The sequence below is a fragment of the Gigantopelta aegis genome, chromosome 9 (genome assembly GCF_016097555.1).
Source record: "Gigantopelta aegis isolate Gae_Host chromosome 9, Gae_host_genome, whole genome shotgun sequence".
NCBI lineage: Eukaryota > Metazoa > Mollusca > Gastropoda > Neomphalida > Peltospiridae > Gigantopelta > Gigantopelta aegis.
This window is the reverse complement of record NC_054707.1, coordinates 66,636,368-66,771,124: the sequence shown is the minus strand read 5'-3', so window position 1 is coordinate 66,771,124 and position 134,757 is coordinate 66,636,368. Positions and strand designations below refer to the sequence as shown.

The window sequence follows — 134,757 nt, the reverse complement described above, 5'->3', positions numbered from 1 at the left end:
AAACCCTGAACGCCGAATCTGCTGCCGACTGGTGTGGACTCTTCTTTCGTCTGGTCCCGCCGGAAACAGCGTCATCCAAAGCCGGCGCCACACTGTTGAAGGATAGGTTGAAGACGGGAGACAATCAGTCACAGCCATGTGGGTCACTGCGTCCGGATCTTCTATAACGGAAGGTGCCGACGCATCATCTGGAAATCAGTCAGTAACCTGGCACAGGCACTTCGATCCAATGTACTGGCTGCAATCGGAAACACGGATTGTGGACGGTCCCGCCAGGAGCCGGTGTAACCCTGGACGCTGCACCACTTCGATCGATCACGGGACCACTTCGATCGATCACGGGATGAGGGTACCGAACGGTGAGCCGATGACGCAGCAATCTTCCAGTTCGTTACAGGGCTCCGTCTGCTTGCTGGAACAACGATCCGCAAGGGCCGGTTACTGGTAGCCGTGTAAACCGACGGGGGCCTGTGGCAGCCAACGATCGAATGCCGACATCTGCCGGTGGAACCTCCGTGGCGATCATCGAAACCGGACCCTTCTTGGCTGAAACAGGTGGATGGGCCAGCGGTGGTAGCATATCAGATATGACAGCCAGACAATCCCTCAGTGACAGGTGGTCCGCCGCATCCAGATCTTCCAGCACCGCAAGAACCGATACATCATCAGAAAGTCACGTAGCACCCGTGAACAAGCCAGTCGCTCTGGGAGCCATACAGGTCATGTGGAACGGCTACGGTCCCGGCTCCGATGCGCCGAAGAGGACTTCCCCGCCGAAGATCGGTGAGCCTTGGAATCCGTGGAGCGTCTATCTGAATGAACCGGCTTCTTAGAGGGCTGCGTAGAGACCGCAGGCCTGTCATCCGAAGTCTTAGGTATCGGTGGAGCTGAAGAAGCCGCACCCCCTGAAGAGGGGACTGGAACCGGACCTGACCCCGAACCCGCCGGTTTGGGTAAGGTCGCCATTGACGCCATTGTTTCTTCCAGCATGGTCGGTAGAATTGAACGTAACACTTCCGCCACGGAGTCAGCAATCGAAGGCGAAGATTCCACCTTCTTGTTCCTCGAAGATTCCACCTTCTTGGTCCTCGCTGACACCACCTTCAGGTAAGCCGCGAACTCGACATCAGACAAGCCCGCACAAAGGTCGCATCTAGAAGTGAGGCCACACGAACACGACAACCTGGACATAAGTCGTGTGGGTCGCCGCCGGCACTAACTTCTTGCAGCGTAACACGCTCGAACTAGTCGCCTGAACATTATCAGATATGATAATAGTAATTTTTCAATCTGTGAAAAGAAAGAAAAACCAACCATAACACAAATACAAAGTCGGTAAATAAAGACGCCATTTTGCAAATGGCGTCCGACACGACAACCGGCGATATAACAACATTTCATGTAATTAACACTTGGCAAGTCAAGCGAAATACGCGAAAGACATACGAAAGCTAACGAAAATTAAGGTGAAAAACATTTCACCCAAACACAAAGCCAGTCAACACAGACGCCATTTTGCAAATGGCGTCCGACACGACAACCGGCAATATAAACAACATTTCATGTAATTAAACGCTTGGAAAGTCAAGCGAAATACGCGAAAAGAACATACGAAAGCTAATGAAAACGAAGGTGAAAAACATTTCACCCAAACACGAATACAAAACCAAAGGTCTTATAAAAAAAGTTGACTCCAAACAGAGCCAAGCAAAAGGACGTCCAGACCCTTTAGCGAAGAGAAAAAGAAGGAAGTTACAGTCATGTGACCGGAACTAGAGAGCAGTATGCAGTAGAAGAATTTAGGCCATCCCATTGCTGTTGGGATGTTCGGACCAGACCACTTGCGTGGGGGGGAGGTGCACTTGTTTGAGGACAGGTAATGTCTATAGAAATTGGTGGTGTTGTGGACTTGTAGGTACTGTTTGCATCCCAGTATCGGCTCCCAACCAGAGTGAGTTTAATGACTCAATGGGTAAGGCTACTACACCGACTTCTCTACAGCTCACTAACTAGTAACCCAGGACAACATGCATGAACCTTAATTGGATAGAAGCCAAAATATAAGAATAAATGAAAATAGTGAAATGAAATTTATATGTTTATTAACAGAGGATGCATCACAAAGTTTGGCACAAATGCGGGTTGACATCATTTCTTCTGCAGGTAAGTCACCTGAAAGGAAAGAAGTTGAATTAGACTGGAGACCATATAATCAGATGTATGTGAAATGAGACAAAAAACATCCCTTGCTGCTGTTCGGGAAGGTGAGTAGCCTATGTTTAGAGCTAAGGGTCATTTTCATGTAAAAATTTGGTTAATTCCATTTCTGATTTTCGAGAATGTTACTGTTTACCTTTTTCCAATAGGTTACAATCAGTGTCAAATCATCTACAATGGTAACCTTATTACAAATAGTATGAAATTCTTTGGTATTGATTTAGAGGTCATTAGAGATGGACAGCGTACTCTCTTTCATGTTTAGGCTACTCCATAAAATGAAAGAAAATCAGTTTTAAAATGAAAGAAAAGCTGATTTTAATATCCCAAAATGCAAAAAGCTTCAAGAGCATGCCCTCTGTGCCACTAAGTATGTAATTGTCATTACATATTTGTTAGGACCCATCATTCCAAATTCCGACAGATAAAAGCGAATATGTAAACTAATCAACAACATCTTCCATTAAAGCTCTTTAAGTATCGTTGGTATGGTGGCAGGATTAGCTCTGACACTCGCCAAATTCGCCAATTGCAAATTTTAAAAACAAATGGCGAATTTTATTATAATCTGGCAAAAAAATTACATGTAATAATTGATATTTTGTTAGAAAATAACTCAGTTTCTGCTATTATTTAATATTTACAGATAATTTGGTGAAATTGTTTGCTCACCCAAAGCTAGCCCTGTATGGTGGAAGTTTCTTGGTGCTGTGCTTGACAACACTGGTAAATTTTAAACATCAGGTGTTAAAGAGCGCTAAAAACTAATGTGGAAGTAGAACTGTGAGTATTGTAAAAGCAATACATGTTCCCTACTGGGCCTAATTTCCACTTCATTTCCACTTATTTCAGTGCTTATATTCAATTGAGCTTGAAACACACTTTCCTGGGCCCACACATCAGCTATCTGGGCTGTCTGTCAAGGACAGTGGGTTATTTGTTAGTGGTTAGTGAGCGAGAAGAGGGTGGTGGTCCTACACGTACCCACTAAGTTGTTAAAACTCGCTCTGAGTGGGAGCCAGTACCGGGCCTACAAACCCTGTACCTACCGGCCTTATGTCCAATAGCGTAACCACGACACCACCAAGGCCGGTGGGCCTAATTAATTTTCATATCTCCCTCCTAAGTGCAAGGACCATAACTCTGTCAAAAGGATAAATCACCATGAAAGTAAAGTTTGATCAATAACTGTACATAATAAGGAAGGAACTGTTTTATTTAATGACGCACTCAACACATTTTATTTACGGTTATATGGCATCAGACTTATGGTTAAGGACCACACAGATATAGAGAGAGAGAGGAAACCCACTGTCACCACTTCATGGGCTACTCTTTTTGATTAGTAGTAAGGGATCTTTTAAATGCACCATCCCACAGACAGGATAGTACATACCACAGCCTTTGTTACACCAGTCGTAATGCACTGGCTGGAATGAGAAATAACCCAATGGGGCCACCGACGGGGATCGATCCTAAACCAATCACACATCAAGCAAGCTCTTTACCACTGGGCCACGTCCTGCCCTTGCTGTACATAATAAAGCTATACACCAAATTTCAGCTCACAATCTTGAGGCACTGCAAACAAAAAATTCCCCAAAAATATATGTGGGACAGATTGACAATTTCAGGACAAACCATATGAGGGATAGATGGATAGACAGATGGACAGACCTACGTATAAAACCTATGGTCCCCTCTGGTTGGCCTTATTAGGGACTAAAAAACCGAAACTTACATTAAAGCCGTTTAAGCGTCGTTGATATGGAGGAAGTTTCTTGGTGTTGTTCATAAGCAGAGTGACCAGTTTTAAACACAGAGGGTGTGGTAGAGTGACGCCATGTACTGTGTTGTCCTTCTGCCACGTCTCAAACAGGTCAGCACCTGGGGGTGGGGTGCTGTTGCTGAAAACATTTATTCATTAATAAAATACATTCAGTCAGAATATTAAGCTTAATCACAACAAATTTCACACTGCTCAACAGGCACAGAATTGGCAAATAAGAGGGCAAGGTTATTTATTTGGTTTTGACTGATGGATACTTTTTTAGGGCATTATATCGTCAAAAGGCAGAGCAACAAGGCAACCTTCAATAAGTGTATTAATACAGTGTATAACACAACAGCGCCTCTTCAAAATAAATAAGTGTGAACAGTTTTATGTTTTTTTGTAATAAAACAACTTTCAGGAGTCACATTTGTGCATGCTGACCAATTACTAAGATGCAAAACAAGGATCTGTTTAATTTTCAGGACATTGAAGCATATGACTAGTGCACTCATGCAAATTGCTGCCATTAAATTCAAGCCCTGGCTCAAGCACATTTTCCAGGGAAGCACGTCTTTACTCCCCACCCCCCATAAACTTTGCTCGCCACAGTCTAGACCCTCCCCTCTGCTAAAATGTCTGCACATGTACCTGTTAATACATTAGCAGAGTTCATACAATAACACAGTTTATCCAGTAGTAGTTTATACAAGAACAGATTCCAAGTTAATACAATAACGCTGATACAAGACTGGTAGTTAAGTTCATATAACAATTATGTTATACAATAACCTACCGTAATTCATAAAATAAACAGTGGCATAGGAAGGTGCCAAAGAGTGGGGGGCACTCTTTTATATTTACTCACTTTTACACTATTATAAAGCAAATATAAAGCAAAATATCTGAAAAGTCGGGGGGCTAGTGACCCCCTTGACCCCCCCCCCCCCCCCCCCCCCCCACTTCTTACGCCAATGACAAAAGAGTTACAGTAACAGTACAGTAACAAGATTCTATACAATAACAAGAGTTCAGGTTCATACAAAAAAGATAGTTCATACAATACTTAATTGATACCGACTTGATAGAATAAAGACACACATGGTATAGTAATGGACTTTATGAAGTACACTTTTTGGACAGTGATAAAGGCTCATAGGAATATTTGAAGTGGGGTTGGGGGGTGGACACAATCTTTAGTCTGGGGTTCTAGTCTCTAGTGGGGGCACGACAGACTTTTATCATCATTTATTTAGAGTGGGACAAAAAACTATTATACTTTCAAACTGGGTAAACGGCTAAAGCCCACACTACACAATGCAATACCTTGTGACACTAGTATGAACCACAGCTCTGTATAACATCTTGATGGCTCTCTGACCTTGAACCTTGAGTTTCTGCGGTACGCTGGGAAGAAGACCTTCAGCAATATAGAGTAACTGGTCCTGATCCAACAACCAAATCTACAGCACAAATCAAATCACCACTGTTACGAAATGTTCAGTGTTTTGTACACACACAACAGAGACAGATTCTATTAAATTTATATCAGTGATGTTTTACCATTTAAAATAAAATCCAAAATGATCAGTAAAAAGCTGAAAATTCTATATTATATTTATACAAATGTAATTTTTCAGTGTCAAAATAAAAAGCTTTACACTAATTTTTATACCTTACTCTTCTTTGGTTACTGGACAAAAAAATATAATGGTTGACAATCACACCAATTGGGTTGTTTAACCAAGAACCCAGACACGGATCCAGGGGGTTTGAGAGGGTCTGGATGCACACACCGACCGCTCACAATGAAAAACAAATTTTTCACTTATTTTAAAATGCATTCACTGCTAATATACAACCTCCATTTAAGTAGTTGTATCGCATGTAGACACCCACACCCGTAATTGGTCAGTTTTGTGATTTTAGATGGGAAAGTCTACTTAATCAAGGGTTTTACAGAATTACTTACAATAATAAAGCAAGACGGCTGATCGATTGCGATTAGAGGGGTGTCCGTGCGGTTAACACACAATACCCTGTGATCTTAATAAAAGAGGCATGTCTTTTTAGCATGTCTAGACACAGTGTCTGGGGACCGTCTAAATATACACCTGCCAATCAGAAACCACAGGTACAGGCCACGGAAAGAAACGACCAATTAACTAAGAAAACACTCCCGATTATTATTTCAGTACGTGGGTTAATTTATGTACAAACCATAATACAGTTATTTCAACACTTTGACAATGGTGGTTTATTTTGTATTAAATATAATATATAATTGTTGCTGGCTTACTGGGATGACTATTATTACAGAATATTGCGATGCATCCGCAAAAATCGGGTATGTTTTGTTTCTTCAGTTCGAAGACTAATTCCTGACTTGACACGTTAGGTATTACATAATCACCAGCTAGCCAGAGGGCGTATTCACTGGGATGGTACAAAATGGCTGCGCCCATTATATATAATAGCCATCACATTTAACAGTTTTATTAATTAACTATACGATTATACTTGTTGATATTAAGCATAATGTGCATTATATATCGTTGAATATGCATACCAGGTCAAATGCCTTGACTGTCCCCCCTTTAAGGCCTAGAAAATGGCATTTGTATATTCCATCACTTAATTTTCCTTGCTTTCCTTGACACATACGAACCCCATACTGGATGTGTACAACTTACCAACACAGTCAAACTCCGGTCATGTTCCCGGACCGCCGTGGAGTTGACGATGAATCTAAAACTTGTGTATAATCTACTTTGTTCTTGTATTAGTTGAGACAGAAACAATTCCAGTGAGACTTCAGGAGGCCTGCGTAAACAAAAACATACATTATCTATTAAAAGCCATCATACGGTTCTATAAGGTAAACGAAAAGAATGTTTGATGGCACCCCAGCACATTGCTCAATTACCTGGTAGGTGTTGACATGAGGTAATAGATTAGTCTAAGTAAGACTTGGTCTGATAATAATGGGAAAGTTGTCACTGCCACATAAGCTGGTATTATCTGTTGACTGTGTGCCTTGTGTTTATACATAACGAAAGTGTTAGAGTGTACTTGCAGGGAACATTTTGTTTAGTATCGTGTTGCGATTCGCTACACAAGTTTCAGAGATTGATACACAATTGTAAAACATTAAACAATAATTGCTAATCAATTTTGAATTGACTAAATATCACTAATCAAGATTTTGAAAGCTAAATGTTCCCTGACTTAGTGTTAAAAAGTTCCAATATTAACAAACAAGCAGCTGTACGGTTCTTTGTCTATATGTGACACAACAGATAATTGGTTTGATTATTTTTAAGTTCATTCATTACGTCAGACAAGTTTGCATGTTAGTTCCAATTACACGTGTTAATCGCAGAACCTGACACCTCTGTCCAGAATACAGCTGTATCTTGGATAAGAGTGTCAGGTTTCTTCTTGTAGCATTTGTACTGGTAACCCTCGAAATAATTTAAAATTCAAATACATGTATTATTAATGCATAATAATAAAGCCCTTTTAAATAAATAATATAAATTACTATTTAAAGCTGTAATCTGTAAAATATTTATACATTTTATACAAATTAATACTATAACAGTTGTGCACTAAGGATATATATTATTGTCAAGTACTCATATAGGAGATTACATTATGTGTACTAAAGTACTGTCGGAAATAGAATAAAAATTATTTTTGTCGATTATTTCTTTCATATTAAACTGACAAGTAAATATTTTGTAAATATCCATTCAATGATACTTTACCTAATTTAGCATTACTTGTTTGGGCTCTCATTGATGTACAAGGTGGTGTTTACTCTTGAAATTAAACTAAAGATGTCAGTAAACAAGAGATTTGTGACCTTTATTGGAACAGACTATAAAACAGTTTGATCGATATGTGTCAATTTCATTTACCCTTAAACAAACTTTTAATTTAAAACTGCAAGTTAACTGATTATTTTGAATTGCAGCATAAATTAATAATTATGACAAGCATATTTATTGGATATAAATTCAATATAAGAACATTTGAAATATTACACAATCTTGCAACAATTTAAAGGTGCTATATAATGCGAGCTGTGATAAAAGATTCTCCAATAAAAATGTATTTTCTACCAGTAGATAAAATTATTTCCTATAATCATTTATGGGCATATTGTTAAAGGTGTCTTCTTTAAATGTTAAATCAAAATTTTATTTAAAAAATAAAATAAAAAATGATTTGCAATAGCTGTCACTGGGCAACATTGAAATAGCACCATTAATACCGGTATAATGGATCACTCATAATGGCTCTTGACAGTTTTGCTCAAAAGTTACTTGTAAAAGACTACAAATATTTTGTTTTGGAGAAGGATAGGGGCAAATCATCATCAGAAACAGGCCCTCACATATTGTAACAGCAATGAAATTGACACGTTGACCAAAATTTGTTATAATCTGTTCCAATAAAGTGCACAAATCACCTGTTTACTGACATTTTTCTTTTAATTTCAAGAGTAAACACCACCTTGAACATCAATGAGAGCCAAAACAAGTAAATGCTAAATTAGGTAGACTATCATTAAATAGATATTTACAAAATATTTCCTTGTCAGTTTAATAATAATCAACGGAAATCATTTTTATTCTATTTCCGACAGTACTATAATGCTACTACTCAAAGATAAAAACTGTTTGTATAAAAAATATGTTTGTATTCTGCATTAGTAAAAAATATTATACAATGGGAAGAGACTGCACCTTCAAGAAGTGCTCAGTGCATACCGTGGCTGCTCGAAGACACTTTCCTCAGACTCTGTGGTAAAGCTGAGGGCGTGAAGATACAGCTGACAAGCCTTGTGTGGAACACTCAGAGCAGCAGCATCTGAAGAGAAAACCTAGTCTTCATATTAATGTTACCAAAGATAATCAACAAAGAATTTATTTTTATCGCACATTCCAGACAGGCAAAGACTATTTAGAACAATCACTGATAAGATGATCTACATCCTCAAAAATCTGGCCTTTAGCTCCAAACTGACATACAGGGTTATTTTAAAAACATGATAAATAATATTAATAATAGCACATACTTCAGGGGTTTTGCCAAAGGGTACGGAGGATAAAAGTATGTACCCTGAAATCTTGGGACATTAATGGATATACATGTAAATATTTTTTGGTAACATTTAGGTAGTTTATAGTAAGAGAACTGAAGTTTTAAATTCTTTTTAAAGTTCATGAAATGCAGTGTCATTTTCAAAATATTTCTAAACAATAATCACCTAGTCTGGGCACTTATGGTCTGTTTTGTTTTTATTACGTACCCTCAAACGATTTTCTGCCAGAAAACCTATCCATGTATAGTACTAAAATGGGACTAACTAACACTGACATTCAATTCCATGCATGTCTGTAGGGCCTATACATGGACTAAAGGTTAGGATATTCAGTATTTGCAACCTTATAAATTAATAGCAACAATTAATTATTGTTTGTTCCAGGTGAGCTGAAAATTTCATCAAATTGTCTACTAAACTTCAAATGTTGCAGAAATACAGTTATCTTTGAACAAAATAATAATTATAAATATGAAATTATTTCACCATATTAAAACAAAAGCCAACAGCGTACAAAATTTGAAATTTGCGAATCTGGCGAGTGACAATTAACAGTTTAGTGAAACCAACCATTTTCTTTATTCTGGTTTGACATTGTAACACCTAGAAAACTTCCACATCTGGCACACTGGAGGACAGGGTTATCTTTCCTTTCCTGCACAGCGCCATCTGCCACATGCGAGGCACTGACCAGAATGTAGGTATTACTGACAAGACAGTCACTTTTCTTAGGCCAAACAGATGTAGGGCGTGGCTTAGGTGTGTCTCCATGACAATGGCAGAACCAGAAGTCTGCAAAGTCAGACCAATTCTCTGATGGTAGAGGAAGAACACGTTCAAAAATACTGAAAAGAAATTAAATATTATTTACAATTTATCTATGCCTGTGAAAAAAATACAAAACATTAAAAAAAACCTGAAGAAATTAGATATTATTTAATAATAGAGCTGTGAAAAAAATACAGTACATTAAAAAAAACCTAAAGAAATTAGATATTATTTAATAATATCTAATTTCTTTAGTTTTTTTAATGTGTTGTATTTTTTTCATATGAATATGAAAAAAAAAAATGTAAAGTGCTAATGATTACAGCTACATTTATAAGACAGAATTTAATTTTTATATCAGAAACTTATTTGATACTCTCCGATACTGAATAATCTTGATTCCACCCCTTTTACCCCTTAGACGCAGGGGTTATCCTCGTTTGAATATGATGTGCACTTCACTGGGATTGTGAGGTGCTTTTCCATCGGTTTCCTCGCCATATTTTTCTTTTAATGACAACATTCCAGTAATACTAATACAGAGAAATACTTTTGTATTGTTCTGTACTGATATTTAAAAAACAGACCATGAACAATGTCTGGTTTTGAGACAAAGAGTCCAGTTTTAAAGGGTTTCATTGTTCTACACGTATGTATCTTAAAAACCAGTTGTAATGTGAGGGGCTGCCAAACAGCTAAAATGGTGACATATTTACTGTTTGCCTAATTAATAAAGAAATATGTTCACAAACTTTAACTTTAAATTGCATTTGACAATCTGGTGAATGATAGCTGAAACCGTGATAATCAATATAAGGGCTGTTTAAAAAAAGATATATTATTATATATACAGTCGACCTTCGATAACTCAAACTTCGATCTTTCGTAAACGTCGATCTCTCGAAGTGAAAAGGCAGTCCCGGCCGAACTGCTACACAAACTAGTAATAACAGACTTCGAACACTCAAACTTCGAACATTCAAAAAACTCTATCTCTCAAAGTAATTTTGTGGTCCCACCATAAAAAAATAAGGGATATTGCACTTCCAAAACTCGAAGTTTGTGGAGTGACTGAGCCTTTTAACTGTACCGGTAATACTTTAAAGAAAAATGAATTGTCACCCAAGCCAAGCGTGAGTGTCCCGACTGGTCTCGGCTATCGATGATACACACGGTAATTACAGAATAATAGATCGCGGACTATGCGGAACGAAATGATCTTACATGCCTGCATTGGGTTGTCGGTGTTTGTACACGGCAGCGGGCCTCATTACACAAAGTACGGATAGTCTTGTAATCTTCAAAGAACTGTTGTAATAACAATTAACGCTGTTTGTTTGCAGAACCGTGAACATTCGGAAGAAATGCTGCTCAATCTGTGCAAGATTACAGACACAGTAATGAAAGACGATTTTTTAAGCTAGTGTGCCAAACAATCTCTAATTACAAAAAATTTCGAATAGTTCTGCTCTTTGTACTTTGTGATTTGAGAGATATAAATTATTTTGTACTGTTGTGAATGTTTTATATGTAAAAAAAGGTACATAACCAAGTGCTATTTGGCATACAGCGTTTTGATTTGTTATGTTATGTCTCGCTATGTTAGTGAGGGTTTTTAAAATGATTTTTGTGATTTATAATAATTTTGCTATTTATATTGTGTATTTTTTATTTGGTAAACAAACGTACTTAGTGCTAATCGACATTCAATATTTTAATTTATTACAACGTTACGCTCCGCCTTGGTTTGACATTTGAAAAATATATCAACTTTAATTTATCGCTTACTTCCGATTATATGTAAGTACGTGCTTTCAGGGGTTTTTTTCAGGGTTTTTTACTTTACTGTCAGTTAATACAATAAAAGTACATAGAGATGTACGTCAAATTGATCGGATTTATCTCGTTTCTGTTAATATTTACTTAGTTTTATCATATACACAGAAGAAATGTGCTAACGTCCGATATTAACGAAATGATAATACTGCAATGCAGTTTCACTTTGAGGTCTGCTGTACGAATTTCGAACACTCGAACTCCCTGAAACTCGAACTATTTCGTCGTCCCCTTCAACTTCGAGTTAACGAAGTTTGACTGTATATATATATGTATATGAGGGGGAGACAATCTTTTTAAATATACTTTATATCCATTTTCATTCTTTAATTTTTTTTATATATCCACAGGGCTTCTAGATTTTTGTTATAAAATCCACTAGCCATGGATTCAGTGATTTAAAACATTTACTAGCAATGATTAAAAATTCACTAGCCCTACTTTACTTTAAGTTTACTAAATAATATTAATAATAATCAAATATGTCGCCTAAAGAGGGAGATAGAGCTCAAAAACACTAACATTGTTATTTACAAAATAGACTTAATTGCAACATTTGACCAGAAATATTCACTAGCCATTGAGCATGGCAATAGTAGTTATTTACTTGCCCAACATTATATGTATCACTAGCCATGGGAGTGGGGCTACCGTAATCTAGAAGCCCTGTGTGACCCACTCCCTAAAGTAAAATATTATTTAAAAAGGGAAAAAGATGTGGCAGACAGACCAGGTATAAAAGAATGATTATGGTCCCTCCCCCAAACGTGCTCAATTTTGGAACAGTCCTAATTAACAAAGTACCCATGATGCTTGAACAGCCTCTGTCCACAACACGAGCAGAAACACCGACTCTGACACAGGTGAATTTTCTCAACCATCTCATTCTGGCCACTGACTTGAGACATAAAACAAGAATCAGTGTCTAGGAAGTCGTTCACCCCTGTAGTCTGTAATGTCATCTGCAGCTCATGACCTCCACACAACTTCAATCCTCGACAGGACAGAGGGCACAGCACCAAGCCATTCATCTCAAACTGAACAGAATTGCCTCCCTTCATAACTGTTATCACATTCTTTTCTGTAGTCACTGTAATATTTGATCCAGGAGTTGAAATGTTTCTTATGTTGCTAAAAAGAGAGAAAAAAGGTTTTTGTTTAACGACACCACGAGAGCACATTGATTAATTAATTATTGGCTATTGGATGTCAAACATTTGGTAATTATGACTCGTAGTGATCAGAGGAAACCCTCTACATTTTTCAAAATGCAGAAAGGGATCTTTTATATGCACTTTCCCACAGACAGGAAAGCACATACCACGGCCTTTGTCCAGTTGTGGTGCACTGCTTGAAACAAGAAAAAACCCAATCAGCTGAATGGATCCACTGAGGTGGTTCGATACTATGATGCAAGCACCTCAAACGAGCACTCAACCGACTGAGCTGATGTTACTGAATGACAAAACAACCATGATATAAGTATGTAAACTATAAGAATTTGTATAGGGACATTAAAAATTAATTAATGCAAAATATGGCATCTTTTATACCCCTCCACCATTCCATGTAACATTTTGTAATGATGAGATGGCCCCTCTCCTCTAAAATAGTGCAACACTTGTCACCACACTGTAGCTTTCCTTTCTCAGTCACTGTCACTTATTTTGAACAATATTATTGGAATTTCTGTTTGTATTTTTATTTCTTTGCTAATTGTAAAACAAAACAGCCATGGCTGGCTATATTTTACTTGATGAATAACAAACATTCTGAGAGTACTGCTAAAGCAATACATGTCACATAACAGGCCCAACTCATTGTTGTATCAAGGGCCATAATTATGTCACAAATGGTTAAATTGCCATAAAAGTCATGATAAAGCTACGGTATATAAAAACTTTCAGCTCAATATCTCAAGGCATTACAAAAAAAAGTTGGAAAAACAAATGTTTATATCTTCTAAGTTCAAAGGCCATAAGTGTCAAAAATAGGGTCAAACTTAATCTGTAACAGAACATAATAAAGCTACACACAAAATTCCAAATCAATATCACAAGGCACTGCAAAAGAAAGTCTGGAAAACTAATTTTCATATCTCCTAAGTTCAAGGGACATAAGTGTCAAAAATGTGTAAATCGCCATGAACTTTGTCAAACTTGATCTGCAACAGTATATGATGAAGCTACACACTCAATTTCAATTCATTATCTCAAGGCATTGTGGGAAAAAACCCATCTGGGAAATTATTTGTGCAACAGACAAACAGAGGACAGAGATGAAACCTATAGTCCCCTCCTGTTGGACTTTTAGGGGATTAAAGACGACACATTGTCTTGAAAACATTATGTAACTCTTGACAAACGCCCCCTCCCTCTCTCTAACACATTAGAAGCCTTTGGATTTCACAAAATGTCTGTTTCCAGTGGTGCACCTACATGTATTAATGCCGACAACGGTCACTTTTCACACCTTTGTTTTGGCTTCACGTATAATTACAACAGTAATTTTTTTATATGATCTATATTTCACAAATGGTACTTGTTATTTCTATTTCTTTCATCTTTTAAAACTTAAACTTAATATTTGTCCAGAATTATAATAAAATAAAAACATACAGACAGCGTTATCTGACATGGGTCAAGGTTAGTATTCAGACCACTTTTTATTTAATGTGGCAAAGCATTGTAATAATACTGTACAGCTAATTTTGAATTAGAATGACGTCAGCAGGCCTTGTAGAATTTTTATAAAATCCACTAGCCATGGGATCACTGATATAAAAAAGTGACTAGCCACTATTAAAAATTCACTAGCCCTACTTTACTATTAATACAATTTTACTAAATAATAATAATAGTTAGATGTGACCTAAAAACACTAACATTGGGGGATTGGGGTGGGGACAGGATATTCATATTTGCAAAATCAACGTAACTGCAACATTTGACCTTCTTTTTTTTTTCACTAGCCGTCAGGCATGGCAATAGTAATTATTTACTAGCCAGGGCTAGCCCTGGGTTGGTATTTTTGTTCGCCAAAAAATTCACCAATCTTCAATTTCTTTCGCCAATCTAAATATATATTCGCCAGTAACATATTGGCATTTCAGTCAAATTTTTTTTTTTTTTTAATCTTGTTCTTTGTGATAATATAGTATATGCTAAAATGTACTTATTATTCAGTTTACGTCTTGCAATTTAATAATGAAATGCTGACGATGTCTAGGGCTGGCTGTAGCCCAGTGGTAAAGCACTTGTATGATGTGCGGTCAGTCTAGGGTCGATCCCCGTCGATGGGCTCATTGAAGTCAGTGCATCACGAGTGTTATATCACAAAAGAGACAATTTTACTTTTTGTATGAATCAGAGAATGATATAAATTGCAGGGCACAATATTTCACGCGAACCACCGTTCTGTTCGCGTGTCGGTTACGCAAAATTAAATTTACGCGAACCGCAAATCGGTTACGTCGTGACCTGTAGACGTTCAGAAATTAAAACTTGCAGACTTCACGATTACAATAAGTTTATTCATGCAGACATACTACTAGTATTCCAACAAATGTTTTAGACTGATTTTTAGATACTTGATGTGCAGCAAACCAGTAGCCAAAGGTATATTGCAATGGTTGTAACTTGTGACCGAAGACTCAGTATAGAGTCGAGCCAAAAGTTTTAAAGAAATGTGCACGGATCGCTAAGGTGCCTAAATTATCTGCTGCTATTCTATCTCTAAAGGAATATATGTAGACATAATATTGGATTGCCTATAATTTTAGAAAGGTTGAAAACGGTTTTAATGTAAACAAAAATGCAAAAATGTCACAAAAGCTGAAAAATACTAACATCGCATAATGAGCTTTAAATAACAAACATTTGGAACGTCACTGTAGTATAGAAGTACCAGCGATAAAGTGAAAGTAGCATCACCACATAAAAATATTGGTGTCAAATTGTGGTCTTTCTTTTTATGTTTCTTATTATAAGATTTATGTTTATTAATCTAATCATGCAACAATGAGTAGCCTGTTTTATAGTTCAGAGGAACTGGACATTTGTTGCTTGGGTTTTTGGTGGGTGGGTTTGGTTTTTTTTCAGTCTGCTGTATACTAAATTTTACATATCAGTGACAAATGGTAGCCTTTATTTGTTATTTATAAAAGAAAATTATTAGTCTAATCATACACCAGGGAATGGGCATTTTTCCTCCAAATGTATCTATTTTGTTTCAGTACTGGGCTGATATTTAGTCATTTTACAATAGCGTTAACTTCCGCAAGCTGCACAGAGGTTATAGAATACGGTGGCCCGATGTCCGAGGACAGTGGTTTTTAGATTCGGGCAACTAAAAATTACTTTTTGCGATCCCGATGGCAAATGGTGAATAATAATAATAATAATAATAATAAATCTACAACGCTACGATCGTACAAAAACAAAAGAAACATCTACAAGTCACTTCTTTCGATTTGCAAGCATTAAAGAAACTGTATAAAATGTTTTTTGTATTTTGTTTTAACTTTATGTTTGAGCTAAAAATTCAACTTACTTTGAGGTAACCGATCAGGTAATCCACAGGTTACGCAAATATAATTCACGTAACCGAACAAATTGGTTACCTAGGTAAAAACCATGTGAACCGACTTCCGGTTACCTCAGATTTCGAAATATTGTCCCCTGAATTGTATGTTTCTCTGTAATTTGAAAGAATCAAGTGAATTTTGATCCAATATAAAATATATATGTTCCCAAAAAGATTCACCGGACTAAGATATACACTATACATATATTTTTGCACCAAAAGTGTGAAATGTAAGTACCGGTACATAATGTTTACATATTTAATAGCCTAACAACTTATATCATTCAGTATCTGAGCTTTCGAGATGTGTGTGCAAAATGCTGGAATAAATGAGGTCCAGAACAGAACCCAATGCCCTTTTGTTTTTATTACAATTTTTTTTAAATATGATGAGACATCAAAATAATTTGAAAATGACAAAAGACGTTTATAAATGTCCAATTATGGAGACGTTCAACAATTACATAATGTAAGATCTGACTTTTTTGTAACCCTGCCTGCGTTATGTTTTGTAATGATGACAATAATCACCCCTCTAAAGTTCTTTAACAATTGTTTCCCACACACTTCCTTCTTTCCCTGTCACTGGCATTAATTTTACCAACATTATAAATTTATAAACATTAGATTTTCTGTTCTTATTTTGGTTATCTTTTTTTTTATCTGCTTTATATAAAGATAAAAAACTCAATAGTCCCACCAGAGACTGTGCTACCCCCTCCAGATATCGTTCCAATGCCACAGGCCTGTAGGCATGTATCTTTAATCTCTTTCGTAATAGATGTATTATTGTATATATAATAGAAAAATCATATTTTAAAGAAACAAAATGGCCAGACTGGCTGTTTTATTTTATGATTTTTTTTTTAATAAAAGTGCATAACTCTTGACCATACCCTATGCCATGATCTCGTTTTGTAACTACCCTCCTAACTTCCCAGTATGATTTATAACTGAATACAATTCATAATTAGTATGGTGTCCAACTCAAGGTTATAGCCAGTCACCCAACATAAAGACAAAGGAAAAGTCTTTATGCTATTGCTATCAAAACACTGGCATGTGACAGTCTTTCACAAGTGGATATAGCACAAATGAATTATAATTTTGCCATTTAATATGTTTGAAATATAATCTTTAAAAGTAGAAAGTTTTAACTAATAATGATTGTATATAAGTGAGAAACAATATGTATTCCTTACCAACGCACCCACTTCGTGGAAATGAACTCAACCATGTGACCTAGGTTTAGAGCATTAACCGGTATGACAAAACATGACTAATAAAAAGTAATCGATAGTAATCAAACATTTAGTATTAACAATGCAACATGTCTTAAAAAGTATTTCATTTTATGTTTTAGCTTTATAACAAGCAGCTGACTGTATGCTGCTGAATAGTAGACTGGCCACGTGGACATGCAAATAATGCTTATTCACACTGCAAGGTGGATCAACTGAACAAAACTGGTTGAACATGTTTGGTTCTAAAAATCGAGATGGAAACAAATCTTTCGCAAATTTTTTCGCCAAACCGAAAATTATTTCGCAAATTTCTTTTATTTTTCGCAACTGGCGACTTTGGCAAACGACAGCGCGAGCCCTGCTAGCCCAACATTGAATATCACTAGCCATCCGAGTGGGGCTACCATAATCTAGAAGCCCTGGTCAGTATTCCAATGACTTCACTTTACATCTCCTTATAATACTAATACTAATAGCATTAAACTGGGTACATTGCATTTCCATTTTAAAAGTGCTCGAAAAATTCCAATGCAAAAGGAAAAGCGAATGGGTTTGAAAAAAAATTCTTAGAATTAAAAAATTGTACCTTTTATGAAATATGGATTTCAAGTGAAATTATGGTAAGATATGCTATATTTATTGTGTACAAAGCCAAAACAAGGGTGTGAAGAGTGAATGTAATTGACCTTAAAATTTAAATGCCATGTTAGAACCATTACCAAGGGATTATTTATATGCACTTTCTCACAGACAGGACAGCACACTTCATGGTCTTTGACATATCAGTCATGGGGCACTGGTTAGGAGGGTGAAAAACAATCGATCGAATTAACCTGAGTCGACTTTTAAAGTTTAACAGTAACTTGAGTAAGGAAATAAAAACGATAACATGCAACTGCGATATTACAACCTGAAAGGGTATTATACCTATAAAACAAGGAACATATTTAAGTGAATCACAAAATATACCTTTTAGAAAAGTCTAGATATATGTTCACTACTGATAACATAGGTTTGTATTCTGCATGAAGTCGGACAACTTCAGATGAAGGGAACTGGTTGGTGCATGTTGCCGACAACGAACCTATACCGGCCATTCTTCTTTGGTTTTGTTTAATTTTCTTCCATTTGATTTGTGCTCCGACGTAGAATAATAATAATATAATAATAGATTTTTATTTCAGATCAGAGATCCATAGAACATATATAAACATCACATACAAAACTGATTACATAATATACAACAGCATGTGTCAGCGATTTACACATACAGATTTGACGTACACAGTTGTACACCGCAGGTGGGAAAGTAGGTCGTTTGAAGTTGTTTCGATTCTGCTCTTCAGCGAATATGCTGTTGAGCGAAGTAAAGCGCCACAGCAGGGCATAATTACTAAACTGATCTGAAGCACAATTTTAGTTTAAAATGTTTCGACTGATAAAAGGTATATAGTATGCTACTTGTTTTAGATGTCAGCAATTTCACATCATTTAAAATAAGCACTCTTCCAGTTTTGATCACATGGGGTGGGGGTGGACAATATATTCACAAAATATAAAGATGATTTGGACCAGGAAAGGATCGACTAAGCCGCCAGGTACAAAACAATGATTACTTTCATCCCAGCTCCCCATGGATGCGATCAGTTTGAGAACAGGCCTGACCGGGAAGTAAGGAAGGAAATGTTTTATTTAACGACGCACTCAACACATTTTATTTACGGTTATATGACGTCAGAGATGTGGTTAAGGACCACACAGATATAGAGAGAGAGGAAACTCGCTGTCGCCACTTCATGTGCTACTCTTTTTCGATTAGTAGCAAGGGATCTTTTATATACACCATCCCACATACAGTGTAGTACATACTACGGCCTTTGATATACCAGTCGTGGTGCACTGGCTGGAACGAGAAATAGCCCAATGGGTCCATCAACGGGGATCGATCCCAGACCGACCGCGCATCGATTGGGCGCTTTAAAATATCACTGGGCTACGTCCCGCCCCAAGGCCTGACCGGAACATTTTCTGATTTTGATTGCCGTTATTGTGCTGCTCATTTCATTTCATTTCAACTTATTTTCGTGCATATATCCAATTACGGTTCAGTGACTCTGTCCTGGGCACACCTCAGCTATCCAATTACGGTTCAGTGACTCTGTCCTGGGCACACCTCAGCTATCCAATTACGGTTCAGTGACTCTGTCCTGGGCACACCTCAGCTATCCAATTACGGTTCAGTGACTCTGTCCTGGGCACACCTCAGCTATCCAATTACGGTTCAGTGACTCTGTCCTGGGCACACCTCAGCTATCCAATTACGGTTCAGTGACTCTGTCCTGGGCACACCTCAGCTATCTGGGCTCTCTGTTCATGACAGTGGGTTAGTTGTTAGTGGTTAGAGAGAGAAAAGAGAGTGTAGTCGTACACCTACCCACTGAGTCGTTAAAACTCGCTCTGGGTGGGAGCCGGTACCGGACTGCGAACCCTGTACCTACCAGCCTTTTGTACGATGGCTTAACCACGACGCCACCGAGGCCGGTACCCACGAGTAATTAGCTCGAATGACCTGACAGGTACGGTCATATAGTATTTAACGTGTACACTCAGAGCAAACTGTTGTCGGATGTCCTCCAGCTGTATTATGTTTTATGTACCGTACTCCCCACACAGTATTAACAATATGCGTAGTAAATCATATACATATGCTTGTGCCAAAACACCCCTAAGTGTAGGTAATATAAATTGAACAAGAACGGTTAGATCTATCTCGTTTTTGTTTTAAATATGCCAATCATAAATTTCTGCCAATCATAAATATTTGGGGTGAGTATGTTTGAAAATATGATCAGAGCAGGGGCGGTTTATGGGGGTGTCCCCATTGCACGGAACCACCACCCCCACACCCCACCCGGCTAAAAAAAAACCCAACCACACCACGTAGATCTAAATTGATGTCCACGTAAAATTTATAATTTCAAATTATAAACATTTATATATTGTTTCGGGACATCCCCCCCCCCCCTCGCTTTTACCTAAAGCATAATCCGCCCCTGCAGAGTGCGCTTTATATAACAGATTGTTTATTTTCGACACTGCCCTCGGTGGTGTAGTGGTTAAGCTATCGGATTTAGGCTGGTAGGTATAGGGTTCGCATCCTGGTACCGGCTCCCACCTGAATCGAGTTTTATTAACTCAGTGGGTAAATGTAAACCAGCCGAGATAGCTGAGGTGTGGGCCCAATACAGCGTGCTTGAACCTTAAATGAATGTATCATCTATTAAAGGCTTTTGTAGGAGATATCGCTGATACTATAATTTGCGATATCTCCACAAGACAATATTTTGTTACGTCACTGTGTTCATGGGCGGATCCAAGGGGGGGGGGGGACCAGGGGGACGCGTCCCCCCAAAAAATTGTTCAAGTGCCCTCAAAATGTCCAAGTGCCCTTTTTGTTTGTAGAATTTTTTTTTTTTTAAGTAAACAATAATTATATTGTAAATAAATGAAATCAAGATTTTCGTGTACATGCGCAAGCTTGCAGATATGTGTCTGTGTTATTGAGTCTCAATGGGGCCCCATTGAGGTTCTAACGCGAGTGACGCCAATTTACTTCATTATTGCTAGTATATTATGACGTAGAACTGTAGGAATTCATATTAATTGTAAATATCAAAACTTGTAGTAAGGTGCCCTTTTGACGAGTCAGTGTGCCCTTCTTTTTTGGTCCCCCCCTAAAAATATTTCCTGGATCCGCCCATGGTGTTTGTTTCAGCGCTAAACCTAGTGACGTCACGCCACTGCCATTTTGCTAGTTAACGAGTCTACCGCTGCCAAATCATGCAAATGTAGTGACATTCAACCCACATTACTGACATTGTTTTCAACTGTCGCAAATGAAAAGAATGATAATGGATGATAAAAAGAATACCCCCTCGTGTCTTGTGATATCATAATTTATCAGTACTCGTTGATAAAAGTATAAAAATCCTCGGCAAGCCTCGGATTTCATACTTTTATCAACTCGTGCTGATAAATTAAAATATCACAAGACATTCGGGGAGTATCCTCTATATAAGCACGAACATAAGTATAAATCAATCAATTAAATCGACAACCAAAGTAATGTGCTAAATGCACACACTTTCCTAACGCAGACTACAGAACGAGTAGACACTATATATAGTTCTCATAATAAAGAACTACATGTCTATGTATTTAGTTTGTTCGGCGAGGTAACTAGTTTAACGTGCTCATATACCACTAAGGTTTTGAATACGCCTGTCACGGGCTTAACATCTGACATCGCCAGTGACTAAGTCCGGTTCAGGAGGGGGGTGGTGGTAAGTTTGGAGTGGGCGGAATTTGGAATAAAAAATTAGTAGTTAGGTTAGGGACCTAAGGCCAAAATGAGAAAGCTGATACATCCGAATCATGTCTGGCAATAAAATTAGAGTGTTCGGCCGAAAACATTTTAAGGCGATTTGAGCAATTTAGACGGGCAGCCAAAAATAAAGTGTGTCCGACTGTTTACATAAAATAAATAAATAAATAAATAAATAAATAAACATAAAATTTTGAACTGCAACTAAAAAAGATTTAAAGTCCTACTAAGCCCTTATCCGGAGGCGAAAGTTGGTGATGAAAAGTTGACGTCAAGGTGATGATGATGATGATGTTAATAATAATAATAATAATAATAATAATCTTTATTTAAAGAAGGTTACACAAACAGTAGTACACTAATCTTCAATCTTCCTTGTGGCCTTCTGTGTATTATTACTCAACATATAATGGAATAAACAATTTAATAACAAAACACAACATAATTATTCTTCATTAAATGCATCGAAACTATGATGCATACATAATTAATAAACAAAAATTAACATATAAAAACAAATGTTATCACAACTTGATATAATCATAAACAAATAAAATTTAAACGTACAGACTCCTGAATAAAGATTTTACTAAACATTGTCAAGAGCCAGTGTTGTTGTGAATTGTTTATATTGTCTTTTAAATGCAGGTAAAGATACACTTTTTAAAAATAAAATCTGGGATTGTATTCCATCTTTCAATACCGGAATATCTGAAGGAGTGTTTATACAATTCAGTGTTGGGCCTTGGTAATACAAGATTATTGTGTTGCTGATCTCAGGTTATCTTTATTTGAGCCTGATGATGGTATAAAATAATCACTTATATATGCAGGTGTCAGATTGTTCAACGCCTTATATACTAATGTACCCGTATGGTATGTCCACCTATAATCAAAAGGCAATCATTGTAATTCCTTAAAGAGATCTGCTGAAGGAGTTAGCAGTGGTTTATCAAGGATTAGCCTAGCCGCCCTTTTTTTTCTGTAGCTTTATTAATCTGTCAACGTATGTTTTATTGCAGCGACCCCATGTTACTGACCCATAATCAAATATGGGAAGAATATATGCATTATAGGATGGAGATTTTGATTCTGGGATGAGAAATTTGCTAATTCGTCGCAAAAGAGCCAGTTTATATGAAACTTGTGAACAAATGTGATCTACGGAGCCCCGGAGATGACATACGTGAAAATATTTTTATTATGTTCCCTCATAATCATATTATGTTCCCTCATAATAACATTACGTTCCTTCATAATAATATTATGTTCCCTCATAATCATATTATGTTCCCTCATAATAGCATTATGTTCTCTCATAATATTATGTTCCCTCATAATAAATATTATGTTCCCTATGGTTTGGGCATGTTCCCTCATAATAATATTATGTTCCCTCAAAATAAATATTGTGTTCCCTCATAATAATATTGTGTTCCGTCATAATCATATTATGTTCCCTCATAATAAATATTATGTTCCCTATGGTTTGGGCATGTTCTCTCAATAATATTATATTCGCTCATAATAAATATTGTGTTCCCTCATAATAATGTTGTGTTCCCTCATAATCATATTATGTTCCCTCATAATAACATTATGTTCTCCGAAAATATTATGTTCCCTTATAATAAATATTATGTTCTCTATGGTTTGGGCATGTTCCCTCATAATAATATTATGTTCCCTCACAATAAATATTGTGTTCCCTCATAATAATATTGTGTTCCCTCATAATCATATTATGTTCCCTCATAATCATATTATGTTCTCTCATAATATTATGTTCCCTCATAATAAATAATCATAGTGTGTTCCCTCATAATCATATTATGTTCCCTCATAATAACATTATGTTCTCTCATAATATTATGTTCCCTCAAAATAAATATTATGTTCCCTATGCTTTGGGCATGTTCCCTCATAATAATATTATGTTCCCTCACAATAAATATTGTGTTCCCTCATAATAATATTGTGTTCCCTCATAATCATATTATGTTCTCATAATATTATGTTCCCTCATAATAAATATTATGTTCTCTCATAATATTATGTTCCCTCATAATAAATATTGTGTTCCCTATGGTTTGGGCATATTCCTTCATAATAATATTATGTTCCCTCACAATAAATATTGTGTTCCCTCATAATCATATTATGTTCCCTCACAATAAATATTATGTCCCCTATGGTTTGGGCATGTTCCCTCATAATAATACTATGTTCCCTCACAATAAATATTGTGTTCCCTCATAATAATATTATGTTCCCTCACAATAAATAGTGTGTTCCCTCATAATAATATTGTGTTCCCTCGTAATAATATTGTGTTCCCTCATAATCATATTATGTTCCCTCATAATAAATATTGTGTTCCCTCATAATCATATTATGTTCTCTCATAATAACATTATGTCATCTCATAATATTATGTTCCCTCATAATAATATTATGTTCCCTCATAATAAATATTGTGTTCCCTCATAATAATATTGAGTTCCCTCATAATCACATTATGTTCCCTCATAATAAATATTGTGTTCCCTCATCATAATATCATGTTTCCTCATAATAATAGTGCGTTCCCTCGTAATAATATTGTACTTCTACAAGATGCGCTAGATGGTACACAGGCGTATAGAACTGGGCTGGATGGATTACAGTGAAAATATGTCAGACTAGAAACAAGTTCGCAGCCAAACGGGGGGGTACTCGGCAACGCACCGTAGCTATATCAAAACGAGCCAAAGATTTACTCAAGGAAGCAAAAGAGTTGGGGGGTTTTCTTGGAGGAACGTCTATGAAAGGACCCGAAGATAACTTTGAATGTCATATTACTGACTTTTGTAAACGAAAAATAGATGATGAGATCACTATTGAAGAATTATATGAGAATACAAGAGTCAAAATGCTACGGTTATACATGTGTACAAAGAAACAGCCAGGAGGACATTCACAGAACAATGTCATGACTATAGAATTTGAACCAGTTCCCAATGACAACACAATAAACACCTTGAATGACACAATAACTTTGCAACAGCCAGTCATCGAAGTAGTACATACAATGGAAGAGTTAGATAGAAATTAATTTCAAGAGTTACCGAAAGAAGAAATTTGGAACGAGTTGCCAGACTTATAGAATTGCACTGCAAGAGAAAGCTGCACGCCTAACAGTACCATTATCAGCACTGAAATCGAACACTTCCAGGAGCTGCAAGACGGGTACGAGTCGTTAGATGAACTGTCACTTTTTCTGTCTTCCCAAGTACCCACATCATCACCATTAAGAGAATCTGCAAGCCAATCTCCTTTGTTATATATTTCAACACCAATCCCGACTCTCACCCTGAACAGGGTTAACATTTTAAATGAAATGATTGGCTATTTCAAGGAGGATAGACTGTTACATGAAACAATTAGAATGCCCATGAGCAGTTCATACAGAAACCAAAATATGCATTAGACTCCATAGCAGCTGTAACCCAAACTTCACTAACAAAGAACCACTTTAAAACTGTGCAAAAGCTCAAATCATTCCTCGAAGACAGGAAGCCTACAGGCCCACAGGTGATAAATCTGTTTAAACCAACACTAAAGTGCCCATGCGAAACAACAACGTTTCGATATTTAACCCAGTATGTGAAAGCTGAAGACGAAAACGGTTTGGCACGGTTTTTGAGATTCTTCGCAGGATCTAACATGCTAAGTGTTAAAACCATTGAAATTAATTTTTGCACCATGGATGGTCTTGAAAGACGCGTCATAGCACACTTGTTGACCAGTTATGGAAATACCAACCACATACTCATCCTACAGGGAGTTTCGAAACGAAATGGACGATATCCTAGTCTGAAGAAGCTTTGAAAATGAACATTGTATGAGTTCAGTTGTGGACTGTGCGCAGTAACGTTTGCATGTCTTCATTGTGTAGTACTTCGTATATTTTCCAGCCACCACACAGCAGGTGGTAGCTGTGCATATACTTTTTGATAAATGGATCATCAGTGTACGTTGGAACATATGACATTTACAAATTAAGAGAAGGTAGTTCAGTTCATTTCAGTAGGCACTGATATTTAGGTTAATTTTTGGAAGTCGGCCTAATTACCTTTGAAGTTGTAAACTTATTCTCCTTAAAATGGCGTAAAATGTTATCAGTTTTTCTCTCGTTTCATTTCCCTTCATGGGGTACACCTGTTTAAAATTATATAAATTAGTCAAGAGCTCTATTTTTCAATTATTGTTACGTGGGTGACTGGTTCTCTTGAATCAGTTGTATTCAAGTTTACACGAGCAATTACGCTTAAATAAACAAAATTTGAGTTTTGAATAGTTGTCTTCAAGTTTACACTTAATTATGTTAATTCAAACCCAGAGCGAGTTTCAACGGCTCAATGGGTAGGTGTGTGACCACTACAACTACTTATCTCTCACTAACCACTAACAGCTAAACTACTGTCCTGAACAGAGTTCCCAGATAGTTGAGGTGTGTGTACTAGGAAAGAGTGCTTGAACAATAATTTGATATAAGCATGAAAATGACTTTAAAATATAGCCGCAAGCGGCAATAACGGTATCCAACCTAATATTAACCACTTATAGGAAACACAGATGAACAAAAAACTATTTTCTTTCTTTCGTAATTTCTGGTGATATTTTTGTTGTTGGAAGAGAAATTATTGTAGACACTTACAGTTAGCGAAAATGAATTAGGCATAGTCAGAAACATACAAGTACATGTTTTGCTACCAATATCCATAATGCTTGAGATGCTCAATTTGCATTGGTTAATGCTGACAGAACCAACCATGTTGAGCAAAGATTCCTTTCATTTTAATACATTTATGAATTATGCTCTATTAAAAGAAGGATGTTTCATGAATGGTTAACAAAGTTACTGTTTCTGAACTATGACCCTGCCACTGATTAAGTATTATGCGAATTGTCATTAAAACATTCCTTCCCTTTTAAAATCCAAGGTGGCCATCATATGCTTCATCCTTTGAACTTTCAATTAAAAAAAAAGACCTCTGCATACCCAACAACATATGTACATGTTTTTGGCACTAAAATCTGTAATGTTCGAGATGCTCAGTTTTCATTGGTCGATGAGGAAACATTTCTTTCCTTTGCAAATAATACTGGTAGTCTGTTTAAAAGCTACTGTGTCTGAACTTTGACCTGCTCAAAGCAGCTGGTGAAATAATATGCTGTTGTGTCTTTAAACAAACATTTCTTTCCTTTTTATAATTGATGCATATGCAAAGAACGTGTTTCTCATCTCATCCATGTTGCAGCTGAAGAAACAATGTGCTGGTTTGCCTTTCCTTTTTATAAGTTCATGTATATGGTAAAATATAACTTGGCGGCTCTTTTAACCTTTGACATTTCCAATGACAGAAGTGTTGACAAGTATAAACAATTGCTGAACGTACAATCAGAGAGGTTCGCATCCCGGTACCGGTGTCACATATAATTTGCACTCCCCTGGATTTGCACTCCCCAGTGCATATTATACGTGTAATATACACTCCCTCAGTCTATATTATATGTATAATATGCACTCGCTCTGAATAATATGCACTCCCCCATTACACGTAGGGTATAATATATGTTTAAGCACTCACATAATTATATATTTTTAGTGGTTTTTTTATGTTTGTATAGCGAGCGCACTTTGAAAAAGTTGGTAAAAATCTCAGTGACGAATCTAAACGAGGGTGTTGGGTATATGAATCAGGGGCGGACCCAAAGAGGCTAAAACTCTTTTGGATCCGCCCTTACAAATTTGCAGAATAAAACTAATAACTCATCATATGTGGTGATCGGATGGATCCCAGAATCTCTTCACCCATCACCGACTTCCCTTACTTGCGATTAACATGACAGAAATTATGTTGAGATAGCATTGCAAAGCTTGGTCTTAAACAGGTTCATAATGTATAATAACAAAATAATTACATCAGACCCACCTCACCTCAGTTAAGTTCCACCTTATATGCTTAAAGATCCGACATGAACAACCATTGTTTGTTTAACGACATTAATTTTATAATGTTTTAACTAAAGGAAGTTAGATGGACGATCTGAAACACAATGGAAGAAAAGCGAATTTTAGACGACCTTGCAAACGATTTTCCGTTAAAAATGGAAAATGATTGTACTTAGCAAAACAGAAGAATGAAGATCAAATAAAGGTAACTTAATTTGGGTGCATGTTAGTAACATATGTGGGTATCAGCGTATTAGACAATAATATACACATGGCTTATTATACATATAACCTACCCTCAACATTCATTATTATACACATAATCTACACCCCATTCCATATTATACGAAAAATCTACTCTCCCCATTCATTACTATACATATAAGCTGCACTTTCCATTCATTATTATACATAAAATCTGCACTCCCCATTCATTATTATACACATAATATACACTCTCTGTTTATTACCATACATATAATCTGCACTCCCCATCCATTACTATATAAATATAATCTGCACTCCCTCATTCATTACTATACATAAAATCTGTAATCCCCATTCATTGATATACATATAATCTGCACTCCCCATGCATTGTTATACGTATAATATACTCCCCATTCATTACTATCAATTGATAATTGTGCCAAATGACATTTTGTGTTTTTAAATATAAGTAAATCGTCATGAAAGTCAAACTTGATCTGTAATGATACACTATAAACTATACGCAAAATGTCAGCTCAATAGCTCGAGACATTGGGGAAAAACATATTTCCGTATTCCATAAGTTCAAGGGCCATAATTCGGTCAAAATGGGTAAATCGTCATGAAAGTCAAGCTTGATCTGTAATGGTGTATGATAAAATTATATACAAAATGTCAGCTCAATATCTAACAAATCCAGAAAACTATAAGTGGGACTGACAGACAGACAGAGATGAAACATATAGTCCACTCAAGTTGGACCGATAGGGGACTAATAATGATAATGAATGTGGATTGTATTCATAAATTATTATCAACCCCAAGTTTTTGTAAGAGACAATGTATTCGGTATTCGACATAGTAGTGGAGAGTGCATACCGGTCTAGGCTTGATCGCCGTCGGTGGGCCCATTGGGCTATTTATCATTCCAGCCAGTGCACCACACTGGCATATCAAAGCCTGAGTGTACGGAAATAAACTTTTAAGTTTCGAAGATTCAAGTTTCAAGATACGTAAACTTTTTGTGTCTAGATGGCGGCGATGTTATCAAACAATTGCAAATGCCGCTTTAATTAGATGATATTTTTTCAATGAAATCCATTCAAATTGGAGAACAAATTGCATTAAAATGTCATTTGGGAGATAGGTGGGTGGTTAAGTTTTGAAATACTGTAGCATTTTGAAGTGGTGATGAATTAGATGAATTATCATGGGTAGATCAGAATGATTTTAGGCATTACCTCTTTGTTCATTCATTCATTCATTCATATCAACTTATTTTCGTCCTTATATCTAATTAACGTTCAAGCACGTTGTCTTGGGCACATACATCAGCTATCTAGACGGTCTGTTCAGGACAATGGGTTAGTGGTTAGTGAGAAAGAAGTCGGTGTAGTGGTCTTACACTTACCCATTGAGTCGAACACAGTACCTACCAAGTCTGATGGCTTAACCACTACACCACTCCGCCAATGTATTTCACTGTCGATGATGGATCATATAAGACGCACACATTGCCTATGGTAAAATGTTATGAACAGTCTCAGTGACCTATCTGGATCCATGATCAACATTGTGCAGACACATGCTCATAAAATATGGCCTGGCAACATCTATAGTATCCAATTTCAGAGGATTAGTGGGAAATCTGCATATTTACATACTCGAGAATTGTTGCATATTGTTCATTTGTACAGCAAATTAAAACACTTATGCTAATGTCATGATTGTTAACAACGGTAAAACGGCACATACATTTCTAGCAATAGCATGTTCCTTTGGAACTAATGTTTCAAAAAGGCAGATGACTCGTTAAAGCCTACCAAATGTATATTCTTCTACCAACGTCGGGGAAATAATGTTTAATATTAGATTCTGTATGAATAAAACCACATAAGAAGTTGTTTTATTTAATGACACCACCAGAGCACATTGATTTATTAATAATCGGCTATTGGATGTCTAACGTTTTGTAATTCTGGCATACAGTATCAGAGTGGAAACCACTACATTTGTTCATTAGGAGCAAGGGGTGTTTTGTATCCACCATCCCACAGACAGGATAATAGATACTTGTCGTCGTACACTGGATGAGCCCACCGACGGAGAAATATATTTTTGACGGCACGTTCCTTGAAACTATCGTTTGTACTCTCAAATAATGACTTACTAGTATATGATAAAATATTGGTTACATAGAGTACGAAGACAAACAAACTTTGAAAACATCAAAGTATAATATTACTAAATGAGTGCAACAGTCGCAAAACTAACTTTATTTGCTTCCTATATACTACAGACAATTCAGTATTCTTCGTCAGTATATTGTAGACACATGGTCATGAAAGCTTTATAGCTGAAAATTAAACAGAATGATACACAGGTTGAAAATCCAAAATGGATCAAATAGCACACTAGGCATATGTAACACCATATATAGTGAAACCTGCAGCAGTTATGGAGATATACGAATATCAGTAGTTATGTGGGGGGTTCTTTTGGAGGGGTGTGCAATCCCGTACTCCTTGTCAAAAACCCGCGTAACGAATTTATTACCTTTTAGATCTGTTTTATAATTAAACACAAATTACAGCAACAGTCAAACTTTTAAACAAAACACACACACATATTTTGAGTTGTAATATATTTTAATAACATAACATGCCATTAAATTCTGTAATATATAACATAACATAACATAATCAAATTCCTAAAAACTTATTGGATTTTTTTATACCAAATAACTATGTATGATATTTGCAGCTTTTTGTTAGCTGCTTGGGTCTGAAGAGTGTCAACATTCTAATTTCAAAAGCAGACAATTTGTAAACAAAGGGTGGACAACTTTTATCACCTTATTATCTTGCGTTTTTTTAAACGTTCATGATTATTCATGATTATTCTGTTATCGTGTCGGGGAGGAGAAAAAAGAAAGAAAGAAATGTTTTATTTAACGACGCACTCGACACATTTTATTTACGGTTATATGGCGTCAGACATATGGTTAAGGACCACACAGATTTTGAGAGGAAACCCGCTGTCGCCACTACATGGGCTACTCTTTCCGATTAGCAGCAAGGGATCTTTTATTTGCGCTTCCCACAGGCAGGATAGCACAAACCATGGTCTTTGTTGAACCAGTTATAGATTACTGGTCGGTGCAAGTGGTTTACACCTACCCACTGAGCCTTGCGGAGCAATCACTCAGGGTTTGGAGTCGGTATCTGGATTAAAATCCCATGCCTCGACTGGGATCCAAAATCAGTACCTACCAGCCTGTAGACCGATGGCTTAACCCGCAGCAGGAAAAAAATATTTGTCGGGTTATACTGACTTTTAGAACCTGTAAGAAAGCATGTCAAGTCATAACTTAAAATATTTCCATGACAATTACAGGCACCGCGGAGCACTCCGCCAATAATTCTAAATCAAACATTATTGGTTGTAAATCTTAATTAGGGCAGAGATGAATTTTACTTGTAAAATGCAGGAAATTGCATTTCATGACATCTAGTTTTCAAAATTTTACGAACTCCCTAACCTAACCGAACCAAAGTGTTAACAAATACGTTTAATTACCGTTAGATATCCCCAAAATTTGGTCCAGACACAAATAGTCGGAAAAAAAACATCAATATTTACAGTGATAGAGATTCCACATACGAGACTGTAACGATGTCACGGATATCGACTTTGCTGAGATCGCATCGGGAAAAATACATGCAGTTTTCTGCCGTCTGCCATTTTGCTTGTTTATGGAATACTCTTCCTTGGGGATATAAATGTTTTTAAAACAGTTAATAAATTTACAAATATTATTTAGAACTTAATATTCGTACTACAAAACAATTCACGGTCTAGTAAAGAAATACTTTGGTATATAGATGCATGTTGCTTTATTGAACAAAGATGTACTGAAACAAATAGTGATATTCATCACCAACTACATGTTCATCACATAAACAACAGTTACGTTTATCTCTAGGAGTATTCTCCAACCTTCCAACTTTGTTTGGTAGTTTGTGGTTGGTAGTACGATACTTAACAAAAGTAGATCTATTGTTTTTATTTAGTAATAATAAATAAGGTTCCAAGTTAATGCTGTCTTTAAAAATATGTAATTAGTATCTTTGCTTGAATGATGAAGAATATCTTTCCATGTTTGCAAATACTGGTCCTTCAGTCTCTCTAAAATAACGTTACTCAAATTACCGTAGTTAACATAATTTTGCGATAACCATACAAAACTAAATCCAGTTTCATTAAAAATAGTTTCAATAAATTTAAATCATTTATATGTATAGATTCCATTAGCATAATCAGATAGTAATGCCATATATATTCTAAGATATAGTTTATTCACATTACTACCACATTACACCAACAACTAATCATTATATAAGCTCACCATATACCATATACATACAATGTAGGTGTACTGCGTTTCACGCCAAGAATACTTCTTAGGAACCTAGTATGTACACTTTCAATAATAGAACAATTTTCAAAACTCCATATCTCATAATCGTTTAATAAAACAGGTAAAATGGTTTGGTCAAAAAATTTAAAGTTGGCTATCAATAGGCAAACTGAGGTTACATATTCGAGATTTAAACAAAAACATGGCTTTTGTGGCTTGTTTCACGATACGTTTCTTTGCTATTGAGTGGGTCTTTGAAAAATACAATCCAAGGTACTTATAACAATCAGTTACCTCTAACATGCTATTATCTATAGTAAACATAGGGGAGGTCTACGACCTTTTTACCCAGAAATAACAACTTTTGTTTTTGTTGTATTAACGGTCAATTTCCATCTAATACAATAATTATGGAATACATTTAACACAATACATTTATTAGATAAACACAAGACAATTGGACCACCCATACGATACTCTATTTTTAGTGATATCCGAATGAGTCCCCTGTCCTCATTTTATATGCACCGCTTGCAATTATACTGAGTCAAGATTAAACGTCGTTCAAGTGCATATCACATCTTAAAATAATATTTATTTAACATGAAATGTGTAGTGGACATCTATTTTTAATTATAGTAATAATAATCAACAAAGAAAAACACTCGAAGGGCTGAAATAAGCGTGCCGAACGGGGGTGGGGGGGGGGGGGGCAGGGGTCAACTGCCTCCCTAGTTCTGGAGCAAAACTTCCAACTTCGGGCAACCATTAGAGAGATATTCGAGCAAAACGTGTTAACCTAAGACCTTTTTACCGTGTATTTTCATCATTCTACTCTCAAAATTATTTGTAATCCATGTAAAATGTGTAGTGATTCGTTTTCAACCCTATATAGAAAGAAAGAAATGTTCTATTTAACGACGCACTCAACACATTTTATTTTACGGTTATATGGCGTCAGAGAGAAATAACGTGCATTCAAAAGACACAGAGATTTTTAAAAAGTGGAATTAAGTCAACTTCGTGCATTTTATATGATGATTTGTATATAAAACCTGTCGGGGTTTGAGTTTGTTTTCATGTAAATGCAAAGAAAACAAATATCGAATAGGAAATAAACGTAACATTTGCAAAAAACTTTGGGTCTAAATAATTGAACAGGATAATAGTTATTGACCAATCAAAACATATGGAATTTATCTAAAAGGTAATAAAAGGAAATAAAAGGATTTAACTGAATGAACCCCAAAATTTTAACATTTTATTTTACAAGAGAAGCTATTATTATGTATGTTTTTAAAGCTAAGTAAACAGCATACAGATCAAACCTCTTTGAAGCATGCCAAAAATTGTCATTGTTGAAAAACAAATTTGTAAGGCAAGGCAAGGCGATGCACGGCATGGAGTGGCACAGGTCAGGGTTTCACGGCACGAGACAGGACGGCACGTCAGGGCACGATACGGCTCGGCTCCGCTCCACGCTGGTCATACGGATAAAGCGATAGCGGTTGGATTAATTACGCTTCGGTTATAGCGCCAATTTGGATTTTATAGATTTTAAACATTATTCTTTCAGAGTTTGTTGATGATTTGTAGCAACATGTAGTCAAATAAGTGTGGGGAATATGGAAGTGATTTCAACGATATTAAAAAAAGAGGATTGTTTTATTTAACGACGACACTAGAGCACATTGATTTTTTATTTTATTGGACGTCAATATTTGCACAATTATATATTTGCAGCAAAATTCAAGTACTTCTTCTGTTTTCTTACATTTAAAGCTAAACAATGTATTACCTGTTATACGACTAAAATTATTAATAATTTAAGAATATACACTTTAGCAACTGAATTTACATATTCAACGAGGCGGGGCGTAGCCTGGTGCTAAAGCGCTCGCGTGATGCGCTGTCGGTATAGGATGGATTCCCATTGGGCTATTTCTCATTCCACCTGGTGTACCACGACTGGTATATCAAAGGCCGTGGTATGTGCTATCCTATCCATGGGATGGTGCATATAAAAGATCATTTGCTACTAATGGAAAAATGTAGCGGGTTTCCTCTCTAAGACTATATGTCAAAATTATCAAATGTTTGACATCCAATAGCCGATGATAAAAATCAATGTGCTCTAGTGTTGTCGTTAAACAAAACAAACAAACAAAATTTACTTACTCAATACATTTCTTTGTTTAAAATACCAGTGGCTGTGTATCTGGTGTGTTTCTGGTCAACCTAATACTTTAGTAACTCATCCGTCATTCTGCTACCTAATATGTATGTTTTCGTATGTACAAAATTATTTGAAGTTTCAAACATGACAGACAGAAACACATTGTATTTACAGATACTGGTATTCAAAACAGGAAGATTCTGTTGATGGTAAATGTCTTACAATGGCAGAACACTCGGGATATTCTCTTCAAATAAACTTCTGATATTTTTTTTTTTGCACAAGCTGTTTACACTTTTTAATGTAAGTTTAAAATGTTTATATTGCCAATTAATCATGAATTTATTCATATTCTAACATGCGTTTGAAACCCAACAGCCGATGCATTTTTAAACAATAAATGAATGAATGAATGAATGAATCTTTTTTCTTTAGTTCTTTCTTTCATTCATTTTATTTATTTTATAATAAATATCTCGTCAGGATGAAGTGAGGTCATGCGTTATTAGGTCAAGAGAACACCGCCATTGTGAATTTCAATATAGAATTGTTGTCCTGGATGAAAAAGATGGAACTTTCAAGTACCAAGGCAAGAGCTGTGCGGAATTCTTTTTTCACTTGTCAAAAGTGAAGGAAAGACATTAAGTGTTCTAGTAAACTGCAAAGTTTTAATATTGGATATCTAGACTAAAAAAAAAGAAACAAAATATTCACCGACGAAAGAGGTAAAACATTTGTATCCGATGTCACGCCACCTGCAGCTGTAATAATTAATAATATCCAGGATTCAGTCTACGATTTCAAAAAGCTAAATTTTACTTCAGTTTAGTACAACAGGACAAGAAGAAACGATTCTTCAGGGTTTTTTAAAACAATGTTTGCAAACGATACATTTCCCTTGGATAATAATATTCGTGTAACATTACCACACAGATAACGATGCGGTTCATTGATGTAGCAGTAAAATTTTGGAAAGTTGGTTAAAGAATGTTTCGTGGATCAGTTTACGGTTCATGTCTGGCCTTCGAAATTAAGTCTACCTTTTAGGTAATCCTGGAAAAAAAAGGTCCTGTTGACTCGAATACTTCTTTGATAATTTTGCCTTGCCAAGTCAGTAAATATCTTTGTTTTGAAACTAATTTATATTTTACCATGCCTGTTAGTTCCCTCTCATTTTACAAATCTTAAATGGTTTGTGTGGCGAATGGAAATGCGTAATCATTAGGTAATAAGTACGCCTACTTACAGCTCACCATAATGTCGGTGCCTTTCCATGTGTTGCTAATTATTTATCACAAAATATATGGACAGCAAATTCATCACTGAAATCTTAAAATTACCATAATTGCGTAATTTATCCAACCGCTATTGCTTTATCCGTATGACAAGCGTGGGCTCGGATCGACTCGAATCGGTACGGTACGGCACGCCACGGCTCGGCTCGATTCGCCTCAGCAAGGCTCAACTCGGCTCGCGTCGACTCGCCTCGGTTCGCCTCGGCCTTGGCTCGGCTCGGCGTCGGCTCGAATTCGGCGTCAGTTCGTCTCGGGCTCGGCCGTCTCGCAGGACCTGTTTATTGCGCTTGCGAATAAAAACTTAACCATTTATTTTGTAAGAGGTGTGAAGAGAAGCTGTTACAAAACAACAGTACCCCCTCCCCATCCCCCCAAAAAAAGAAGAAAAAAAAAGAAAAAAGAAAAAAAACGTCATTGTGTTGTGACTTATTTCCACTCAGCAATAACTAGAAACTATATTTTCAGTTGCTATTGGGTGCATTAAATGACTGGCTATCCATGGTAATAAATCATGGTGTGTGTGTGTGGGGGGGGGGGGGGGGGGGGGGGTCCACAAAAAAGACATTATTTGTGTATCAGTAATTTTAGGATAGACATTATTTGGGTATCAGTAATTTTAGTAATTTTAGTGAGTTATCCACAGCAATGTTTTGAGGTGGGGGTTTTTATATGTAGTTCCCCACGGACAATATAGCACATACATACCACAGTATAATTATTTATATCTGTAACGAAATACCGGCTGAAATGAGAAAACCCACGAAGAAGAATCGAGCTTACAATTTATTGTATTTTGGAAGAACGTTTTTTGAGTTGATAACGAACATTGCCTATAAATTATACAAAATCTTTGCTATTTACCAGATAACCAAAACAGAGTTATGCCCCTGTTTTCAACAGCAACTTAGGTGACGACTACCATTATTTATTCCAGTGTCCGCGTTTTGCAAATGTAAGATCTATGTATATCTTCAGACCCAGCTGTTTACCTTTAAATTAATAATGAAATGTTATATTTAATGACGCATTCAAGACATTTTATCTACGGTTATATGACATCATACACATAGTTAAGGACCACATAGATAACAAAAAAAGGAAACCCGCTATCGCCTCTCCATGGGTTAATTTGAACGAGTTAAACGTTAATTATTAATTATTAAGTTATGTGATTAACGCCGTTTTCAGAAATATTTGTCACGATAATTATATAATTGGGGAGAGTGCGAAGCGAGATTGTGCACATTTCAGGATTGTATGATTACATTAGTTTTCCTATCATATAAAATCAATAACAGTAACCTTTAGAACGTCCAACACATTATCTAAAACTGTTCTCCGCATCAGGTTTGAGGTCATATAAATATAAGATGCTAGCTCGCAGGGGAGAATGCCTCCACATCTCCAAATTGCTCACCCTCATCTTTAAACATCCTCCCTACGAGCATTTTATACCGTATATTACGTTTAAATACATTGCGGTTGTTAGTATATATACCAGTGTATACCGTATATTACGTTTAAATACATTGCGGTTGTCAGTATATATACCAGTGTATACCGTATATTACGTTTAAACACATTGCGGTTGTCAGTATATACCAGTGTATACCGTATATTACGTTTAAACATATTGCGCTTGTCAGTATATACTAGTGTATGACCGCCTGATGATCCGAGTGTGACTACTTCTAATTAGGTTTGTAGATATGGTTTAATGTGCTTACATTCAATTAAGGTTCAAACTAGCTTGTTGTGGGTACAAACTATTCAAGAATGCAAGTTTCATAAAGAAGTACCGTGCAAATGTTTTCACAGGACTATGCATATTTAACAAGATCCTGATAGTTTTTTCTATGTTAGTCCATCCGATCTTTACTTTAATGTTTTCCTGTCACCTTTAATTAACACATGTTCTCTCTTGTCATCTATTCTATTTCTAACGTGATTTCATTGTTTTCTGATCGGCTAAAAAATATGACATCTACATTTAATAATTCAAATCACCAAGTGATTATTACATAAAATTATTTTTGTTTTGTGTATGTCAAATTCGTAATTCCGTATAGTCTATTTAATAAGCATAATTAAATATGATGTAATGACTAAATAAGATATTTTATGAGTGTTTGTTTGCCAAAGGAAAGATATTTTGACAAATGAATGTAAAGTAACCCTTGGAATTATCATTATAACAAAATGCCCGTTATATAGCTGGCGCTCCACGTTGGGCCCTACCACGGAGAGGCAGCTTTCTGTCGGTTTTTACTAATAATGCATCTCGTTCACTGGTTACTAATACTTCAATTAACTATATACAGTCATTAGATAAAAATCCACACTCCAATAAAAAAACCTTAATTTCTGCTATTAAACTAATTTTGGAATTTAACTACATAATTAATATCTTATTTTGTGATTGCATTCATATTTAAGTTTATTTATATTAAATTGACTGCACTAAACTACGAATTTGACATATTTCAAACAAGCAACACCTTGCGAAAAAAATAATTAAAACATGATTTTAATTTCCCCATATCAAAACAAGAAACCACATTATAAACAGAACATATAGAACAAGATGATAGGTGTTAACTAAATTTGAGACTTAACCATTTACATAAAAGCAAATTAAAAAAATACATGTGTAAATCAGAAGTGTGTTTTTGTTTCTTCGGTGATAAAAATAAAAAGTAAATGTCTTCAAAAGAACAGATTTAGGAATATTAAGTAAATATTTTTGGAAAAACAAACACGATATTTATTTGAAATAGTAAAACACACCGTAAGTCTCATTATTGATTTTAACACCGTATCAAACATTATTGTTTGCATATACAGCCAAGGCGGGGAATAGTTTGTACTGTATTGGATACCAGCCTCTCTCCTCTTCTGAGCTTTCACATGGGTCTATACATGCAACACTAAAACAAAAGTGTAGAAAAACACCCAAACCTCCTACAGAATACACCTACAAATTTACATTTTAATATATTTCAGGGATATAATTTTGATTGTAGCAGTGGTGTTATTGTCTTTTTTGTGTGTGTTAAACAGATACATATCTCTAGTTCACTTTTTTCTTTCTTCAAAATGCAGGTGTTTGTTCAGAGGTACGCACGTAGAACATTATAAATGACTTAATAAATGTTTAGTACTAATATTTAACTAGTGCACACTCCGTAAACTAGTAAATAACAAGACCACAACATCCAACACAAGAGGAATTCGGTTTTGTTCTCCCTAAACCAACAAGTAAAACGTACCCATATTTTACATATAAGACTGCACTAATAAGGCCTTTAAAACCTTAAGGTTTGCAAAAATATTTGTTCTGAAATGAAGCAAAACCTTTTCTGCTCAACCTGCTAGTCGGATGAAACTGCCGTGAATCAACATTAGAACGCGTTTAATTATTCCAAAACCAACGGAATCTTAAATAATCCCTTGTCATCCAACTCCACGGTGATGTGTCAAACGGACCAGGCACGCTTCCTCAAAACCAACGTTCTACTGGTATATTAGAGATCATGTGCTAAGTCCGTGGGGTAAAATGCATATAAACAAACGTTTGATCCTTAAATTCGAATTGGTAACAATAATTAATGTGCCTGTTGCGGATTTATTCCTTTACTTTGCAAATAAAGCATTTTAGTTACACGCTTAACATCTAATATAAGTAGTTCTAATTGTACCGAGGTGTCGCTAAACATTATCTTTCCTTCAAATACATGTACTATGAATGGGTTCATCTACTGATTCTACCATAAGTTTACTCTGTTTTTTAAATTAACGATCCTGAATTCATTATTGCTTTGACGCACGTGTTTATGAGTTATTATTGACAGAACATAATGGGTTAAAAATCTGACAGTTTACGCAATGAAGTGCCCTCATTTCTGCCATCACTACTAGGGTTTTATTTTTTCGAACAATGCTTCACGACTGGCATATTAAAAGCCGTAGTATTTTCCATTTTGGCAATAAATTAATCCTTTATAAAATCTTAATACAGACGACTGTATCCCAAGACCATTTGCATAATGAAGTAAATATTAAAGAGCCTCATAATATGCTGATATGTTGATGAACTAACCATTTTAAATGTAGTATAATCCCACGGCAAAACGTTATGTTAGTTTTGGATTAGAGGGGAAGTTGCCAGTTAGGTTTTTTAACTGTGGGCACTGACCTACAAACATAGGAAACTCCTGGTATTTTCCAAAATAAATCAAATTAATGAGATACTATGCTTAATACTTAATGACCATGTCCTTGTTAGGTTATTACCAGTCTTCTTCCCTCACATTGTGATACTTCACTAAATATAGTCTAGCTAGTCCACGCATTAGCCAGGTTCATTCCATGGTAACATTATTGGTGCTGCTTTCAGATAGTTCTTTGTTGGTCATTCATTGTTGGTCATTGACGTTTCGTAACATTCTGACGATCCATCTAAGACATTCTCTCTAAAAGTATCCCATTTCGCTCTCAATAATATTTTTGATGTTTCTGAGAAAACACTGGATCTGTTGGCAGAAAATATAGAAACAAACAAAATGGAACCCGAAACGTGCAAGAACTACGTAAGTTTTTATTTTTTAAATAAATAAATCCACTAAATAGTTTATGTATTAAAAGTATAATATATACTCAACGGGAATGATCAATCTACGATAGTTATCTGTAATTGCAAAGTAGTGTATAATATATCTATCTATCTATCTATCTATCTATCTATCTACCTGTCTATCTATCTTATCTATCTATCTGTATCTATCTATCTATGTCTCTGTCTCTCTCTATCTCTCTCTCTATATATATATATATATATATATATATATATATAGAGAGAGAGAGAGAGAGAGAGAGAGAGAGAGAGAGAGAGAGAGAGAGAGAGAGAGAGAGAGAGAGAGAGAGAGAGAGAGAGAGAGAGAGAGATTATTACCAGTGTTTTTCATATATAGGAATAAAAATTGTTGCACTGGCTGGAACGAGAAATAGCCCAATGGACACACCGACAGGGTTCGATCTCAAACCGACCGCGCATCAAACGAGCGCTTTACCACAGGGCTACGTCCCGCCCCTTCATTTATCTATCTAAATAACTCATCCAAAACTTTAAAACTACTTCACATCACTAGCTTTTTTGTTGTTGTTGTTTGTTTGTTGTTGTTTTGTGGTGGTTATTCTTTTGTTTTTATTTTATTTTATTTTATTTTATTTATTTATTTGGGGGTAGGGGTGGGCATTTTCTTGTTATTCACCTGCTACTCCGTCCTGAGAATTCTTCAACCAAATCTGTCATTTCAGTTGTGGTCATTTGTTTTGAAGTATCCAGTAGTATCGCTCATCCGATGCATTTGTTGAACCTCTATTCAGAAAAAGAAAGAAATGTTTTATTTAACGACGCACTCAACACATTTTATTTTACGGTTATATGGCGTCAGACATATGGTTAAGGACCACACAGATTTTGAGAGGAAACCCGCTGTCGCCACTTCATGGGCTACTCTTTCCGATTAGCAGCAAGGGATCTTTTATTTGCGCTTCCCACAGACAGGATAGCACAAACCATGGCCTTTGTTGAACCAGTTATGAATCAATGGTCGGTGCAAGTGGTTTACACATACCCATTGAGCCTTGCGGAGCACTCACTCAGGGTTTGGAGTCGGTATCTGGATTAAAAATCCCATGCCTCGACTGGGATCCGAACCCAGTACCTACCAGTCTGTTGACCGACGCCACGACGCCGGTAACCTCTATTCAGATGAAATCATAAAATTAGTTTTGTGTTGGCCTCAACAATATTTTAATAACATTTTGAAGTCATGGCCCAAGGTATAAGAATGGTGTATACTGTGTAATAAGTTCATGTTGTTTTATTTAACACACTGTCTAAGTGTTTTGCATGCATGTAAGTTTACAATATATTACTTTATAAAATGTTAACTAATTTTGTACATCAATATCTGTGTTAGCCCTATATCGAATCATGAATGGTCAAACTGTGTAAACTTTCAAACTCACTCCGAGTTGCCCATTTAATAAAGCTAATTAGGGGGTAACTATGTTATATTTGACCATTTGCGGCCGTTAATGTTGCTTTTCCTGTCGCATATTGAGTTTTACTGGCGACACAAAACACAACGCATCGTTAACAAAAACCTGGTCTACTATCGTGTTTCATTTCTTCCGCCTTATAAGACAATTCTAGTGCAAGCAGTTAACTTAAACGTTTTCAAGTGTATTACAACTGTTGCTTCTGAGTTCTTGTTTATATTTTATTGACTTAATAAATTAAAGATTCGTTTGTTTAACGACACAACTAGAGCACATTGATATATTAATCATCGGCTATTGGATGTCAAACGTTTGGTAATTCTGACAGTCTTAGAGAGGAAACCCGCTACATTTTTCCATTAATAGCAAGGGATATTTTATATGCACCATCCTACAGGCAGGATAGCACATACCACGGACTTTGGTGCATTGGCTGGAGTAAAAAATAGCCCAATAAGACCACCGACGGGGATCGATCACAGACCGACCGCGCATCAAGAGAGCGCTTTACCACTGGGCTACGTTCCGTCCCTATTGGCTTAATATTGGCTTAATAATGACAATATTAACCATTATTATATAACATTTAATGAAATATCTTAAAATATCAGTGAAATAAAAGTGTTATCAGTCATTCAGTGACGATAACACATTTTAGATGTTAAAATGTGTTATCGTCACTGTAGAAAGTGTAAGATAGTTGGAACTATTTTGCTGCTGGCATTTTAAAAATTTCATGTTTTTTTGTCAAATATGATTTATATCTCATCTCGTGAAGTTTGTAATCATATCGCAAGATGAGATATAAATCATATTTGACCAAAAACATGAAATATTCTCTCTTTATTACCGATTTCACTTGTTCCGAACATTCATCGCGCCAATTCAATTCAACTCAGTTTAAGATAAGAATTATGTAACATCAATAACAACAACAATTAATAATAATAATATGAATTTCAGGCCAGAAGTAGACACAAAATATGTATTCCTTTTTATAGGAATAAAATGTTTATGTTGTAAACGAAAGGTCAAATTACTTGAAAATAAGTCATCAGCGATAACGTGTACATTGCGAAGATTCATCGGCATAGTTGCCGTTATTACTTCGGGCGTTCCTGTCAGTGTCACACCCATATAAACAACATTTAGGACATACTATTTAGACCTGCATGAAATTTGCTTCAGAAAGGTTTCAAAGGTGATATTTTAGAAGAAAATACTGCCAACTAAACAGCGAAAAGTAGCATATGAATATTTAAATAGGCTTTTCGGCAATGCTCATAATTTCCTACTCGTTAATGCCGGTTTTATTGTATTTGTTTTGTTTAACGATACCCCTAGAGCACATTAATTAATCAATCATCGGCTATTGGATGTCAAACATTTGGTAATTTGACTCGAAGTCGTCAGAGAAAACCCACTACATTTGCCTAATGCAGCAAGGGACCTTCATGTTCGTGCTTATATCCAATTAAGGTTTAAGCACGCTGCCCTGGGCACACACACCTCATCTATCTGGGGTTTCTGTCCAGGACAGTGGGTTAGTGAGAGAGAAGTCGGTGTAGTGGTCTTACTGATTGAGTCGTCAAAACTCGCTCTGGGTGGGAGTCCGTACCGAGCTGCGAACCCAGTACCTACCAGTATGTCCGACGGCTTAATCACGACACCACCGATCTGTTACACCTATTGTGTTATAAATCAACCTCAATGGTTACACTGTGATGAAGATGATGATGATGATGATGATGATACTATTGTTATTATTATTATTATTATTATTATACACCCGTTGGTGAGAACACCAATTTGCTTAAAACCCGTTTTTTGAGGATATGTAAGAAATAGAATAATACATTCGTGTCCGTTAGATACCATTTATCTCACAACTCGTTGTTTATAAACGTATCAAACTCGCTTTCGCCCGTTAAATACATTTAAAAAAAACTCATTATGAGATAAATGGTATTTAACGGCAACTCATGTATTATTCTCTATGTAATGCACTTTTTAAAGCTTGGATAGGTTTCATTAGACACTATTGAAAAATAATCCTTTTCAATATATATTTATAAAGGGATGAACGTTTGACAGGTGTATCTAGATGTATCACATTGGTTTGTAAAATATATTAGTCATCAATAACACCCACCTGATGACTGGAGGAAGATCATAGTAAGATCCATTCAGCAACAATAGTCTTTCTTTAATGACTGCCGACCTTGTTCTTGAACTGGTGTTCTCAGTAATATATCTGAAATAGCATGTTTACAACTGTATTTTTGTATAATTCTTAAAAGACCATATTTATTATATATTTGTACAAATATATTATACTTCTCTGAAACATTTTGTAAAATTTGGGGCTTTCGTTTTTGCTTAGTGTCTGTCAGTTTTGTAACAGAGAATGACTAGGTGGGAAAAAATGAGAGAAAATCACAGTATGAAATGTGTACAACAGCTTAGAAAAAAACCCTGGTTACCAGTGCTGAAGTTCTTGCTTTATGCAATAAAACCGATTTCTAAACAAACTTTATTCATGATGAGCTGGTTGTTGCACTGATTGAGACATCTCGCAAAGATCTGAAATGAGATTAACATTTGTTGTGTAGCATGAGAAAGCAAATATCAAAACATTAACAACCACAATAACACGGACTAAGAAAAGATGGTAGTGCCTATCCATAGTTAACACAACCATAGCATAAACAGATTGTAATTTCGTATAATTTAGTTTAAGTTAGTTACGGTAGGTTTAATGATGGTGGTGGTGGTTTGGGTTCGGTGTTAACCGTGTTAGTATTAAGATGTTTAGTGTTAGACGTGTTCGTGTTAAAAATGTTAGTGTTACCAGTGTTAGTGCCACTGTTAAGTACCAATATGGTTAAAATGTTAGTGTTACCGGTGTTATTGTTAGTGTTAGTATTAAAGCGTTAAAAGTATTATTAGCATAAAGTGTTAAGAATATTATTATTAGCATAAAGTGTTTAGAAATGTTATTATAAGGTTTAGGTTTGGTGTTGGTATTGGTGTTGGCATTGGTGTTAGTTTAGGTGTTAATGTTAGTGTTAGTGCTAAGTTTGTTTTAGTGTTAGTGTTAGTTTAGGTGTTAGTGTTAGTGCTAAGTTTGTTTTAGTATTAGTGTTAGATTTAGTTTAGGTGTTAGTGTTAGTGTTAGTGTTAGTGTTAGTTTAGGTGTTAGTGTTAGTTTAGGTGTTAGTGTTAGTTTAGGTGTAAGTTGGTTAGTGTTAGTGTTGGTGTTGGTGTTAGTTCAGGTGTTAGTGTTAGGTTTGTGTTAGTGTTAGTTTAAGTGCTGTGTTAGTGTTAGTTTAGGTGTTGTGTTAGTGTTAGTTTAGGTGTTAATGTTAGTGCAAGTTTGGTTTAGTGTTAATGTTGGTGTTGGTGTTAGTGTTAGTGTTAGTGTTAGTTTACGTCTTAGTGTTAAGTTTGTGTTAGTGTTAATGTTAGTTTAGGTGTTAGTGTTAGTTTAGGTGTTAGTGTTAGTGTAAGTTTGGTTTAGTGTTGGTGTTAGTGTTAGTTTAGGTGTTAGTGTTAGTTTAGGTGTTAGTGTTAGTGTAAGTTTGGTTTAGTGTTGGTGTTAGTGTTAGTTTAGGTGTTAGTGTTAGTTTAGGTGTTAATGTTAGTGCAAGTTTGGTTTAGTGTTAGTGTTAGTTTACGTGTTAGTGTTAGTGTTAGTGTTTGTTTAGGTTTTAGTGTTAAGTTTGGTTTAGTGTTAGTGTTAGTTTAGGTGTAAGTGTTAGTTTAGGTGTCAGTGTTAGTGTTAAGTTTGGTTTAGTGTTAGTGTTAGTTTAGGGGTTAGTGTTAGTTTAGGTGTAAGTGTTAGTTTAGGTGTTAGTGTTAATGTTAAGTTTGCTTTAGTGTTAGTGTTAAGTTTGGTTTAGTGTTAATGTTGGTTTAGGGGTTAGTGTTAGTTTAGGTGTCAGTGTTAGTGTTAAGTTTTGTTTAGTGTTTAGTGTTAGTTTAGGGGTTAGTGTTAGTTTAGGTGTTAGTGCTAGTGTTAAGTTTGGTTTAGTGTTAGTGTTAGTTTAGGGGTTAGTGTTAGTTTAGGTGTTAGTGTTAGTGTTAAGTTTGGTTTAGTGCTAGTGTTAGTTTAGGGGTTAGTGTTAGTTTAGGTGTTAGTGTTAGTTTAGGGGTTAGTGTTAGTTTAGGGGTTAGTGTTAGTTTAGGTGTTAGTGCTAGTGTTAGTTTAGGTGTACGTGTTAGTTTAGGTGTTAGTGTTAGTGTTAAGTTTGGTTTGGTGTTGGTGTTGGTGTTAAGTTTGGTTTAGTGTTAGCGTTTAAAATAAGAAATGAGACATTCTCTATAAATTATATATTAATAAAACAATATCAACGTTACTTGGTATAAAAACTAAAACTAAAAATCAAAGAATCTAATAATCAATAGTAAACAAATATATGTATAAATAAAATGTATAAATAAAAGTAAACAATGGCTTCCTGTTAAATATTGATATATACGGCCATATATACCCGATCGAACGTTTTTTGTTTTTTTTTGTATTCTCAAGATAATAATTGGCACAACATATTTCATTAAAACTATGTCATTATAAGCATTCCATTTGAAATAAAGTCATGGGTACTTTTACCTTTGTAAAGTGGAAAACGTTTCCTAATTTTCTTCAAACAGACTTCTAATTTTGAAGAGAGGTTTTTAACAGGTTTTTCATGTTCAAATGTAATGCAGTGTCTGACTCAAAACAGCAAGTAACCAAAAGAAACATGGACAGGGTTAGTGAGTAAAGTGTTCACCTTGTTAAACCTGTACAAAGCTGTGAAGTTAATTAAACCCCAAGCTGAAAACCAGGGTAAGGAATCAAATGACAAATACCACCTACACAACAAAAATGTACAAACAGCCAGTATACGAATGAATGAACATAACTTTATTCGCATTAAACCTAATAGCCCTTGAGCACATACTATATACATATATACACAAATATAATGTTTGTACGTATACTACTTTTATAACGTAAAATCGTATTGACACAATTCGGTTACATTAGTGATATGCGGCGCTTGAGTATTAACATGATGTTTATAAAATAAATCAATGCCAAAATATAGGTACACATAATATATACCAGTCGTGGTGCACTCGATTGAGCAAGAAATAGCCGAATGGGCCCACCGGCGTGGATCGATCGCAGACCGACCAGGTTAGTGCACAGAAAGTCACCCCTTCTTAAAAACATCATAGTTGTGTGCCTAAAAATATGATACCATTTTACAGGCACGACGTAGCAAAGGAGCTGGGGGCCTTTTAGCCACACACCAAATATTTTAAATCAAAAACGTATTATTGATATTTTTATTTGGCATAATGAATTTATCTAACAAAATTCCCACGGTAGCCAATGATCCCCTATAAATTTACGTAAACACGCTACCAAAATAGTCAAACCAGTTCTTTTCAATGTTTTAAAAGTAAAGTTTGTTTTATTTAACGACGCCACTAGAGCACATTGATTTTTTATCTTATCATCGGCTATTGGACGTCAAACATATGGTCATTCTGACACTGTTTTTTAGAGGAAACCCGCTGTCGCCACATAGGCTACTCTTTTACGACAGGCAGCAAAGGATCTTTTATTTGCGCTTCCCACAGGTAGGATAGCACAAACCATGGCCTTTGTTGAACCAGTTATAGATCACTGGTTGGTGCAAGTGGTTTACACCTATCCATTGAGCCTTGCGGAGCACTCACTCAGGGTTTGGAGTCGGTATCTGGATTAAAAATCCCATGCCTCGACTGGGATCCGAACCCAGTACCTACCAGCCTGTAGACCGATGGCCTAACCACGACGCCACCGAGGCCAGTTTTTTCAATGTTTTAATACGAAGTCCTACACATTGCAAAATGATATATTTTTGCTATTATAATTTGCACTCCCCTGGATTTGCACTCCCTAGTCAGGATTATACATAGAATAAGCACTCCCCAGTGCATATTATGCATGTAATATACACTCCCCCAGTCTATATTATATGCATAATATGCACTCCCTCTGAATAATATGCACTCCCACAGTCTATATTACACATAGGCTATAATAATGTTTTAATCACTCACATAATGATATTTTTTGTGTGGTTTGTTATGTTTGTATGGCCAGTGCACTTTGTAAAAGTTGATATAAATCTCAGTGGCAAATCTATATGGGTATGTGAATCAGGGGCGGACCCATGGAGGCCAAAACGTTCCTGGATCCGCCCTTGTAAATTTGCAGAATAAAAATAATAACTCATTATGTGTGGTGATCAGATGGATACCAGAATCTCTTCACCCACCCCTTGCTTCGCTTACTTCCGATTAATATGACAGAAATTATGTGGAGATAACATTGCCAAGCTTGGTCTTAAACGGGTTCATATTTTAGAACCAAAACACATTACTTCAAACCCACCCTACCCCAGTTAAGTGCCATTATCATTCCTGCATTCTTTGTTAATATCAGGGATCCGATATTGACAACCATTGTTTGTTTTAAAACATTTATAACTTTTTTAAGTAAAGGAAGTTGGAGACGAATTGCAAACGATTTTCAGTTCAAAATGGAAATTTATTATACTTAACAAAACATAATAATAATAATAATAATCAAATATTGGTAACTTAATTTTGCAATCGGATTAAAATTAGCTCTACTGGTCTAACAGTAGATCTAATAGCATTGCGTGGACTCCCATGTCCAGATGGCATTTCATCTATAAATAACAATTTAATTATCGACCAATTACATTTCGCCTTTTATAGCGTTATTCGGGAGCATACAAATTCTAAAAATACTGGGCGAGACTATTTATGCAATAGGCGAACTTGTTGGTCTATTTCAACATTAAAGAACAGGGGGAAAAGTGCAGTAATAAACTCTGGATTGTATACTGGTATAAACAGATTTTATGGCTATACCATCACGGGTTTTTTTTTCGTCTTGAAACGAATTTTATATAAAATTTTATATTGAAATTAGTTTCCGGCATACTTCGTAATTCACCCGAATCATTTCAAATCACTGGCATGATTTTACAAGTAAGGTTTCGATTGGTCGAATGAAAGGTCAACTGGACCAACGGGGTGTTGTTAGATCCACAGGTAATAGTAATTAACCATTGTAGCTAATTTTAAATTAGAATGTTAATTTTGGTGCATGTTAGTAACATATATGAATATCGGCGTGTAAAACAATAATATACACATGCCATAGATCTATACTATAGTTGTAGGTAACGATACTAATCATATATACAATTTACATTTATAACGTATACATTCATGATTATCTCGATGCACAAGGGGTAAAGCGTTCGCCTGATGCGCGGTCGATATAGGATCGATCCTCGTCGGTGGGCCCAATAGGCTATTTTTCGTTCTAGCCAGTGCATCATAAAAATCTACTAATGGAAAAATGTAGCGGGTTTGCTAAATCTAAGACTGTCAAAATTACCAAATGTTCGACATCCTATATTCCATAATTAATATATCAGTGTCCTCTAGTCACTAGTAGTTTCGTTAAACACTTTTAAAAAAAAATGCACATGTCTAGGAACAGTGAGTTAATGCTACACGATTTATTAAGTTCAGTGCGTGATAATAAATAGATCATTATTATACACATAACCTGGAATTAACATTAATTATTACACATCTATTAGTATAATAGATATAATATACACTCAGCATTCATTACTATACATATAACCTACACTACTTATTCATTACTATACACACCACACTATCCATTAATTATTATACGTATAATATACACACACCATTCATTATTATACACATACTCTACACTACGTTCAATATTAGACACATATTCTATACTACCCATAAATTAGTACACATATAATGTACACTCCCCATTACATATAATCTACACCTTACTTTTATTGATATACACATAATCTGCACTTCTCGTTCATTATTATTCATATAATGTACAAACCCCATTCATTATTGTATATGCACTCCACATTCATTATTATACGTATAATCTACACTCCCCATTCACTATTATAGACAACACATTCCGTTTATATATAAATATATAGTAATGAATGTGCAGTGTAGATCATATATATAGTCATAATTGGGGAATGCAGAATACATGTACATTTATATACATTTAGGTTGTATGTATAATAAAAGAAAAGTCTGTACATCATGTGAAGTGTAGATTATATGTATTATAATAAATCTGAAGTGTATGATAATCCATCTGGCGTTTAGATTATATTAACACAGCGTAATTTTTCTTATGAATGTTAAATGAAGTAACAGAAGGCGCAAGTTGGTAATGTAGGTTGTTGTATTTTCGTCTCCAACATGAAACATGATTAACAAGTTAACTACATGGTGATAGAGATAAAATATATATTTCTAAGCTCTTAAGTGAACGATAGAGTTGACACTGCGACTGAGACCCCAAGGGTCTTCCCGTGGGTCTCACCTTCCCGGTCTCTATTTCTGGGTCTCTATATATTCATGTATGGAAAAACTAATATTTATAAGATAGACATGTTTGTTGACTCGTAATTGCCATGGGTTTTAGTTCTTAGCTGATAAGATGTGTTTTTTTCATAGACAGAACAGCACATACTAAGGCCTTTGATATACCAGTCGTGTGGCACTGGTTGGGACGGAGAAAAAAACAATCGGAGAATGAGTCTACCTCGGGCGAGCGCTCCATCAACTGAGGCAGATCCCGCCTTTGGAAGAGAGAGAATTCCAACCAAGACAGGAAGAATAATGACTAAGAGGTGCAGTTTTGCTCAATCTGATTAAAATAAGCTCCATTGGTCTATACCTATTCAGGGGAGTGCGCAGGAAATTTTGCAGAGGGGGGGGGGGGGGGGGTCGAGGTGTCTGGCGAAGCCGGACACCGCGAGCGCCGCAGGCGCGAAGTCCGTGGCGGGGGTCCCCCCGAAAATTTTGAAAAACTGACCCCTTCTAGGGCTATTCTGAGGTATTTTCTGCTGGCTAGCCGAGCTGCTTTCACAGGAATGTAAAAAATCGGGATATGAAAATTGTTTTCGCCTTGCGCAGGGGGTCGACCCCCCCCCCCCCCCCCCCCCGCGCACGCGCCTACTATTACAAGTAGAGCTCATTTCAATCAGATTGCAGTCCTGCTGTACACGTGGTGACATAACATAATACAACTGTCATAACGTCCCTTGGACTTTAGATATTCGAACTTGCACATGTTGGTGGGCTTTCGTGATCGGATTAATAATATATATGCAAGTCATGTTGTGGCATATCCCCACAAGGAAATTAACTGCAAATATTAACGTATTACAACACTATCCCACTTACGTGTATACATCTTTCTAAACAATAATGGTAACATAATTTTATGAATGATTGAATATTTCCTGTTTACGTGGGAGTTGTAACCTATTGGACAGAATCCGTGTCAAAGACAATTAATCAAAGGAGTGTCTGTACTCGAGTAAACACATCTCCCCGGAACACAGGTCCGTCTGTGTATGTTAGGTGTATTTATAGCATACTTTATTTCAATCGTCATTCATATCCAGCTCAAACTTGACATCAGTCATCAATCATTTAACTTGATTTTCATGTTTTTATAACCCAATTAAGGTCCAAGTACGCCATCCTGGACACAGACACCTTAGCTATCCGGCCTGTCTGTCCAAGACAGTCAGGTAATAATTTAGTTATTACTGATTAGTGAGAGATGTCAGCTGTGTAGTGGCTTAAATTTACTTCTCCGTAATGAAAGAAAGAAAGAAAGAAATGTTTTATTTAACGACGCATTCAGCATATTTTAGCTACGGCTATATGGCGTCGGACATATGGTTAAGGACCACACAGATATTGAGGGAAGAAACCCGCTGTCGCCACTTCATGAGCTACTCCTTTCGATTAGCAGCAAGGATTTTTTTATATGCACCATCCCGCAGACAGGGTAGTACATACCACGGCCTTTGATATACCAGTCTTGGTGCACTGGTTGGAACGAGAAATAGTCCAGACCGCTTTACGCTTTACCACTGGGCTACGTCCCCCCCCCCCCCCCCCCCCACCCACACACACACCCTCCGCAATCAGTCACCAAGAAAGTAACTCAAACTGGGAGCGGGGAGCGGGATGTTGCCCAGTGGTAAAGCGCTCGTTGGATGTGCGGTCGGTTTGGGATCGATCCCCGTCGGTGGGCCCATTGGGCTAATTCTCGTTCCAGCCAGTGCACCATGACTAGTATGTGTTATCCTGTATGTGGGTGGTGTATACGAAAGATCCCTTGCTACTAAGCGAAAATGTAGCAGGTTTTCTCTAAGACTATATGCCAAATTAACACATTTTTGTCATCTAAAAGCCGATGATTAATAAATCAATGTGTTCCTGGTGTCGTTAAACAAAACAAACTTTACCTAACTGGGAGCGGCTACCAATGCGCCAACTTAGTATTCACAACATGGCGTACAGGCTCCCATTTTTGGAGGGGTCAGACCAGCTAGCTTATTTTGCTCGAACATCTTTGTTTTTGCTCGAATTCGAAGATTTGCCCCAACAATGGGGGTTGAGGGTGGTATATCAGTGTATTAACCACCTCACCAACGAGAAAAGTCAGACTACAGGGTCCGAATAATGTTTATGAAAAAACCCGGGAACATTTCGCGCCTTGGGCGTTGGGATGAGTCCATCCATTTCAGATGTCCATTTTCAGGGATATACTTTTCCTCCAACACCCTTACCCCTCTGCCCACACATTATTCTAGATTCATATAATAACCTCAACTCGCTTTTCATAAAAAACATAAAACATTTCAGACCCTAGAAACAAAGAGAGAAAGAAAAAAACACACGATTAGATCAGATTTTGATCAGTTACCTGTCAAGTGAGCTGGAGTTGCGTGTTGTCAGTTAAAAGACGGACTGGAAACCAATGAGTCACCTGCCAGGCCGTATCAACACAGGCGAGGTACACCGGTTTTACCAATTCTATATATGATACGTACACCATAAAATTGCTTATTGGGATCATGTAACAGAACAGGTAAGCGACGCTGCGTTGTAGCTTATAGTCCGCACCGTTTGCGTGAAAAGGGAACCTATGAATTGGCATATAATTCTAAAATAAATATAAAGTTAAAATTCATATAAATATATGTTATTAAGTTTTAAACATTTAAAAAAAAAGTGTATATATAAAAAAAAGTTTCTTTACAAAGTATCATCAAATTGCAATCTTATAATGCAAGTATGAAGATAACTGATGGAACAGCCGACATAAAGGACGCACGGTCTTACCTTTAGTATCAGAGTATTGAATTATCGATTACTTCGATATCAGTTCTAGCATGTTGTCTTCACGTTTGCATTAAAAATAAGATTAATCTATATAATTTGATGGCAATTTCTTAAGAAACTTTTTTATTTACACAGTGATTTTTAGTAAAAAAAACCAAAACCCAAACGTTTTTTGAGTTGCTATAGGTTTACAACTCAGTAGTATGTTTTAATATAGGTTTTAACATTATTAATTATAGAGTTACATACGAATTAATCTGTTCCCTTTTCACGCAAACGAACTATAGAGGTAGAGCTTGCATTAAGTGCGATGGTCGAACGGAGTAGCTTGTGTGGTGGCAGCCCCCCCCCCCCTCCCCCCCCCTCTCTCTCTCTCTCTCTCTATGTCTCCTCTCCCCCCCCCCCCTCTCTCTCTCTCTCTCTCTATCTCTCTCCTCTCATCTCGTATCTCTCTCCCCTTCTCTTCTCCCTCGCCTCTTTTTCGCTCCCCTCTCTTATCGCCCTTTCTTTCCTTCTTTCTTTACCTCATTCTCGCTCTCTTTCTCTTACTATCTTCATCTGTCTCTCTCCCTCTCCGATCTGTTTTTCTGTCTGTATATCTCTGTATCTCTCGCTGTATCCCTCTTCTTCTGTCTTTCTCCCTACCCAATCTGGTTTTTTGTCTCTGTATGTCTCTCGCTGTATCTCTCTTCATCTGTCTCCCTCCCCGATCTGTGTTTCTGTCTCTGTATATCTCTCGCTGTATCCCTCTTCATCTGTCTCCCTCCCCGATCTGTGTTTCTGTCTCTGTATATCGCTCGCTGTATCCCTCTTCATCTGTCTCCCTCCCCGATCTGTGTTTCTGTCTCTGTATATCTCTGTATATCTCTCGCTGCATCTCTCTTCATCTGTCTCCCTCCCCGATCTGTGTTTCTGTCTCTGTATATCTTTGTATATCTTTCGCTGTATCCCTCTTCATCTGTCTCCTCGCTCCCGATCTGTGTTTCTGTCTCTGTATATCTCTCGCTGTATCTCTCTTCATCTGTCTCCCTCCCCGATCTGTGTTTCTGTCTCTGTATATCTCTGTATATCTCTCGCTGTATCCCTCTTCGTCTGTCTCCCTATCTCTCCCGATCTGTGTTTTCTGTCTCTGTATATTTCTGTATATCTCTCGCTGAATCTCTCTTCGTCTGTCTCCCTCCCCTCCCCTGTAATCTGTGTTTCTGTCTCTGTATCTGTCTCTGTATATATCTCGCTGTATCTCTCTTCATCTGTCTCCCTCCCCGATCTGTTTCTTCTCTGTCTCTGTATATCTCTGTATATCTCTCGCTGTATCTCTCTTCATCTGTCTCCCTCCTCCGATCTGTTTTTTCTGTCTCTGTATATCTCTGTATATCTCTCGCTGTATCTCTCTTCATCTGTCTCCCTCCCCGATCTGTGTTTCTGTCTCTGTATATAGCTGTATATCTCCTCGCTGTATCCCTCTTCGTCTGTCTCCCTCCCCGATCTGTGTTTCTGTCTCTGTATATCTCTGTATATCTCTCGCTGTATCTCTCTTCGTCTGTCTCCCTCCCCGATCTGTTTTTCTGTCCTGTATATCTCCCCGATCTCGCTGTATCTCTCTGTCTCTCTCCCTATCTCTCGCTGTATCCCTCTCCCGTCTGTCTCCCTCCCCGATCTGTGTTTTCTGTCTCTGTATATCTCTGTATATCTCTCGCTGAATCTCTTCTCTCGTCCCTCCCCGCCCCCCCCCCCCCCGTCTTTGTTTCTCCCTCCCCAATCCCTCCCCGATCTGTGTTTCTGTCTCTGTTTATCTCTGTATATCTCTCGCTGAATCCCTCTTCGTCTGTCTCCCTCCCCAATCTGTGTTTCTGTCTCTGTATATCGCTCGCTGTATCCCTCTTCATCTGTCTCCCTCCCCGATCTGTGTTTCTGTCTCTGTATATCTCTGTATATCTCTCGCTGTATCTCTCTTCATCTGTCTCCCTCCCCGATCTGTGTTTCTGTCTCTGTATATCTTTGTATATCTTTCGCTGTATCCCTCTTCATCTGTCTCCCTTCCCCGATCTGTGTTTCTGTCTCTGTATATCTCTCGCTGTATCTCTCTTCATCTGTCTCCCTCCCCGATCTGTGTTTCTGTCTCTGTATATCTCTGTATATCTCTCGCTGTATCCCTCTTCGTCTGTCTCCCTCCCCGATCTGTGTTTCTGTCTCTGTATATTTCTGTATATCTCTCGCTGAATCTCTCTTCGTCTGTCTCCCTCCCCAATCTGTGTTTCTGTCTCTGTATATCTCTGTATATCTCTCGCTGAATCTCTCTTCATCTGTCTCCCTCCCCGATCTGTTTTTCTGTCTCTGTATATCTCTGTATATCTCTCGCTGTATCTCTCTTCTTCTATCTCCCTCCCCGATCTGTGTTTCTGTCTCTGTATATAGCTGTATATCTCCCGCTGTATCCCGCTTCGTCTGTCTCCCTCCCCGATCTGTGTTTCTGTCTCTGTATATCTCTGTATATCTCTCGCTGTATCTCTCTTCGTCTGTCTCCCTCCCCGCCCCCCCCCCCCCCCGATCTGTGTTTCTGTCTCTTTATATCTCTCGCTGTATCCCTCTTCGTCTGTCTCCCTCCCCGATCTGTGTTTCTGTCTCTGTTTATCTCTGTATATCTCTCGCTGAATCTCTCTTCGTCTGTCTCCCTCCCCAATCTGTGTTTCTGTCTCTGTATATCTCTGTATATCTCTCGCTGTATCTCTCTTCATCTGTCTCCCTCCCCGATCTGTGTTTCTGTCTCTGTATATCTCCGTATCTCTCGCTGTATCTCTCTTCATCTGTCTCCCTCCCCGATCTGTGTTTCTGTCTTTGTATATCTCCGTATCTCTCGCTGTATCCATTTTCTTCTGTCTTTCTCCCTCTCTGTCTCACTGATTATCAATATTTTTTTGTCAAAGCTATTTGGTACTAATCTGATACGAAGAGCTACGTCTTTTAAAACGAAACAACTCATCATAACTGCATATGTACAAACGCATATACAGTAGATAAACATAATTAATATTCATACATTTTGTTTGTAAACTCGATTTTAAAAAGTTTGCATCTCTTTCATAGTGTGTAGCCTTCAGTTAATTATTTATCATACCACCATTAGCATCGTCGTCGTCATAATTATCATCACCATCATCATTATCATCGTCACCCGTTATCATCATAGTTATTAGGCCTATGACTTCTTTCATTTGTTCGTTCATTTGTTTGTTCATTCATATATTCAGGCATGAAATCTATTTATACACATTTTTGTGCTTGTAAGCACGCTGTCACACCTCCGCTATCTGGGCTGTCTGAAGAGTGGGTTAATGGTTAGTTGTTAGTGTAGTGGCCTTGCACCTACCCACCGAGTCGTCAAACTCGCTCTGATGGGAGCCGGTACCGGGATGCGAACCCAGTCTCTATCAGCCTTAAGTCCGATGGTGTGTGCCGAGGCCGGTGACCTCGTCCATGCATTAACGATTTATAGTCATCAATTGCATTAGAGTGTGGTAGAGTGAATGAGTGCGCATGTGTATATATTATGTGAACTTGTGTGTTTATATATGTATGTTTACTATGGTTATAAGGGAACGACTCGGAAAGAAAATAATCATTATTTGTTTTTAACGCAAGATTCAATAAATTATTTTAATTTTAAATATAAAAAAGAAGCTATTCTAATAATTCAACTAATGGCTGAATATCAGTATTTTATTTGTAGGCTAGTAAGGTCATATATGATGATCCCGTAATCGTTTTGTCCTATACAAGGTTTTATCATTGATTTTGATTCGTCAATATAGATTTATTTAGGGAGGAAAACGGTTCTGTTTAGCTCTGTTAACTTTCGCAAAATTTAAAAGAGGGCCAAATCGAAGATAGTCGCCACCATAATCTAGGTAACAGACAGAAGCATGGTTTTGGCGTCTATTTTGGTTATTTTTAGTATATTAAATACAGTGAAAGAAAACAAATTATCACAGTCAACGTGGTTAAGGGAAGAAGCTCACAATGCAATTAATAGTCCTATTTCCTCTCCATTAAATGTTTCATCATGTATAAAAGAAAAAAGATGAAGACCTCCTTTGAAATATTATATATGTTTTTACTCTTCCATGCATAAGTTAAAGATTTGAAGCAAAAAAATAGAACAAAAAAAAAGAACAAAAGAAAAAAGCGATTCTTTGGAAAAGTGCATTTAAAAGAAAGTTAAACAGTTTATTTTGTTTAACGAAACCACTAGAGCACATTGATTTATTAATAATCGGCTATTGGATGTCAAATATTTGTTAATTGTGACGCATAGTCTTAGAGAAGAAACCCTTCAAATGTTTCCATTAGTCACAAGGAATCTTTTATATGCATCTTCCCACAGACAGGATAGCACATGCCACGACTTTTAATATACCAGTGGTGGCTGGAACGAGAAATAGCCCAATTGGCCCACTGATGGGGATCGATCCTAGACCGACCGCGCATCAAACGACCTCTTTACCACTGGGCTAGATTCCGCCCCTTTAAAAGAATCATTGCCACTAATTTGGAGTAGGCTAACAGTAACATGTGCGGCCGTAACAAGTTTCGTCTCGCGAAGTGTAATAGGTCTAGGTGTCATCTAACAGAACTAATACATGTATTACTTAATGACGATATGCATTATACGTTGGGGTGTTGTTGAACAAACATCACCCATCCATTTCCAGGCGCGTGTGGAGGAGTGGGAGGGGGAGAGAGGGTTTTGAGGGTAAAAAAAACCCGCATCCAGCTCAAGAAAATGTTCTTCTCTTTTTTTTAAATATATTTTTAGGGGGAGCATAACTTAAACCCCCTTCTGCTAAAATCCCTGCACACGTGATTTCCGTCCAGATTTTAAATATACCGCCTACACATCAGCTGTTTTGGGGGCCCACCGCTGTGATACGTTTGTCATTCAGATGAGTATAACCGATGTCACAATTATATTTTAATGTGACAGTGTTCAACATGTATTCATCTATTCTTAGAAATCGTTTTAGTGTATCACGTTTTCTCTTGATTTATGTTCTTATTACTCATTTGTCTTCCACCAATTTTATTGAGCCATAAAACACGAAACTACAGCTTTGTAGCCATCGCATAAACATGTTACAACATTAGCTTTTAATACAGACTGATTGATTCAGTCAGGGTGATAACCTGCGCCCCCTATTTTTGTGGAATATCCTAAACATATGCAATGGAAAAAAAACTACAACTCGGTGTTACATTAGTCATTATTTAACCTGCAATAAAACATTAGCAGAAGTAGTCTAAACCAGCATACAGTCACGGACCCTAGTTTTCTAGGTACGTACCTTTTTCTGTTTTGCATGAAAGTTAATGTTTGTTTTGTTTAGCAAAACCACTAGAGCACATTGATTTATTACTCATCGGCTATTGGATGTCAAACATTTGGTGATTTTGACGTATAGTCTTAGAGAGGAAACCCGCTACATTATTCCATTAATAGCAAGGGATCTTTTATATGCACCATCCCACAGACAGGTTAGCACATACCACATCCTTTGATATACCAGTCGTGGTGCACTGGCTGGAATGAGAAATATCCCAATGCGCCCACCGACGGGGATCGATCCCAAACCAATCGCACATCAAGCGAGCGTTTTACCACTGGGCTACGTCTCGCCCCTCTGTTTTGCATGAAATTGGGGGAACCCATATTGGGGGTGGGACATCCACACTATGTATATATGTATGTGTGTATGTATGGATGGACGATTTGATAAATTTAAAAGTTAAAAAAAAAAAAAAAACGTTTGATGGGGGGGGGGGGGGGACTACAGAGCAGTTTTTCATTCTTATCGCGTTGCGTCTTTTTCCAAAATTTCCTGAATACGCCCATAATGCACTCATTTAATTAAACAAGCCCATTGGGCTATTTCTCGTTCCAGCCAGTGCACCACGACTGGTATATCAAAGGATGTGGTATGTGCTATCCTGTCTATGGGATGGTCCATATAAATATCCCTTGCTACTAATGAAAACATGTGGCGGGTTTTCTCTCTAAGACTATATGTTGCAATTACCGAATGTTTGACATCCAATAGCCGATGAATGTGCCCTAGTGGTGTCGTGTTTTTTTTTAACACAGGAGGCCGCAACTGAAAGCTTGACTAAAGTTATATTTACTGTTTGGTTTTGTGTTTTCAGACAATGGCGTTGACGTGCCTACTGGTTCTAGCACTACTGTTGTCTGATGTCCAGAGCAAGTTCGACAAGTACCAGAAGCATGGACTCCCGTGGGGTACGTCCACAGACGTTCGTCAAAAGTAGTTTTAACAACAGTTTTATCAACCCATTTTCTCTGGTTATTGCCCCCGTACTTCCCCTCTTTGACGTATGTGCTCCATTTTTTTTTCTCCTTTTTCTCTCTACCCGTATTCTTCATATTGACAGTTCCATCTATTCTTTTCTTCCTTTGCCTTTACCTCATTTTCTCTCTCTCTTGTTTCTACCATACTGTTTTCATTAATTCCCGAGTCCAACGTTCCCTTTATATACACCTTACAACTTTTTCTCCATCTTTACCAAATTAAATAGGTTTAAAATAACCAAAAAACTGCTAACACAAAAGGCGACAAAAGCAATGTACTTTATCCTATCAAAATCTAAAGACAATAACTTTTCAGTTGAATGTAAATTAAAATTATTTGATTCCATGGTTGTCCCGATTCTTTTATATGGATGTGAAGTATGGGGCCATGAAAATATTGATATTATTGAAGCTATTCATGTTAAATTTTTAAAACACATCCTACCAGTAAGGAAAGGAACCCCACTATTCATGATATACGGTGAACTTGGAAGAAAACCCTTTAAATTAATTATCCAACAAAGAATGATAAGTATCTGGGCCCGAATTCTTTCTGGAAAACAAACAAAAACATCCCTCTTATTGTATAAACTAATGTTACACGACTCTAACATATCTGGATATAATTATAAGTGGATAAAACACGTGGAAAATATATTTAACCAACAAGGTATGACCAGTATTTGGATGTCACAAAACGTTTCATCTATACCACTACTCATTCATCACGTTAAATTAAGACAAAACAATCAGTACCTACAACAATGGAATAGCGACATAGCTTCATCATCAAGGGGTAAAATGTACACCACATTTAAAGAACATCTAACATTAGAAAAATATATTATAAAATTACCACAAATATCCTGGACTACGTTACAAAAATTTAGAACATCAAACCATTACTTACCAATCGAAACAGGACGATGTAACAACACCCCAGTAGAAAGCAGACTATGTACACTATGTAACAAAAATGACATCGGAGACGAATTTCACTATCTACTTACATGCTCTTTCTTTAATAACTCCCGAAAAAAATTGTTAAAGCCATATTATTATAACAAACCCAATATGCTGAAATTTAAACAATTAATGACAAATGACAAAATAAGTCTTCAAAACAAGTTGTGCAAATTAATAAAAGAAATTACGGATAAATTCGGTAAACCTTAAAAAGAAATGTCTCCCAAGCTTATGCTGTCTTATTCCGACTACTACTACTATCTATGTTTGTATATATATATACATGTATATATATATATATATATATATATATATATATATATATATATATATATATATATATATATATATATATATATATTATTATTACTATTACTATTAGAAATATATTTCATTTTGTATTATTATTCTTAGACCTTTTTTGTTTTGATATTGTACATATAAATGTTCTCCTGTAAATCCCATCTTGTCACTGTCATATAATTATTGTTAATGTACCTCATATGCCGCTGAATAGCGGCCTGAGTGAAATAAAGTTCTGTTCTGTTCTGTTCTGTGCACTTACCATTATGCCGTAAACAATAAACTCACCGATTTCGCTTCTTAAGATTCGTACATGTTTGTTGTTGTTGATATTTACAAAGTATAAAGTAAATGTAAATATATTCTGCACTAGCGTTGTTCCTGAATACCAAAGTGGGAAAGCGTATTCAAAAGATCTGTTTTTGCTAATGGAAAAATGTAGCGGGTTTTCTCTGAAGAATATATGTCGAAATCAACAAATGTTTTGACATCCAGTAGCCGATGATTAATTAATCAATGAGCTCTAGTGGTGTCGTTAAACAAAACCAACTTCAAATGTTTAAACTTTATTTTGCAGGATGTTTCCACCTTGCTATTCCTGAACATCCGAGGTACTACACGAACATATTCTCCGGGCACGACATGCCTTGTGCAAGAGGTACAGTCTTCAGCCAGAAGGCGTGCGTCTGTGTGCATGCACCCATCCGGGTCAAAGGTCAGGACCGTTTCACAAACTTTCATAGTTAAAAGCAAATTATTTAATAGGTCAGTTAGATATTTTAACTTCAAATATTTGTTCTTCTTTAAGAAAACGTATCACTTATAAAATAATAACAACGACGATAACTAGATTTAATTATTTTAATGTTCTTATACGTTTTATAAAGATTTTGTCTATAAATACATATTATGAGGATATGGTAAAAGTACTAGAATTTAAAAAACAATTGGTTCTTGACAGAGGTTATTTTGGGAGAGGAGAGGGCACTTTGGGACATAACTCGTTTTAGAATAGTATGGTACAATATTTAAACATATAATTTATGTTTGACATTTTGAGGTGTGTTTGCGTGTAAGGCTGATATAAATACACCATATACGATTATTTCATTGCGGCTGGCCGCATGCGTTTTGCAGACGCTCTCGTTGAAATGATTTTAATCGGACCGCACACACGCGCCGCATCCAATCTAAAAGCTCATATAGATAGAGCGCGGTGCGTGTGTGCGGTCCACTGTTGCGTCTGGAGCATTCATTTTGTACATATACAACCACTAAACAAAACTTCCTGGGCACGGACTATTTCTACCCCCTCTCCTGGTAACATCTCCCCCGTTTTTTTCGGATAGACTATGGGGCAATTAATTGGTAAAATTAAAAATGGTATATTAATTTCTTTCTTTTGGGCAGCCCAATCAAATGCGAATTTTTTTTAAAAATTAAAATAAAACCTAGAGCTCTGTATTTAGTAGTGACACTTTTTGGAAAATCGCAAAAAAAATTGTTAATTAATTATATTAAAGTTTTTTTATTTTTAGAATTAAATATCAAAATTGTCCCTTAAAGTTTTCTGCCCCGAGTCAGGCCACTGGCATCCAGAGAGGGGAATCGGGATAGACATGCTCGAAATCTTCGTGGTATATGAGCATGTAAAATTTTTCGAGTCAAGTCAAGCATATATATACTATAAAATTATGTCATTGCGGCTGGCCACATGCATTTTGCAGACGCATCCAGACGAAGCTAACGACTCGTTGGGAAGGTGTAAGACCACAACACCCTCTTCTCTCTCACTAACCCACTGTCCTGGACAGACAGCCCAGATAGCTTAGGTGTGTGTGCCCAGGACAACGTGCTTGAACCTTAATTGGATGTAAGCACGAAAATAACTTAAAATGAATTGAAGCTAATGTATTTTGATTGTTTGATTGCTTTGCTTCACAGGTTGTCGGTCTGCATACTCACTGACATTCAGTAAGGACGAAATCATGTTCGGTGTCCCGCTAGCGTACAAGCCGCACAGGATCAAGTACAGGGACGGTTTCGGGGTGTTCAACAGGTGGTCGCAGCTCAAGATGTGGCGGTACAAGGGCGCGCCCTACGGGAACGAGATTCAGTTACAGATTCGCTTTAAAGACATGTCTGACCAAAAAATACAGGTCAGTTAAAAGTTTGTTTTGTTTAACGACATCACTAGAACACACTGATATTAATCATCGGCTATTTGATGTCAAACATTTTATAATTTTGAAATTTAATCTTAAAAAGGAAACCAATAAAAAAAATTCTATTGGTAGCAAGGGATCTTTGATATATGCACCATCCCACAGACAGGATAGCACACCCCACGGCCTTTGATATACCAGTCGTGGTGCACGTGTAGAACGAGAAATAGCCCATTGGGTCTACCAAAGAGGATCGATTCTAGACCGACCGTGCATCAGGGGAGCGCTTTACCACTGGGCTCCGTCCCACCCCTTAAAGAGACAGAAAGAGAGAAACAGAAAAAGAGACAGAGTGAAGGAAAGAGAGATAGAGAGTTGGAGGGAGCCGAGTACACTACTATTACGAGAGAGAGAGAGAGAGAGAGAGAGAGAGAGAGAGAGAGCGAGAGAGAGATTCTCGTTCTAGGTTTGATGTATATTGTACATACAAGATGGCTATTTCCAGGTGCTGATTTCGAACTGTGGGACGAGGAATCAACCTGAGATTCCTTCTCTGCTCGTGTTTATCGACAAGACAAGGACGGTGTTGAAGAGAGATATCATCAGGGTCTTACTTAGGACAACGCACAACAGGGAAGGAGTGCAGATCGTGGTGCCGTACAAGGTAGGCCGTACACATTATCTGTTATGTTGTGGACAGTCTATGGCGCAAAGTCCAATTGTCTCTAATCCGTATACGTAATCGGTGACAATCATTTTCTATGCAGATTCAATTCATGCGTCTCCATATTCGTGTGCGTGTACGTGTACGCATCAGGGATCGGTAACACAAAGCACTCTTAACACTTACGTCAGACGTACGCCACCTATTATAGTGTTCAAGATTAACGGTATCCCAATATCCCGGGGATACCAGATTTTAATTTTGGATACCAGACTTCAGGAATCCAGTATCCCGCCGGGATACCATGTAATGTTGTGGTTTTTTAATCCTGAGTTTTTATTTTTCATTGAAACAATGTAAGTCGTCACTTACGGATGAAGTTAAGTAACAGTATTTTCGAGTTCGTACCCAGTCTAATGCCACACTGGAGCAAAAGCGGCATAGCAAAAGACTGGGAACCGCTAAGTCACTATTGTTTTTCTCGTTCCAGCCAGTGCACCACGACTGGTACATCAAAGGCCGTGGTATGTGCTAGCCTGTCTATGGGATGGTGCATATAAAAGATCTCTTGCTACTAATCGAAAAGAGTAGCCCATGAAGTGGCGACAGCGGGTTTTCTCCCTCAATATCTGTGTGGTCCTTAACCATCTGTCCGACGCCGTAAATAAAATGTGTTGAGTGCGTCGTTAAATAAACCATGTCCTTCTTCTTCTTTTTCTGTTGTGTTTGTTGGGATGTTTCCTTCCAGTCTAAGCTTTCCTTAATTAGGCCTAGTAATTCCAAAGTCGATAAAAACACTGAAAAGGCAAGTAGCCATTATAAAATGTTTTCAACCAATACAGCTTTTTGTTTTATTTATTAAAATTAAAATTGGCTTGCTTGCTATATCTGAATGTCAGGTAACCATAAAAGTGGGATATTAAATTCTCAGGTTGGATACCAGATTTTGAAATGTTAGATTTCATCTGGGATACTGCCACAAATGTTTTAATGTCGAACACTGTATTATGCATTGTGTACGTCTGACGTATGTGTTACGAGTGCTTTATGTTACCGGATCCAGATAACTATCACGGATCGCAGACAAGCGGATTACGGTTAAAGCTGCAGTGTCTGGAATATTTTTATTATTTAAGCATTTAAAATAGATGATCCAGTTCTGTTTGGTACATAAAAGGCCCACCACATCGCTATAGTTTCGCAATGCTCGCTTATCTACATTATCTAGGTCAACTGCAAACCGAATGGCCAGCTTGTTTTTCTTCAATTAGCGGGACGCCAGTAGAACTGGGAATTTACGCGATTGGCGCAGGCTCTGAGCTTCTCACGTGATTTTAAACAAATTTAACTGTCTTGATTGAGGGGTCGTCTCATACCTCCAAAATATATTTATATCCATAGAGGTATGGTACAATACCTTTCCAGGGGTCGGTGGAGGATTTGCCTTGAAATTTTGACAGTGACAAGCGGTTGGCATACGCGTTACATGTAAGGGCGTGTTAATAATTACGTAACGCTCTAGGGGTAGAAGAAGAGGGCGGTATGTTCGATATACGTAACATTTATGAAGAGTATATGTTATTTTTATTCATTGCTTAGATCTAAAAATGTGGTGTTTTTTAAAATGCGTGGTCGGTCTAGGATCGATCCTCATCGGCGGGATTGTTCCAGCCAGTGCGCCTTGACTGGTATATAAAAGGCCATGGTATGTGATATCCTGTCTGTGGGATGGTACATATAAATGATCCCTTGCTAAAAAAAAAATAATAATAAAAAAATATTTTTAAAATATAGCGGGTTTCCAAGGCGCGTGTGCAGGGATTTCAGCGGGGTTGGGGGTTATAGACTGTGTTGAGCGAAGTTTATATGGGCCCATCTTCCCCAAGAAAATATATTTCAATTTTTTTTTTTATCTTGGTCAGGGAAGGGTTTCGACTCCAACCCCCCCCCCCCCCCCTTCACATGCGCCCGTTTCCTCTCTTAGATTATATGTCAAAATTACCAAACGTTTGACATCCAAAAGTAGATGATTATTAAATCAATATGCTCTAACAATTTGAATTTGTCGATTTTACCACACGTAAAATTAAAAAGTGAAAACGGTCATGATCAATGTGTTATACAAACTAAACTTTGAAAGTTCTACTAACACTTTATAAAATATTAATTCTTAAATAGGAAGGTACGATTGTCGATAGTACGTTGTCAAGATCAAAACCGGTTTTAACGAAAGAATAGTACGTATCCTCAACCGAACGTTCTTTGTACAGCGCAAGAATTCTCATTTAATTTTTTGAGACGAACCCTACAATTTCAAATCCACAAACGCATCTGTTAACTGAAACCGGCCTCGGTGGCGTCGTGGCAGGCCATCGGTCTACAGGCTGGTAGGTACTGGGTTCGGATCCCAGTCGAGGCATGGGATTTTTAATCCAGATACCGACTCCAAACCCTGAGCGAGTGCTCCGCAAGGCTCAATGGGTAGGTGTAAACCACTTGCACCGACCAGTGATCCATAACTGGTTCAACAAAGGCTATGGTTTGTGCTATCCTGTCTGTGGGAAGCGCAAATAAAGATCCCTTGCTGCCTGTCGTAAAAAGAGTAGCCTATGTGGCGACAGCGGGTTTCCTCTAAAAACACAGTGTCAGAATGACCATATGTTTGACGTCTAATAGCCGATGATAAGATAAAAAATCAATGTGCTCCAGTGGCGTCGTTAAATAAAACAAACTTTACTGTTAACTGAAATTGACAACAGGCTGTCGTTTGTGGTTTGTCGAGCAATGGCCGCACAGGCGACGAATCGAGCGTATACTTTTGACGTTCTCCGTTCATAGCGAACACCTATGAATTTGTTAAAAGTGCAGTTGAACTTGTATTTCATATTTGTGCATGATATTATTATATGATAACCAGACACTGTAACTTTAAACGGAATTTGTGTAGACGGAGAGCAACGTAGCGTCAGCAGCGCGTAATTTGACAGGGAGTGGACACTTTGCCAAAGTTTTGAGTTTGGGACATTAATTTATATAATAATTTTATTTGGGCCCCAGTCAGCGTACTAGGACTAAATCGCGGGGCATTGAATATCGCGGGACAATGAATATCGCGGCACAATTGAATATCGCTGAAAGTGATCAAAACGCACGGCTCGCGGGGTCTCACTGCACTACGCAACAGTCCGTCTTTGTTTTTTATTATATGCAGCGTATACGAAGCTTGGCTCATTTGCCTTCGGCATACTCAAATTCCTCTCTTTACAAAATCATGGACCCGCCCCTGATAATGATTACGTATCCTGTTTCCAGAAGGACAGATTCAACACTCTGGTCGTTCTGTACGCCAAGAACAGTCTGAATGTGAGGGTGGACTACGAGCAGGTCAGCCGGTTCAAGCCTGGTGGAACGATAATACAGTCCAAAGAACTCAAAGGTTTGTACTGACCACAAACATCCCGTCACAACTAATAACAGAGTTGCGCATTTAGGGGTCAGATCGCAATACTATAACGCAGGGGACTATCGATACTGAAGTGAATCTGTGTTAATCATGTCGAACACGTCAGGTGTATTTGTCGACATGCTCCTCAGCGATTCATACAATTGCCAAGTAGCCGCTTCCATTCAAAGAGGGGATGTTTTTCTTTGGGGGTTTTCTATGTTGTTGTTGTTGGGTTGGTGGGGGTTTTTGTTTTTGTTTTTTGTGTGTGTGTGTGTGGATATCATAAGACGAGTAGTGTATTAAAACAAAGCTTTCTTTTTCGCATAAAATCATTTTCTGCTGCAACAAACACCAGATTTGCCAGAACTTTAGCCTATATCCAACGATATTCTCAACATGTTACAGTACGGCTATGTGGTATCTAACTAGCTCGAGTCACCTCCAGCCCTACCCCTTATTGATATTGATATTGATCAATATCAATAAGGGGTAGGGCTGGAGGTGACTCGAGTTAGTATCTAACATATGTTTATTTTGACATTTGGTAGGTAGATAGATAGATGAAAATAAAACGCATGCTGCTACGTTTAGGCTACTCCTGCCAAACAGAACAATGGGTATTTTATATGCACTTTTTTACAGGCAGTACATACCACAAACATTGATGGTTAGGACGGGGGGGGGGTGAACTGACTGGCTCATCGAGTGCGAATGACATGATAGCGGACTACGAACTTAACGACATCTAACGAGACCGATAGAATAGGGTCGCACAACACTTATTACTTAATCATTGTCGTACATAAATATGATTGATCATTGTCGAGTTGTGAATGAATGCAACACTGGTGAAGATGGATGAAGTTTACTGTTCGTATTTAACTATTATCACCGACGAAAGATGAGTAATTCTTGAGAGAAAAAAAACCCACGACAGTTAAAAAGTTAAAGTTTGTTTTGTTGAACAACATCACTGGAGCACATTGATTTTTAATCGGCTATTGGATGACAAACATTTGGTAATTTTGATATATAGTCTTAGAAAGGAAACCCGCTACATTTTGTCCATTAGTAGCAAGGGATCTTTTATATGCACCATCCCACAGACAGGATAGCACATACCACGGCCTTTCATATGCCAGTCGTGGTGCACAGACTAGAACGAGAAATAACCCAATGGGTCCACCAACGGGGATCGATCCAGACCGACCGCTTTATCAATGGGCTACGTTCCGCCCCGAAACACGACAGTTTAGTATAATTGAAGTAAAATGTTTCAAAAACTTTGGTGCAGTATAGTATACAAACATCTGGATTTTGAGGGTCAACAATAGCAATGTCTGTCTCATAAAAGTAATACTAAAACCACAAAGAAAACTATGCTCATAAATTTTAATTTAAGTCTAATTTAATTTTAAAATCAATGTGCTCTAGTGGCGTCGTTAAATAAAACAAACTTTACTTAATTCAAGTTTGTTAATATCGGTACAAAATATATCTAACTTTTTTTCGATCTAAAATACTCCACAAACTATGCCTGCTTTTACCGTGCAGTAAGTTCGAAACCTGTCAGTTGTTGTTTTATTGTTAACCAATACTTTTTGCAATACAGCAGTTATGAGCAAATGGTCGGGTTTTTTATTTTATAAAATGGCACCTGAAACGAAACTACTGTTTGCATATTAATCATATTCTATTCGACTACTAGGGTGGGGGGTGTGGGGGGGGGGGGTAGGGGACGATTTTTCCCCCCCAACAACCTAAAATGGCAAACAAATACGGTTACGTTGTTGACAGATTTACTTTATCATAACAAAAACCTGTGGCAGAAAAATAACCCATTAAAACGAATGTCAATATTGCTTTTTGCGCACTGATGCAAAAACAATCTAGCCAGGACCCGAAAGGATATGCTTAAGCATGTGAAATTCATGGTAGTGCAATTCCTACAGATTATGGGAACACGGCAAATTTCTTAATATGGAATATCCTGATGATTAACGTATAGATGAAAAGTCAGTCTTCGACATTAATGTTTGTGAACAATCAGCCACATTGGCCTCCAGACATAGCTGGGCGTTTGAAACAAGCAGCCATCGATCATTATCCATACATGATACTTAGCTACACGTTTTATTTGATGCCTTCAGCTTTGAATGCATGGCAAGAATAATTGTCTGCAAGAAAAAATAAAATATACTAAGTTTTCGTTGGGGGAAAAAAAAACTAAGAGATAAAATTATTATGAATGGGAATGCGCCGCATCCAATCTACATGAGCATCAACTCTTCAATTACCTTGACCTATCACTAAATCCAGTCCATACTCTTAGTCTTTACACAATGCTGGTCACTGGTTCAAGCCTGGTGGAACGATAATACAGTCCAAAGAACTCAAAGGTTTGTACTGACCACAAACATCCCTTCACAACTAATAACAGAGTTGCGCATTTAGGGGTCAGATCGCAATGCTATAACGCAGGGGACTATCGATACTGAAGTGAATCTGTGTTAATCATGTCGAACTCGTCCGGTGTATTTGTCGACATGCTCCTCAGCGATTCATACAATTGCCAAGTACCTGCTTCCATTCAAAGAGAGGATGTTTTTCTTTGGGGGTTTTCTTTGTTGTTGTTGTTGGGTTGGTGGGGGGTTTTGGGTTTGTTTTTGTTTTGTGGTGGGGGTTTTTTTTTTTGGGGGGGGGGGGTGGGGGGGGGGGGGATATCATAAGACGAGTAGTGTATTAAAACAAAGCTTTCTTTTTCGCATAAAATGCATTTTCTGCTACAACGAACACCAGATTTGCCAGAACTTTAGCCTATATCCAACGATATTCTCAACACATGTTACAGTACGGCTATGTGGTATCTAACTAGCTCGAGTCACCTCCAGCCCTACCCCTTATTGATATTGATATTGATCAATATCGGTAAGGGGTAGGGCTGGAGGTGACTCGAATTAGTATCTAACATATGTTTATTTTGACATTTGGTAGGTAGATAGATAGATGAAAATAAAACGCATGCTGCTACGTTTAGAACAATGGGTATTTTATATGCACTTTTTTACAGGCAGTACATACCACAGACATTGATGGTTAGGACGGGGGGAGGGGGAGGTGGTGAACTGACTGGCTAATCGAGGGCGAATGACATGATAGCGGACTACGAACTTAACGACATCTAACGAGACCGATAGAATAGGGCCGCACAACACTTATTACTTAATCATTGTCGTACATAAATATGATTGATCGTTGTCGAGTTGTGAATGAATTCAACACTGGTGAAGATGGATGAAGTTTACTGTTCGTATTTAACTAATATTACCGACGAAGGATGAGTAATTCTTGAGAGAAAAAACCCCACGACAGTTAAAAAGTTAAGGTTTGTTTTGTTGAACAACATCACTGGAGCACATTGATTTTTAATCGGCTATTGGATGTCAAACATTTGGTAATTTTGATATATAGTCTTAGAAAGGAAACCCGCTACGTTTTTTCATTAGCAGCAAGGAATCTTTTATATGCACCATCCCACAGACAGGATAGCACATACCACGGCCTTTCATATGCCAGTCGTGGTGCACAGACTAGAACGAGAAATAACCCAATGGGTCCACCGACGGGGATCGATCCAGAACGACCGCTTTATCAATGGGCTATGTTCCGCCCAGTAACACGACAGTTTAGTATAATTGAACTAACATGTTTCAGAAACTTTTATTTATATATTACACAAACATCTGGATTTTGAGGGTCAACAATAGCAATGCCTGTCTCATAAAAGTAATACTAAAACCACAAAGAAAACTATGCTCATAAATTTTAATTTAAGTCTAATTTAATTTTAAAATCAATGTGCTCTAGTGGCGTCGTTAAATAAAACAAACTTTACTTAATTCAAGTTTGTTAATATCGGTACAAAATATACCTAACTTTTTTTCGATCTAAAATACTCCACAAACTATGCCTGCTTTTACCGTGCAGTAGGTTCGAAACCTGTCAGTTGTTGTTTTATTTGATGCCTTCAGCTTTGAATGCATGGCAAGAATAATTGTCTGCAAGAAGAAAAAAAATACACTAAGTTTTCGTTGGGGAAAAACACAACTAAGAGATAAAATGATCATGAATGGGAATGCGCCGCATCCAATCTACATGAGCATCAACTCTTCAGTTACTATCTGTCGCACCATTTTAGTCATTGCAGCATGACACAAGGAATACATTATCTGGAGACGAGATAGATGTTACAAAACAAACATTTTTCAACAGCAGTGTGTGTGTGTGTGTGTGGGGGGGGGGGGGGGGGGGGGGGGGGGGGGGATAAAATATTATTTTTGAAATTCAAAACGAAACCATTCCTGTCATGTTATGCTTTAGAATACCTTTCCAAAGATCTATAACACATGCGTTTAGCATCATTTATTACCCCTCCCAAGGTCACATGTAGGTTTATAACAATTCGTAATTAGAAAATTGGTCATAAATGTTTTAACATCTTGTTATAAAGTGTTTTTTATTACTTGAATATGCTTTAATGAGTTACTAAAATGTTAGGGTTTTTCTGTCCCACGACTGGTATAAACAAAGGCCATGGTATGTACTGTCCTGTTTGTGGGAAAGTGCATATAAACATATCTTGCTACTAATGGAAACTGTACAGACTTTCGTCTGAAAACGTGTTAGAATTACCAAACGTTTTACATCCAACAGCCGATGATTAATTAATCAGTGTGTTCTAGTGGTGTTGTTAAACAAAACATTTTTTTAAATTTTATATCTGGACAATATTGAATATACAGATTGTCTGTAAGTCTGAAAGTCGGTATGTTTTCTAGAGTATCCAACAATAACTGCAGAATATGAATCAGTTCTCTTTTCTAGCAAAGTGTTTAGAACAATATTATACATCTTTGTTGTTTTGACGCAAGACTCGGCGACTTTTTTCCAGCATCCTTTTAATTGTTTAATTGTACGATTTCGGGTGCCTTGAATTGCATTGAATTTAGTGGGTATTGTTGTCCACACACGTTCTATTTCCCTGTTACTTCTGCTGTTTGTTGGGGTTTTTTTTAATCCTCGACAACATCCCTATGTTCACTAATAATAGAAATAAGTGTTTCTCGTTCATATAAGGTATAATTGTTTCTACGGGCTGTCATTACTGGCAAAAAGAAACAAAACATGAACATATGAAGGGGTACATGGAATGTCCGCTTCATGGAACAGTCTGGTTTAGTTGAGCGAGATAATGATTTCGCACGAGAAATAGGATCTGAAATGAATCGTGATTTATTATGAACTAGGCTTAGTTGATCTTGACCGAAGGTTTAAACCTAGCTGCTTTGAGCAGTCAACGAGAAATCGGGCCTTAGTCTTTACACAATGCTGGTCACTTGAGCCTCTGTCCAATGTCTACGTCATCGACACCAATCCAGCCGTAGTTGCAGTACTGTATGACCACTGCGTCCTTCCAGCTTGAAGTGGGTGGTGGTAGTACCAATATTATTAGGTACACCCTCTAAAATATGGAGAATATGGAGATGTCCTAGCCATGTTTGGTCAACCGGTATATTAAAACTAAGTATAAAAACCAGTCTGGTGAGCTGCACTCTTCGTCGGAGATATACAAAGTAAAGTTTGTTTTATTTAACGACGCCTCTAGAGCGCATTGATTTTTATCTTATCATCGGCTATTGGACGTCAAACATATGGTCATTCTGACATTTCTTTTTAGAGTAAACCCGTTGCCGCCACATAGGCTACGCTTTCCGAGCACATACCACAGCCTTTGATGAACCAGTTGTGAACCACTGGTTGGAACGGAAAATAGGTTATACACAGTAACCATTGCCTAGATATACTAGTATGCGGTTCAATGTCACTATTGACACTAGACTAACACTAGAGTACAAAATTAATTAATGTATGAATTGTAGTATTTAAAAATAAGCATATAATAATTTAGCTAGATACCAAGAAACATATGTCCGGTAAATATTAACCTGGAGAAATAAAATCACTTAACTGCTTAATAAACTTATATCAGGTGGAGAAAGACACAAAAGATTATTTTTGTCACATCTATTACACAAATATTGATGAGTTTACTGTGATCTTTTATGAGAAGGAATAGATCATTTGTTCTTGTTCGTAATAAAAATAATGTATGCCAAGCCACCTAGCTGAACGTAGAAATTCATTCTTTACGCGTTTCGAGAGATGAGAAATAGTGGAGTTGTGCCTGATCAGGGTATAAAATAGTATTGGAGATATCAGGTTTTGACTTTATGATGTAGATTTCAAAGATGTAAAACAAAGTTTGCAATAATTCAACGAAACATAACCAAGTAGCTTGAAAAATTATATTATATCAGTTTTGAGCAAAACCTGGGCCCCGTTCCACGAAGCGATCTTAGCACTAAGATCACCTTAGGGCATAAGGTAACTATGGACTTAAGGTGATCTTATAGCTAGATCGCTTTGTGGAACGGGGCCCTGGGGCCCTAATTCACAAAATTCTCTTAAGCTCTGCTAGACAACAAAGCATCCTCTTTGCTAGTCTTTTAGCGTTGCACTGTGAGATCGCAAAGTTCCGAGAGTTTAGTGAATTAGGCGCCAGACGTCTTAATGTGCAGCCATCTTGTGAACTGATGTCTTTTTCTAACTTCTGCATATCCATGTGGTAAACTGAATGTTTTACCGACTCGTCACGGTTCCACAATCCGAGATAAAAGCAAAATGTGTCCACATATTACTTCTAGTATCTGGGGTGAAATATGTTCGAAGACTTTTATATCTTGGGGCGAGACGTAGCCCAGTGGTCAAGCGTTCGCTTGGTGCGCGGTCGGTTTGAGATCGATCCCCGTCAGTTGGCCCATTGGGCTATTTCTCGCTCCAGCCAGTGCACCACGATTGATACACCAAAGGCCTTGGTGTGTGCTATCCTGTCTATGGGATGGTGCATATAAAAGATTCCTTGCTGCTAATAAAAAATAGTAGCCCATGAAGTGGCGACAGCGGGTTCCCTCCAATATCTGTGGTTCTTAACCATGTCTGACGCCATATAACCGCTCAGTGGTACAGCGCTCGCTCGATGCGCGGTCGGTCTGGGATCGATCCCCGTCGGTGGGTCCATTGGGCTATTTCTCGTCACAGCCAGTGCACCACGACTGATATATCAAAGGCCATGGTATGTGCTATCCTGTCTGTGGGATGGTGCATATAAAAGATCCCTTGCTGCTAATCGGAAAGAGTAGCCCATGAAGTGGCGACAGCGGGTTTCCTCTCTCAATATCTGTGTGGTCCTTAACCATGTCTGACGCCATATAACCGTAATTAAAATGTGTTGAGTGCATCGTTAAATAAAACATTTCTTTCTTTCTTTCCATATAACCGTAAATACAATGTGTCGAGTCCGTCGTTAAATAAAACTCTTTTTTTTTTAAATTATTTATATATATATATATATATATATATATATATATATATATATATATATATATATATATATATATATATATATACTCTTCAAAAAAAGAAACGCAAAAGGGTACAAATGGGTTATAACTCCGATTTTATGTTTCCTACCGGTTCATGCTTTGTGAATATAAGGTCATTGCATGTCCCAAACACATTCCCACGGTTACATTCGATAAAACGCAGCTACTGTACAATAAAGTTCCAAAATGTGAATATTCGCAAAAACGCAGCCACGTGCAAACCATGTCACCACTGCACGTGCGTTGTCTGCACGTGCAACATGAACACCGACAGTATAAAAGTGCAGGGTGTTCGCTTGCCTGGCCTCTGTATCTGGCCGACAGTTGACAATCCAGGACATGCCACGTCTCAGTGAACCGCAGAGAAACAATGCCATCTGCCGACTAGACGCAGGCGAATCCAGAACGGCCGTTGCCAGGGCATTCCATGTGTCCCCAAGCACCATCTCCAGACTGTGGGACCGTTACCAGCAACATGGATCAACACGTGACCTCCCTAGATCCGGTCGACCACGGGTCACTACCCCCGGGCAGGACCGCTACATCCGGGTACGCCACCTTCGGGAACGATTGACTACTGCCACCTCCACAGCCGCAGCAATACCAGGTTTGCGCAGGATATCCGACCAGACCGTACGGAACCGCCTACGTGAGGTAGGAATTCGTGCCAGACGTCCAGTTCGAGGTATCATCTTAACACCACAACACCGTCGACTCCGACTGCAGTGGTGCCAGATTCATCGACAATGGCCTCAACTGCGATGGAGACAGGTGTGGTTCAGTGACGAGTCCCGATTTCTGCTCCGACGTCATAATGGAAGATGTCGCGTGTATAGGCGTCGTGGTGAACGTTATGCGGCAAACTGCGTGCAGGAAGTGGACAGATTCGGCGGGGGTAGTGTCATGGTGTGGGCAGCCATCTCACACACTGGCAGAACTGACCTGGTCCACGTGCAGGGCAACCTGAATGCACAGGGCTACATTGACCAGATCCTCCGGCCACACATCGTTCGTTATGGCCAACGCCAACGCAGTGTTCCAACATGACAACGCCAGGCCTCACACAGCACGTCTCACAACGGCTTTCCTACAGAACAACAACATTAATGTCCTTCCTTGGCCATCGATATCACCGGATTTGAACCCATTTGAGCATCTATGGGACGTGTTGGACCGACGCCTCCGACAGCGACAACCACAGCCCCAGACCCTGCCCGAGCTGGCAGCAGCCTTGCAGGCCGAGTGGGCCACCATCCCCCGGGACGTCATCCGTACTCTGGTTGCTTCAATGGGCAGGCGGTGCCAGGCAGTTGTCAACACACGCGGAGGCCACACCCGGTATTGACTCCAGATGACCTTGACCTTGGTGGTGTGTCCTATCACTTGCTCACAATGGACTAGAGTGAATTGTGAACAATCCTGCAACATTTGGTAATTATCGGACTCGCCATTCAATAATTAAATCAATTCTCCAAATGTTACGACAATGTGGTTTTGCGTTTCTTCTTTTGAAGAGTATATATATATATATATATTGCTTAGCGTGCTCCAGTGTCTCATCTAAAGTAAAGACAGTAGTTACCTCTATCTAGCATCTTCTTGCACAGCTGCTGAAATGCTATGGTGACTTTGGTGTAAATGTTGGTTTGACCATGGGCATGAGTTCGACCCGTACCCCCTTCAATGGTTAAAGCAGTTTTAGGATAGGGTTAGGGTTAGTCTTTAGAACTCTTTCCGACCTTACCCAAGTCTCTATTTAATGATTTTCAAATACGTTTCAGTAGTTATGACGTTTATGTACAGGGGGATTAATATTAGCATCAGTGAACTGATCAAACAAGGGCGGTTTAGCACTACGAGAGATTACTTCCATGTTTTAGTGGCGATTTGATGATAAAAAAAAAAAAAAAAAAGAAAGAACAAAAAACCTCCCACAACTCACAAAACCTTGAAAAATAATACCACCCACCTTCGTTTAACACCCTATAGCCGATGTGTATTTTTGTGCTGGGGTGTCGTTTAATATTCAATCATTTGAAACACCCCTGTGGCCAGCAAATTCATTGTGTTCTGTCGAATCGCCGCAAACCTTTTCAAACAATTACATGTTTACGATCTTTGAGGTTATTCTTACATACAAAAAAATACACGCCCTGCGCGTGAATTTTAAGTTTTTCACATCATGAATGTGATAAAATCGGACCTTCATTTTGCTAAGGACGGAGTTGAAAAACTTTGATAACCAAAAAACCACACAACTAATTTCTAAAATGTATTCATTCAGTATAGTGTTTTAATTGACATGTACTTAATTCGTATACATTTTATTGCAAATGTAATTTCAATATATCGTACTTTTTGTGAGGACTATATTAAATCGGTATTTTCACAGAAATATTAGTACGGTTGTCGCACCTATGCACCCTATTTCAAGACAGGTCGTTGTTTTTCATGCGTTATATTTTGAACAGTTTGTTTCGTTTAACGACACCACTGGAGCACATTGATTAATTAATCATCGGCTATTGAACGTCAAACATTTGTTAATTTCTGACTCGTAGTTATCAGAGGAAATCCGCTACATTTTTCCTAATGCAGCAAGGAATCTTTTATATACACTTTCCCACAGACAGGATAGCACATACCACGGCCGTTGTCCAGTTATGGTGCGCTGGTTTGAACGATAAAAAATTCAATCAGCTGAATGGATCCACCGAGGTGGTTCAATCCTGCGACGTATTTTTAACAGTTCCAACGTTGGATATTGTAATTTCATATCATAATAATCCATGTTCACACAAGCGTAAAACCTCAAATTCGGCAAAATGTACTAACCTGAGACTTTTTTTCACCATGCATGTATTTCCATCATTCTACCATCAAAATTAGTTGTAATCCATAAAAAAAAAAAATAGGTAGCGATTCGTTTGCAACCCTATATAGCTGTTTGGTAGTATTGCTAATATAAATAAATGTTATCCAGATTCGAGTATTTTCGTTTACTTCGGGCAAAACCCAGCCTGCCTTCTTTTTAATGACGAAACTCAAATTGCCCTCTTTAGAATTTTGTGACACATTTACAAAATCCTGGTTCTACCCCTGAAATTTGATCAACCATATCATTTAAATCATAAGAGTGATCGCATTGTGTGATCGTATTTTACAATGCTTTTGTAATGAAGTGTCTTTAGCGGAATTAACTGAATATGTTTAAATGTCCTTTCTTTTTTATTAACGATTTATAACACGGGTTTAAAACTGACACGTGGTTTATCAGTATAGCTGTAACTGCGGAATATAAAGATTGGTAATTTTAACAGTATTTTATACTTACAGGTGACATTCTTAAGACCAATCATTTTCTCAGAATTGGAACTTGTCTCAACCCAGATGGATCATCGCAGGGTAACGGTTTTGAAGGACTCATCGACTGGGTAAGTTACCTAGTGTACTGAAATCGCGGTTTAATGTGTATAGCAGGCCAGTTAAAGAAGAGAACAAATATATGAAATCATACACATCTCTTCCCAGCTCCACGTAACTTTCTACAAGAGCTGATTTGGGGTGGGTAATTTCCTGGTATGAGGTGGGAAATCTTCATATGGATATAGCTTAGCTATATATGGCTAAATGTAACATGCTACCCACCTCCGTAAAATAATTAATCCGCCTCTGTACGTGATTTATATTTATATTTAACTACATCTCGAAATTATCTTATTAGCTCCTGTTGAAACGGTCAAAGTTTGAAGAACTATAAGCATGTTAACAAAAACAACTATTTACGTGTTCAGTTTGATGCACAATTTTGACAAATGCTATATATTATGGGCCCGTATTTGCAGCATGCACATTATGCATAAGTTAAAAAAAATTGCATACATATTTTAAAATTTTGGTAAATAAAATTATCCGACATGCGTCTTTTTTTCTTTTTCTTTTCAGTTCGACTTCTACCCCTGTCGTCCGTAAAAGAAAAGGCGCAACTTACACCAGATATTGTATGACAGTGCAACAGAACTAAATATTGGCTTCTGTGCTTGTGTGCAATGACTGGATATTATTAAATTGCCACAAAGGTGTGATTTGTTCATGGTGTATTGTTGGAGGTTTACATCACTCATTTGTATTAAAAAGGTTATGGTGTATTTTGTCATTTTTAAAACCATACCAAGTTGTTTATAATATCATTTACTAATGTAACAATGTCATGTTTTATCACTATTGAACTGCTTTATACATATCTGTTGCCATAAACCAAGGAAATAACAGCCCGAAACATGGTTTTAAAATGAAGTGTAATAAAAAAAAATTTGTTCTGTTACATAGATAGTGACTTTAGCTAGATGATAAAGAATGGCGTTTGATGTTAAAAAAAAAATGTGATGATGATTGCCCTTTCTAAATGGTTAAATAATTAAGACCCATAGTCAAAATAGAAACTTTTAGTAGCATGTACTCCATTTCGTTTTGGTTGAATTCAATAGTAGAGTCCTTGCACAAGGTGCGATGTTTTTCATGATCAATCCTGCTTAATAGACAGGCGTGGCCTGTCGAGTGATCAAAGTTCCACTCAGTACCTCATGACTGGCACACAAAAGACATAAACAGGCCTGTTTCATCCACCCCTTGACTGGTAAACGAATGACATAAGCAGGTCTGTTGAGTGATTCAAATTCCACCCACCCCTTGATTGGTAAACGAATGACATACACAGACCTGTTGAGTGATCCACCCTCTGACTGTCACATGAACTACATAGACGGGCCTGTTGTCTGATGTCCAAACCAGTATCCGTGACTGGCACATCAAAGATAACTGTTGCCATAGAATACACGACAGACTCGTTGCCGTTGACGGTTATTGAGAGTACACAGTATAGAGAGATGCTTGTGGGTGGTTCTCTCGCCGTCTCCAGACAAATAAGACATCTGTCAGACTTGTAGTATCCTTTGATTAAGCAGTTTACCACAAACATATATGAGTGGCATTCATGGTTATTTCACCGTTTTGACTGACAGTCGACAGTCCCGAGTGCCACAGCATAAGGGCCTAATTGCAACATCAAAAAGAATGTAATAACCATTCTTACCACCAGTACGTTTACGAGGTAACCGATTTGTACCACACCCTTGAATGACATTGCATGATGTAAAAATGACGTTTTATTGAATGCGTGTTCTCTTACAACTATTGACAGCATGTTGTGTGTGTGTGTGTGTGTGTGTGTGTGTGTGTGTGTGTGTGTGTGTTTGTGTGAGCGCGTGCATGTGCGTGCGTTTTTAATGTCACTCACCCCTGATCTGACTCAAGGTTTTTTTTAATTTATTTTTTATTTATTAATTGCTAAGTGGTACCATTCTCTCAAAATGGAATGTTTTTATTAAAATTAAAGTATTATTTATTTGACTCGTGTGTCTGAGTTATCTTTTCCAGGAAATTTAAGAATAGCCATAAACACACATCGACCAATTGCATCTCTGCTCATGACAGGAAGCGTTTAAACGTATGTGGTTATACAGATTTATTGCACACTTTTGTCCATGGGGAAACAACTGAAACATGGTACAATGTGCTGAAGGGCTATTAAACATTCCTACTTTTTCCATTTTATTAACTGCAATAAAACATTACAAAGAGGCCGAGTGTATTTGTATCACTATATCTGCCTGAATTTTTACTACCACCCATTACCAGTGATTGTCACATTAGTGTTGAAGTATATTTCCTCAAGTGCAGTCTGATGCAATAATGTGTGAAGAAGCACTGTGATTATTAACATGCTGGAAAAAATATCTTGTTTGAATATACAACCCCTAACTAGTTACAAGTTTTAACGACACCACTAGAGCACATTGCTTTATTTATAGTTGGCTATTTGATGTGAAACAATTGTTGTCAACCTTTACAAAATGCTTTAAAACACTTAAAATCATCCCTAAAACAGGCTTGTTCAGAAGTGTGAGCTGGTGTGGTCGCTTGCTGGACTGGATTTTGCACTTAAAGTTAGATGAATGTTGTATCATAGAAGATGATGGAACCAGTCAAATAGATTGAGTGTGCTCAGTCTTCTGGACAAAAGTTAACAGTTTATTTTGTTGAACAACACAGCCTGGCACATTTATTAATCATCAGCTATTGGATGTCAAACATTTGGTAATTTTGACATAGCCTTTTGCATTAGTAGAAAGGGATCTTTTATATGCACTATCCCACAGACAGAATAGCACATACCACGGCCTTTGATATACCAGGGTGTGGAATTTAGCTCAGTCGGTTGAGTGCTCGCTTGAGGTGCTTGCATCACAGGATCGAACCACCTTGGTGGATTTATTCAAATGATTTGGGTTTTCTTGTTCCAACCAGTGCACCACAACTGATCAAAGGTCAGGGTATGTGCTTTCCTGTCTGTGAGAAAGTACATATAAAAGATCCCTTGCAGCATTAGGAAAAATGTAGCGGGTTCCCTCTGATGAATTACCAAATGTCTGACATCCAGTAGCCAATGAATAATTAAGCCATGTGCTCTAGTGGTGTCATTAAACAAAACAAACGTTTGATACACCAATCATGGTGCACTGGCTAGAATGAGAAATAGCCCAATGGGCCCACCAACAGGGATTGATCCTAGACTGATAGCGCATCAATCGAATGCTCTCCCACTGCACGATCCTGCTTGCGTGCCCAAGCAGAGTTTAATTTCATCTCATAAGCCTTTTTTTATCATTCACCTTCAATATAGTAACAGGAAGCCTTCACTGGCTGTTCAAACATAAGTTGGTTTAAATGCAACCAGCCCCAAAATTTGATGGATCCATACATTATTATTACATATAAGTTTCAGGGATGTGAGAGGGGCTGGAACCAAAAAAACAACAACTTACTGCTCACCTTCTTTCTTCACAAGTCGAACAAAGGCTTTCAAATAGCATATCCTGGATTGGATAAAACTAGCCAATCGCAGCAAAGCTGATGAAATTCAGCCAAGGGATTGTACTACGCGCGAATACTACTTGCGTTTTTCCGTTTCCGCATTGTTTTTTAGTTTTGTTGTTGTTGTTTTTTAGATAAAATGGAAAAGCGCATTTACGCGTATCTCTCACATCCCTGAAGTTTGGATCATTTACCTTTAGTTTCCGTGAGTATCATAAACATGCCACTTATTTCTTTGCCTGGAGCTTATGAGGTGAATAATGTATCGCTCACCTGACATTTAAAAAAGTGAAGAACTGTACACGTATAAAAATAAATACTCAATGATTCAGTAGTATTAAATATTTAATGTTCTCCACATTTTGTTTTTTGTTTTTTTACGTTAACTATAGCACTCAAAACATTCGATCAATACTTAAAATATTTACACACAATATATTTGTACAGAGTCAATAACTGTTGGGGTTGGGTTTTTTTAGTGCGTTATATACATTATTATTTATTTTCTGCAACATGATTCACAGCAAATACTAAACATTAAACCTGATGATAAAAACAAGGACTTTTACAGTGAAATATTGTTGATTTAATTTACTTATAGCAACACTGCAATATCCAAACAAGTAGCAACATTATCCTTCAGTTATTCCCGTTAGAAATCTGGCAAGTGGCACAGTGCCTGTGTTATTGAGCTTTCTCAAGCTGCAGTCATATTTGCATTCTGTACAAAAGGTTTACTATTACAAACTATCAGAGAACCATGCTTGTCAAACCAACATATTTCGTTTTCCTACAGACCTGTCAATCCAAAATATTTTCCACGATTCTACACAGTAGTATTCATTGTTCCAATGACTGTTTTTTTTTTTTTTTCTGCTTGCACCAATAAATTCAAATGTCTCGGTAAATTTTTAAAACTGCATACTTAAACAGAATGTTAAATTTCTGATCTTTACCAACTCATCTGCCAAAGTAAAATCCATGTGCTTGATTAAGATATTACAAAACTTGATGAGATGTTTTACCCAGTATGTAAAGAACAAAGCAACACAATGTTCCAGCTATATTCCTACGAACATTACTGACAAGCATGCTGTGGTTGACTAACACAAGACAAGGTGGTAAATAAAAAATATATATTATTCTAATCGGTCACTCAGTACTTCGTCTGTTGCGAAACTGCCTGGACACATTTGGCCATCGTCTGGGAGGCTCGTGAGATGGAATCGGTCATGTAAAAGTCTTTCAGAGTCTGCATTGGAGACGACAGGGAGTCCTGAAGTAATGGTTCTTTTACCAGCTGAAAAACATTTAAATAATAAGATTTTTTTAAAAGGCAATTTGGAAAATGATTGTTTGTATTTTATCTTTGTAGAAAAAGGTGTAGTAAATCTATTTTCATTAAAAATGAGTCTGGAGTGGGATCACAGCTGAATGGAATTACTGGATATATATATATATGATAGTCCTTCCAGTCAGCTTATCTTGTGATGCAATTATTCTTTCAATTCTAGTTTTTCTTTGGAACTGTTTTTATACTCTTGATTTTAAATGATGCTCTCCTGTTTTAATATTAAGTTTTCTACTGACAATGACATTTCATTCAGTGTTCGAGATTAAACATTTTGGGCAGTATCCCAGTTGGATACTAACATTTCAAAATCTGGTATCCCACCTGAGAATTTAGTATCCCATTTAAATGAAATTCATAAATAACATCGTAACAAACTTGGAAGACACTGTTCTCTTTCCCAGTCTAATGCTACACCACAATTAAAATCGTGGAAGTCGTGAAATTTGCAATCAAACGGAATAGGCAAAAAGATATGCTGCATCTATTTTTGCATAATACATTAGTATATCTATAAGTGTTTCTGACATTACTAATGATAAACCTACCTGTATCAATTTTCTGCAGATATGGAATCAATATCTCAAATAAAATCTGAAGGTAGAAAACTTCCAACAAAAACAATAGCGACCTAGCGGTTCCCAGTCTATTGCTATGCTGCCATTGCTCCATTGTAGCATTAGACTGGGTACAAGTTTGGGGAGATATTGTTACGGGATGGCATTAGACCAGATACAAGCTAGAAAATACTGTTACTTATCTTCACCAGTAAATGACGACTTTCACTGTTTTAGCGAAAAGTAAAAACGCAGGATTAAAAAAAAACCCCATTATATGGTATCCCAGTGGGATACTGGGTTCTTGAAGTCTGGTATCCAAAATTAAATTCTGGTATCCCAGGGATATCGGGATACTGTTAATCTCGAACACTGTTCACTGAAGAAATGTTGAGCATTTTACCATGTGGTTTTAAACAAAGAATTATTTTATCTTTTACACATATGTGAACACACATCAAAAACATATATAAACTCTGAATAACATTTCCATACCTGAGCAAGTTCCTGTGCTTGTTTAAAATAATTAGCCTCTTCCACATCTCCAATTCGAGTCAAATTGGGTGCCACCTCTCCTAACCTGTGGCGAATTTCATCCAGTTTTTCATATGGAAGTGTCACACCAGCAATCTGCAACAAGGATAAGTTTTAATTGTACACCATTCTCAAAACAGTATTTAAGCCATCATCAGTCCATACTGACACACACTAAGGGCCGAATTTACGAAGCCTGTTTTTCTTAAATGCAGGTGTTTAAGCATTGTAAATGTATGTAGTTACATGCAGGTAAATCTAAAACAGGCTTTGTAAATTCTACCCTAACAGTTTGTCTCTAAAAGACAATGTAGTAGACATCTTGTATGTATTATTTTTTAAAGAGTCACCTATCATGGGAAAACTCACTGAAACCTGTCTCTAAATATATTACAACAGTACCTCAACCTATTTTTGTTTTTAACAGACAATCCTGATTTATCCCAACAGGATTTTACCTCAATAATTTTGTACGTACAAAATTAAGACATAAAACACATTGGATCTACACTAATATTCTAAACAACAAAATGTATTAAATATGTAATTTTAGTCATTACACAGTCTATGTTAATCAGACACATCTTAACAATGGCAACAAACTCTGGGTAGTTCCTCTGAACATCAAACTTAAACCATAGCACATTTTATCCTAAGAGATAGGAAGTACCTCGGACAAAGCCCTAATGATCTTCCAGTCGACACGAGCCAAGCCGGGCGGGCTGACTGCAGTGCGGGTGAGCTGAGCGCGACCCTCTGTGTTCACATACGTCACATCCTTCTCGGTGTACGCAGAACCCGGTAAAATTACATCGGCCATTTGGGCTCCCATATCACCATGGTGACCTAAATAATAATTAAAAAACATAAAAATCTTATTCAACATTTACACAATTCACATCACAGAACTAATCAAATATAATAGGAGAAAGCATTTTGGCAAAAGACGACAATGTTAATAATATTTTTATGTTGACTTAGTAATACAAAGATCAGGTTTGATATCTAGTATCCTACGCAGAGAAGCACACAAACTAGCTGAATATTTTCCTTTGCTCTGCTGAATGTAATAACATGGCACACAGTATGCAGACTTATATAATACATGGTACATGGCACACACATAGATTTTTACACAATTACTCATTATCTAACTAGTGTAATACTGGCATGTGCAGACTGACGTGGGTCTATAATTAGACTAACTTTGGTATTTGAATGACATCACTTTGCATCTCCCTGCAATAAAATAACTGGGTGCATGACACGTCCTTTTTCAGAACGTTAGATAACATTAAGTGCAACATTGCTGTTAACGTATGGAACTGTGTTTGTACCAAAGAGTGTAATTTAAAAGTGTACCATTATTGAAATAATTGAAATTTCTATAAGATGGGCTGTTAATTTTGAGCGGCAAGTGTCTGTTGTCGACCTGCTACTCTCTTTTACGGCCATATGTACAAAATGTCAGCGTCAGATTTAGTCTGTCCCATTCACTCAGCTTGATCTTTGCTGGTTCGATCAACAATTCAGTTATTATTGTGAATTTCAACACGTCATTAACTGGCAATTAATGCAATTAATGTAAACTCTACATTGCTGACGTCTCATTGCTCATTCTGACGTCATTTAAGTTTATGTATGATGTAGATCACTTGCCGACACAATTAGTACAAAAATAACGTGTAGTAGGTCTCGACATCTGCTTACTTCTACGTTGCGGCTTCTTTGCAGATGGTTTGTAATAAATAAAATACTAAACTAGCTTGCCTGTCGCTCGTCAAATACCAAAACTGTTCACTCGTTTCATAAAAATGGTATGACTGGCAAGCTCGTTTAGTATTCTATATATACGCTATACCAACATGACTGCCTATTGCACTTGCCACCACACAGCTGATAAAGTAATCTACAGAGTGCATCACTGGATCAATTCCTCTAAGTAGCTGGCAACAAACTGTGCAAGAGGGATCTTGTCTGTCACAAGTGGTGTTTCTAAGTGGGGTTGGGTCATGCTTCCCTGGAAATTTGGTCTCGGGAGGATTTGAAAAAAAAATGAATTAAGTCACTGTTGGCTCTATATTTACTATAATTCACAAACCTTGATAAACAATAAAACAGTCTTTAGGCAAGGTGTCTCGAGTGACGGCTCCCTCGTCAGCTCCCAGGAGGAAGATCACCTTCGGTGGATGTTCTCGGATATAATCAACACCAGCTTTGTAACCAAGATCTAACGCTGCCACCTGACTGGCAACCTAAAAAAGTTGAAATGTCAATGGTTACAATTTGTTAAGAATAGGGCTGTCATAGATGAATTTATGCTGTTACCAAAGCAACTCGAGATTCAATCAAACCGAAGACTAAATGCCTCTCCAACCTTCAACATTATGACATATTTTTATAGCCATTTTTGAGAATTTAAATCAGAAGTTACTTCCATTTTATTGTATAGAATATCCATTTTCTTACACCTGAAGAGTTTTTGGTAATGCTCGGTTTTATTAATACACAAAAATAAATGTTTTTATAATTCTAAAAACTTACTTATCTCTGAGAACCGTTAAGTCTATTTGTTGACAGTATTTTCCCATTTAAACATCATAGACATTAGTTTTACTCTATTAGAACTCTGACCAGATGTATTATATGTTTGTAGATGAACCAAACTTAGCATCTATTTTCACAGGCTGCAACTAGGGTTACATTTTATTAAGAACAATACAACATTTTTCTGTTGAATACAAGTAATTTGTTCTCCTAAGAGAGGCGACTAATTAATTGGTTCTATATTTGATGAATCTGAAGAAGAGTTCAGTGGAAGCACAATACAGGTGGCTCTCTAAGCAGGTATGGCTTTGTATTCATTGCAAAATGTTAATGTATTGAGCTTGGCATGCAATAAGACCTGTCTACAAGACATTAAGAATCTCTAGGTATGAAATAAAATAGCATACCCTGTGTAAGATGTTAAGAACCCTCCAGTCCTCCCCGGCTCCACACTTGACTCTCGCCATCTGTGCCAGATTACAGACTGCTGCATGAACCGCAGCACCATCCTTCCGCTGTAAGACTGAACTTCCAACCACTATCATAGGTCGCTTCGCAGAATTCAACACCTAAGAAAAACAACACATCATTTTATAGTGCTGCACTTCCAACCACTATCATAGGTCGCTTTGCAGAATTCAACACCTGAGAAAAACAACACATCATTTTATAGTGCTTCACTTCCAACCACTATCATAGGTCGCTTCGCAGAATTCAACACCTAAGAAAAACAACACATCATTTTATAGTGCTGCACTTCCAACCACTATCATAGGTCGCTTTGCAGAATTCAACATCTAAGAAAAACAACACATCATTTTATAGTGCTGCACTTCCAACCACTATCATAGGTCGCTTCGCAGAATTCAACACCTGAGAAAAACAACACATCATTTTATAGTGCTTCACTTCCAACCACTATCATGGGTCGCTTCGCAGAATTCAACACCTGAGAAAAACAACACATCATTTTATAGTGCTGCACTTCCAACCACTATCATGGGTCGCTTCGCAGAATTCAACACCTGAGAAAAACAACACATCATTTTATAGTGCTGCACTTCTAACCACTATCATAGGTTGCTTCGCAGAATTCCAGGGGTTTCCCCAGGGCCCGACACGCCTTGGTCCGTAAAGTAAGCGCTTTGACGGCGTGGAAGCGCCTTAAATCAATTGCTGCTACGCCTTGATTTGAAGTGCTTTAGAAAAACAATTTTCACAAGTACGAGTGTGGCAGTCGACTACCTCTTGCAAACAACTTGTGTGCCAGTATATCATGGACACCTAATTACTATGACAGGTAAAACACTTCCTAAATACCTAACAATGGACTGCTAATCCGTCAGGATGGCGCTTAGGGTAACGGGATTCCCGTGCCGAGCAATCAAGCTTCAAGGTCTATCAAAGAAGATGCCCATTGACAGAATCAACTGCACCATTTAACTGAATAAACGATAGGTGAAGCACTTTTTAAAAGTACAGTTAAGTTGGCAATCAATAATTTCTATCCTAACACCCCCTTCCCAAAACTCCCCCACACTGAAAACATTATGTCTGACTGTGAGGTGACATTTAATAAGTTAGCTGGATTTTAAAAAGACCGTAACTTTTAATTTTTTTAATGGGTTTTTTAAATTGTTTTTTTTATAAATGGAATATACTGTGAAGTCGGCATTCTTAGCCTAGGTATTTTACAAGCAGAAATCACAACAAGCATTTAACACGACGCTAAAATCAACAGCAACACCATGGCACAAATTATGAAATTGTTGGGGGTGGGGAATTGATGGGTTACTTTTAAAAAAAAGTTTTTAAAAAAGAGCATGATTAGCTGGATTGAAGGCAAACACTTAACTGTTTTTGTGTTATACTGATGCTAAAAATGTAAGCGCCTTAAAAAAAATCCTGGGGAAAGGCCTGAATTCAACACCTAAGAAAAACAACACATCATTTTATACTGCTGCACTTCCAACCACTATCATAGGTCGCTTCGCAGAATTCAACACCTAAGAAAAACAACACATTATTTTATACTGCTGCACTTCCAACCACTATCATAGGTCGCTTTGCAGAATTCAACACCTAAGAAAAACAACACATCATTTTATATCGCTTTAACACATCAGTTTTGTTTTTGGTCAGTTTTAACATTTTATTTTACATAAAACAATAATCAACACTTCAAAATAAGCTGGCAAACAACTAATTTTATTAACTATTATAAACTACAGCTATATTTACTCATTACATTACAGATCTGTCTGAAACTTTAATATCACAGCCTCGTATTTTAAAGTGATAAATATCCTACTAACCCTAGAAAAAGTGTACTACATTATGACATACTGGACTAAACCAGGACTGCATTGCCAAATTAGTTGATTACTAATTTTTTACAAAGTGACTACAACATTTTGTATTTGGCTAATAAAATATTCTTTAAATTAACCAGTCTTAAACATTTTCAAAAATTTACTCTGAAATTGGCAAAACCACAATTCGTTCCAGTAACTAAACTAAAACTAAAAACATAACGGTTTGACTATATCATTCAGTACAAGAGAAAAATGTTTGGGGTGGAACGAAAAATCATGTCACATCTTGTCAGATTTCCAGATTTCCCCATGTTGCTATAGGAAAGCGTATGACAGCAGAAAAACACCTCTCTGTTTACCTGCGCTCATGTATTCCAGCATTATCATTGGTACAACCAACATTTATCATTTCATTTGTTTTTACATATATACTAACAGAAAAAAAAAGGAACACATAAATAGTAACAGAAAATATTGACTGCCACCAAAAGTGTCATCCACAGTATCAAGAAGTTAGCCCTTTACAGTGTTACTGGCAGTGAATCCCACAGTATCAAGAAGTTAGCCCTTTACAGTGTTACTGGCAGTGAATCCCACAGTATCAAGAAGTTAGCCCTTTACAGTGTTACTGGCAGTGAATCCCACAGTATCAAGAAGTTAGCCCTTTACAGTGTTACTGGCAGTGAATCCCACAGTATCAAGAAGTTAGCCCTTTACAGTGTTACTGGCAGTGAATCCCACAGTACTGCAGGGCACAATATTTCATGAGAATCGTTGTTCTGTTCACGTGTCGGTTATGCAACTTTAAAATCACGAGAACCGCCAATCGGTTACATGGTGAACAATTACATTCTTAACATTAAAAGTACCATATATCGATAATGAAAGTGAAAATCAGTTTGTTTTTAAATAAATTTGAACCATCATTGTAGAACAGAACAGTACTAATTGAGGTGTTTTAGGATTAGGTAGGCCTAACTCATCGGTTCCAAGAACTATATTTGTGTATCCAAACAATCGGTTACCTAAGTAAAATCCATGTGAACTGACATTCAATCCCACGTTATATCTCTGTATTTTATACAGGCACAACTACATGTACTCTGACAGTGAACAAAAGATGGTCTCACACATCATTTGTTTTCTTAGTTCTTCCAATCAGTATATATACAGTATATCAAATAAAAATCTATGTCTGTGTCTGAACAGATAAAATGGTACAAAACAATTTATTCACCCTACTGAAGCATAAAAAAAGCTCAAACAAAGGACTGGAAAATAATGTCCAACATTGCTTGTTTACTGGTACCAGGTATGGTAATTTTGTCTCTTGGCCTTTACAACAAGCATTCCCAGAGTACTGCTAAAACAATATATGTCCTCTACCGAACCCAACACATTTTCTAACTCCTAAGTTCAAGGGCCATAACTCTGAGAAAAATGGGTAAATTGCCATGAAAGTCAAACCTGATCTGTAACAGCACATGGTAAAGTTATGCACAAAATTTCAGCTCAATGTCTATCGGAAGACTATGTGGGAAAGATGGGCATAAGAAGAAATGTTTTATTTAACGACGCACTCAACACATTTTCATTTACGGTTATATGGCGTCAGACATATGGTTAAAGACCACACAGATTTTGAGAGGAAACCTGCTGTCGCCACATAGGCTACTCTTTTACGACAGGCAGCAAGGGATCTTTTATTTGCACTTCCCACAGGCAGAATAGCACAAACCATGGCCTTTGTTGAACCAGTTATGGATCACTGGTCGGTGCAAGTGGTTTACACCTACCCATTGAACCTTGCGGAGCACTCACTCAGGGTTTGGAGTCGGTATCTGGATTAAAAACCCCATGCCTCGACTGGGATCCGAACCCAGTACCTACCAGCCTGTAGACCGATGGCTAACCACGACGCCACCGAGGCCGGTAAAGATGGGCATAAAGACAGATTGAAGGACGGAGGTGAAACCTATAGGCCCTCTGGTTGGACTGGTAGGGGACTAATAAGAGAAGAATCCAACTTTCTCTTTTTCTCATTCATTCCCCACCCCTACAGACAGGACAGGCACCACAGCATTTCATAGTGCAGTTGTAATGTTGTAACTGGAAATAATCCAATGCAGCCTACTAACAGGAACTGATTGTGTGATATAAAATTTCAGGTGGAGACTACAACAGTCTATTGACGTCCACAAAAATCAAGCCTTAGACATTTTATCTCAAATAGCAACAAGAACTGCGCTGAATCAAAGGTCTCACCTAAATAACTTTTTCAGTGCACTGTGACGAACATATATAGGTGCAACTATAAACCAAGTTTCATTGACTTAGGACTTTCATTGAGAAACATATCTAAATGTGAACCTTCAAGTCTGTAAAGTAATAGCTATAACCTTGCATTTTAACTCTGTAAAGGAGAGACAAACATTGTGGCTAAAGTTATTATTATGCACTTACCTGAGTGGGCAATATAAATTAACACATGTTTATTTACATCAAACACTAGCTGAGAATATAAACATGAATAGTAATTAAGAGTAAACATTTGCCACTATGATCATCATCTGAAGCCAATACCTTTATTATTATCATTTATGTAACACTGCAGGCCTGCACAAATTGCACGAATGACCGTTTCGTTCATGCATCAGTTATGCCATTTTATTTGGCATAACCGATTTACCGTTAATGTAAAATTTAATGAATAATTAATCCAGGCAACGTATCAACATATTTTTATCGTGAGTACAAACATTAGACTTGTTCCCGATGTAGTGCTTTTTCGTAGCGCGTAACGTAACCCAGTCAAGTTTGTATAAATACCTTGCAAAGTAAATGCATTCCCATTGGTTGTTAGAAGGCATTATAGCCAAATTTAACCAATCAAAAATGGCGATATTCTGATGGTCATTACAATCTCGAACCAGTCACAGTGACCCTATTATTAGGAAGTGACAGTGACAATGACAGTGTCAGTGATAATGACAGTGACAATATTAGTATCCACTGTTCCTCAGATGAGGAAGATGGCACCGAGTCTCCCATGCACGACTGAATGTCATGACATGATATACACATAAAAGACTAATATTATAAAATTAATGGTAAGAGATTGCCTTGCAGTGAATTCTCATTTATTCACACGTAGTTATGCACACATGTGTTTTATATAACAGGTCAAGCCTGACATTCATCATGTTTTGGTAATTTATTACAATAGTCCTAATCATTATTATTATTTTAAAATCTTTTAAACATATTTATACATATACTTTTTACTTACCATTGCCACTCTCGTTTCTCAAAATTAATTAGGGTTTTTTAATTATAAAAAAAAAAAAACCCCAGGTTATGCATATCAAAATAGGTTATGCAAAATCCTTTGGCATAACCCCTTTTTAAGGTTATGCAAATTTTAATTTTGCGCAGGCCTGCAATGCTAATTATGAAAATACTGTTTGGGGTGGAACGAAAAATCATGTCACATCTTGTCAGATTTCCAGATTTCCCCACGTTGCTATAGGAAAGCGTATGACAGCAGAAAAACACCTCTCTGTTTACCTGCGCTCATGTATTCCAAAGTATGTATCATGGATCATATTCTTATTGACCGAAGCACCACAACCATACCCAATTTCTTCAGCCGAAGTTCCATGCATAATAAAATATTTTCAATAGCAAGAGTATCAGGAAATCAATGCTATTACCTTGCAAAAAGGATGTTTACCACTAGCAAGCTCTTCTAAAGTTTTTGCCGTATCACCAAGATGCTGAAATTACAACAAAACAAAACAGTTAATGAACCGTAACAAATCAACAATACATTTAAAAATAAAGCACCAAATTTACAAAGCCTGTTTATGTCTACACCTGTGTAACTACATACCATGCTTAAACATCTGCATTTAAGAAACACAGACTTCGTAAATTTGGCTCCTACTTTTTAATGGTTTCAGTACACACACATCCATGTACTCATGGAAATAAGCCTTATCTGAGCTACATCAGTGATAAATATGACTATTATTCACAGAGACATCATGCATCATATATTTTGAGAATACTCAACGAGCTATGAGGCAATACCGTTTACATTTCACAAATGAATTGATGTTGTCCTTCCTGAGCTTTTGGTGAAATAAATGGTACTGCGGAGTAGCAAGTTGGGTATTCTATTTATTACCAATCTTTATCATTTTATGGAAGATTTTCAAATGATACTGTTATTGAAAACAAGTTTGCAAGTTGAGAACAAGATACAGCATTTCATCATAGCTGTGACATGTGTATCACTGATGAAGTAAGTTGTTGACATGGATAAAACATAGTTACGGTTGTTTGTTGTTAACAGCTTAACAGTTGTGATATCAAAGTCTATAGTGAAGCACTGATTATGACGTCAAAACGTATCTTGGGGAAGACTTTTTTTCTTTCCCCACTTCTCTCTGTCCATACGTGTAATAATATGATTTAATAAACTGCAGTCTCTCTTACATTTATTGAATACTAAAAATACACTTACCTCATAATCATATGTCAAATCCACTTTGTTACCAATAAGACCAACTTGCAAATCATTGTGAATCCAGCTGAAAATTGATATCACAGTTAAAAAGTTAGTTTTGTTTAACGACACAAAGAGGCTTGAGTGTATTTGTATCACTGTAACTGCCTGAATTTTTACTACCACCCATTACCAATGATTGTCACATTAGTGTTGAAGCAGAGTATGACAAATATTTTGAAAAGTCACTAGCCACAGGGCTAGTGGCTTTGTAAAAACCACTAGCCCACCAAGATAAAGCACTAGCCCAAATTCCTGATCAATTATAACTGGATTTTAAAATAATTTTTCTAACATTACACATTTACAAGTATAACGGTAAAATAAGACAAACACTTAAATCATGTTGTAACTTTCAGTTTTTTTGTCGTGTCGTACGTTTGGTCTTTTGTCAAGTGTGATCCATCGTCATTGTCTCGTTTTCGCTTTTGCCTTCCCCCCGGGGAAAAATAATTGAGCAAATTCATGGTTGGTATCTAAACCCACTATCAAAATAATTAAATTTAAATGAGGGTACGACAGTGTGACACACAGTAATAGAAGGTTATGTGTATTTGGTAGTGGGTTATACATTTACTAAATGATTTAGGGCCTACTATTTATGTCGCCAGGAACACTCTGTAACAGTGATGCCAATTGCTCAAATACAGGGCATCATCCCCTGTCAGACCGATATCAAAAGAATATAACGGCGACATCTAATCCGTTGTTTAAATGATGAACAAAAAAGGTATTATCTTGTATCGGTAGCTTTAACACATTATCCAAACCGCTACACGTAATAGGCAAGCCGAGTCGTTGCATGTGCGGTTAACATTAAAGTAAATTGTTTTCCTGATTGCCGATAACCACATGTAAGCGAAGTGTTAAATTAGAAAACAATAGGTAAATAAAACAAACACTGAAATTCAAAGCATGACTGGGGTTTACTTGATTGAGATTAACTTGTTATCGCGATTGGTGATTTCCAAGTTCTTAGCCTAAAACATATGTGCGAGATTAACCACCACGTGGCGTGTCCAACCAATCAAAACACGCGTGTCATTAGACTTATTTCCTGTGCCAGAAACTTGAAAGGGAAAAGTAAACAATGCATGCTGTAACTGTGACGATGTAGAGATAGCATGTTACTGCAGTTTGCAGACCTAGTTCAAGTGGATTATTATTATATACTGACTGTGTTGTTAATATTATTCAATGACAAACATCACAATCAAATGTATTAAACGAAATTTCAGCCGAGAGGAAAAGAAAAAAGAAGAGGGAAAAAAACACGAGCGATAAGGATGGTGGGGACCACTACGTTTCTCACTAGCCCGAACTTAAAAACCACTAGCCACGGGCGTCGGGCTAGCGGAATTTGTCGAACTCTGGTTGAAGTATATTTCCTAAAGTGAACAAGTCTGATGCAACAATGTGTAAAGCATGCTGGAAAAATTATCTTACTTGAATACAACCTTTAGCAAGTTACAAGTTTTAACAACACCACTAGAGCACAATGATTTATTAATCATCGACTATTGGATGTCAAACATTTGGTAATTTGGACATATCATTTTAAAGAAACCCACTATATTTTTCCATTAGTAGCAAAATCTTTTATATGCACCATCCACACAGGATAGCACATACCACTGCCTTTAATATACCAGTCATGGTGCACTCACAGGAATGAGAAATAACCCAACGGGCTTACAGACGTAGATTTATCATAAACTGACCGAATGATTTGCACGAGAGATATAGAGATACTGATATACATAAGCAAAAGCATTACTTAACACGAGGAAATCATAAAAACAAAAAATAATAAAATACTACTACTTCAGTTACTTTGAACCATGATCTACATCCTGCCCCATGAAACAAAATGATATATTCAAAGGATCAAGAAGTGGAAATTTGATCATAAATAAATTTTAACTTTAACCATATGTCGATGACTGGACACCTAGTTGTTGTAATGAATTCAACCACATTCAGGGCTATCCCTGAATCAAAAATCCCTGTAGCCAAAAAATTAACCAAATGGAATTTTGATTAGCCATATTAAAAATGCTTCAGCCAAAATTATTTTATGCAATACTGTATAGAATATTTACATATGAATATAAAAATGCATCTTTTTCAGCTAATTGTGTACAAACTGGAATAAACCTGAATAACAAAACCGTATTCTCTGATCAAAATCAAAGCAATGGGGACAGGGGCAGTTAATATATTACATTGATTTTTCAGTTGGAAGCCAGTACCCCCTGCAACCACCCACCCCCATTTCTAAGGGCTATGACATTAAATTAACAAACATACAAAAATATGGGGTAGGGTGAATGTTTATGGAGGGTTTTTTGTTTTGTTTTCTTCCTTTTTTTCCAAATAAACATGTGCAAGATAATATATTTTTTTATTATAGATCTCATTATTTCTTTAAATAGCAATTTTTATGTTAGTTTGAATTGCTTTTTTTAAAATTTCTTTAATGTAACTCATCAATTCCCTACCCCTAACAATTTCATAATTTCTGACTTCACAGTATTACAACTATTCCATTTATTAAAAAAAAAAAACATCAATAAAATTAAACTTTACGGTCTTTTCAATATCCAGCTAACTTATTAGACGTCACCTCACAGTCTTACAAATTTATATCTAACATTATCTAACAAATATCATGATTATTGTAAACTAATTTTCTTCAGAGTACGTTTAACTACAATTTGTATAAATACTGCATGTTCATTTCCCACGATCTCCATTTGGTTTAACGTGAAACGCATATATCAGTCTAGCAGACGTTTTGTTTTTGCTCGATCTGGCTGAACTCTGCCCTTGGGATAGCCTACTTGTCTTTCCGCCCTGAACTAGCATGTGTATTCAAATTGACACGCATTGGTCTATTTTTATTACTTTGGTTCAAAGTCGTTACAAAGTTAAAATGACAAGCTACAGATCTTTCAGACTTTGCTTTCATACATGTTGAATGCATTGCCGTTAAAAATTAATAACCATGATTATTAAATTTAAAATAAGCAAACATCAATACGCTGTATTGTGGATCACACCGTTTCTACTTACCGGTCGCAAGATCACTATTACGCTAATTGAATATTTGGTATTAATATGATATTTGAGGTGTTGGATAGATTATGTAACTGTTTGTTCACATCAGAAGATAAAAAACGGATTAGCCAAAATTTTAGCCACTTGCACATTTTATTAGCCATTTAAAAAAAAAAAAAAAAAATCAATGACTAATTTGGCTACCAACATTATAAACCAGGGGTACACAAATGTGAAGTTTGGTTGCCCAACATCATCTCTTGGTTGCCCACATATTTTATAAAACGTTTTATGAATATAATTTTGAACTGTCTTTAAAATGAAACTGAAATTTAAAATGTTTTTATTATCATTACTTATTTCTTTTTTAACATTATTTATCTACAGCTCATCTTCGCTTAGGCTGAGGTTTTGTTTAACGACACCACTGGAGCACACTGATTAATTAATCATCGGTTATTGGATGTCAAACATTTAGTCATTCTGACTAGTAGTCATCAGAGGAAACCCGCTACATTTTCCCTAATGCAGAAATGGATCTTTTATATGCACTTTCCCACAGACAGGAAGGCACATACCACAGCCTTTGTCCGGTTGATGTGCACTGGTTGAAACAAGAAACAACCCAATCAGCTGAATGGATCCACAGAGGTGGTTCGATCTCGCTTGGGCTGTCACAGTCATAATACTTGATGAACTCAGGGCTCATCCAAGATTAAAAATACCTGTTGCCAAAAAAACTGCCAAATGGGATTTTTATTTGCCATAATGAAAATGTTTTAGCCAAAATTGTTTTGTGTAGTACTGTATAGAGTATTCATATATGAATATGAAACTTGTATCTTTTTCAGGTAATTATGTACAAACTGGAATACATCTGAATAACAAAATTATCCCTGATCAAAATCAGTGGGTGAGGGGAGATATGCAGAGTTGGAAGCCAATGCCCTCTGCAAACACACCCAAAATTCTAAGGCCTATGGCATTAATAAAAATCTGAGTGCCAATACTCTTCTTATTTTTTAAGCAGTGCTCATTATTTCTGTAAAATAGCAATCTTTATTTTGGTTTGAACTGGTTTTAATTGTATTTTAAAATAACCCATCTATTCCACACCCAACAATTTCGTAATTTGCACCATTTTGTTGATTTCCGCGTCGTGTTAAATGCTTGTTGTTGATTTCAGCTTGTAAAATACGTAGTCTTAAGAATGCTGACTTCACGTTATGACAACTATCCATTTACATCAAAAGGTTTTGATTAAAAAGATAATGAATTCAAATTTTACGCTCTTTTTAAAATCTAACAAATTTATATAATATTTTATCTAACAAATATCATGATTATTGTAAACTAATTGTATTCAGTGTACGTTTAACCGCAATTTGTATAAATACTGCATGTTCCTTTCCCGCGATCGCGAAATGCATGAGTGTGAAATTAACAAAGACAACAGAAATAAACAAATGAAACAGCAATTAAGTATTCATTAATGCGAACAACTATTTGGTGGTGGGGTTATTTCTCACAAATTTACATCAAGATTTACTTGCGTGTAATTGTATTGCTTAATGTCTGCAACAATGTCTTTTGACACATGCAAGTCTCTGCTGACTGTCAAGCGTGACCTATATGCACACTGAGAACAGCCAACGAACGTTTTCCGTAACGTTCGCGAACTATGCGATTGGTTCCCGACGTGGACATTGGGTTTAACGTGAAGCGCATAAACCAGTTTAGCGGACGTTTTTGTTTTGCTTGGTCTACCTGAACTCGGCCCTAGCCTACTTGTCTTTGGCCCTGAACTAGCATGTGTATTGAAACTGACACGCAATTTCGGTCCGTTTTTATTACTTTGGCTCAAAGATTTTACAGAGTTTTCTTGCATACATGTTGCTGTTAAAATTAATAATTGTGATTATTAAAATAAGCAAACATTGTTATGCTGAATTCTTGATGACACCGCTTCTCGTTACCAGTCGCAAGATCCCTGTTAATATTTGGTATTATTATTATATGTTAGGTGTCGGATAGATTATGTAACCGATTGTTCACATCGGAAGACAGAAAATGGTTTAGCCAAATTTTTAGCTCAGAACTGGATGCTTGTTGGTGTAGTTTGTGGCCTTTCACATGTCTTGTGCCCTTTGCTAATAGCCACCATTCTGAAACGTATCTGTCTGCATTGAAGTCGTCAAAATCATGCACGGTGGACGCTGAGTGGATGGCAGCATTAGGGTGGATATTTATATTGCCTGTCAGTCAAGTTATTAGTTTCGATACTTTTGAATTGCCCGTGACTGTCCGAGTGTCGGGAAGTTTTGTTTTTCATTTTACTTGTTTTATGATTTTCTTGGTTGTCAGTCGGGGCAACTGTTTGACAAAGAATGGTTGCCCACAACATATTTTGGTTGTCCCTGGCACGCGGACAACTGATTTGTGCATCCCTGTAAACGGCATGCCAAATAACAGGACATCAATTTTATATAGATGACAGTCTTGTTATTCAAACATATAGACAGACTTCAGTTTTGGATGGGTTTGTTTAACTATTCAGTACTACTAAGTCATGAAACCAGAATACAGATTCCATACTAGAGTATTAAAGAGGTGTTCATCAAACTGCAAGTCTGTTAACTATTCACTACTACAAAGACATGAAACCAGCATACAGATTCCATACTAGAGTATTAAAGAGGTGTTCATCAAACTGCAAGTCTTTTTAACTATTCAGTACTACAAAGTCATGAAACCAGCATACAGATTCCATACTAGAGTATTAAAGAGGTGTTCCTCAAACTGCAAGTCTTTTTAACTATTCACTACTACAAAGTCACGAACTAGAATACCTTTTTAGAACTCAAGCATTAAAGAGAGGCGTCTCACATTGTATTTGTTTAGCTATTCACTATTACAGTTATGAAACTGGAATACCCTTTTTGTACTTGAGCATTTAAGAGCAGTGCCTCACATTGTGTTTGTTTAGCTATTCACTATTAGTCATTAAACTAGAATACCTTTTTCGAACTCTAGCATTAAAGAGAGGTGCCTCAAAACGTGGATTAGTTCCAACAAAAAGTAACACATCAGCTTCTTCCACTCCAGCAATTCTTGTGTTCAATAAATAGTTTGACCTCAAGTCAGTTCTGAAAACATAAACAAGAACACTGTCGTGTCAAAGTACACTTTAAATATATACAGTCTAACCGTGTACGATTTCTGATTTTTTAAAACATAATTTTTCCAAACACTCAAGTCAATACCATGCTCAAATGACTATAAAATGTACATTCTTCAAATACAAGAAGACAACACACATAAAAAAATATGTATGCAGGGTTGAAAATTATTTCGACTAAAAATCCACGCAATTTATCAGGGTTTTGACAATAGTGGTTAATGTAAGCTTTTCATTGAATAACACAAACTGTTAACTGTTTCAGTCCTCAAATCAGAATTCCAATTAAATCAAGAACAAATATTAAAACTAGCATTTAACAATGTATAGAGGATGGTCTTGTACACATTCTTACCCTGCTCCGTCCATGGGGAAAATCTCCTCTGTGCACAGAGCCTCACTGCCCAGTCTGTTGATGAAATCCTTCATGGCAATCAGAGCTTCAGCGTCCACAAGACCTCCTGCTACAGCGGCAACCTGGTCACCACTGACATCACCCAGCTGGAAATAACAAGACAAAAAATAATGATGCCATTAACAAAGACAGGTTATACAAATGGGACATTCTGAAACATATGGTACAATTGTTTAATGACAACTGAACATACAAGACAAAGACAAGCTTTATTCAGTATTATGGCCACTGGCCCAAAATACTAATAAGTAATAAGCAAATAACTTGTTGCATGTGTGTGGTGGTATATCACAGGACATCATCACTATGCAGGTGGGATGTAGCTCAGTGGTAAAGTTTTCGCTTGATGCTCGGTCTGTCTAGGATCGATCCCAGTCGGTGGGCCCATTGGGCTATTTCTTGTTCCAGCCAGTGCACCACGTCTGGCATATCAAAGGCTGTGGTATGTACTACCCTGTCTGTGGGATGGTGCATATAAAAGATCCCTTGCAGCTAACTGAAAAAGAGTATCCCATGATGTGGCGACAGCGGGTTTCCTCTCTCAATATCTGTGTGGTCCTTAACCCTATGTATGACGCCATATAACCGTAAATAAAATGTGTTGAGTGCGTAGTTAAATAAAACATTTCCTTCATTCCTTCATCACTTTGCATTTTTATTAGATATATGATATAAAAAAACATTGATAAATTAAACTCAACATTTAGGTAGTACTAAACCAAAATAACACCTGGTTGGGACAAAGTTTGAGATGCACCAAACTTTTGATAGTCCTGCCATTGGTGATAAATGTGACAAGTGTTTGTTGTCAAAAAAAGTAGTTTCATGTGGACAATAAATGTAAGCAATTTATGCAATTTTATTTCAGCAAGTATCCAGGCATGTGATTGAAACATTTCTAAAAAAGCTGAAAATTATACATGCGTGACGGCACGTAATCTAGTGCAGAATGAAAGGGGAAAACAATTTAAAAGCGGAATTCCGCCAATTAGCAGAAGAATCACATGACTGAGTATCACTGTGTCAAGTAGCTTTGTGCTTGAAACATGTATGGGGTACTGGTAGGGGACTAATAAGTAAGAATGTGACATTATTGTAACTAAATCTATATCGATTCTGTCTTTAAAATAAAAATCAAGTTACTTTTTGTGCAACTGTAATGAGGGCACTTTCCCAGTCGGTCTGGACCAGCTGACCCTTGCTGTCCTTGATGAATGGCGAGGTCAGTCTCTGTCGTTTCAGGCCATCGTATGCAAACCGCGTCTTGTCTGAAATCCATTCCTCATTGATATCCTAGAAAACAAACCTCAGTATTCAGTTTAATATTAAAGTGACCTATAATAAATGAAATTAAGAGCTTAACTTACATGCATCCATGAAGATCTGATACAAGAATATATTGTTAAAGGCATTGTCCCTATTTCCAAAGGTATGTACTTTTTCTGTTTTGCAAAAAAATATTGGATAATTAAAAAAAGTCCCACCTTTTGATGTTGAATAGTGGAACAAGTATGTAAAGCATAAGACAAATTTTGCACATAACTAGCCTATTATGTTGTGTATTGATGATATTAAAATCAAAAGTTTGCCATTAATACATAACATTAGTTACTACAAACACTAGGATGACCAGAAATATCTGAATTTCGATTTTACAAATGCAAGCTAAATGTCTGTTACAAAATCACAAAGGATATTATTCAGTTGTCGGTAACTATATTTAAATGAAGGAACATGAGAGTACCTCATTTAGTCGTGGCAACACTCTCATCACTTCGTTTGTTCTCATCGTTACCACAATGTTGCTGCCAAGGGCATCCATGACATCAATACTTTCTATTCTCCTGAACATTAAAAATACAAAATCATAATGTTTTAGTCAGTTCTCTTAATATAATATTTTATTAAGCTATAAAACTAGAATGGCAAAGCATGTAATGCACTGGATAGTGAAAAGATATATCAATCCATACATGTGACTGACAGTGTTTAAGTGTTTAAAAACCAAACTCCCATAACATAAGCAGAAATTTTAAAATATTTTTTATATTACATGGATTTGCACATTGTCGTTTACTAGTATATGGTCATGAAGATGGCTTTTGATTGGATAAAACATCTTAACTGTATAGATGTGTCACAATGTTTACATGTGTGTCATAGCTGAAGATGTAAATCTATGGTAAATAATTTTAGTTTGGTTTGACGTAAGAAAAACAGTAAAAGAGTTTTGGAAATAACAAAAAAATACTATTTTTGTGTGCAATTTTGAAAACAATTAGCTAAAAAATAAATAACCTGTAGTAAAATCCATAGTAGGAAGGACTATAAATAATCATCATTTATTAGTGTATTTACAATGGTTCCCAGGGTTACTTGAATAATTAATCTTAATGTATTAGTGTATTCACTTTGCTTCCCACGGCTACTTGAATAGTCTATTATTGTATATTAGTGTATTTTACCTTGTTTCCCAGGGTCTGGCTGTAAAAGCATAGGGTTTGGATGTCAACGCCCCAACAGGACAGATGTCGATGATGTTTCCGGACAGCTCTGATTTAAACATCTTCTCCACATACGTCCCGACCTGCATGTCCGAGCCTCGCCCCGTCGTTCCCAGATCATCCACTCCAGCTATCTCACTGGCAAACCTGACAGACAGAATGCAAAATTAGGTTATGTCACAACACATTTTCCTTCTCATGTCTAGTATATTATTGGTGTATTAAATAGGATGTTAAAATGAGGCAGCAATTTCCAAATCCCACGGGTTATTGTAACTTTAGCATAAGAAGCAATAGTCTGACATGCAGGAAAACATCTATGGTGCATGCTGCTTTGTACATATTAATTTAATTTTTCAGATCAAGTATATCAAGATCAACACTATCTAGCAGTCAAGCAGAATACAAAATTATAATTTTGTTTCCAATGGTCTCCGATTAGAACAGTTTATTATTATAATTATAATAGTTTAATTTATATGTCTAGCCACATACAACCATGAACCAGCCCTCTTGAAAAAAAAAACATTAGCCTGTCTACCAAGGGAGATAAATCCTATGATTCATCAGACATCTGCAAGTTCTCGTTTTAAACCACATCCTGCTACAGAATTAATACGTTTAACAAATCTACTAACCTGATGCATCGTGTGCACTGAATACATCGTGTCATTATTGTTTTAATCAGTGGACCAACATCTTTGTCTTCCACCGCACTAAAAAAAACAAGAGATAAAACATGAAAATAATATAAAAAGTAGGACTCTGATACCTGATAATTCACATAACTCATTATGACCACATAAAGCACATACTAAATTTGATGTGCTAACAAAACATTATGTTTCTGAAGGGGCAAATTTTTGTGGGCATGTTATTTTTGCAGTCAGATCAGACCCAATAAATTACAACATGCAAAATTAATATTATTTCATTTAGGGAGCATCCGCAAAGAAAATTTAGCAACAACATTTTTGTTTAAATAGTTACATGCTTTCAGTAAGTATTAGTACATTCTATTACTGGGACAAACACTAATCTTATTTCATGCAGCGTTTGTTTTGTTTGTTTGCATTTTCTATTCACTATGAAAATAATTAATTTTGATACTGCTGTACTGCATTTTTTATCGTAGGGAAAATAAAATGAACACAAATGATATCTTCGAAACAAATGTTAATATATGCAAAACTGAAGTAACCTGATCCAACAGTCCGGAAACTACCAGAATACACGGTGTACACTGCTTAAATCTGGTATAGTCCCAACTGGTATTTTTTGACCATTACCAGAAATTAAAACAATTCCCTGTATACAGGTGGTTGAAGTTAAGTTTGTTTTGTTTTACGACACCACAAGAGCACATTGATTAAAACAATTCCCTGTATACCGGTGGTTGAAGTTAAGTTTGTTTTCTGACACCACAGGAGCACATTGATTAAAACAATTCCCTGTATACAGGTGGTCGAAGTTAAGTTTGTTTTGTTTTACGACACCACAAGAGCACAATGATTAAAACAATTCCCTGTATACAGGTGGTTGAAGTTAAGTTTGTTTTACGACACCACAAGAGCACATTGATTAATCATTGGTTACTGGAATGTCAAACATTTGGTAATTTTTCCATAATTAATATTAGAGGAAACCCGCTACCTTTTTTCATTAGCAGCATGTGATCTTTTTATATGGACCTTCCCACAGCATAATATATTAAAAGTTGGTCAATATCAGTATATGTCAGAAGTTGTGGACATAACAAATAATCATACTGATAATGTTTATTACCGTTTGCCGGTAAATTCTATGTCTGTGAATCTACTTCTATCACTCCCAAAGGCCATTGACTGGTCCTAAAATATACAAAAAATTTAAAAGAACATACATTAATAACATATATGGTAAAATGTTAAATAATAAAGTAGAAATATTTAAAAATAATTAATAGTACCTTCTATATCAAACATTAGCACTTTTAAATTCAGGAACTCTTAATTGGATACCAACAAAAATATAGTCTACTTTTTGCAATAATATAGTCGTCTGAATTAAAGATTAAACTGATTTAGTTAACAAGCAACCACATTCATAGAACATAGCTTTTTGCATTAAGCTAATAGCCTTCTAAACTGAAATTCAATGAACAGCCTGCAACAATTCATTAAAATATAAGAGGACATTTTTTAAAGTTGGTGCGAACAAGATGGTTGCCTCTTCTAAAATGGTCACCAGTCTATCAATAAAATTGTATACCTTTAAAAATACAACATTTAGAAATGTGATCTTAGTGTCAAAACTGATGTTCATGGAGTCAATTACTTAATACTGAATACGTTCATCAAAACATGATACACATTAAGCTGTAAGACACACACTACACCCAGCATAAACAAAAAACGTACCTGTAAGTCACATTCTCCACCCTGGTCACAGATGGGACAGTCAAGAGGATGGTTCATCAACAGAAATTCCATCACACCTTCCCTGGAATACAATACAAGACGTATTACCTGTGGTCAAAAAACTGCTGTCCCAACTGGTCTTTGCACATCAATATCACTACAGGCTGGGAGATTTTTTTTGTCCCATTAGACAACTATTTTATGTTTATATTCACACATTACTTTCATTGAATCATGTTTGGTCCGGCACGTTTTGATTTGGACAGGCATAATTTATAGCTTTCAGCCAAATTCGACCCCCGATTACATTAGAGTTTACTATATAGAACTCAACATCATAACTTACATGAAATACCATACACGAAGTATAACCGTTAGTGTTTACTATATAACTATCATCCAGGGTTCATACACCTTTTGCAAGTTGATTTTCCATGACCCAAATAACACAATTCCAGACCATATGATTACCATTAAAATTTTAGTGATGAACTTGTACTTCATGTACATGCAGATATTTGTATTAAAACAGTAATATCAGTGCTAAAATCAGTTTAGGCCCAAAACACACCAACACTGGGTCTTGGCCTGGCAAAGACACTATGCATTTTGACGTCTGGATCTGTAACTATTACCGTATATCTTCGCCTATAAGTCGAATTTTTTTCACCCAAAAATTATTTTATAACTTGGGGGGTCGACTTATAAGAGGGTAAAAAAAATTCACCAAAAAATATTACTGTTTTGGGGATTATTTTACAAGTTTTATTGTTGAAGTATGCCATGTATTTATACTCAAATATGTTAATTTGACACATTTATTTTTTATAACCTATTTTTTTTGGCATTAGAACGGTTTTGGTTATGCGAAAAGGCGTACGATCTCACTCACATGCCAAGACAACAGTCCACTTAGTTAAATTAACAGTCATAACTAATAGTAAAAATGTAAACAATACTAACTACCTGTTGCCTGAGTTTATTTTGAAATCTGGTCACTGGCATTAATGGTTGTTCAAACAATGTTTTGGCGGTGATTAACTTCATGAATATTACTAAGCTTTCCCTTAAAATAGACTGATCTCTGCAGTTTACTTATCTAGAGCAATAGGGACACACATCATTTGGTACAAAAACCAGTGTACTTTCCAGAGTTATCCTCCTTACATGTATTAATATGGCGGCAAAACGTGATACTTTCAGTTTTATCGTAGTGATCTGTTGTCAGTGTTTATAAATAAAGTTGTTGTCTGTGCACAAAACCATCTGTACAGTACTATACAGTAACAGTCAAACAGCTTTCACTCTCTACTAAGGGAATATTTCGTTTTGATGCTATGTAATAATGATAGTTTGATTGGAATAGTCTGATCATATTGCCATGTACAAAACTTTTGTTCAAATATTATTGTTCTCATGTGCTGAAAATAGGAAATATTTCAATATTTATAAGTAGTTTTTCATGGGTCGACTTATAAACGGGTCAATAAAAAAATACGTTTTCAGGGCTTGAAATTAGGGACTCGACTTATAGCCGAGATCGACTTACAGGCGAAGATATACGGTATATGTTTTCAATATATATTAACTGCGCTCATATCTTTAGATATACAGTAAAGTGCTTTTAGAACAAACATGCTTATGAACTGATTGTAAAGTCACGATTTTTCCCCCTGTATAGTATTAATAAATTTTAATGTCTAGAACGAATTATGTATAGCGAATTAACTATTAAAATGAACCAATTTTTTTAAATCAAAATTGTGAATTTCAGTGTAAATTAGTGCATATATAGTGAACCGATCACAATTTTTTTTGTATCTTATTTGTATCTTATTAATCAGTAGCATTAACAGCAATGCATCAAAAACGACCATACCAATAAGATCAGTCAGAAAACGTCCACATGTGTATTTACGTAGTCAATTGGCATCAATTACTGGTATGTTCTCACTTCACTGCTATTGTTCGCTTGTTTAAGTCCCTATCTCTTCCGTAACATTTTGCTGGTATCCAACAATAAGACTGACACATGCAACTCACTTGCATTTTATTTCAGAAAAAAATATGTATTTGTAGATTTTTGCAATGAATTAATATTACTTTATATGCTGAAATCATACCTTACATTCACAAGCAGGTAACTGATATTTTTGTAACATGAAGTGAAATGCGCGAGGTCCCTATAAATATTATTACATACACCTTTCACTAATTTGTTTCATACTGTACATAACCGTTTATTGAATAAATTGTGAACCCTTCCGGTGATGTGTTTTCCTTCAACCAGAATACTGTTATATTTTTTTATATATTAAAACTACCTATCATATTATGATATAACTTACCCATGATATCCATATCATAAACCCATATGATACTTTAAACCAGTTAATAATGGTATATGCAAATTTGCAAGGTCTCTAGGTGATAATGTGTTGCTGTGAATGGGTCCTTTGTTTACAAGCCAACAATATCTGTATACTAGAGCGTAAAGTATTCATAAGATTTAGTTAAAATGCACGACGTCAAACTAATTTGTGCTAATCGTGATGATGTCATATTATCGATGGAGGCGACTTTAGTACTGTGATTTACTAAAAATCAAATTAAAATGTTATTTTATAAGTGTTATAGGATACATAGAATTCGCTACTCATGTTTTTTAATATGTAAAATATTAATATTTTCCATATTTAAAAGATACTTGTGAGGAATCCTCTATTAAGTGCAAAAATATGTATTTCATGTTGAGTCATCTAAAAGTATCAACTGTATGTCATAATTAATAATCAGTGCTGGACATAATTCATGCCCAAAAGACTCTTAACTACAAAGAGTTGTCAGTTTTTATTAAACCTATCCTGTCATTTATAGTGTAAAGTATACTGTCAGTTATACCTTTCTGAAGATTTCACCGTACAAACCTACTGGATTTAATATAACACATATCAAACTTTAAATAGGCAGCCAGCTAACTTAAACACACACATTTTAATACTCCTACAGGTGAATAAAAACAATCAAAAAGCATTCAATGTACCTGGCCTTCTTGGTCATTTCTGAATCAGTTTTCACTTTCATTCCCTTCATCACAGGCATGGCACATGAGGCAATTGGCTACAAATACATTAATATATACACATATAATATATATATATATATATATATATATATATATATATATATATATTCCTTTTACAACACAACACAAATTCCATAAATCAAGTGCACTCCAAGTTCTATATGATAATAACAAAGAGGTCTGAATTTCATGGCCACGCTAATTTCATGGGCCGTTTAGAAACTACTGAAGTTAAAATACCCAATACATTATTGTAAATAAACACAGGCAAAAATAAAAAAGGAGAAAAGAATGAATGAAATTTAATTAAACAGCAACCAGTGATTTGAAAGCTACTGTCCAGTTCTTTAATATTTACAAATTTTGTATTGTTTGAATTTTGTAATTGTGTGCACAAAGCAAGTACATAACATGAATATTTATATTTTACTGCTAAACTGGATATTATTATCTAATAAATCGCTCAACCTGGTATATCGTTATTACCTTAGGTGATCGTTCAACCTCCACGAGACACATTCGACAATTACCAGCAACAGAAAGTCGTTCATGGTAACAAAATCGAGGGATTTCTACACCTGCTTCTGCACATGCCTGAAAAGATAAACATTTAATAAAATGTAAGAAATGTTTAATTGTGTCATTGACAAAGACAATTTTGAGCCACCAAAAATGTAACACTAATATACTACACTAAGTTGCCATGTGTGATTAGAAGTTAAATAAAGCTAAAGTTAGTTTTCTTTAATAACACTACTAGAGTACATTGATTAGTTAATCATAGGCTATCTGATGTCAAACACTTGGTAATTCTGACATTATGGACGTAAGAGAGGAAATTGTTACATTTTCCCCATTAGTAGCACCATCCCATAAACAGGATTGCACATACCACACCCTTTAATATACCAGTCATGGTGCACTGCCAGGAACGAGAAATAGCCCAATGGGCCCATCGACAGAGATAGATTCCAGATCGACCGCGCATCAGGCAAGCACTTCACCATTGGGCTACATCCTGACCCAAGTTAGGTTCAACATTTTAATACACTTGAAGACCAGTACACAATAGAAACAGAAATGAATTTAGTTATAAATGCTAACACACCTAAAGATTTATAGTACATTTTAAAAACGAGCAGTGAACATTTTGTTATCTAAAACTTTGATTAGCAACATTTCTGGTCGACTGAAAATTGATTAGCAACTACTTAATGTTTAACCTTTAAAATTGTGTTGTGATATCTGAAACTTGTGTAGCGAATCACAACACAATACTGAACAAAACGTTCTCTGCAGCAGGGCTTCTAGAAGTTTTAGAAAATCCACTAGCCATGGGATCAGTGATTAAAAAATTTACTAGCAACAATTAAAAATTCACTAGCCCTATTTTATTTTAAGTTAATACAGTTTTATTAAATAATAGTAATAATCAGATATGTCACCTAAAGAGGGAGATAGAGCTACCATAATCTAGAAGCCCTGTCTGCTGAGAGTAATAATTATACATGTAAATGTTAACATACCTGAAGAACAGAGGTTCCTGGATCCACTAATACTCTTTTGTCATCAATAAAAACTTCTACTTTATCCGCAGCTAATCCACTGGAATTGCACCGTGCTGTTAACAAGAAAAAATACATGCCAGACAGAGAAAGTGATCAAGGATTTTAAGAATAGAACAGACGGCAAAGTACTATAGATTATGATAAGCAGTTCACGAATTGTATAAAACCTGCTTTGTCAGCAACAACTACAATATATATAATATGGTACGGAAAATCATGTATGCCCCTCCTAAAACAACACTACCACTACCACGCCAAAACCACACTTCATCCTCGAAGACTAATTCCTCCTTATAAATTAAATACATGCACTGATATCAATAACAATAATATAGTTTAGAAAATGTTTTTATTATTTAGTTTTATCACTGCTACATGACGGCTTCAAACATTTGTGTCGGACACACTATATCTCCACAAGGGCACTTCAATATTTTCCCAAAACAATGTGCACTGGAGTCTAAAATATTTTGTTGTACTGGTGTAATATCAACTAACAATTCATAATTACATTTTATGCAACAAAACTGAAAAGGTATATATTGTTGTGGCCGCATCCCAAAGATATCAACAATCTCCAGAGAATATAAATAACATCCACAGATGACAAAGCCGAAGTGTTCCAGTTTTCAGAATTATAAATTTATTTAAAAGTTATGAGTAAATGAAAATAATGTTAATGTTCAGAGGTAAGTTTCCAACATACAGATTGATAGATCTTTTCTTTTCAGATATAGGTTATATTAAACCAGTGAGGACTGCATCTCCAATAAATGTAAACAGCTTGCAGTTGCTTATAAATATTGCTTCCATAAAACAAGTTAATTAACTAAAGATGGTAAAGTTAATAAAATTTGACTTTAAAAATATAAGTAAAAGTTATTCCAGTGCCAATTTAAATGTATGCAATGTAATAAAGTTGAAAAGTTGGACAAGGGGACATGTCTTTAATGTTTGCTTGTCAGACCGCGAACAACCGTTGACGTCAGCCTTTTATACTTTTTCTTAAGTATCACGTGACGTCATAATAGCCAATCAGAAATTACGTCACGCTAGGAAGAGATCTACCGTTACAAAATAAATATCATTTCATTTAATAATTACGTTATGCACACAATTGCTCAATAAATAAAGTAATTGCTTTTTGGTCCAGCTTCCGTTTGAAGTTTACAGTTCGTAAATGCACTCTAAATCGTAAGAAACTTCAACTTTTGTAAATACATCAGTTTAGCAAAAGCATTACCAACTTGTAACAATTAATTCTGCGAATTTCTAAAGTGCATAAAGATAAAACTAACATTTCTTAATTGCTTTTTTAGTCTAAAATTAGGTAAAACAATTTCACAGAATAAGCCTTTAGAATATTTATAAAAACTACATTATTGACCAGGCACAGAAACACGCTATTGTGCATAGCAAATACATTGGGAATTCAAGCTAATAATACAAACAAATTCTAATGTGCAAAAATATGAGACTATTATTACACAATTGCTTTTTTGGTCTAATTTCAATATAAAATAGTTTTAATGAAAAAGCCTTTGGGATTATTGTGAAAACAACATTATTCACCAGACACAATGACACGCTAAAGTGCATTGCAAATACATTAGGAATTCGAGCTAATAATACAAACAAATTCTAATGTGCATAAACATGAGTCTATCACTACACAATTGCTTTTTTGGTCTAATTTCAATATAAAATAGTTTTAATGAAAAAGCCTTTGAGGATATTATAAAAACAGCATTTTTATACTGTTGTTTACAAACATTGTGAACCGATATATCAGACCTTAGCAACATGTATGCGTAAACAGGTTCTCAGCGTACAAGGATATAGTTCCTAAAAACACTAATATTACAGTAATCAGTTGTACAGTTATTACCTCACTTAATTAATAAAATGATTTGCCATAATGTACAAACAATATTAGGATGTTTAACTAAGAAAATAGCTGAACGATCGTACAAGTTTTGGAGGAAAATAAACTTTACTGAAGGGCAAGGTCAATCCCGGCAGCCATGTCAAAACAGTTGATCAAATGGAAATTTATCCCAGGTTTATTTATGAGCCCATGGGATGTTTTCAGTGTGTAAGTACACACACTTTGCAGTTATGGAAATATTTACATCAATAATATTAATGTCAACGTTGTGTCATAGTTTTTATATGCACAGGAATTTGGGAATTAAATAAAGTCGAAGACCGCAAGACCAAAACACGGACGTCAAACATTAAATTAACACATTTAGCGATTGTAATATACTAATATCCCATAAATAAATTACGGCAACTATTTACAAACATAATTTCATACACTATAAACATATTATTATGAAATACAGCTAAATGTAGCTCGCATTTCGCATCCAAATGATCACTAATAACAATAGTTACGCAATTTTGTTTTTGCCTATAGTGCGCGACACGACGAACGGCACTACTAAGAATTTCATTAAACAATAACTATAATAAATGGCATAGTTCCAGACATTACAAAATACAAGCAAACATGCAAATAATTACTACTAAATGTAAAAATAAATATTTTGTTTTGTCCAATATTAAAATTACTTGAGAAAGGTCCACGTCACAGCACAGAGTTACGAAAATTGTTTGGACAGCCATGACAATATACATGTATCTTGGAAAATAGGGTCACTGATATTAATATATATTATGCAGTCCTTAAGGTTTGACGAGAGCAATTACTCACGCGGGTCAAAAACTGCTCGCCTCATCACACGCCGATATCATTAATATATTTATTTAAAATTACTGTGAACTGTTACACTGGGAACAATTGCTCTCCTACATAAGTTCAGGAGAGCAGTTTCTTGCTCACCATCGACTTTCAAACCATAAGCACTGTATTATGTATGTTTAAAAATATGTGATAATGTTATTCATCAAATCAATCCAGTCCTACATGTCTATGTATGTACCTGCAGTGGCCAGAAAATTCTGAAGAGATGCCACCCTTCTTAAGGGCCACAGCCGCAACATTTTGTCTGCTGGAAAGTGAAAAGAGAACAATATTATCATCATAATAAAATAATTTAAAATGTATAATTAAAGCAAAGTATCTATATCATGGGTTAAAAATACAAATAAAATATGGTATATATATTTGATTATTCTTTTGTTCAACAAAATGACACCCCACTGTCATTTTTATCCCAAGTTAGATGAAAAACGGGCATAAATGTGTACATTATAATGAATGTGAAGTAATCATTTTCCTTTAACAAAAACTTTGTGGATTGTATATGATACTCAGGTGTCTCAAAATACTGCTTCATACTCACCTATCAGTTGTGTTCACCCCACCCCGTTGGAACATTGATCTGACTTGCCAAATTCAAAATTCTGTACATCAAGTGTTTAAACCTATTTTCAATTGCCCATTTCTCCTTTTTTTCAGCTAGTAGAGAAAACCCATAAATTGGTGTTTTAAGACAATATTAATATTTTTCTAAAGTTACCAAAAATCTAGAGTAACACTAACAGATCTGCACTCAGGTTTCGAACTTAACAACGGCACCAACGGCAATTGCCATCGTTGAAATATAAAGTGTCATAGGTAAAGCTCCTCAACAATGGTAAAATGTACTTAGTGTACATTAATTGCCAATATTTAACACTTGCACATTTGAAATGTCTACATACAACAAAATAACCTTTTAGTAATGTTTATTTGATGCAAATATTACCTTAAAAAATAATAATGCCATAGGCAGGCTCAAAATTGCCATCAGTGGGGCGTTTACCCCATAACAATTCTTTAAAAAATTGCTGTGGGAGATAAATTCTTAAATTCGAGCCCTGTGCACTGCATTGTCCCCAGTGCCAAATTGGTTGAAAAGTGTTTTCAATAAACACCGGAAAGAATTGTTTTCAGTCATGTATGTATGTAGAATATTTCCGTAAAAATTATTAAAAAGTTGGATGGAACTAGAAAACCCCCAGCAGGTGATTGGATCCTGCGAGGCGAGCACTCAACCAAGAGTACTTTTAATCATCCAAATGTCCATCAAGATCTTGAACTGTGGTAGCTGATAGGTGAGTATCGTGGAGTATTTAGTGACAGCAGAGGTTTGCATACAGAGGACAGTAGTTAGGGATTTCCTTTTCTTTTGAAACGAAAATTATTATTCAACATAATGATAACAGAGACCACACCGGAAGACTAGTAGCGCCACCCAGATCCGCTACACCATTGCCGTATGCAATTTTTGAAAAGCACATGTTAGTCAACGTCTATGTAACAGGTATAAAATACATTGATAAAACTTTATAACAAATACAGAACTCATGTTACTTGCCACTTTACATTTTATTCAGTGGCAAAGTGAAAAAGTAACGATACCGCATTCAATTATTGAAAAATAGTGTTGTTGTCGTTATTGCAAGTATTTATTTTTGTGACCATTTGTGACACCCAATAGCCGATAGTATTTTTGTGCTGGGGTGTCGTTAAACAAACATTCATTCATTCATTCATTATTTTTGTGAGGTAATTATATTTAACCTTCTGAGTACTGCAGGCAAGATATCTCGTCCGACGTCACGTCAGTCGACATACTGTATACAGTGCATTCCCCAATTCATATTTCCCGCCATTTTGCACACGATACTCACCGGAAACGGAAATATAATAAAAGAAAAAAAGATTTTTTTTCAAAATGGTGCCGTTTGTTTTGATTTTTTCAATTGAAAATACCTTGAAATTTTTAGTTCAAAAAGTGGTTTTCGGCAAGTATTTTCGCTTGACAACAATGGCGGCACATCGCGGTCATTTTCAGGGATCAATAGCTGATTGTGACAGCTAATTTGATAATAAATTTGATCGTTTTATCAACAACGAAAATTACCAAATATTGCAATATGAATCATAGTATGGGTTTTAAAAAAAATTCTGTTCAGAAAACCACTGTTATCAGGAATAATGGACATAAATACTGGACAGCTGGCCACAAATGCCCGTAAGTAAACGCAACTTTTTCGATTTTTTGCCTAATTTTAACCACCATTAGCTGATTTAAAAATACTAAAAATTACAACAAAAAAAACATGAAAATAATACTTACCGATTCATATATGAACTTTATTTCATGTATTTATAAAACATTTAAGTGAATATATGTGAGTAAAAATTATAAACTTGTACCCACTCAACGTGGTTTTTGTCAAAAATTAATCCAGTAGTCTAAAGGTTAATTCATTACTCTTGCAATACATGACAAAATTTAGATGTTTTGATTTATTGTATAACTGTGATCGCCCGTTAACATCATCCTATTTGTGTGTTTACTACACTCCAAGATGGCGGATATTTGTTTACATTTTCAATGATTTGTTATTATGAATACATTTATTGTGGCCCTAACACATCTGTTGTTAGGGAATCACATAAAAATAACCCCTATACCCACATCTTTATTATTAAAGGATGTAGGACACTGGAAAAATGTTTTATTTAATGATGCACTCAACACATTTTATTTATGGTTATATGGCGTCAGACATATGGTTAAGAACCACACAGATGAGAGAGGAAACCCACTATCGCCACTTCATGGGCTACACTTTTCGATTAGCATCAAGGGATCTTTTATATGCACCATTCCACAGACAGGATAGTACACACCACAGCCTTTGTTACACCAGTTGTAATCTATTAAAGTGGTACCCAGGTAAAAATGTCAACTTTGACATTATACTTAATGTGTAAAAAAACTACAAAAAATCCTAACTATTCTACGACTTTTCGTTTCACCAATTAAACCACTGTTTGCACACCTTTGACAGCACTAAATGTGTATATAATTGTCTCAATAACACAACATGGGTGATGTAATTTTGTTTTTTTTAATGCCACTAACTTATTTTAAAAAAATCAAAGACAGGCTGGCTAATAAGCCATACAACCAACAATGAAGCATTCTCTAATTATTCCAAATTTTGTAATTATGAAGAAACTCAATTTCTCAAAACCTAACACATATATACTGTTATTTCTCTTGCTCTGTCCTCCCCAAACTCCAGACCATCCCCCCCCCCCCCCCCCCCCGTCTCACTTCTATCTCTCTCTCATATAACACACACACACACACGTTGACAGAGATACAACATTAATGGTACACATTTTGTCCTCTTACATATTGACAATTGACCTGTATATCACTTTTTCCATGGCCGACTGATGCTCTTTACTCTGTACAACTGAGCTTGCTGTGATAATGTGGGTAACGATTGAGGAGTTGCTGATTACTACATGTAGCATATGACCATAATGGTAATTTTCACTTGTAATGCACAAATGAGTTTTATTACATTCCACATGTTGTATGATATATGCTTATGCGACAAAAATGGTTGTTTTCTTATGTTGAGCCCTTTTTGGGGGTGGATGGGCATTATAATGACCAATTAGTCGATTATACAGATTATATTAATGGTATTGAAGGTATTTTATTTAAAAATAATTAATACATTCCTAACATTTTGAGTGTGCCAAACTTTTGGTGTGTTTTTTTTGCATAACAGAGTTACCTACCCTGATTACAAATTTTTATTTTGGGGGTCAGGATCAATTGATTTTTATTTTTTTTAAAGGTATTTCTTCAGTATAACAAACAATCAATATCATTCTTGACATATTTAAAAAGTGTCCGCGGCCCCTAATGATAATTCATTAAAATTTAAGCTACACTGCCTACAACTTGTACAAGTTTGTTAACACCCTTTTTGCATTTTGAGTTTGTAGAAATTACAGTGGGTGGCATTTAGATGGCCCCTTCCTTTGTATATATTGCATAAATAAACTTGCTAAAGGGTCGTAATGATCTGGTGGCAGGTAACCGTTTTGTTAGGATCATGTGGAATGTTTTCTACCACGATTAAATATCAATTTTTTTTTACTTTGACACTTTGATAATTGATGCATTTAAATTTTTTATTATGCACTTCAGCTGTACAATAAACACACTCCAACAAGTTGAAAAAACTATGCAACTAATACTTCACTGTCCTTACCAATTTGCACCTCCAAAATTCTCAATGACACCAACAGACAAAATGGCGCTGAGTTTAGTCTCGATAATCTGAATCGTTTGGAAACCTTTATTTTACGACGCACCAGTTTCTGCTGTGAACACGTTGGCGAAGTATTGCAAGATCAAAAACAATTTAAGGAAAACAAATCTGAACGACAAAACCGTAATACGTGATCAGTGCCATATCTCTGTACAATGCAGAGTCGATTGGGCATTTGGCAAAATAGTGGTTGATTCTATTACTTTTATATATATCATAGTAGGCCTACCTCATCGTCTTTAGGGGGACTGCCACTGGGGAGCTCACTCGATCTTCTTACACCGCCACAAGAAGGACTGCTACTCACAGACTAGTTTACTAAATCAAAACTAGTACCGAAAAGATCTCATTGGAATAAGTACAGTTGTGATGACATGCACCCATGAATCTGTCATAACAGTGATGATGTCATGTGTTCGCGAAAGGTGAGCATATCCTGCCCCTCCAGTTGCACCCGTCATGGGTACTGACACCAAAGCTGTCAAGTCCGTCACATCATGTACAATGATGAAAAAATATATGTACAAGAGTTTCGCCAAAGAGATGAAAAAATATACACAAGTTCAAAAAAAAGAAGAACAAAAAAAGGAATAACATCAGCCATCATTTTAGTCAGTGATGCATCGTATTTAGTAGATCTATATAGCCTCCAGCTGACTACTATAAACGATTTTGAATGCCCTTGGATGTCCCTAAACATCATAACCGTGATAGAAAACTTCTGTGCCAGAGGGGTACTGCGTTGTTTGAAATCTGCATATATAATGAACATGTCCTAAAATATCTTAGAAGTTGTGATATGTAAACACAAAAAGATGGAGCAGAAGGTAGTCTGATCGACATAAAGGCTTGATTAACTACTAAAAAGTTGACGTCACCCACTTTGTCATACAGCTTTGAATATGGAGACCAGTGTCGCTTTGAATCTCTATGCATAGATCGAGGTAAGAAACTGATTTAATACCTACAAGTGTTTCTTTTATTTCTAACTAGTGTGGGTAAATCAATGGAAGGTAATCTGTAATCCTGCTATTATTGAAAGATCTAAGATCATCAATATAGCGGAAAGGAAAGTAAACTTCATAACCAAAAACCACTTTTAAAATGCACTCACTTACTTAATCTCCTTCGTGCTAAGAGGCACATAAGGCTGTAACCAGAGATCGCCACTGCTGAGTGTCTTTTGCCAGCTTCTCCAGCAGCCCCCAGCTCAGACTGCCCTCTTGGGATTTCCTTCTCTACTGTCCTCCTCCATGTTTCTTTCGGTCTTCCTCCTTTCCTTTTTCCAGGAGGGGTCCATCGGAGTGCCACTCTTGGTAGGGCTTTTTGAGACATTCTGATGACATGGCCAATCCAGTGCCATCTTCGGCGCTTGATCTCCGATACCAATGACTGTGTGGCGGTTTGTTTATGGAGTTCTTTGTTGGTTATGATGTTGGGCCAGAAGATATTCAGAATCCTGCGAAGGCGCCGATTTTAAAAGACCTCCAACTTCTGACCGATGGTCTTCGTCATATTCCAGGATTGAGTGCTTAAGACGGTGCTTTTAAAAAGGCATATCTTTGTCTTCAAACTAATCTTGCTTGCTTTCCAGATGTTTCGGAGTGATGCAAAGGTCTGCCTTGCCTTGGAGATTCTTGAGTGGATTTCTGCTTCACTGTTCCCATCGGCTGTCATCTTAGAGCCAAGGTAGGTGAAGTTATCAACTTCTGCAACTTAGTCACCTTGAAGGATGATGGATTCGTTGGACTTGGTGTTCATTCTCATGAGTTTAGTCTTAGGGATGTTAATCTTAAGTCCAGTCTTCTCTGCAGTGGTTGCTAGGACTCGTGTCTTAGCCTGTATGTCTATATGACGGTGAGAAATTAAACAGATGTCGTCTGCGAAATCCAGGTCTTTAAAATGCAGCAGAAGGTATATTGTTTTATGTATATATAATATGACTCTATGTGCTATCTAGAAACAATATTTTAGTATATGAAGGGTCCAAGGAAATTATTTGTTATGTCACAGTTTTGGTAGGCCTAAGTTGATATTTTGCAATCTGCAATCATGGAATATTTATTCTTAAGCAAGCATGGCATATTAATGCTTGACATGGGGAATAATGGTTAAAAATAAATAAATACACCTTTTAGCAATGTTTCTTTAATTCATTTGTCTTAGTGGTATACCATTTCTACAATAGTTTGTGTCATCAGAAGCCATAGATAGTTTAGCTTTATTACAGTTTTCATACATTCATGGGTGGGGGGGGGGGGGGGGGGAGGGGGCAGTATTTTTCCTCAGTCGATTGAGCGCTCGCCTAATTAGGTATTTGCGTCGCAGGATCGAACCACCTCGATATTATTTTTTCTCATTCCAACCAGTGCATCACAACTGGTCAAAGGTCGTGGTATGAGCTTTCCTGTCTGTGGACAAAGAAAGAAATGTTTATTTAACGACGCACTCAACACATTTTATATACGGTTATATGGCGTCAGACATATGGTTAAGGACCACACACATATTAAGAGAGGAAACTCGCTGTCGCCACTTCACGGGCTACTCTTTTCGATTAGCAGCAAGGGATCTTTTATATGCACCATCCTACAGACAGGGTAGTACATATCATGGCCTTTGATATACCAGTCGTAGTGCATTGGCTGGAACGAGAAATAGCCCAATGGGCCACCGACTGGGATCGATCCCAGACCGACCGCGCATCGAGCGAGCGCCTTACCACTGGACTACGTCCCGCCCCTTGTCTGTGGGCAGTGCATACCAAAGATTCTTTGCTGCTAATGGAATAATGTAGCTGCCGGTTTTCTCTGATGACTACGAATCAGAATTACCAAAATGTTTGACATCCAATAGCCGATGATTAATTAATCGATGTACTCTAGTGGTGTCGTTAAACAAAACAAACTTTATACATTCATGTACATATTTGTAGCTATAGAACTATGAGCACACAGACAAATAATTATATTTCCTTTATATACCTTATTTTCGTGCTTATACCCAATTAAGGTTCAAGCACGCTGCCCTGGGCACACACGTCAGCTATCTGGACTGCTGTCCAGGACAGTGGGTTAGTTGTTAATTTAGTTGGTTAGGGGTTAGTGGCCTTACACCTACCCATTAAGCCCTTAAGAACTCGCTCTGGGTTGAAGCCGGTACCGATGGCTTAACCACTGCGCCACCGAGGCCGGTACATACATAAAAAGGTAAGTTTGCCAATATGTAATGTCTAAACAAGCATTGTGACAGATTGCATACATACATACATACATACATACATACATACATACATACATGTACACAGTGTGGTTTGGCCCCACTTCAATAATGGGTTGCCCCTGCCCCCACCCCCCACCCCACCCCCAATCTAAACCAATCTAAAAGCCTGGCTACGCCAGTGTCGGGTGTATATACAGTCTTTAAAACATTTGTTTGAAAAAAATCCGGAAAGCATTATAGAAACTTAAAGAAAATTCACTTCTTAACTGTTTAAGGAGTTTTAGACTATTAACTACTCAGTCCCCCCCCCCCCCCCCCCCTCCCCACAACAAAAATCCTAGCTACGGCCTTGACATGTGTCAAGCGTAGCCTGCCCGGAGGCAGTTAGATGCATTCAAGAGTCATACTTTCTTAATCGATACACAGTTGAGATGTCGGGATTGAATGGGTACTAATATTCCTGAAGGTGTGAAGATCGGTTATTTGCTACACCTTATCGCTGTTGTTAAAATATCCCTTTTATATAACAGTAAACATTTAATGTGGCCGCTTAATACAGGTATTTTAGCGATTTGGGATCCGATTTCGGTGGCCGCTAGCCGCGTAGACAGGTGACCGCGTATCACAGGTACATTTACATTGTAAATCGTATGGGAGGGGAAAATGTGGCCGCTTAAGGCAGGTGACCGCTGATTACAGGTAGCCGCTAGGACAGGCTTGACTGTACATGTATGATGTACATTAATGATGTACCTGATTTTTGACTAGGACATATTATACTTGTGATTATTATGGCAAAATAAAAAAGTAGTCAGTTTATTTTGTTGCCGTCATAGCAAGTTGAACCATTAATTTTGGTTCAAAACTAGTGGTCGTTGGCTGCTTTGAACAGGTGGCTGTTATATATAGGTAAAATAAAGAAGAAAATGCATCGGGTGGGATTTATGGTGACTGTTACGGACAGGTGACCGTTATATACAGGTGCCTATTTCCAACAATGTGAAAATTCTTGTCTCAATTGCTGAAATATTTTTTATAGATCCCATCTGTTACATAACATTTTTAATGCTGTTTAGTTTGTCACGCTGAACATGAACATACATTTTTATATTTTTGTAGACACTCATTATTGAAGTTTAGTATTGACCGATCTGACCTTGAAAGTACTGAAAACACCAAAAATGGCATGTCCACAGCACATTTAATACAATTACCCTTTGTGACACCCTATAGCTGACGTGTATGTTTGTGCTGGGGTGTCGTTAATCAATAATTAATTTAATACAGCTTTAAAAATAGATAATTATGAGAGCTTGTACATTCTTGTAACCCTTGCTTGATGCATGGTCCGTCTGGGATGGATCCCCGTTGGTGGACCCATTGGCTATTTCTCGTTCCAGCCAGTGCACCACGACTGGTATATCAAAGGCCGTGGTATGTACTATCCTGTCTATGGGATGGTGCATATAAAAGATCCCTTGCTGCTAATCGAAAAGAGTAGCCCATGAAGTGGCGACAGCGGGTTTCTTCTCTCAATATCTGTGTGGTCCTTAACGATATAACCGTAAATAAAATGTGTTGAGTGCATCGTTAAATAAAACATTTCCTTCCGTCTTGTAGCCTATCGATGTAAAAAGCAAAACAAATATATTACCCGGTAATTTAAATCCAAATGTAGATCGCCTTGCAACGGGGGCGGGGGTAAACATTCTCTGGCTCCTCCAACTTCAGAATTGGTGGGCAGTGCCCCTGCCCCCCACCCCCGTGTCAGACGTCTATGTCAGACGTCTGTTGAAAGTGTCGTAATTTAGAGAGGGTTAACAACCAACCTCAAGTCTAGGCATAAAAAGGTGGAAAGTACACAGTAAAACAAAATAGGGGAAAAATCGATCTTTTGACTTCCGGTGCGGCCACGAAAGAGCACGTTTTTCTCGACTGTAGAATAAAGTACATTTTAAACAACAAAATGGGATTTGGAGACCTAAAAACTAAATCTGGCCAAGACGCTCTAAATAGTTTTCTTGCAGACCGCAGCTATATTGAAGGGTATCAGACATTATTGTTAATATAGCGAGCTGTATAATGTATTCAGTTATTGTTGAGGATGTTGAAATATATGCATTACAGACTGAGTCCCCATATTATAATTTAACCCCCCCGCCCCACACACACACAATAAGGCTTGTAGGTACTGGATTTGCAGCCGGTACCAGTTCCCACCCAGAGCAATTTTTAACAACTTGGTGGGTAGGTCACTAGGTGCAAGACCTACACTCTTCTCTCTCTCACTAACAACTAGTGAACTACTTAGAACATAGTTCATAAAAATAAACTCGAATGTAAATGTGCATTTACATTCGAGTTTATTTTTATGAACTACTTGGAACGGGGACCAGACAACTCGGCCCAGACATCTCGGCCACGGGGCTGAGTTATTAGACTGATAGACGGGGCATACTGTGACACATTATATGCGTGTTAAGTATGATAGTTGGCCATGTCGTAGTGTCGAAGTATTGTACTATAGGAGAAGCCATGTGTTTAGGGAAGTGACGTCACGTATCAGCATGCGCGCGCATCTGGTAGGCAGAAGTCTATCATAATGGCCATTAGTAACAAAGCGAACTAGCGTAGCGTGAATAGCAAAGAATGGCCAACACGTGCTTAAATTACCGCTTGTAGCACGGGAACGCTATTCTACATAGCTCCTGTATGGAGGAGATATATGTACTCTTTCCACCCATAAAATTTTACGATTGACCGAGTTCAAAACTATAGCAAACTTCCTTTTTTTTCTTTTTCTTTTCACCTGAATAAATATTTTTAGTCCATGTATTTTTAAAGCGTCTGGTCCATATTTCAAGTAAAGCATTACAAACGAGCGCGCGCACACAAATAAAAATAATTAAATAAAACGAGTAGGCCTATATTTTTTATTTAAAACTGTTTAAAAGAAATAATTGGCCTACACTTTGTTAAAGGAAATTATTTCTTTAAACAATTTTAAATAACCCATATATATATATATATATATATATATATATATATATATATATATATATATATATATATATATATATATATATATATATATGCATATATGTATATATACATATACATATACATATACATGTACATATAGATACACATACACACACACACACATATACATATATATATATATATATGAACATTTGTTACAAATGAACAACCAGTAGACAATATATAGACAGTAGTTATATATATATAACACATCAGACTTGTCTACTGGTTCATTTGTAAGGCTTTTCATCAACAATAAATTTAAGCAAGTATCTTATTAGAAAACTTTACAAAAACTTTAAAACTATTAATTTTATCAAGTCCTTTTTTATTCCTTAAACTTGCTGATATCGGATACATATTAACACATTGTATTAAAATGGAGGAACCTAAATTTAGTTTCCATACATGTTCCATGACCACACATACATTGCTCTCTAGCTACAGCGTCCCTTTTTAAATATTAGTACAGAACTTAGCCTTTTAAACCGGATACATCTCAAATTTACTTGGTCCCTCACCTTTGTGGTTCCATCTTCAGAACATTTTGTAGCATTATTTTTTTATATATATATACATAAAAATTGCCATTAATATTTTAATCGGCTAATCCCATGCAGGCCAGGACATAGTTTAATACGCAGTCGATCTAGGATTGATGCCTGTTGGTGGTCCTATAGGGCTATTTCTCATTCCAGCCAGTGCTCTACAACTGGTGTAACAAAGGCTACACTATTTATTATCCTGTCTGTGGGCTGATGCATATAAAAGATCCCTTATTGTTAATCGGAAAGAGTAATCCATTGTGTGACAGCAGCAGGTTTCCTCCCTAATATTCTGTGTGATCCCTAAACATGTCCGACTCTATATATCCGTAATTAAAATGACTTGAGAGCATTGTTAAATAAAAGATTCCTTCCTTTCAAATCTAAAACAGTGTCAGTTACCTTTGACAAGAGGCACAGTTTCAAAGGCTATCACTTTCAACCTGATTAATAAACCAGTTAAAACAACAAATTACTGTAAATGGTAACAATACAATGTTTTAATGTAAGACACACATTAACACAATGCAAATATCATTTGATCATTGGTTTATAATGATAATAGAAAAAGAAAATAATAAATATGTGTTGTCTATTGTTTCTCGATATAATTTTATTGATTTTGTAAAGTCTGTTTTTATTAGAAAATAGAGATCCTGGTAAAAAAAAGATTAAATCCAAGTGTTAATTATCAATGTCATCATCACATACTGAATAGCCCCAATAATATTGCACATGGTAGTTTGGAAAGTCAGTGAAAAAGGTTCTGGTATCCTTCTTATGCACAGAAACATGAGATACTGTAGAAAAGAATCGCTGAATCTGATACCAGTGTTCTCCTTAGCATCCCTTAATTCACCCTAAACTTAAACGCCCTTAATTCATCGTGGAAGGCCCATTTTTCATCCAAGAGTTGCCGGTTCTCTTTTTGTCCATAAACAGGGATCACTGATACCTAGAAAAAAATAAGAACTGGTAAATTTCTATGATATATAAGTATGAAAGTTTTATATTGTGTATATTGAATATTATTGAAATATTTGAATACACATAAATGTATTTGTGAAGACATATTGACATCTGTCACTGATGACAATAATACTTATAAATACAATCAGCTCCCCATTTCTTTCTTTATTTGCTGCAAACAAATTCAGATAACTTATATAATAAATGCATGTAACATAATTTATGTTTTTAATAAAATATGGTGGCTATCACCAACTTGTGGATCAATATCCAGTTTTATTATTAGTATTTATTTATTTTTAATCCCAAACAAATGATTTAATACATCTGATATCCCACCCTGAAATGTTTATACCTTTTATTTTATTATTAAAAAATCAACTTACACATTACAAATACACCTGTGGATCACTTCTTCAATAAAAAAAGTAAAACATTATAATTAACATATAATATAATTAATAAATGGAAATATTTCAGAACCATTTTCATATGAAACAATATATATGCTTGATTGCACACACACACACGCACACACACACAGCTCCCTGTTATTTAATTTAAAATATAAATACTCCAGCCACCTACATATTTTATGGCATAATACAATATAAAATATATTCAGATTTTTGTTTTACTCACTATAATGGATCTGTCAATACAAACAAAAAGTTACATAAAACGTTGTTTGTCGATTGACTGGGTAGGCCTACTGTTCACAGGGTATCTTTGTTTCCATGTCAGTTTGGTGGGGGCTTTTATTATTATTATTTTTTATTTTATTATCTTTTCAATTTTCATTTCAATAAATACTGACGTGTATTAGTATTACGAATGAATAACATACAACAAACCTTGTATAAAATGACGATCTCCGTTGTTGGATGGGCAAAGTTGATTGTCAGCTTTAACTGTTCAACGTTTCGCTTCCACTGTATTTGATGAAACTAATTTCATAATCCTTACTACAGTGACTTGTGCATCTAACAACAACGTATGAAATTACCATTACAAAATACCATTCATCAAAACTAGTCTACACTGATTTAATTGACGGAAAAACATTCGATTGTTCATTACTACTAATGTCAACTGGTTTCTTGCCTACCAGCGCTCACGCGGTACCACGTGATCAAAACATGTGACGTCACCGTGGCTTCTCCTATAGTAATAATAATGCATTATACTGATGGATACCGCTAACTATATGGTCTACATTAAGAATGACAATTGTGTATGTCGTAGGCGCATATCGTAGTGTCGGATGGGTTTCTAGAAGTATTGTAATATAGAAATAACGCAAAAGACATCATTTGCCAAATTCCCACATTTATTACATTAAATACGTACGCAAAAAAACAAACAGAACACATATACATAAATAGTTATAATAAAGAAATAAAACACCAATCACCAAAAGAACATAGAAATAAAACGTCCAACAAAAGATAAAAGTCAGTGTTGTTACAACGATAAATAACTTTTGCATGTTTTTTTTCTGGGATCATCTCCAATGTTTAGGTCACCGACTGTAGAACAAAAACAAATTATTCGAACAGCGGAAACTATCTTCAAAGATAAATGGATCAGCAATTTATCAATTTAACAAAAAACTAATTCATTTATTTCTGTGAGAATACTTTAATTTAAAAAACAACACTTGTTCAACAATATTGTTCAACAATAGACAAGATTGTCTCTGGACTCCGGGCCGAGTTGTCTCACGGTGGGCCGGGTTGTCTCAGAACTCTGGGCCGAGCTGTCTCGACGTGGGCCGAGTTGTCCTCCGGGCCGAGTTGTCCTCCGGGCCGAGTTGTCCTCCGGGCCGAGTTGTCTGGCATTCCTTGGAACTAGCCACCCACTGTGACGAATCTGGGTTGTTTCGCCCTAAAACCATGTTGAACTCGGTGTTGTTTCACCCTTAGTCCTATTCACCCAGGGTTGGTTTGCCCTAAATCTCATTCATACAGTCGTTTTTTGCCCCCCCCCCCCCCCCCCCCCCAATAAATATATTTATTATACATTAATATTTGTTTTATCTATAAATATAAACAAGCAATATAGATCACAATGTGTGACATCTAAAAATCAATGGATATAGGACAAATCAATTAATAAATGTACTTTATTATCAACATAAAAATTAGGGCGAATCGAAACATGGGGTGAAAACGACTGTTAGGGGTATAAATTGACTACTCAAAACGACTCGGGTGAACTAGTAATAAGGGCGAAACGACCTGTTACCACTGTGACTGACTGTCCTGGACACAGCCCAGATAGCTAAGGTCAGGGCATAAAATTTGGCACGAATGATTTTGTTGTTCGTCTGTCAGTTATGCAAAACCAATATCGACACGAATGACAGATCGTTCGTGCAAAAACTAGAATCGCTCGTCAGAAAATGTAAACTGACGTGTTTTGGCTAATATAACTACAATAAACTTGTGCAATAAATAGGAAGCGAAAAAAACGTATGTGAAGTTCTGTATATTTATTTACTTTTTGACACCTGTGTAGTTACGTTGAAATATATGCATTAATTCAGAAACATGTATTGTAATGAAAACAAGTACAACCCTTGCTAAATCAATTTATTAAAATATGACATACACAGCAAAGAAAATAGTACGTTTAATAAGGGACTTTAAAATAACGAAGTGGAAATTAGAACATGATGAAACACTGAGTTGCAGCATCGATTGGATCGATCGAGGATTCGCAGAACATCGGGTCTTTCCATTCAGACCCGGAAGCTCAAAGCTTCCGGGAATTCCCTGTTTTGTTCAGACTATTGTTTGGTGCCAACAAGTACTCCCCTGTAACAGAACCGATGGGGTAGTGTTCAGAAATGTAAATGGCAGCTTTCAAGTTAGTCCCAGCATACCAAATAATAATAATAATTTAGTATTTATGATAAGAATTTGGAGAAAAGCTACGAAAATCGCTCATCTTAGATTCTCATTTGATTACCGTTGCCGGTTAATCTTTTCATTTGTATCTGAACCAATGGAGAAAATCAATCGTGCAAAAACTAAAACCACACGAAGGACATATCGTTTGTCTGATAAAATCAAATTTTATGCCCTGTAAGGTGTTACCCAGGACAGTGTGCTTGAACCTTAATTGGAAATAGGCACGAAAATGAGTTGAAATGAAAGGAACACCGAATGTTTGGTCTGTAACTAGCTTGAGTGTCTTCACTTGTGAATAATTCACAAGGAAATGCTGTACATATGTGAAAGTTGGTTCAAACTAAATTATTTCTCGTGTGAGCTCTTGGGGATAGGTAACGGATGGATATCTGCCCCTCTTCCCAGTGCCGAAGCAAATTTGCAACATTTCTAGTTAATTGAAAATTGATTAGCAAAGTTCTGCTGTTTAATGTTTTCAAATTATGTAGAGATCTCTGAAAATTGCATAGCAAATAATTACGATGCAATACTGAACAAAATGTTCACTGGTGTTTGTACTAGTCGAATAACAATTGTATTTTAATTCTGTCAGTTTTGGTTTTATTTGTTTCAATATGTATTTTCATCTGTTTTGCAGTTATGAGCCCACCCAGGCAGATGCTGTAATATTTTCAGCTCTAACAGGAGCCCCACCCTCATCCCTACCCCATGCTCTACGCTGGTGGAATCACATCAATTCATATGGCAGTGAAAAGGCCAAGTAAGTATATTACATGTGCTTGTTAGCAGCTTTTATTGCTGTCCTGTCCATCCTAGTGTTTTCCTGTTCTTTTTTCATAATGCCTCAAGATAGCGAGGTGAAATTTTGTGAACAGCTTTGTCATGTTCTGTTACAGATCAAGTTTGACTTTCATGGTGGTTTATAAACCTTGACCATAAGAGAGATGTTAAATTATTTTTTGGGTGTGTGTGTGTGGGAGGGGGGGGGGGGTTAGTTTGTGATTTGATGGTCTTAATGACTAGCACCTTTTACTTTTTAACTTTCAGGAGTTGCTGTAAACACTCTTTGAAGATTTTACAGTTGATGACTTATTTTAATTTGGCAAAATAATTTCATGTAATGATTTTTCGTTTGTAAAAAATTATCTTATCATCCAGAGCTAGCCCTATCCTTGATTTTCCCATAAAGATGTCCCAATATATTAGGGTTTTTAAAAATCTTCTTCAGCTTTGATGATCATATAAATTTTCAAGTTAAGGTGAAATCAGTACATGATTTTTGCTACTGTTTCTTCTGCAGATTTACTGGTGAGAAAAAAGATATTGCTGCTTATGGCCAGGCATCTGGAGATGCAGGTAGTAAGGCCGATCCAGATGATGACTTTGATCTGTTTGGTGATGATGATGATGATGAAGATGACGAGGAGGCAGAAGCTCTTAGAAAACAGAGAGCGGCAGAATACGTAGCTAAGAAGGCAAAGAGTAAGTGATACGGGGCTCGAGTGATATTCATGAAATCAGTTCATCAATCTTAGTGTTTTCGCTAGCTTGTTTTAGCATGGTGCAGCACCATCTTGCCTTAATCAGTTTAATGCTTCACTGAGATTAAAAAAAGCCTTTTTCAATCATTAATTCTAAAATTGCCTTGATAAAACACAAAAAAATGTATTATTAATTAATAAAAATATCTCTGTTATATATTTTGCCATTCATTTATTAAAGCAAGAATATTAATTACATTTATGTTTATTTCAATTATTGTTTTTGTCTTTAATGCAAAAAAAGTGCCCTGAAAATGGTCAAAATTGTCCCCAAAGTATTGTCTACCATGCCTTGCCAAATTTCTAGGGAAAACACTAAATCTGGTTGGAAAGATACTGTTATCTGTTTGTTGATGTATCCAATTGATTCTCAAAATGTGCATTTAGGTCAGTCAACTTGGTTTGAATTCACAAACCTTATAGTGTGATTTCATTGCTGCAGCGGGGTAAGACGTAGGCCAGTGCTAAAGTGCTCTCTTGATGCGCAGCCCATTGGGCTATTTCTCACTCCAGCCAGTGCACCACGACTCGTACATCAATGGCCGTGGTATGTTCTATCCTATCTATGGGATGGTGCATATAAAAGATCCCTTGCTGCTAATCAAAAAGAGTAGCCTGTGAAGTAGCAACAGTGGGTTTCCTCCCTCACTATCTGCGTGGTCCTTAACCATATGTCCAACGCCATGTAACCGTAAATAAAATGTGTTGAGTGCGTCATTAAATAAACCATTTTCTTCCTTCATTGCTGCAGAACATTGAAAACATCGCTGCAATCTCCATGGCATTGGTTAATTACCAGGGCTGGAGAAGTGCAAGAAATTCTGTCAGTTGGATTTGTGTATACATGCAGGGAATGTATACATGCATGGAATGAATTTTGATTGAGCCAGTTTTCACATATGTAGAGTATTTTCTTGAAAATTATTAAAATATGGTTAAATCATGAAATATTTTATAAGCCAAAGAATAAATGTTACAGCCACTTTGTATAAAAATTTGCAATTGGCTAATTTGGTAATGAGCAGGGCGAGTCCTGTGCATGTTGAAAATGTGTTGAGTATAGGTGTGTTTTTGACGAGTTCAGGTGCAAAAACTGATAAATGCCATTTTATCCAAAAACCAACTTCTAGTATCATTACTCAGTTCAAGGCATTATGTTCTGATTTTCATACTCGTTTTTTGAAATTCTGTCCTTACTTTACTTATTTTAATTTAAGATCACATATTGTAGACAGAACAGAAAAAAACGCTTTTGCAGAAAATTACTAAAATGGGTTTATCGGTTTTTGCATCTGAGCTCTTCATTTGTTTTTGTTTTGTGACAGAAACTGCACTGATAGCGAAGAGTAACATCATTCTGGAGGTGAAGCCGTGGGATGACGAGACTGACATGAAGAAAGTAGAAGAGCTCGTGAGGACAGTCGCTACGGACGGTCTGCTGTGGGGGGCCTGTAAGTAGTTCTTAACTTGTTAGTTAGTGTCATTTGTAACAGACGGTCTGCTGTGGGGGGCCTGTAAGTAGTTCTTAACTTGTTAGTGTCATTTGCAACAGACGGTCTGCTGTGAGGGGCCTGTAAGTAGTTCTTAACTTGTTAGTGTCAGTTGCAACAGACAGTCTGCTGTGAGGGCCTGTAAGTAGTTCTTAACTTGTTAGTTAGTGTCAGTTGCAACAGACGGTCTGCTGTGAGGGGCCTGTAAGTAGTTCTTAACTTGTTAGTGTCAGTTGCAACAGACGGTCTGCTGTGAGGGGCCTGTAAGTAGTTCTTAACTTGTTAGTGTCAGTTGCAACAGACGGTCTGCTGTGGGGGGCCTGTAAGTAGTTCTTAACTTGTTAGTGTCAGTTGCAACAGACGGTCTGCTGTGGGGGGCCTGTAAGTACCTGTTTGGGTTTTTCAAGTTGCAACCATCACAACTGGTCCAAGGGTGTGATATGTGCTTTCCTGTCTTCTGGAAAGTGCATATAAAAGATCCCTTGCTGCATTAGGGAAAATGTAGTGGGTTTGCTCTAATGACTATGTATCAGAAACCGGCCTCGGTGGCGTTGTGGTTAGGCCATCGGTCTACAGGCTGGTAGGTACTGGGTTCGGATCCCAGTCGAGGCATGGGATTTTTAATCCAGATACCGACTCCAAACCCTGAGTGAGTGCTACGCAAGGCTCAATGGGTAGGTGTAAACCACTTGCACCGACCAGTGATCTATAACTGGTTCAACAAAGGTCATGGTTTGTGCTATCCTGCCTGTGGGAAGCGCAAATAAAAGATCCCTTTGCTGCTAATCGGAAAGAGTAGCCCATGTAGTGGCGACAGCAGGTTTCCTCTCAAAATCTGTGTGGTCCTGAACCATATAACCGTAAATAAAATGTGTTGAGTGCATCGTTAAATAAAACATTTCTTTCTTCTTTTTTTTTTTATGTATCAGAATTACCAACTGTTTGACATGATTAATTAATCAATGTGCTTGCCTTACAGGATCGAACCACCTCGATGGATCATTCAACTGTTTGGGCTTTTCTCGTTTCAAATTATGTAACATTTTCTGGAGTATCACGTCATGATTTGCATGGCAAATTAAAAATATCATAGCTATTAGCTACACTAAACAGTGGTTGCTATTCAGGCAGCACGGATCATTTCAAAGATCGTGATACGAACTCTCCTGTCTGTGGGAAAGTTCATAGAAAATATCCCTTGCTACTAATTGAAAAATGTTGTGGTTGTGTCTTTAAATCTTGTGTCACAATTATTAAATGTTTGACATTCAATAGAACCGATGATGAATTAATCAGTGTGCTTAACTTTAATGGTGTCAACGATATGTTCCATGTTTGAAGACAAAAGATTATTTTAAGTAATCCTTGAAACACAGTGTATTCAGGGAAGTAATTTTTTACATCTTTTCCCAACTTCAGCTCTTTTTTTTTCTTACATACTTTAATATGACTATTTCATACATTTAAAGAACCTTTACCCAAAATGTTAAAGGCTTCAATGTCAAATATTTAATTAAATAGAACAAGAGTGGTGTCCCTTTAGTTCTGAAAGATTTTCATATATTTTTAAACCACTGGTTTGATTATGTTGTACCGGCCTCGGTGGCAGGCCATCAGTCTACAGGCTGGTAGGTACTGGGTTCGGATCCCAGTCGAGGCATGGAATTTTTAATCCAGATACCGACTCCAAACCCTGAGTGAGGCTCAGTGGGTAGGTGTAAACAACTTGCACCGACCAGTGATCCATAACTGGTTCAACAAAGGCCATGATTTGTGCTATCCTGCTTGTGGGAAGTGCAAATAAAAGATCCCTTGCTGCCTGTCGTAAAAAGAGTAGCCTATGTGGCGACAGCGGGTTTCCTCTAAAAAAATCTGTGTGGTCCTTAACCATATGTCTGACGCCATATAACCGTAAATAAAATGTGTTGAGTGCGTCGTTAAATAAAACACTTCTTTCTTTCTTGATTATGTTGTTGACAAATGAAGGGATGTTCTTGAAGGGTGGGTGGGTCGGGATTTAGCTCAGTTGATTGAGCGGTTGCTTGAGTCGAAGGATCGAACCACCTCGGTGGATCCATTCAGCTGATTGGGTTTTTTATCATTCCAACCAATCCACCACAACTGGAATAAAAACCATGGTATGTGCTTTACTGTCTGTGGGAAAGTGCATATAAAAGATCCCTTGCTGCATTAGCAAAAAATGTGGCAGGTTTCCTCTGATGTCTAGGAGAAAGAATTACCAAATTTATGACATCTAATAGTAATTATGCTCCAGTGGTATCGTTAAACAAAACAAACTTCTTGAAGAAAAGCTTAATCTATGAAACCAAAATAAAGTAATTGTAATTTTGTTTTATTACAGCGAAACTTGTCCCAGTGGGCTATGGTATTAACAAACTGCAGATAACCTGTGTCGTGGAAGATGACAAGGTGAGATCATATGACCTTGGAGGTGTTATTTAGTGATGATCCTTTCCTATACCAGTCCAGTGTTATTCTTTATAATAAGATGAACGTAAATCAAAGCTCTCTTTTTATTTGATTTTTATATACTCAACAAAATAGATTTTTAAATGTTTGGATAAATGTTGATCAATGGTAAAGAAACAGTCAGGTCAAATATGAGCCTTAAATGTTGAAAAGATGCATACCTGGTCTACCAACACATACTGACAGTTTAAGAAATGAAAAATGGGTAATTTTAGAATTGGTAAAATAAACCCGCCATGATTATTCCTGATAACTGGGGGCAGCTATTTTGTTTCTTGTTTGTCGTGAGATGGGACAGGACCTAGTCCAGTGGTAAAGTGCTTGCTTGATGCACGGTCGGTTTGGGATCGATCCCAGTCAAGTGGGCCCATTGGGTTTTTTCTTGTTCCAGCCAGTGCACCATGACTGGTATATTAAAGGCCTGTCTATGGGATGATGCATATAAAAGATTCCTTGCTACTAATGGTAAAATGTAGCAGGTTTCCTCTCTAAGACTATATGTCAGAATTACCAAATGTTTGACATCCAATAGCCAATGATTAATAAATCAATGTGCTCTACTGGTGTCATTAAACAAAACAAACGTTTTTCTAAATGTTTGGATAAATTTTGACCACTGTTGAAGGAATAGTCTGGTCAAATATGAACCTTGTGTGTAGAACAGATACATACCCGGTCCACCAATACATACGGACCGTTTAAGAAATGAAAAATGGGTTATTTTAGAATACACATGTAGCTATCAAAAAAAACACCTCATGATTATTCCCGATAACTTGAGGCAACCATTTTGTTTGAGGGGTTTTCATCGTGGGGAGGGAAATAGTCCAGTGGTAAAGTGCTCATGTGATGTGCGGTTGGTCGGTCCTGTCCATTTTGTTCTGAGATACAACTCATTAGGGAATAAAAAGAAGGCTGGTCCCTTCCTTTTAAAACTCCATAACACTTGGCTAACTACACTACACAACTCAATTGTCCTAATCACTGCATGTCTTTTAATCGTTTGGATTTTTTGTTCTCCACACTCGAACCCATACAAATGACGAACCATGCGACTCGTTTCACTTGCTCACATCATAGATCTGTTAATGGGCAGAGAAGCCATGCTATGTTTTACTTATTGTTTTGAGCAACATTTTTGTTTCAATAAAAACCCAGTATATAAGTTTGTTAGTTTGCAAAATTAGCTTTCGTAAGATAAATAAACATAGACTCAATAAATATAAGCAAACATGTTGAGTATTTATGGAATCCATTAATGTGTTTTTTGTTTCTACAGGTTGGTACAGATTTCTTGGAAGAAAGCATCACTGCATTTGAGGACTTCGTTCAGTCAGTGGATATCGTGGCATTCAACAAGATCTAAGTTTTGATCTTCTGTTACTGGACTAAATTAAACATCCTATTTCTGTTATGCTCTTCTTTGTTATTTTGTCCTCTGGTTGTTCCCAATGGAGAGGTATTTCCTCATTGTAGTTTTCATTGGTGGAGTGGAATTAAAACAAAGTTAAAAGACAGGATTTTGTGAAAATGGTAGTGTCGCAAAATTCTAAAGGGAGACGAAGTTTGTCGGGAGGCAAATGAGCCAAGTTCCCAAAGGGAGTGAGGGTTGTGTGGTGGAGATGTGTGGTGGT

At 36.7% G+C, this 134,757-nt stretch overlaps 5 protein-coding genes across 5 annotated transcripts; 2 read left to right on the top strand and 3 right to left on the bottom strand.

The window, feature by feature from the left end:
- Positions 1 to 2,085: 2,085 nt before the first annotated feature.
- Positions 2,086 to 18,630, bottom strand: LOC121381708 (E3 ubiquitin-protein ligase E3D-like). Its single transcript, XM_041511054.1, has 8 exons — positions 18,503 to 18,630; positions 12,510 to 12,836; positions 9,672 to 9,946; positions 8,767 to 8,866; positions 6,682 to 6,811; positions 5,315 to 5,451; positions 3,959 to 4,124; positions 2,086 to 2,172 (listed from the first exon to the last, which is right to left on the bottom strand). The coding sequence occupies exons 1-8, from the start codon at positions 18,628 to 18,630 to the stop codon at positions 2,149 to 2,151; spliced, it is 1,287 nt and encodes a 428-aa protein (XP_041366988.1). The 3' UTR covers positions 2,086 to 2,148.
- Positions 18,631 to 55,413: 36,783 nt separating this feature from the next.
- Positions 55,414 to 56,256, bottom strand: LOC121381707 (octapeptide-repeat protein T2-like). The gene has a single exon (XM_041511052.1). The coding sequence runs from the start codon at positions 56,254 to 56,256 to the stop codon at positions 55,414 to 55,416; it is 843 nt and encodes a 280-aa protein (XP_041366986.1).
- Positions 56,257 to 58,568: 2,312 nt separating this feature from the next.
- LOC121380351 lies at positions 58,569 to 81,001 on the top strand. Its single transcript, XM_041509134.1, has 8 exons — positions 58,569 to 58,720; positions 59,585 to 59,678; positions 61,594 to 61,731; positions 62,961 to 63,175; positions 63,687 to 63,845; positions 67,158 to 67,281; positions 78,129 to 78,226; positions 78,738 to 81,001. The coding sequence occupies exons 2-8, from the start codon at positions 59,588 to 59,590 to the stop codon at positions 78,762 to 78,764; spliced, it is 852 nt and encodes a 283-aa protein (XP_041365068.1). The 5' UTR covers positions 58,569 to 58,720; positions 59,585 to 59,587; the 3' UTR covers positions 78,765 to 81,001.
- A 1,056-nt stretch (positions 81,002 to 82,057) lies between these two features.
- On the bottom strand, positions 82,058 to 116,934 carry LOC121380675 (NADH-ubiquinone oxidoreductase 75 kDa subunit, mitochondrial-like). The gene is made up of 20 exons (XM_041509614.1): positions 116,850 to 116,934; positions 112,757 to 112,825; positions 109,767 to 109,861; positions 108,727 to 108,834; positions 108,199 to 108,275; positions 105,156 to 105,237; positions 104,542 to 104,606; positions 103,395 to 103,472; positions 102,718 to 102,903; positions 101,997 to 102,096; positions 101,396 to 101,545; positions 100,193 to 100,338; positions 99,677 to 99,805; positions 93,558 to 93,624; positions 92,743 to 92,805; positions 87,122 to 87,283; positions 86,269 to 86,422; positions 84,838 to 85,013; positions 84,129 to 84,263; positions 82,058 to 83,025 (listed from the first exon to the last, which is right to left on the bottom strand). Exons 2-20 carry the CDS (start codon positions 112,815 to 112,817, stop codon positions 82,882 to 82,884), a joined length of 2,178 nt encoding a protein of 725 aa, XP_041365548.1. The 5' UTR covers positions 112,818 to 112,825; positions 116,850 to 116,934; the 3' UTR covers positions 82,058 to 82,881.
- A 5,086-nt stretch (positions 116,935 to 122,020) lies between these two features.
- Positions 122,021 to 134,537, top strand: LOC121380843 (elongation factor 1-beta-like). Its single transcript, XM_041509831.1, has 6 exons — positions 122,021 to 122,177; positions 128,240 to 128,362; positions 128,903 to 129,084; positions 130,469 to 130,594; positions 132,996 to 133,063; positions 134,403 to 134,537. Exons 1-6 carry the CDS (start codon positions 122,098 to 122,100, stop codon positions 134,487 to 134,489), a joined length of 666 nt encoding a protein of 221 aa, XP_041365765.1. The 5' UTR covers positions 122,021 to 122,097; the 3' UTR covers positions 134,490 to 134,537.
- The last annotated feature ends 220 nt before the right edge of the window (positions 134,538 to 134,757 follow it).

Coding starts and splice junctions, on each gene's coding strand:
- LOC121381708 (XM_041511054.1), bottom strand. CDS start 18,630: ATGGCCGGTATAGGTTCGTTGTCGGCAACATGCACCAACCAGTTCCCT. Junction 12,837..18,502: donor TATCTAGACTTTTCTAAAAG/GTATATTTTGTG, acceptor CTCTCTTTTTAG/CAACATAAGAAACATTTCAA. Junction 6,812..8,766: donor AGTGTCTTCGAGCAGCCACG/GTATGCACTGAG, acceptor TTGTTTACGCAG/GCCTCCTGAAGTCTCACTGG.
- LOC121381707 (XM_041511052.1), bottom strand. CDS start 56,256: ATGGATACAGCGAGAGATACGGAGATATACAAAGACAGAAACACAGAT.
- LOC121380351 (XM_041509134.1), top strand. CDS start 59,588: ATGGCGTTGACGTGCCTACTGGTTCTAGCACTACTGTTGTCTGATGTC. Junction 59,679..61,593: donor GAAGCATGGACTCCCGTGGG/GTACGTCCACAG, acceptor TTTATTTTGCAG/GATGTTTCCACCTTGCTATT. Junction 63,176..63,686: donor TGTCTGACCAAAAAATACAG/GTCAGTTAAAAG, acceptor GGCTATTTCCAG/GTGCTGATTTCGAACTGTGG.
- LOC121380675 (XM_041509614.1), bottom strand. CDS start 112,817: ATGTTGCGGCTGTGGCCCTTAAGAAGGGTGGCATCTCTTCAGAATTTT. Junction 105,238..108,198: donor GAAATGACCAAGAAGGCCAG/GTACATTGAATG, acceptor ATTGTATTCCAG/GGAAGGTGTGATGGAATTTC. Junction 102,904..103,394: donor CAGTGCACACGATGCATCAG/GTTAGTAGATTT, acceptor TCTGTCTGTCAG/GTTTGCCAGTGAGATAGCTG.
- LOC121380843 (XM_041509831.1), top strand. CDS start 122,098: ATGGGATTTGGAGACCTAAAAACTAAATCTGGCCAAGACGCTCTAAAT. Junction 122,178..128,239: donor GACCGCAGCTATATTGAAGG/GTATCAGACATT, acceptor TCTGTTTTGCAG/TTATGAGCCCACCCAGGCAG. Junction 129,085..130,468: donor CGTAGCTAAGAAGGCAAAGA/GTAAGTGATACG, acceptor GTTTTGTGACAG/AAACTGCACTGATAGCGAAG.